Genomic DNA, 144179 nt, shown 5'->3' with positions numbered 1-144179 from the left:
CATGCATTTGCCTCCCTCTGTTGTTTCGCCCATGACCCCAGAATGAAGTGCTTCCCTAGAGTAACACGACACTACATTCATAGAAAATGTGTATATTTATTTCACTATTCATTTAGATATGTATTTGTTTACCTAGCATAAACTCTTATCCAGAGTAACTTCTACAAATATACCAGATAATTTTTTCAACATAGGTTACATACATACCACAGGAAAGCACAAACACGCAGTAACAGTATCTGTATCAAGCTGAATAACTTCCATGAAACACAAGTGTGGCAACAGTTTGTTGCAGCATACGTGTAAAGGGATGGGTCAGAGAACAGGTGTGGGTGTTGGGGTTGGTTTTGTGTGTATGTGTGTGTGTTTTTTGGGGGGGGGGTGATCCAGGACATCTTAAGCCCCTGTCCTTTTCCTCCAAAAGTCAAAAGTACCCTTCCTTGTCAAATCGACTGCTGCTAAGCCATGCTCTTTTTAAATTTGAGCCCCAGCCTCTGGAAAGCCTCTGCACGGCCCTAGAGCCAAACAATGATCCACAAAGCTTTCATCGCACTGACGGACTCGGTCAATAAATCTTTCATCATATTAACATCTGGAGGAGCAGCGTTAGATTATTTCAGATTTCACTCAGGTTAAATTGAGTTTGGTTGAGCTGAGCTCGGCCTACGGCTCCATCCATCCTAGAGGCTGAGATTTGAAGAATACCATAAGACAACTGCTAAAACAGATGTCTTTACGCTGTATACCTCTCATTCTGTTCGTTTCATTTTGGCAGCCATCTCTGTAGTTTATTTATCATTCGAATAAGCCCAGAATATGAAAGAGAAAGACGGCATACAAGAGCTCAAGAGGACCAGGAAGAGAGCTCCTGTCAAAATACTTAGATAAACAAAACTGAAACCTGCCGTACCTCAAAAAGGGAATTCCATATTTGCAAGATTTGAAATGATGGCATTTCACTGTAATTGGAAGCTCGACGTGACTTTTAGCATTTGTTGTGTCTGTTGTTGTTCCATTTGGTCCCACTTTACTCTGTTGTGATCCAAACTCTTGTGCAGCAATTTAGCTTAATGGAAAATTCAGTTATGTTGTATTACAATTAGTTTCGCTACACTTGCAGCCAGAGAATTACTTGTTGTTATTATTGTATATAACAATCCTAAAAACAACCTTCAACAGGAAGTTACCACTTTTAAGAAAGACTGTGTAAAACACTCTCAAATGCTGCTATAACTGAGCTATTTTTAATATTCCGGTAACTGCTTTTCAATAGAACACACCTAGAGCTGTTATGAACAATCTGAAAAAAATCCCTTGACATCTGACTGCTTATTGACAAGGAAACGTTCTGTCAGGTACATAAAACATGTCTTCCACTGACCGCCTTCACTGTATTTGAGATTGGAGTTACAGAATCCATAGGTGATGTCAGCAGAAGTGGACACCCCAACAGAAAGTAAAAGTCCTGCCACATATTTGTTCTAGCCATTCATTACACCAGCTGAATTTAATTAGCACAACTCTTCAGCCAGGTAGAGGAGCTAATTAGTGAAATCATCTTGTTTAGTGAATGGCTAGAACAAATACATGGCAAGACTTGTTCTGGGGTTTCCGTCTCTGGATGTCGGAAGGGGTCCAGTAGGAGTACAGAGTGTGTTGGTCCTTTCTGCTGTGTCCCAAAAACATGGAAGGCTTTAGGACCTGGGAGAAAAGTGGCCTCACAGGCAGGCACCTGCACAGCTGATGATGATTGCTAATCAGCCCAGGTGCTGCTCATTGCCTTCCTTAGGCCGGTCATAAAGGCACAGCCAGAGGAGGAGCCCTGGAAGCTGTTTGTGTGTTGTGCTGCTGCAGTTGCGGTGCAATTAAGTGCGATTAAGTAGCGCTGTTTATTTTAATTGTTTTCCTTTCTTGGTTTTATGGCAGAATTTGTCACGCTGTTTGAAAGAAGCTGGGTCGGGCTATAATAGCATGTTTAACGGGGCCAACTATGCAGTAGCTTACGAAATATAATCACTTCAGTAAGGTGCTAAATATTTAAAAGCAGCTCCAGAGTGGCTGAAATCAGCAGCTACTGGCCAAATCTATGCTCTGGATGTTGTGTTCCTGTTGGGTTTTTTTTTTTTTTTCTTTTTTGACAGAAAATCAAATTTCTTTTCCAGAGTGTATCTGAGGTGTTGAGTGGTTTTAAAAAAAAAATGCAACTAATATTGCAATTGTAGGAGAAATTACAGTTCATAGGATATTCTGCTGTCGAAATGTCGACATTGACGATTCGAGTAATGACAAAAAAGGGATGGAAAATCCTGAATCTCTGCTCCGCTGTTTCATGTTTTCAGAAGGCAGTTCCCCTAGAATGTTTTATGAAGTTATTCTTATAACAAAGCTGAGTCATAGCGGTGCTCTTGTTACAAGCCCAGAGTGAGGCGAGTGGCACATTTAAGTTGAAGCCTCTTTTTTACCTTTTTGTTTGTCTTTTTTTGGTTCCTCTCCTGTTTCAGTGAAAATGGGATTTAAGTGAAACGGGAGACTGAGTGCCGATACCTCAGCTTCTCACAGAGCTCTGAAAAGACCTCTGAAACTCTGAAAAGAGCTCTGAAACCCAGCAACACCTCAGCAGAGCAATTTACAAGACACTTTGGTTCCGTTCCAGAATATCAAAAGTCTTGATGCTGATATTAAGCTATGGGTAAAGATTGTGTTGTGGGGGCTGCCGTGATTGGATAGATGTCATTTGTAGGAGCCTCTTGGGAGAGACTGGAGAGAGGAGGGAAGGTATTGGGGAGGTAGGAAGGGTTAATGAGGTGGAGGGGGAGGATGGTGTTGGTGAATTATGATTTTAATGGAGTCCCCAGTGACTACTCACTTTATGGGTGCTTTCTTATACTGTAGTGTACAGGAGGAGCTACTGGTCTATAACAGATGGAAACAGTTGGAATTTACCTCATTATGTCTGGATAACAGCCAAGGAAACAAAATCTGCTTATAGCATGGCTGCTATATTCTGTGCATACCTGAGGAAGAACTGAAAGAAGGCAGGGCAGGCAGGGCAGGCCATAACAGAAAGGTTACTGGGGGTAAACTATGCCGTATCTTATGAAATCTAATCACTTCAGTATGGTACTAAATATTTAAAAGCAAGGGTACAGCCTTAGGTACTGAAAGGCATTTTCCATCCACTGTTCTCTGAACAGCTATTAATTCGCACAGTGCCATTTCTATTACACCAGTACAGACAGACATAGGTTGTGTTCTGTTGTGGCATCACATGATTTGGGGAAAAATCCTTTATGCCATAGATAATACAATAAAATTGAAATACAGAATTGCTGTCAACCAAAATGGGGGAAAAAGTTTTAATTTAGCATTGAAGGCAATAAAAAATGTTGAATAAATGGTTTGGATTAAACTGTGTCACGGTTAGTCATCCTTCACCTGGAAGCTTATTTTTCCCCAGTGGGGGACAACCGCACTTGAATCAATCAGTCTGATTGCCGTCTGATGGATGGGGTGGCCCTTGGTGGCTTATAGGGACACTATGTGATAAATTCCGACAACCACAGTGGCACTAAGCGCATGCAAGGCAGCAGGGGACAGCCGTGCAACGCTGGTAACTGTTCAGCTTAGAGGTGTAAATAAATCAGTTACAGACCATATAAAATTCCCAACCTTTCATCGGTGAGTCTCAAAAGGTGTAGATCATTTTTGGGGGGGGTGGGGGGTTCCGTTCATTAACGCATGGATAGGGCTGTCGGAGTGAACCCAAGTCACAGAGTGTTTATCACGACTTTAATTCCGCCCCCCCAAGGGCACTGCTCGTCAATGTGACAGTAAAAAGGGAAGGGTCGAGTTCAAGGGTAACACGCAGTGTGTAAGCAGGTGGTCGATTATCGGGACAAAAAGGTTGAGGGCTTGATGCAGCCTCATTTTGAAAAGGGACACTCAGAGCTGACAGCTCCCTGGAGTTTAGCTCCAGCCTAAAACAATAAAAACTGTCCACATGTGTCTCTCCATATCTTGGAAGTGGATACAGAGGAGGGGAAAAAAAACAACAGAACAAGAAGTAAATTTAATTATCTAGTATCTTAAAAGCCTGTATCCTCCCAAGTCTTACTCACCACAAAGTTACACACAAATTGCCGGAGGTGCCAGGAAAAAGGACGCATGCCAATTCGCCTCACTCGAATGGACTGAGCCCATTGCTATTGTCCCTCCATATTTAAGACGTTATTGCCCTGAAGGAATACTTTTTTAGCTGGGCAGATGTCCTCCGCCGGGCAGCTTACAGTGAGTATGACTGTACACCTTATACACTGCAGCCTATTAGCTGGAGTTCTTTTTTTTTGCTGGAGCAACTGAGAACCATGAGTTTAAAAATAAACTTGTGCTCCCGGGCAACCACTTCCTCTAAACTCCACGGTCACAATAGCCTGTGTTAGTGTTCCGGTTAATGCGGCTGAGGGGTACGGTGGTTTTAAATTTCAGTTCTGATATCATCACATGGTACCAGACCCAGCTCGGTACTCCTGTCTTGTTGTTTTCAGCGGGGTCTTGTTCCGCAGACGGCTCATGATTTTTCCAGAGGGTCTACAGCATTCGGTGTATCCCAAAGGGCCAAGAAATCTTGAATCCTACATCTGCTTATTTATTGTGCTGTGGATTTTTTTTTTTTTTTGCTGTTTTTATTATTATTTAAAGCTTTGAATATCTGGGTTAGTGGGATGCACCACATTTTGTCCAATAATTAGCTACTGCCTGTCATGTTCAGAAATGATGTGCTACCTCTTATCTGTCTGTTCCATATTGCTCCAGCTGCAGCGGTGAAGGCCCAGGCAATTTCTTGTTGGGGCTGTTCCCCCCAACCTGTAGGAGGCAAGATATGGCTTCATCCATTGTGATTCCTTTATGATGCCAATTTATCTTAATGGCAGTCAACCCCACGCCCTGAGAGACGCCATTTAGGATAATCGAATCAGTGCTGGTCCGGAGGGAGCAGGCCTCACTCATTGAGTGTTTAGGCTCTTAATTCTTATATTGATTGAGTTGAACTCGCCTCTTTTACAGGAACTGTGTGGACGTCATTTGACGGGTTTCCTGGGAAAATGCTTGATTTTCGTGATTTTCGAACATATTCATTTGCGACAGACACGAATGAAGGGCAACATGCCCTGGGAGGAAAAAAATGAGCTTAATTCAATGAAAATCAATAGAAGAGAATGTGTTCTCTTTTTTTACCCAGAGTACCCCTTCATTCTAGAACACTCTCCCAATGGTTATGCAACAGCACGGTGAAATACACTGACCACACATCACTGACACAGGAAGTGAGTCTGTGCTTATGTACCATGACCACGACACTCTAGTCCCAACATTTTTACATTTCCTTCAAAAGCAAGATTTAACCAAAAACAAATCCAAACAATAATTACTGTCTGTAAAAGTCTGATGTACACATAAACACACCTGAAAGCATTCAAATGTAAATGGATTGTGTTAGCTAGTGCTAAAACTGTGCATACTGTAAGATGGCTGTTCATATTAAAGTCTTGCAGGATTTAAAAAAAAAAGAAAAAACAGAAAAAAATGGAATTTGGAACCTGGGAACATGCAGCTATGAGAATTCCGGCTTCCTCCACAGCTAGAGCAAAAGGCTACATACCCATTATTATCATCCAGCCGATAGCTGCCTGAATCTCTTTTAGCCCGGGGGCTTTCTGAACTCTCTGTGTCAGAGAGCTCGGTGCTATTTCTCTGGCAAGGTGAGGAAGAGTATTGCCACTGCTATCAATCATAGGAGCGGGTTTTCCACCAGCAGGGTGAATGCTATCCTCCTGAGAATGCCTGCGACGCAGGCGCTTCAGCTGAGAGGCTGCAGGCCGAGGGATAGCTCTGTGTTGCATTAGGTTGCTTCACTGCAATAACTCTTTTTCACTGGGAAATGTTTAAAATTGTACATCTCGTGTTTTTTTTTTTTTTTTTTTTTTACATTGCAATGACCTCGCTCACTGCTTTGGACTGCATACAGAGGAAAAATGATGCTGGTCCACGTGTGGGTAACGTGTCAGAGCACAAACATCAGATTCCGGGTCGCCTTGCAGAATCGTGACTATCCACCTAGATCCAAGCCCTTCTGCAAACAGGAAATGTTCAGCCAAATTTGAAACAGAATTGCAACACCGGTGCATCCCTATATACAAATACCCTTCTGCCTATGTGTGCTAATCAGAAAGCAGAACTCGTGTGTAATTGCCTGACTGGCTTAATTCCCCCAGTCAGTGGTAAAATAAACAGACCTTCTCTTTGGTCACCATGGAGAAAGAGGAGCCATAACATTTAAATGTGAAAACCAAACCATTCTCTGGTGCTGAACCGCAGGACAAACAAAATCATGGTAACCTACTGCTCTACTCGAAGACCTTCCTGTCACGCTGTGATGATCTCAAATAACCCCCATGTAACAGTGTAATACCAAAACCTGCCCATGTCATCAGGGTTCACGTCCAGATAATTTACACAGATCCTATAGTAGCTCCTAAATTAGTATGTCAGCAAATTAATTTCCGTGGAAAGATTGGCTCAGAATAGCATCACGGAGATTATGTAATTCTTGATTCTAACACCGCCATTTCCGCGAAACTGCTGTAGCTATTGCTTCCACCATCAGGAAACCTGCGTGTGTTCTGTGTGAGTTTGCTGGTGAGGAGAACAGCGAAGCCATATGTTACCTCCGAGGCAAAAGGAAGTAACGCGCCACTGCAAAAGAAATGAACATCCACGTGTTTAACAACGGGGAGGTGTGCCTCCCCATCTGACTGCATTTCCTTCCACTTTGAAAGACTGAGATTTGAAGAAATGAATGCTTTTTTATATATATTTTATTATATATAAAAACATTCATTTCTTCAAATCTCAGTCTTTCAAAGTGGAAGGAAATGCAAAGATCACAACAGGAGCGCCGATTCGTGGCAGGTAAAGCTACTTTTTACGCCGAGGGAAATGCGTGTAAAGGCATTCTTGCAATCCTATGCGCATCCTTTCGGAAATCGGAGATCCTCTTTCGTATTTGTGTTGAATACCATTGCCTTAAACAACATCAGGAGCTTGGTGGAGGAAGGGAAGTGGCATGCCCCCAAAACATAAGACCCAGAAACAGAACTGCTTGAACTTGGCTCCGAGGTTTAAAAAAATGCTCGTACCGTGGCTTCGCACCCAACGGGGAATTTAAGACCAAAAAGCAGCTCAAATAAAACCATTAATGATGAATGACACATGAGTCACTGCCACCACAAGCAAACCTTCCTCTGTCCGATGGCGAGATTTTCTGCGGTACAGATGAAGTGGTTTTCACTGTGAAAGTTTATCATGCAGGTCAGGTGAACATCTTTCAATTATTTCGAAATTATGAACATCTGAACCACTAAAGCATGGCGGATATCCTAAAGTGTACATCGGCAAAGTTATTAGCTGTTTTTCTTCTCTGAATCAACATATTAAATATGCATCCTTTATGAATAATTCAGTCGTAGTTGCTCACAGTGTGATTCACAGCTGTGAAAATTTTAAAGTGGGGGGAGTATTTGGAGTTATAGTGGTTGTTTAATTCTTCCCTTCCAAGATTATTAATGCTGAATGCGTCGCCAACAATATTAACAGCAATTAGTCTTGTGGTACGTTTTTTGGGAAATATGCAAATTGACGGTCCTCCCTTGGGACTATAAAACAAGATTTATCAGGATACCAGTGAATTGCAACTTCTTTCATGCAACATGCTCAAATGAAATTCAGCATTCAGTGATGAAAGGCCTGCTTTTTCTGCATGCCAGTACAAAGCAGTACTGTTACCACTACTCAAAGAAAACGTATGTAAACAGTGCATGATGTTGTCGCTTATTTTTAGTGATATACCTTATTTTCTAAATTGATTACAATTCATTTGGCAGATGCTCTTAACACTAGCAGCTGACAAGAAATTCAGATGCTATTTGACTTTTCCTTCAGGTTAATGCAGTGTCTTCATGACTATTGACAGATGTCCTGAAAAGGCTGTCCTGTCTTCTGATGACTCCTTCCAGTAACAAAAGGTCCATCGCTCTGTTTCATAGTCTTCCCTGTATCCCAGTCCTGATGGATCATAATCAGTGGTTAATATAGTGAAGTAGAACATTGTTTAGCTGTCTCATCTTTCTTACGAAATCACTGAGGGGCTGAGGTGACCATCAGAAAAAACCCGAACCCCCCCCCCACTATACTGCTAAAAAGCTAAAACAAACTTGAATGAATACATGCTTATTCCTCAGAGCCTGACTGTGGTACAGTGTGTATGTTATTAGAAGAGAAACACTGGCAAATCAAGCTTCCTCTACTGCCTTGTCTTTGTGTTGTATTAAGTGTACTGTCATTGGTAGCTAAACCCCCTCATTTTCACATCAGAAAAGGTAGCAGCTGTCTAGAAAGGGAGATATGTTGGATTCATGCTGCGAATGTTTATCTCTAAAAAAAAAATACGTGAATTCAGCATTAGTTGATGTCACCCACGTCTGAATGCTTTCTCTTACAGTTTGCAAGATCACTGTCTTCTCCTCTTCAGCTGCTGAAGTTTAGTTTCAAAGGCCGTGTTTGGGCAATACCTGATACCAGCTTCATGCTGTTAAACTAGCTTCATATTTTCATTTTCTTTTACATTTGTGTTGATCAAATCACAGATTCCAACCAGGCAGGTTATTATGAGGAGCTGGTGAGCGTGATTGAACCACACAGTGGTGGTGTGTCAGGTTTCTCCCTCTTCATCGCACAGACATAGGCAGCGTGCTTTATTGCATTGATCTTCACACTGCGGTTCGGTGCTTTTTTTTCCCTCGGTTAACACGCTGTCAGAATGTTACTGCTCAGTGGAAATCCTGTTCTTTCTTACAAGGCTGGGGGGGAAGTAGTAGGCTGTGTTTAAAAGGCAGGTAAGATTTTTGGTAAGCTTAGTAAGTTTCTGTCTGAAGACTAGATCACTCAAAGCTCATAGTAAATTGACTCATTTAAATCTCTTTTTTAATGGCTTGAACTTGTCAGTCATGACATGATTATTATATATTTCCTAATTCTCCACCAGTAGTGAAAAGGTCACTGGGCACTCCGAACAAAAATCTTCCTTAGGGTCCTGCAAAGAGCTGGATCTGGTCTTGCATGAGTGTATGGCTAAAAAAGCCTTGAAGAATGTTTGCACAGCACCCTACGATAAGCAGAACCCGCTATTTCTCACTAAATCATTTCTGGCTCCAACAGGAGAGAGCAGAAGTTGGTACAGGTGGATAGAACCGTGAATATATCACAGCATCTATGAGAAGAAGTGATGGATATGGATGAATCCGGAATCTCGGCTTTATGAGAGTGAAATATTAAGAGCGTGTTTGTGCGTGCGTCTGCACTGAAATGAGCGCAAAGGAGGAATGGTGTTTTCTTCACTGCTTGTCACATCGAATATTGTTTTGGGTGGAATATTTTGCAGATGTCACTTTGGATGTTCTTCCCCGCGCCTTGTGTTCCCGAAACACTTCCGACGCTGCGGCATTATTTGTGGAAGTGAGAGAGCGGGCACCGAAAGCTTGTTTTTGGTGCCGACGATAATTCGAGCGGTGACTCATTCTCTCCCAGCGTGTAACGGACGCAAACAAAAACAGCAACTCTTTTTCAGATGTCCTATTTATCTCTGCATCGGATTCTGGAATCCAGGACGTTTATGAATGCGAGGACGCAGACTTTCGGCACTTTTGATATGTTTGCCGCGGTTTTGAGATACTTTCCTCCGCAAAATATCACAAAACAGTTCAGCTGGGATTTGTACAAAAAAGAGCGATGTATAAACAAACGGCACGGATATAGTTACAAATCAAAACTACATCTGTGAATTATGTGAGTTATCAGAGTGGTCCTGACTATGTCTCAAGATCGCTCAGCATGGCAGCGATATGGCAAAAACATGTGTCCAGGACAGTGATCATATTCCATCATCTTGTGTATGAATTTAAATGATCTGTCTGAAAAGTATGTCCAGTACTCTGACTCTGGGCAGGCAACATGGCTTATCAAACTAGACGGTATAAAAGATCTCCTAGTTGAAACAGAGGCTGCAGTGAGTTATTTAGACTGTTGCCATGTCAGCCTCTGTTCTTCACTAATTCAGGATGGCGCGGCTGTCCCCCTCTCCCCTGCTGACGCAGTGTAAGTGTTAGGCATCTTAAATGTGCACCCCCACCGTCTCGCTGTCCTGTCTCCCCTTCCACATCAACACCCCCAGCTGGCCAGCACCCCTCAGACAAGACCAATGGAAAGGCGTCATCTGTATACTAATATACTAATACTCAGCTATACCTCTCTCTGCTACTTTCTGCTCCACTTCTACCTCTGTTTATTTTCCTCATGCTTCCCTCCATCTGCTCAGGGAAAGAGGGTGGAGGGAGGAGAGAATGATCACTCCTGCACACTCCCCGCGCTAAAAATGAGCATCCCAGGTTGGGATCCGTTTCAGACACAAAACGTCCTGTCTGTGAGCATCTGTTTGCAAGGACTGGGAAGCTCCGGTGACACAGGGGAGCCCAGGTAATTCTGTGCCCCTTCCACTAATTCCGCTATGGTAAAGATATTAACAATCATTTTAATAAATATGTGCAATATGCAGTGCAACTATACAGACACCTTTTATAACACCATATGAATATGTTTTAAGCAGGGGTGCAAACAGATAAGTCAAAACACTTTTACTTGAGCTAGTGGAAGTGCGTCCAGTATAGGTACTTTTGCTTTGTTAAATGGCACTGTGCTGTACGTAATTTAATTTCAGACAACATGCATTATACATAATAAATGTGTTTACATAGGCAAACTAGATAATGTTTGTAATTAAACAAATGTTTAGTAATTAATTATTAGAAATAAGTAGAAATGTAATACATTAGTAAATTTTCTCCTTGTGGCACGTGAGAATGTCCTTTTGTGTCAGATAATGTCAGTGTCAAAAAATGCAGTAGTGTTGGCACCACTCATTAACAGAAGTGCAAATGGGACATTTTCTCTTGATCAGGACAGTAACATTACTTCATCAGCCTGAAACACCCACCCCTGGTTAGATTAGGGATGATAAATAAATAAAGCCGGCAGATGTCTGGTCGGATTTTTGGCTTGCGAAAAAGATTTCCATAGCCTGTGCTGAAGTGTGCTGAAAATAAACACATTGCTTTTCCTAGGTGTCTGCTAAAAGCAAGCACAGCGACACAGAGGGGGCTGATCCGGGGGCATTCCAAGACTCATATCAGCACAGATTTGCTACACGATACAACACTAGTCTGAGTCATTTACCCAAAAAAAAAGAATAAATCCAAAATATGGTTATTCTGAAAGTGCCTCTGTACTTGGTACAGATTTTTAAATTGTTAGATGAAATTTTGCAGTCTTCTGCAAAAGTCCTGTTTTAATGTCAGCCGTGCTGCAGGATCAGAATACCTTCATAACTTGACAGCGAGGAGTGGCGGTTGGGCTGAGGTGACAAGCTGTCTAGAATCAAATATTATTCTCTATTCTCACAACTCTGAGTGAGCAAAGAGTTATTATTTGGTCCTTCCTGAATATTCTGAGCTTTGCTATCACTGAACTTAATGAAAAAAAAATCAGAGCGAAAAATAAATCACTTCATAAAGGTTTATATCATTCAAAAAACACGGATTAACTACTATGGTTATATACCTGGATATATTCAAGCCAGGTCAGTGGCCTCTCCAGCAATAAAGGCTTAGCTATGGAAGATGTCAGAGAAATATATCAGTTTCATTTTCATGTTGTCTTTTATTGTGTCATTTGTTTTTAATATGTGATTCAGTTTCTGATGAAGATAACTGAAACTTAAGTACGAGGACTAAATGGTCTGTAGAAAAACAGCGATTCTGCTTCAACCAACAGGGAGATTAATGATTGGGTGTGAAATAAAATTGCCTTCAGTCAATATATGCCCTAGAGAGAGAGAGAGAGAGAGAGAGAGAGAGAGAGAGATGGGGGTGGACAGACCTTACATGTTTTAATTTTTAAAAAAAAAAGTTATTTTGATGCCTGGTTTTAAAGGGCAAACGAGAGAGTAGAGTCAAACTGAATAAGTTGAGACCTTTGCCTGTTCTTTGATGCGGCTTCCAATCTCATCGCCCTGAAAACTAGAAGGTTATGCCCCGTACAAAATCTTCCAGGCCATTTTTCGATGAAGATGACATTTTCTGAGAGGCGTGCCTTCTGCTTGTCTTGATGGCTTTTTGGATTTCACCCCGTCTCATCATTAGCATACTGTAACATTTACTCTAAATCTTTCATGAGGTTTATGAGGAGGTGTTTTCTTTCTTTCTTTCTTTTGAAATATCATCTCTAATCTGGTGTGGTATTTATAGATTTGATCTTTGAGTCTGAACGACAGTGGAACAGACTCGGGAGTCTGCTCTGTGGAAAGTGTTGTGGGAATTTCCTCTCTATTTCACCATGTGTCTGTTGAACACAAAAAGGTGTCATACTAGTGTTTATAACAAAAGTAATACTGCTGAAAAGTAACTCGCATGAGTGCAACGTGGTCATTTCAGTCTATCTTTCAGTTTTTTTAATTACATTAAATTAATTACAATTAATTACTATGACCCATCAACCAGTCAGAAATGGGAGACCACTCCCCGTGTTCATTACAATTCAGATGGCTTAAGCAAAGCTGGAACCACAACATCGACTTTATTCCTGTTGGTTTGGTTCCCTGGGATGACTGAGCAGACGTTCATGTTCAGCCAGTGTACAGCAGACAGTGCACAGGTTTAGAGCAGACAGGGGTGCTAGTGCTTATCTCCTGGGCAGGAGTTCACCCCACTGCAGGGCCATCAACCCCTGTTGTATCTCTGATAGGTCATTGGGTCCTCTATTACATTACAAGAACCTCCTGCCATAACTATTATCTGTGTTTTTTGTTTTAAGGGTTTTTTGTGGTGCTACTCCTTTTCAGTCCCACAATTCCTTTGGTTTTCCCCGGCGTCCGCATATGTTCCGAGGAGGATGTGTTCATGCCGCTTGGCGAAGGGTTACATCATCCTCTTGCATGGCTGCCCTTTGGGAGTAAAAGCCTGCTGCATCTCTCCAGCATTTGAGTCACCAGGCTCCCCGCGGGCACGGCAGGAAATGTTAACTCCGCACACCCCCTCCTCCCCCCATCCCCCCCCTTCACCCCTCTCCCACAGATGTGCCATCTGGGAAATCGAACGGGCGGCACGTCTTTACACGAGCTACAGTAATTGTGCTCTAGTAATGATTCTGCCCGTGTAATCCCGCGTGTCATTCGTGTCTGATGAGCTAAAAATAAATAAATAAGAATCGTCTCCCTGCAACTGTTTAACTCTTGGAGCACATCTTGGAGCCCTGTTTCCGACCGTGGCCATGCAGAAAAAAGGGAAGGAGGTGCACAGCGTGCAAATTTGACGCCTCCTTTGAGAAGCGGATGACAACTACATTAAAACAATCACAATATAAAAAAACCTGGTGACCACACCAGTTCAATTAATGAACATTAACTCTCTATTTTTTTTTTTTTTGTCAAGTGAACCATTTTTTGTCCCTCCAAACACCCTTGAAATTCAAAGCTTACTGCGTATTTGTATGATTCAGATCACTGCCTTACAGGCTGTATCTTCGAATCATTAGTGATGTGAATCATTATGAGTAAACACATGACCCAAAACCTTAGGTTGAGCATACGTGTAGCAGCTGGCAAACATAATTATGCGCATGCCATCATCCTTTTCTGTATTGAAAGCTGAGTTGTGTATTGATGTCATAAAGTTCCGCTGCACAACCTCCTTAATTCTACGGAGGCATTTTAAATTTCGCTGTTCGTTTATATCAGTAACCAGGGAGGAAGGCGGAGTGTGTTATCCTTCATAGTCATAGTCATAAAATGGTGTCCTCTTTTATGCTTTCTGACTATGCTCCTAGTCTCTGTGTCTCATCATGTGCCGCACTGCTACTTCTGAGCAACGTGTTTTCCTGGGTTTCTTGGAATCTTGGTAGTAGTACAGCCCTGGCACTAACTGTCAGGCTCAGTTGGAGTCATGCCTTTGTGTATGTGGACTGCAACGATCAGAGTCGAGTAACTCCCCTGGTAAACGGTCAGCTTTCCTGTTGCTGAATGGATGCCGAATTCTAATATAAGCACCACCCTGTTTTACTTCCTTGTTTAAACCCCTGCCCCCCAGGTCTTTAGCAGTCTGCTAAATCACATCCCGTATCTGCCGCCTTTGCTTTCTACTGAACTGCGGCAAAAACGCCCAGGTGCAAAGATCCCCCGTGTCTCGGCCTGGCTGCAGCCTGTAATCAGTCACACACACACACCCCCCCCCTTTTTACCATGTTAATGAAATAGAGGCCGGTGACACTGGAAGCATGCAGCCTGCCCCTTCCTGCTTTGTTCCAGTTAGTCTCATTAAAGCAAAAACGGCGACTTGAACATTACTTTAATGGGAGTCCGAGATATTATTCATTAACTAGCTCCCGGAAAATGTCACGGCAAGCCCTCGGGTCGCCTCCCCCCCCCCCCATCATAAATACAACAAAGTCATGCTCCCTGGAGTTAAAAAAAGGAACGGGCTAATATTACCGACATCAGGAAACCTGATTCATGCGAGATGACTTCACTGCGGGCAGTTTGTAAATATATCATTAAGTTGTTAAGCAACATTTCTCGTAAGTTTATAAGTGAGCCGAACCGTGGAGCGACACGTTTTTGTAAAACAACATTTTAAGCCTGGTAATCCACTTGTGGCTTCTTTTCACTAAATCGATTAAAGTGTGTGAAACCAGAGTGAATCAATGCAGGGTGTGCTGTATCGTGACATTGTCTGACTTTTATTTATTTCACCGCTTTGGTTTATGAAGCGTTACACAACCTTACACTGCGGCCGGTGTGAATCTGACGCCGCTGCGGAGGACCAGCTGAGCCTATAAACAGCGCCAGCGAGCACGGCTCCTCCATATATTACCGTCAAACGCATTACCGTCAAACGCATAACTGCTGCAACGCTGTGACTGCGAGCGGCACTGCCCCCCCCCGTCCTGGTGGCCCCCGTCGCAGGACGCGGACGCTACCTGCTGCCTCTGTCTCCCCACACCGGGTCCTGTCGGAGTGCATTTGCTCTGAGCCGAAGTTCAGCCTGTCCACATGGTCCTCCAGAGAAACAGATGGACTTTGGATATACAAACTGGAGATGTTGTGTTTTTTTTTTTTTCCCTTTATTTTTTCTGGAGAAGTTTTTTTTTTTCCACCAAATTCATTGTTACAAATAATTAATGCATACTTCCTATAAAATGATGAAAGCTGCTGAAGATATATTTTACCAATGGCATTGACTGCCTGCAACCCAGGGGGTGTGGAGCCTTTCCATTCCTTTTGCCTTGCATCTGTTCTTGTTAACCAGCACCCAGCTGCTTTGATTCATATTAAAAAGTGGCCCATGGCAAAACATGGTGTACATTCACTATTCCACACGGAGGTTACAACAAAATTTTAAAAGTGACCCAAATCTGCCTTATATAATGTTAGTCCTAGATTATGCGTATAGATGTTGGTTCAGGGTGGGAGGAAAAAAAACTGCAATTGTTTGCAAATGTTCTAAAAATAGGACGTGTCTCAGTAACATTTCATTGTCAATGAGTATAACTGCCCATTTAGATACTCACATTTGTACATTCCCAGTGTTTGTGAGTGATTACTCCATTTTGAATGTGAAGGAAATATGCATCGTTTGCGTAAGATGCACAATGATTGCTTGCTTTCACCGGTCTGAAGATGGCTCTGACCCGCTGGTTCCATGTTCCTAGTGTTTGTTTTTTTTTTTTTTTTTTTTTTATCCAAATGTTCAAACCCTCAGAGACGAATCGGCAAAGCAGATGTCCTGTTCTGTATGCAAGAGCTGCACGGGGCCCTCACTGCCACCCTCACTCTTCACCCAATGGGCTGAGCAATACCAGTCAGTCCAGTTCTTGTTTCCTGTTGCCATTCCTGACATGAAAAGCCAGCTAACAGCCAGCGAGACCCAGTCGGACTGTAGTAGAAGGTTGTTCCATGGTGACACCCAGACAAGCGCACATGAGCACGCAAACAAGCAAGTGCATTTTGTGGATACTGTAATTTATGGGAGGGTTTCTGGATGCTGGACCCATGGAGGCTCCTGGCTCCTGCCTGGGCTGTGTAACAAGACTATAAACATAGTACATCCGGCCACTCCTGTACAATTCCATAGCATTCACTCTCCTATGTCCTGGTCACTTTTTTCCTCTCTCCTCCACAATGTGTAATGTGAGGAAGTCAGCTGTAACCGATGGTGCTCTTCCGTTGCTACCTCCCAATCCCAGGATTCTTTGCACCAAAGACCATCTTCCTGTTTGGAATGTAGTACCAGATCACAACAACATTGACTGTAGTGCTTGACAAACAGGGTTTTATAATAAGATTCCTGGCTGTGGATTTAAACAGCTTTACCTCCACAAGGGCGGGGTCATTTTTCATATGGAGAATCTCAGTACTCAGTATGCCTCTCATCCCTGCTAAATGTCACATCTCCTTCAAGTGATCACTCAAAATGAGACAGCTGCATTAACTGCAGACCTTAAAAAGCCCGAGAGAAGATGAGAGAGATGTCGAAATATGTATGACCCACCCCCCACCATCATTGTAGACATTTGTGCTACTGCGGATCATTTCTCCTCAATTATCCACGTTGCAGCTCACGCAGAATGACATGGAAACGTATGAGGAGCAGCATAGCAACATATATATTAAAAAAAAAACATATTTTACAAAATGAAGAAACAATTGTGCTTTGCACACCGTTCTCTTTTTCAGAATCAGAATCGGAGTCAGACTCTATTGGCCAAGCATGCTTTTACACATGCAAAGGATTTGACTCCAGTTCCAGGGTCTCTCATAGGGCTTTCATACAACATCGAAGTGACAACAGCAAATACCAAACAACAGTAGTGCGGGAAAATTACGTGGAATAAGGAAGGAATGAATCCTGATCTCTCAGCGTCAGAGATGCCACACTGCTGCGCAAGGGACAAGGCAGGAACGCAGCTGTAGGAAACTCTGCCGGGAACGAGAGTTGGAAAGTCAGGCGGAGCTCTGTGAGTAATTAACACCTGCTGGCAACGCAAAGCAAACGCCGTTAAAACCCAGAGATGACAATGGCGGTTTCTCACCCTGCCAGCCAATGCAAAAAAGACCATTAAAGTAGCCATTTACCCTCCAAAGAACAGTTTTTGTACAAAATGAAAAAGAAGAAAAAATGGACTCATATTTCCTTATATTTTATGTATGATAGACCTGAGGCCTATTGCACTTAAACTTATTACAAAATGCTGGTATTTATATTGGTTGCCTGACAGCAACATGGTTTATCACAAATGCATATTTACGAAGGCATAAACAGTTATCATATTTTGATGGGCATTTTGAAATATAGCTCATGAAACAAGAAATTACATAATATAATATCATACATGAAGCCATATATTAGTAACAAAATATGATAATTCTTATCAACACCAGAGAAGTGAGAAGACAATGGAATTTTGACAATGGAATTTAGGCAGAGTGAGAGAGAGCGAGAGAGAGAGCGAGAGCGCGGCACGGTCACTTGAGCTAAACCACAAAATGAATAAGGCCCCCCCAGCTCCTTCTCCCCCACCCCCTGCCTCACGTACGCCAAAATAAAACAGAGTTTTATTTTGACAGAACTTGCAGTAATACAATTTTTAGTCTTGACGTACAAATATTTATAAGGTATAAAAGTGTCTAATATTTTACGTAAAAATGAAAAGCATGCATGCATTTCAAAGAAGAGCTGCCATACCTCTCAAAAGCACAGTTTGTTACATGAAACATTCTGTTGGGAATATGAAACGTCAAGGAGGTTTGCTCCAGTAAATTCCCCTATGCTTGGTTAGGTAATGTGGCAGTACATACATTTGGAGAGAAGGACACAGGGGTATTGGCCAAATCCAGGACAGTGTGAACGATGGATTCATGTTTACACCCCTCACCCCCGTGTGGGCAGGAGGGCGGAAGGTGATGGCTGAGTATGCTCACTCATGGAAGGAGACCACACAGACCCATCTGCGCTGGTCATATGGAAAGGGGCTCAGGCTGAAGTGAGAACAGCACCTTGGTGGGGGTGGGGGGGGGGGGGGGGGGGTGCAGATCGAGCACTGTGCCTCCGGGGCAGAAATCACCTGATTCAGCCACTGTGGCCTGTATTTACCCCCCTACTCTGTCCTGAAACACTGGTCAGATTCACATTCCGCCTGACTTGATGAATCCCTCTTCTACAACTCCGCTGAAGTGTGAGGAACGGTCTGGCACAAAACAGTGGGTACCATACATCAGCAGTGGTTGAGGTGAGTCACCTCTACCTTCACTGAGAAATACTTTGAGGTCTTTGAAAAGGGATAGTGGGTGCTACATTATTTGAAATCACCATTTGACATCCGTGTCCAGTTGGAAGGTGGACTCATTCTGAAGTTTTTTTTTTTTTTTTTTTCTGTAAATATTTGAAGATGAAACTAAAAGAAGGCATTTGGTTTACACACCAAGCACAAAGTTCAGTGGACTGATTTACAATAATTATTTTATTTTTGAAATTCCCTGGCTGGTTTCTCCATCACGGGATTGGATTCGGCCCCTGCATTTTCCATATAACTAATCTAAATGATTAAACGATGCGTTGAGTGAGGGTGACTTGTGCGAGGGAACAGACGCTAATGTATATTTACAGTAGCTCTAATTGGAAAATGATATGACTGATGGGCAATCAGGCGGTGACAGGCTGAGACGGGCCGATGCCTTTTATTAGCGTTCAGATTTGTGAAATATGCCCATCCGAGACGCCGCAATTAAGTGCTCCAATAGGGCTGTCAGTCGAGCAGTCACTTCAATGAGCCGTCTCAGCGGGCACAGTTTGATTATCAGCTGCAATGGCTGCTTCCTGACTGCCATCGGAGCTGCGGCTCCATCGCAGTGTCTGATTGGCCGCCGCCCATGGACTGCCATGGAAACGTGGGGCGATGAGTTTGCGCATCATAAAGGGGTTGTTCTGGAATTCAGCACATGCAGGCTGCTCTCCACGGCTGTCTTCATTTCTGCATGCACTTTAGGAAGGCAAAGCATGTATCGATGCTTTTAATTAATCTGACAGTATAAAAACAAGACATTAATCAAGACAGGAATATGTTTAAAATTCCCTCACACATTAATTTACGGGGGGGGGGGGGGGGGGGTGGTAGTTGTGACAGGTTTAAAAACTAGTGAATGTTTTCAGATAAGGCTGTACAGCACTGGTCACTAAGTAAAATTCAAAGATAAAGAGAAGTATTGCTGAATGGACTAACTATTATATTAATGATCATACCTCAGGGATCATACCTCAGGCACTATGTTTACATGGATGTGCCGAGCCTGTATAGTGTTTGTCGGTAAACAGCAAGTTTTAACATTAGTCTTGCAATGGCCATTGACTTGGTGCAGGCTTGATACTTCCGCTCAACCAGCTCTGTAGCTTTCACCAGCAAATAGCTCATTAGCTTGGTCCAGGAAAACTTATTTTTTTATCTGCACCTCCAAATGATGTGAACAGGTGAAGTAACAATGATGAGATGTGCTTTAGTGCCTCTGGAAAAAAATAAAAACATCCAAGATGCACTTAAACATGATGAATACATAAAGCTGACAACGACAACAGCTGGTCTTTGTCCTGTGGGGGGAAGTCTTTCGCTGACAAGAAACTATCAAAATGGATTCTGTTCATTAGAGTCTGCGGTAGCTTTTACAAATGGTACTGAAGCGTTGCGTTCGTTTCTGTTTAACCCAAGCGCAGGCAGAGTATCCGTCCTGATCTCTGGGAAACTGAGATGGAGAGAGATTCCGCCCATGTCAGCATCCTCAAGGTCGAGCATATCCGGTAGGGAGTATCCAGGCCCCTTGGCCGGTACTACCACAGCGGATGCCTCCAGAGGCCAATAAGCCAACACTGTGAAGGCTGTGGGTTTAACGTGGAGGTTTCTGCTTTCGCTCTGGGGGCTCTTGCAGTAGTGAGTCCTTGATTCCTGGTGGCACATGCTGCAACGACCGTAGCCAGCGACACTGTAATGCTCATGTAATGTTACGTTTCCTGCAGGGCTGTTTCCAAGCGAGCTGCTATTTTTTTCCGAGAGACATTGTGAGCGTAGTCCTGTGGGCCGGTCAGGAAATGATCAAAGCAAATAGAATTGTACCGAATTATCACATCCAGCACCCTGTAAAGCATCATGTTACCCCATAATCAAGACAAAGGTAGCAGGGGGATGTGCAGTCTGAATAGTTCAGAATCCTTGATGTCCCTCTAACAAAAGACAGTAAAGGAGTCAAATCCTCTTGGAGCAGTAAGTGGTCAAACAGTGGATTACAGTTTAGTGACCACTGTGTGAGAGGTGACGGTATTAGTGGACAAGCAAAGGGGACCCCTGAGACCTCTTACCTGTCAGTTCGCCAGGATCCAAAATGGCAGCCAAGGAGGCCGATCTTGGGTCCAGTAATTAAGTGTCTGCGGCATCAGCAAAGGCAGAATGCATTTTTCAGCAGAGAATAGATGATGGGCATCCATGACAGGGACTTGAACAGAGCATCGCGCGGTCTGAGGTCTCGTGCGGTCAGCATTTCCTCACTCTGGTCATTTCGCTGGAGTTCAGCTATTGCCCCCGAGGGACCGGGCGGCGTGTCTCCCTCCCAGTCTGGTGTGAATTAATATGGAGCGTGCGTCGGCCCTATGGTGAGTTCACCAGGTTCAGGAGAAACCCGCTCCTGAAGCATCGCCTATTAAACCGCTGTAGGGAGGAAAGGTAGGGGTGTGGAGGGGTGTGGGGGGTGTGGGGGGAGGCGCGGAACGGGAATTGATCCAAAGTTCCAAATGGGGGTTTGTGAATCAATGCAAAGCTATTGGAGCGGAATGCATTTTTCAATACCCTAAAGTGCACGGCGGAGCCGGCGTTCGACCGAGCGCATTGTGACAGACAGTCAGGGAGGCGTACGTGAGGCAGGGGGTAGGGGAGAAGGAGCTGGGGGGGCCTTATTCATTTTGTGGTTTAGCTCAAGTGACCGTGCCGCGCTCCTTCTCTCTCTCTCTCTCTCTCTCTCTCTCTCTCTCTCTCTCTCTCTCTCTCTCTCTCTCTCTCTCTCTCTCGCGCGCTCTCTCTCTCGCGCGTGCTCTCTCTCTCTCTCTCTCTCTCTCTCTCTCTCGCTCTCTCTCTCTCTCGCTCTCTCTCTCGCTCTCTCTGAGCTGACATGTCCACGAGCCCATGGCGGTGGCTGAGGAATCACTGGGTTCCATATCAAGCGGGACCTTCAGGAAGATGAACCTGGATTTTCTGAGCGCAGGGAGACTGATTTATGGAATACGTCGCCGATCCACGGGCTGATATGGATTTATGTTGGAATTTGTTCCTGTTAAAACATTTATGACGACCTCTATCTCGATTCAGACTACCAGCATTATTCACATGGGCTAATTTCCACCTGAATATTATTTTTGTTATGAGCAAATATACCCTTTTCTCTTTTTTTTTTTTTTTTTTTTTTTTTTTTAAAGGAGGCATTTGGAAATATTAAATTCATTATTAATATGTGGACATACATACAGTATTATACCACTGGCCACCATCAAGTGTAAACAGACATCCCCAGCTCCAGTTGTATAGCACATGGACACCTGTGTGGTGTTTTGAGAATCTGTTGACGTTAATAAGACTTTTGCTGTTTGTCTGAGCACATGAGAGTAACTGGAAAAAATCTTCAAGCCCAGGTATTAAGACGCTTTCCATACTAGGCTTGCACTCTTTTATCTATATTAACAAATACAGGTACTGTATACGGGAAAACTCCCACACAAGAGGACATGACCAAAATTAGATTATTTTCCAAGTAACCATTCTTATTCCTTTGATGGCATGTACATGTTTCAATTCAATATATATAATTGTGCGAGCTGAAACATACATAAACACATTCGCATTTCACACAGGTTCCAATATTGTTTTCATAAAGAGGTAATGGATGTGATTCTGTGTTGACATATGCAGGGTATATGATTTCATTGTACGCCATATACACCACCTTTTCAGGTTTAACTGGGATGTACTTTGAAAAACCCATTTCAAGTGGAGGGGCAATTCATCCCCAGACATCTGGAGTGTGTGGGTTCAGTTCCCAGAAGAGTGCTGCCAAACGCTCTCCGCTCGGCACTTAGTGTTAAAAGAGAGGGATTGTGGGTAATTGCCCTGTGATAGACTGGCATGTACTTGTAGCGAAAGTGCTTTAATTTCCCGGCTCCTCAGTTCCAGCGGGCTTTGTGCTAAGTGACTCAAGGCCAGGTGATTGGAGCAGTATGTCATCTTTTTTAGTTGCTGTTGTTCGTTGTTGTTTCTCTCTTGTATTTCTTCTTCACAATTGGCAATTACTGTACTTACATGACACACTGTGAAGAGCCAAGCATCAATTGGAAGAGCCCGGGGAGTTTGTTTTCGGCAGCGTACTGTGAATGAAGACATATCACCAGTCATGTGCACAACCGCTCTTTGACATTTAATTCACATTTACCTTTAATGTTATTAAATGGCTTATCTGTGCTGAGCTCCCATAAGGGTGATTAAGACGGGATGTAATAAAAAAAGATGATGACGTTTATTGCCGTGCAGGGCATGCAAGCCCATCCGATGAACTATTTATCCACAGCTGTGCCAAGCATGTTTATTTTTAAGGACTTTACTGCCATCATCTGGTAATATCTGGTATTGCAACCGTCAAAGAAGTATTTTTGAAATAATGCCATACAAGTACTGAAATAGTACCACTGCTTCAAAATAAACACAAAGTGAATGGTTAAAATATTTTAATTCTGAAGTGTTTTACGATAAATAGTCATCGTCTTTTTAAACAAACACCTTTTTCAATCTGCAAGAACCAGCGAGGGTTTCATGGCGTTATTCGGCCACTAGGTGGTACGCATTTTCCTGAGCAAAATCCTTGCTGTGGCACTGCGTGGCGGGCGTTGCCATACTCTTTGGTGAGGAGGTGTCGTGAATTTCACTCGGATGAACACACGCAAGTAAATGGACCTGCAGTGCCTAACAGACAGTTGAAAATTTAGTTTCTTACTCCAGCTCAATATAATTATCAAAAGCATCTACTTGTATTTACCCCATCTCAATGTGTTTACCAAACGTTCTGTATGTGTATCCTAAACATTTCTACCTCAGAGTGAGACTGACACCGAGCCCAGCTCTGAAGCAGCTTCTCCTGCAGAAACCAGAAAAGCAGGTCCATACATTCTCGTTTTGAAACCCATTGGACACAGAAACAGTTTAATATCCATGTCCATGGTGTTTCACACTCCCTTATCATGGTTCATTTTTTTTCCATAAAAAAACGTTTGCCATTCACCCGGGGTTCATTGAAAACCGATTAATGTCATTTACCACCATATGTCACCGGCTCTGTCCGCGGGACACGGGTGACATTATCAGCGTTCATCTGTTCAGAGTCTGATGTGATCCACGCACCAGAGGGTTTGGCACAGGTTAAGCAAGGCAACTAACATGGTCGCGGCCTGAACTTTAAAAACCCACGGAGAGGAGCTCGTCTACGTAACTGAGGATGAAAAAGGGGGAGGGGTTTATGCCTGGTTTGCGTCCCAGATGAATAAAGACAGCCATGGAAACGGCAACCCCCAAAATGCCTATGCATCAAATGAACACGTGCGCTGGTTTGATTCGATTGCCTCTCTGTGTGTGTGTGTGGGACGGGGGGTGCGTGTTGGGGGAGGGGGTTGATTATTGGAGATGAGTGTATGACATTCTCATTTCACCTAGGGCACGTATTGATCACTCTCAACGCGCGGTCCACAAATCTCAGATCACGGGCTTATTGTTGACAGTCAAGCCCGGTGCACTCTGACACAAGGAATACCCGCTATCATTTTCCTGTCATCTTCAGGCAGGGACTTGAAAAATGAGGGGGCAGCGATTGTCATCACAGCTCAGGCATGATCACTTTGGAGAGCAGATAAGGCATATGGACGGCTTAATTACTTTTGATTTCAGCTTGCAGGTGTGCCGTGAGAATTAGGCTGCTGGTTTGAGAGGAGGCCTTCCTGGACAGCCAAAGTCAATGTAAATAACTACCAGTCTACTCCCTCTTCACCTGTACAGCCACACAGCCTTAAGGTGGCATTTCTGTTCAGTCCTGTTGGCTTAAAACAAAGCACTGACGCCCGGCAAGTCCTTTTTTTGCAGTGGCAGAAATGGGGGTGTCTGGAGTGAATTCTGGTTCTACTGCTGGGGTTTGGAGGGAAAATTTGTTGTGAGCTCAGCAGATCTGAAAAGGTTGCCGACGGTTATTTCTGACAAAGTATTTTAAAAATGTCTTGTGCTCTATGTGTAATGTATTGTTCTCTACCCTGTAGTGTGTTTATAAAGAGGTGCTAGAGGTGTAGATACCTGCTGGGTGATTCTGTGGGGCCCATGTCAGCTCTGCTCATTTTGCAGGGCTGGATCGGGGAAAAGTGATGATTATCATGCATACAGCAGAGCCCCCAGGCAGGGTAGAGTCTGTGATGTGAGCACTCTTCTCTGTGGCAATTCATAATTACTGCTCTGTGTGGTTTTCACCATTTGTACCATTTTTTCTTTAGAACAATCAGTTTTTTAAACTCGGTGTTCAGAGTGAGAAACAAGTGTGGAAGGCCAGCTCTGTGCCTAATGGTAAAATGTAACATAACTGAGGAGCACACATTGGACAGTATTGATTACACCCGATGGCCTCCAAACAGCAGCTGTAAACTACATATCCCATGGTGCCTGTGGCCCGTTTCTTCTTCGAGGACACAGAATGCGGTGCTGCGTGTCACAATGCTCAGAATTCCGGTCATGTTCTTTATATCATCTGAATGGATCATATTGAGCCCACAAGCTAAATTGACTGATCCATATGCCATACAAGTAAGTACATCTGTGAAGCATCTGTGCAGCTTTGACTTTACGGGCTTGATAAAAACATATATAAATAAATAAAGATCAGGCCTGATAGTTCTCCATCGGGTACAGATGACATCATCTTCAGCCTCACAGGATTCTTTCCCTTGATTCAGTGTGTTTCTGTTAGATGGTGCGTGGGTGCAAGTCTCTCCACAAGTACTGTGTCAGAACACCTACTCTGAACGGAAAATTGCATGCAGAAGATAATTATCCTTTGGTTTTCAGTGCTACAACTCCATTCCTGACACACAGAAGACCTCATCCACTGAGGAACTTACACTTTATGAAACTGTGCACCTAAAGAGAAGTATTTTTCCCCAAGACTCTACACATAATGTGGTTTTGAACAGGCATTTCATGAGTGTAAAATCTGTTTTGAAGGACTTAGTACAGAAAAACAGTGCACCACTCCCTTCTCCTTGGTTGAGATTCTTCTCCCAATTTAACTATGCAGGTGATAGTGGTTATCCATAAACACATGTTTTCTCTGGTCCTGGAAGTATTCCTCCCTCATTAGGTTGCAAAACAAGTTACCACAGAAAGTCACACTTTGGAACCTTGCGTCCTGACAATTTAGACAAGGGTTTAGACGAGTGAAAGACATTCATACTTACATTTCAGACTTCGTTCCTTTTTATGTTGTATGAAGGCTGATGATTGATTTATACAGTGTGTATGTGTGTGGATGTTCAGAGGAAATAATGACACAGAAGCCATGTTAATTATTAACAATTACACAAGTGTAGTTTACTTACGCAAGCAATTTGTTCCTACAGTTCAGAAAAAAAAGCCACCGTCAAGCTGCTGGGACATTTCTGTACAAAACAGCCTGCTACTAGCATTCTTTGTGAAAGTACAAAAGACTAATACGAGGAGAGAGCCGAAAGCATCGTCAGGTTAATACTGAATACGCAACATCATTACAAGTATCAGTTTAAGACATGGTTTTAAAATCATCACAAACTATATAAAGACACAAATCAAACACTACAACCTAGTAAAGATATTTAGCGTAATACCGTTTAGCGTAGTAACTGTTATATCGCACATTTAAGAAAACAGCTGACCCAGCAAGACAGTTGAAGTGTAAAAAAAAAAAAAAAATGGAAAAAAAAAAGAAATACTTTTGAATCCGTAAAATTATTACCATTTAATGCATAACCATGCCACAAATAACAACTATAGTCACGGTCTTTACCTACGTTAATACAAGTTCGGTTAAAAAACAATGCTGCAAGACTAGTAACAATACAGAGATTCCTCTCTGAATTGAATAAAAATGCACTTACACCGAAAAAGAGCTCACAATGGTTCAATAAGTGCACAAAACTAGCTTTTTTGAAACACTGACAAAACAGGTATTGTCAGGCAACATAATCATGAACACTGTACTGCACCTCTATAGCAGTATAAGTAGGCAAGACAGAGCCGAAACATCCAGTTTGGTCCATAATCAAGAATAATATAGATTTATACTTTTTTTTTTTTTTTTTTTTTTTTTTAAAGTGACATTTAATGTCATTTAGTAAATAGCTTAGCAAACGAGTTTAGTTACCTGTCGTGTGTGATATTCACCAGATCAGGGCAGAGACCCACGTCTACCACAAGGGCGGAGACGCCAGTCACTGGCACACCTTATCTTTTTTTTTTTCTTTTTTTTTTTTTTTTAACATTTTCAACCAGCTGATAACTTTCACAAGAATATCACCCAACTATACCCACTGAGATGTGTGTTAAGCTCCTATGCAATGACCTGAAATTGAAGTGTTTGACATATATGTATATATTTATATAGAGATATATATACAGTGCAGAATACTGACAAAAAAATGAACTTTTTTCTGATTAGTTGCATTTAAAAAGTCTTGCTCAAAACAGAAAGAAAAAGCCTTGTAAAAATGTTATTTGCATGTGACCGTATGGCTTGCGATGGATGGAGAGTGTGGTTATGTACAGAGTCTGTCCGAGGCAAATCCTAAAGAAAAAAAAAAAAAGCCGACCTCTCAAAGAAAGGATTCGGTTTCCTGTGGGTCCCCTTATAAGTCATTGCCATAACCCTCCATTGACTCACTGCAGTAGTTATTCCATTCTGCATCACGCAAGCTGACATTGGCACAGATTGGTGTCATTACTCCAATGCAGACTGGACACAGCTAGCGAACATATAGCTACTGTTCTCTTGCAGGTAAGCCACGCTACACTATGACAGTATGAAAAAAGTCACTTTAAGGTACTTCTTTTTTAAAAAAGAAAAAAAAAGCCATGGCACTCTTATCCAATAGAGAATTTGCTGGAAAAGAATCTGTACATGTATTCTGTTGGCGCTTACCGTGCGGCAGCTTGGGTTAGTCACCTGTAAATGGTCAAAATTTGGTCTTGTAATTAACAACCTGCATGTGAGTGGAGCCCTGTAAAATGAGACCTTTTGTTTAAAGAATGTACAAATCAGTTACACAATGGTGAGAAATGTGATAGACACCCATGGAGACCCCCCCCCCCCCACCCCCAACGCCACTCCTCCAAAATGAGCAGAAATAAATATCACCCAGAGCGCTCAATGACATAAAAAAGGAACCAAAAAGAAAATGGAGTGTCTCTGATGTAAAGCCAAAAGCATTTGTGCAGCCGAAGAGGAAAAAGAGGAGGAGGAGAAGGAGGAGGAAGAAGAAGATAGAGGTAAGCGTGTCGTCATCAGAAATGTCGTCAGGGCGACCGGGGGCGGCCGCACCCCACCACCTTTCTGTGACCCACTCTAAGCTCAGTGAAGGACATCTACCCCAACACCCCCACCCCCCATCCCGAAAAAACGAAGCAAAGCAGAAACTGGCGTGCACGCGTGTGGGTGTGTGTATGTGTATGTGTGTTTCTGTGTGTGTGTGTGTGTATGTGTGTGTGCAGGCGAGGGTGTGTGTGTTTTATGTGTAGGCGTTGAGTCGCTCTTTGGAGCGAGTGGAATGGATGTCGTGGAGTTCCTGTTCCTCCTTAGATTTGATATCCTCGTACTTTTGCATCCTGCACGCGTCCTTCACATAAGCCCAGTTGGCAGAGAGCACCATTAGGTAATGAACCTGCAAGAGACCAGCATTACGCAGCGTTAATGCGAAGCCAACACATGGCGGGAGGGTGTATAACATTACAGACAAAGTAAAAAGAAAAAAAAACACACTCCTAAGTATTACCACACTTATTCAAAAGTAAGAAACGGACACACGTGTCAGCTGTGGTTATTGATTTGCTCGTATGGGACAAAAACGGAGAGGTAATTAGTTTATTACGCCATAGGGTAAATTGGGAGCAGTGACGGTGTGAGCGTGGGGGCAGTCTGTGTAAATAGTTAATAGAAACGCATCGCTTTGGCGACATGGCCGATGCTGTGGCCTTCCCATGTCCCATAAGGGCTACAGCCCAGGGGTGGGGGGGGGGTTCAGGGGTCGTCCTGACAGCTAAGGGCGTCCAGAGCCGTCTGGTGCCGCAGAGGCGCAGCAACCTTTAGAAGCGGGTGCAGTATTTCCCCAGACTGTGCGACTTCAGGGTGACAAAGTTTCGGATCAGAACCGAAACACCCGTCACCTGTTCAGCAGCGGAAGACAGCAACAAGAGAGAAGACAGGAGATTAAAATGGAGAAGGGACCCTGCAAACAATGGAGGCAAGCATCTGGCCCCAGTGATGGGATGCTTATGTACATACTGATACATTTGGGGAAAAAGAACACCTGTCACATGGCCCAGTCCTATACAAAGAACTTTGCATTGCTTTCAAAAAATATAGCTTGCAATATCCTTCTTGGCCACAGGGGGGTGTTTATTTTAAGGCACATATTCGGAGCCCGAGGATGCATGAAAAAGTATGATGTAATTAATTAAAAAATGTGTATTCTATGTCTACTACTGTAATTTTCAAATTACACATATATATATATATATGTATATGTGTGTGTGTGTATGTGTATATATATATATATATATATATATATATATATATATGTGTGTGTGTGTGTGTATATGTATATATGTATATGTATATGTTAGAGAGAGAGAGAGAGAGAGAGAGAGAGAGGAAAATCGAGATACCACACGTTTTATCTATTCATAGCAGAGGCTCAAAAATAGCATCAAATATACTATGCTTAACACCTTCTGTTTAGTTAAGCAGTTGTTGAGAATAGGAGACTGGTAATCAATTTCAAATGAGTATGATTCATTCTTTAACGATGGCAGCGCCTGACAGATTCTAACAATAACAATGAATGATAGCGACGAAATGGACGGGATGGTTTCACGCCCTTGCGTTTCCAGCTGCGGCCAGCAGGTGGCGGTATGGGACAGAGCCCTGAATCAGGGCTTTGTGTCTCACGGCAGCGGCCGCTCCCGTTTTCACAGCCGCCATCGAGAAACAGCCTCAGCTTCTCAACTCCTCCACTCTCCTACCAACAGAAAGTCACTGCACCTGACAGACACACAGCTTAGCACCTTAGCGCTTACTTCATAAGGTGTGCCTTTCTGTATGGTGCTTTATGATTGCTGGAGCATTGTTTTATTAATTGCCATTGCAATTGCCATCAGTTCTTATTTACACAATGGCTTCTTAATTTTTGTGGCACTGATATTGTCTAGGCTGTTGTAGCATTTCATTTAAAAGTATGTCTTTTAGTATGACACTACAGTTACTGTTGTACCCCCATTACACAGTGACAGTGTTTCAATGTGCCACTGTTGGTTTTCTGTATCTGGGCTGATGTAGCCTTTTCATATATTCTTGCATATGGTTGGAATAATCACCCAAATTACACCAATTTTATTCATTGTTCAATGTGACCTTTCCACTCTTTCAGAGATTGGTTCATGTTTCGGGGTTCTTCATCGTATCTAATTGGCACTGGTCTCATGTTACACCTGGTTGTTCAAGTAAAATGCACTAGAAGGCTGACTGGTCTGAAAAAAAAAACCTCTCCCTTATTAATAGTGAAATATTACAGCAAATTAACCTCTGCTTTACATATTTCTGCTTTACATTCTGCCTGTCAGTAATTTTAAGACTTCCCTCCAGCTAAACATGTGTTTTTACTGTTTAAACAGGGGGCTAGTTGTGATAGGTTACTCTTATGCCTTTAGTTTATAATCTTCTGGAATCACTACAACCCATATTGATGCACAAAGGAACACTTTAAATGATTAATCAATACAGAAATACATATAAGCTCTCTGATGAATACAACCAAGAGAACACTCCTGTTTAAGATGCATAGCCAGGTTATTTAATTAATGCATTAAGTCACTGCCGCTGCTGGTTCGTCGGTATCTTATGGTGATTTCTCGTCCGGGGTTAACCCCTGCTGTCAATACCTTTCGCCTCAAACGCAAGGTGTAAACAGAGCAACTACATATAAATGGTAACATGGTATTTCGTTAAGCCTGTTTGTGGCTTGTGTAATTACATATGTATAACTACAACAAATGGCACATGCACAGTTTATTATGTAAATGCTCAGATGCTGGGAGCCAGTTAATGTAAAGTGGCCTAGAATTGACATGGTTCTGCATTACAGAATGCATATAATATTGTCTCATCACATTCATGTTCACAAATCCTGGTGTGTTTTGGCCATAAGTGAATGAAAACTCTGACCACGCCCTCGCCAAGCTGTGGTTTTGTATTGAGCACTGATGCACTCTTTTATATATATCTATTAATTTATTTACCGTCTAGGGAGAAAAACAGGTAAAATGCATATTGACCACCTTTTACCTTGTATGCAATAGCCCGTGCATTTGGTTCTCATATGGATAGTGTACAAAGCTTAATCTGAACAAATCTAGTTCTGGAAGGGAGCTGTTGTCAGGGCGACTTCTATCTTATTGTCTATGAGATTTGAATCATTCTCCCTCAAATTTCCCCTTTGCTCCCAATGTGAGGATTACTCCAACAAACCACTGCTCACTGAAATGATCAACAGTAAGAAATATTAACACATGCACACAAATGATTTGTGACGAAATAAATCGATTTGGTGGAAGAGTCGTCTGTTATGTTTGTGTTCAAGCCCGTGTTTGGAGAGGGGGGGAAATAAACCATGTCGCCGGTAGCCAATCAGATTGTGCTCCTTCTCACACCCAGGGAAAGACGCTCCTTGTCAGGCTTAATGTTTGTTTTAAGCAAAGACGATCTTTTTGGCAAACGGCGCGCCTTCATTAAATTTGGAGCCATCATCCCTGACTGCAGGGCTGCCATCTCCCTCCTCAGAAGATGGCTCCTTGCAATCACTTAGCGATGTTTTCAACAAGCTCCTTTCTTCTCCCAGTTTCCATGGCAACCGCGCCGACGTGCCGCCTCCCGGAGACTGGAAGCCTTGTGTTTTCTCGCTGCATGGAAATAGCTCCCGCCCAGCCCACTCTTTTTTTTTTTTTTTTGTTTCAGGGCCCAATCCAACGCGCACCTCCGCCGCTAACAGCGTACAAATTAGGCTTAGCGTGGCCGCAGCGCGCGCGCGCTTGTGTAGATACTCTTACATTAACCTTTGACCCGAGCAGAAAGTCTCCCTTATCACATGGCAAAAACAATGCGATTTTGTGTGCTTTGCTGTCAGCGTGAGCTACCAGATGCGCTTTTCTTATTGTACCGTACATTACTTTAAATAGCACAATAACTCACATCAATTACCCATGGCGGGTAGCTGTCTTTGCACAGCCGCTGACCCCATATACTATCTTTATGTGTCCAGATGAGTGTGGAACACTAGGGCGGCCATATTATGGCAAGGCGGCACTGCAGGCCGATCAGGCTGAACAAAGTCCCGTGGATAAAGAAGGGGAAAGGATTCCTGGCACTCACCATGGCGATGACCGCCGCCCCCGCCCCTGCCAGGGCACAGATGAACAAGTGGAACGTCAGGTCCAACTGCAGGATGACCAGAGAGACGGAGTTATTACGGCGCTATTAGGGATGGGGGGGCTTTACATTGCATTGCATTATCATCACTTAGCAGACACTTTTCTAGAGCGACTTACACAGGTTACAGTTTTTACATGTAAAAGCCCATTTATACAGCTGGATATTTACTGAGGCAGTTCTGGGTTAAGTACCTTGCCCATGGTAGAACAGCAGTGCCCCAGTGGGGAACCAGAAACATTTCTGTTATGAGCGTTGCTCCTGACCACTACTGCACACTGCTGCCAGAGCAAGGCAGGGCAAAGTGGTACACTCCACTGAGAATTGAGGAAGTACAAGGAAACGCACAACCACCCACACACATAACATTTTACGACTGAGAAATGTATTCCAATGGGGTGTAGATGTTGGTTTTACATGGCAAGCTTCAACATTGGCAAGGAGAAGCCATCGATAACACTGACATGAACAATCCTCTGTAAAGGGATACAGGGAACGCCAGCGCCATTTAATATTTAGGAAATGCTTTATGCGGGTCGGAAGACAGCAATGAAAATGCTTTACTGCCAATCGATCAATTAAACTTAACGAGAAGGGCTGTAAATCTTTGAGTGGCAAGTGCTTAGCATAAATGGATACACTCCAAGTCTCCAAGTTCATTATAGGAGCGCCAAATAGAATATAGATGAGTCGAATCGCTCAAGTTAATGCCCTTCCTCATATATCTCACTGACCTCATTGGATTCGCACATCTTGAAGAATTTCTCAGATCCAGTGCAGACCTTCTTCTCCTCTCCAATGGTCACGATTCCTGAAAAAAAAGAACTAAAATAAGATGCTGCAGCTTTCTGAGTTGAAAGCTCTAGTCGTGTCTCCCCTGTGCAACTCGACCACAAATGAGTCTCTTTATTTCCTCCAAAGCCAAACTGAATCACTGTATTAAATCTCTGGATGCCATACATTAAATAAAATAAATTTAATAAAAAGGACACTGTGGCACACTGTATACTTTGAATGGAAAGTTCTCTCTTTGCACTGTTCAACCTAAACTGCCATCACTCGGACTTCAGCTGTTTAAATAGTGACAGGAACTCCTCAGCTGAAGCAGGAAGGAACACAGTGTGTGTAGTCTCCCTAGTAACAGAAGATCTTGTATAACAGTTCATTTAATTAAAAATAAGTAGATTCTCATTGCTGAATGTAACTGAAATCAAACCTGTCACGTTGCCAGCTAGTTGATCTTCTGTAAGATTCCACAAATGATTATTAACATGTATTTTAAAAGCCTGCTTATCTATGGTGCAGCGCACATGTTTGAGAAATGCACCCATAATGCACAGTTACAGTGGCCTGTGTGTAACAGCCTGCGGCGGGTGGGCGGGTACCGAATTGACGCAGGTCGAGGCAGAGGTTGGCCCCCTCGACCACGGTGGTGTTCTGGCAGATAGTCCAGATGTTGAAGTACATGAAGACGGGCAGGGAGGTGAAGGCGGTCACGCCCAGCCAGGCCAGCATGAAGATGTAGGTCAGCATGATGAACTAGAGGAGGGGAAGAAGAATGAGCACCAGCACTCAGTGGCCTACGCATCACCACCTCAACCTGAGGTGCTATTGCCCCCAAACACAGCTTCACTAATTGCCCTGCACTCCTCAAACCAAGCCACAAATACCCTCACATACAGCTCCACTAACTGCCCTGCGCTCCTCAAACCGAGCCACAAATACCCTCACATACAGCTCCACTAACTGCCCTGCACTCCTCAAACTGAGCCACAAATACCCTCACATACAGCTCCACTAACTGCCCTGCACTCCTCAAACCGAGCCACAAATACCCTCACATACAGCTCCACTAACTGCCCTGCACTCCTCAAACCGAGCCACAAATACCCTCACATACAGTTCCACTCCACCGTCCTGCGCTCCTCAAACCGAGCCACAAATACCCTCACAACCAGCTCCACTAACTGCCCTGTGTCTGTTCACCTCAACCTGAGATTCCACTATAAACAAAGCACCCTTTAAAGGTCTCTAGTGCTGATAGATGAAGGCAGTGTGTTTAACAGGTAATCAGGTAAGACTGTAGCATAGTACTATGGTTGTAAAAAGCGTAAGTTCAGGTTTTGTTGTGATATTAATACTGTATTGGGGTGTTACCAAATAATTTTTATAGCCTGTACCCACTGTCATATTACTCATTTCTAATATGCTGTGTATGTGTATGAGCACGTATGCGTACAAATTTCTAACGTATGTGATTTCTAGATGTGTATGTCAAGATTGGGGAGGTCTGTCTTACCCAGGCGCTGACACAGCGGCCGCAGGTGGTGATCTTGAAGTCACCGTAGAGATCCCGGATGGCCCCGGTGGTGAAGAAGCCCTCCACCATCAGCAGGATGCCGTATACGAAGAAGGCAGCCGCCACGCCGTAGATCACGTACTTAAAGATGTCGATCCTGGAGAGGCCGGGAGCACAACCTTTAAGCTTCATACCCAGGCACTTCACGAGTGCAAGAGTTATTCAGTGCACACTATTAGGCTGATCACTCAAGTGTAATGCTTTACAAATGCACAAAAAATAATTTCATTTACATTCTATTTGAAGTAGAAAAATATGCATGGGTACCATAATAATCTTGCATTATACATCTAATTTGTAAGTACTGCCTGCATCTTAATGCAAAGTTATTAATACAGAATGAGGGTTTGTCATTCATGTAACTACACAGGTTATCTGAATTAGTTTAGACCTACTCTTCTCACCTGTGCCTTAAACACAAGCTCAAATCTACCCTGAAACCACAAGCTAAACTCAGTCAACACCCAAAACCATAACCTATCCTCAACTACACCCAAAACCATAACCTATACTCAGCCAGCACCCGAAACCAATATAAAGCTTCCATGTAATTGCAACCTGGCAATGGTACTGCTTGCTTGCAGTGACATTCTGATACACATTCTCATTTTGCTCCAGTTATGGCTTGCATAAAATGCCTCCTTACACAGTGAATAAACCAAAAAAAAAAGTGACAGTAGGTGTGAAGAATCGGCATGGGGATAGTGTGTTATGTGTGTCGGGGTGCAGTTTGCTTCCTCAGTTCTGTCAGCGAAGCAAAGTGGTGTTTCCATTTGTTTCACTGCATGGATTAGCCATTCGCTTTGATCGTCTCTCCCTCCCTGCTCCTAGACTCCTGTAATTAAGAGCCCTTAGTCAGACGCTAGGCCTGCACTTCCAGCTCTGAGCCAAAGGACACCAGGCTGCTGGTCTGTGGAGCTCAGGCAGCTGTTGTGTAGAGTGTAATGAGTGTATGCAGAGAGATTAGCAAGAGAGGGGGCAGAACACCTGAAGACAGCTTATTAAGATTTACATCTCGTGCTAACAATGCTATCCCGTCATCTGCTAACCACATTATCCAGTTATCTGCTAACAACGTTATCTACAACTAGGAGATCAACCTTTTGCAAACCTGTACTGATCACGTTCCCTGAACCCATGCTACCTCTGTTGGAACGCATTTGTGTGACCTAACCACGACATCCAGACTTCTGCCAGTTTCAATATCCAGCATTGTGCTGAATACAACATAAATATGAACCATGCAATAAATAAGACATCCAAAACCCAAACTTGTGCTAGCCAGGCCTGGCGCTACGGGGGTGCTTAGGGGCGCACTGCACCCCCAAATGGACCTCGGTGCACCTCAGTCGTCTCCTTATATCCCGATGTCTAAGTAGTATTTATTGTGTTTTGTTAAGATATTACTTTTTGTGCGCCCCCATGGATTGCAATAACACCCCTCTGGCGCTGGGCCTGGCACTAGTAAGGATACCCAACGTTGTGCCAACCACATTCTCCAATACTGTATTCACCTTGAGGACAGACCTTGCTCCGCTCTGTGACGGGATAAGGTGGCATGCCAAATCGGGCCAAATCCCCACACACGATCACGTTCACTATTTGCTTGGCAGATGCCCTTATCTAGGGCACCTTGCAGAGCTTACAGTTGTACACGGTGTCCACTTATGCAGCTGGATATTTACTGAAGCAATTCAGGTCAGGCATCTCTTACCCATCGCTACGAGCGGCTGTTCCCCACTGGGCCAGCTCCTTAAATACTACACCAAACTGCTACCCTAATTATCGGTAAGAACAAACAACCAGTCGTGTTTTCCATTTTTGAACATCTCTGGTGCGCTGAAATTACAATATAATTAAAAATAATTATCTTCACTTTCCTCCATGGCAGCACATGGTTGTGAATAGCATGGTGCTTATGTACTGACAAGCTCACTGTAGGATATAACCCACCTGCCTACAAGAGGCCTATTAGTGAATCTGCTGTGAGGCTTTGAGTGAAAGGACCCGTCTGGCGCGGTGAGCGCCGCGACCGTGGCAGGCGAGCCCAGGCGTGGCGCTGACGTGACACGCCCTGGCTACCGTGGTCACGCGGCACTGCCGCGGCGTCTCTCAGTTAGCGGAGTTCCGGCGAGCAGGTGTGCCCCGGGCGACCCAGAAGGATTTCACAGCGCTTAATTCCGCGGGCGGGACGGGAGCCAGCGCGTTGCCCGCGGTGCGTCCATCTCGGGCGCTCCGCTGCGTCAGGGGAAGTGTCACGGAAAAATCCGGATATGTTCCGCCTCGCCTGCCAACCAGGAGAGCCGCCGCCATGATCCGTGCTGTCAAAATGACGACAACTCCTGTCTGGCCACTTGTTTTGTAAATAAGTAACGCAGTTCTCATCTTTTTTTTTTGTTAGCTGTAGCCTCGGTTCTGCTTGATGTTGTTATTGTTTGGTTATTTATCCCGGTACATGGCAGGATTTGTTTCTCTCGGTTACTAAACGCACTGGTCGTCTGCTTCTTGTTTGTCTTTACCACACCAATGCCAGCAAAGTGAAGTGTTTGCTTTTACAGGTATTGGTCTGAACCGGACCATGGTTATACATGAATGACTTCAACATGGTAGCGCATGACTAAGTTAAACAAATGTCCAGGAAAGAGAATTACCTTGAAAGCAAACACTTCACACAGTGGCAAGGGGCAGCTGCCTGAAATGGATGCAATGTTCCGCTCAGAGAAAAGGAGCGGCCGGCGAACTAGGGCAAAGAACGCTATGTTTTTTACTGATTGCGAGAGTGGAGCTGCTAATTTGTTTGGTATATGTGTCATCTCGAAGAGATACCAGATGCTTTCTAAAAGTGGAAAGACATTATGAAGTCCACGCTTTCAGGATTAGTGCATTACAAATGTTTTGTCTTGTTTACTGCTAGTGACACACAAAGAACGGAGTGTTACCTTCTAAACGCCGAAACAAACCGAAATGCATACAGTCCCGTTCATGTTCAAGAGCACATCTGTGTCTACGCATACCTACATTCAGTCAGGGACTACGGAACCTAAGAGAGGCTCATTTTTTGGGCCAACGTAAATGGTTTGGAGCATTTTTAAATTCCAGGTGGATATCCCGATAAGTAACACTGAAAGCATTTAATTACCTGACTGGAGCCACAGACTGAAGCAGAAGTGTACACATACAGCTAGGTGCCGTTTTATCTGTAATATCTCACCTGTCTGGCCTCTCAGTCCTCTTTAGGTGACCCTTTCAGACACTCTGAAAGCAGACATTTACACCTGATTCCTCAGCACAGCATGCACATAAATTAGGGCTGTAGCAAATAACTGATTAATCCTCTCAATTAAGATGATGGTGATAATGATGATGAATACGAAGATAATAACTGTCATCATCATTATAACAGTACCATTATCACCACTGTATAAAGTGATAGATGGGTCATTCTGATGGGTAATCTGTGTTTTGCCAAATTAAGATTTAAGGTTTTTGTGTGGGCGCAGAACACACTCCTCCCAAAGCACTTCACGAGAATTACATTACATTATTGTCATTTAGCAGACACTCTTACCCAGAGCAACTTACATAGGTTACATTATTTTTTTGCATGTTATCCATTTATACAGCCACATATTTGCTGAGGCAATTGTGGGTTAAGTACCTTGCCCAAGTGTATACCAGCAGTGCCCTAGTGGGGAATCGAACCTGCAACATTTCAGCTACGAGTCCTGCTCCTTAACCACTATGCCACACAGCCACTCAGGGGCGGGCTCTCGCTCCTGTCGGCTGCCTCCGGCGGAGGGTCAGGGTTAAGGTTAGGGTTACGGCTGCTGGCGGAGGGATACTCACATGGTGAAGACGTCCAGGGAGTCGACGGGTCCTCTCACCACCTCGAAGTAGTTCTGCAGGATGGTGACGGTGCCGGAGAGCGCCTCGTGGCCGCAGCCGCAGAACAGCGCCACGCCGGCATACAGCAGGATGGTGGCGATCAGAGACGCGTACGGGATGCCACCCAGGCATTTGATGCAGCACTCAAAGCACCCTGGGTAAAAAAAAAAAAAAAAAAATACGTGTTAAATTAATACAAATGGATCAAGCCCCGGGTTCAACTGAGGGAGCCCAGCCTGCACAAGGGGGGCCCTGCCATGGTACTGTTGCCATGGCAGGGGGGTTACTGTGGCGCTCTCCAAACGAAATCGCTGTCGGCAGATTTATGGTTTTAATATACAGCGAGTAAATGGTATTGATCTTGCGGCCCATGAATGGGACCGGGTGCGTTGCGAAGCAGCTGTGACCACCGAGGGCACACAAGATTTATGCTTTATAGTAGAGTGCACCGGGCCTGCAAAGCCAGGCAACAGACCGCCGAATGACTGCACGCCACATAAAGGATCGCAAGCGTAAAACCAAATTTCATCACCTCTTTAAGGATAAGTTTTTTTTTTTTTTTTTTTTTTCAGATCATGCATCAATACAGTCTGATTTTCCGCACAAAGCTCATGTGAGAGTCCCAGCTGGTTTCAGGCATGCCTTGTTTGGTAACAGCTGGCATTCTTGTTGAAACACTGCAGGAAATGACTTCTCGCCCAGAGATCTTGCCGATGTCCCAACATGCCATCATAACACATACATCACGCCTCAAAAATAGCCCATACTCTTCACAGGCCAATAACACACTCTGTTTTCAGACCTCGCCTGGCTGCAACATGCTTGCACAATGCCACAACAAGTACTCTGCTGCACCCGGGCTCTGTGTTGAATTTTAAAAATGTCACGGGAGGACTTCCAACGGGACGGCTGGGCACGGAAATGGACCCTCCCGAGGACGAGCTGACCCCTTCACATCTCCGCTAAAGACAGCGTAGCATCAAAGGGACGACGCCATACGCGCTACGCTAATAAGCACAGCCTGTGTGTGTCCAAACAGCCGAGGGGAATTTCTGATCGTTTCTTGTTGTTTTTTCCCTTGTTTATTTCATTCCGCTGCTGCAGAATAGCTCATGGATTTCTGTCCTCACGGATTTCCCGGGGGCAAAACCCGATACGGTCCGCAGAGACCCGGAGAGTGAAAATGAATAATGAAACCTGTGTCTGGGCTTTGATCTCAGCAGGCTGTAATTTCAAATCAATACCCCACTGGGGCAGTCTGCTGGTCTAACTCGGCTAAACGCACTTACTGTCCGTTCAATGTAAACGCAGGTATTTGGCACTCTGTTTGTGCCTGTGTGTTGAGGAGGTGTGTGTGTGTGTGTGTGTGTGTCCATGTGTGTATGGTTTTTCGCTCCTCTTTAAACACTGATTAAAACCACAAATGGTTGGTGATCACATCATGATCAGGGCGCACAACCGTCTCCATCTGAGCCCAGCCCAGACAAACCCAAGGAGGCCTTGAATGCCCCACCTTTTAACGCCCACAAACACAGACATGTCTGACTGAAAAATAAAGAAACGAGCTCCTAGTGCTTCTGCCTCTGATGCCTTTCTCCGTTCCGATGATCCTGCCACCATCTGATGCTAAACGCTCGGTGTTCTAAGCCACACCCACAGAGAATGAATGAATACTTCTCAGCTGCTGCCCAATATTCACAACATGAATATCGCTACGTTTTCTTACTCTAGAGGAAAAACAAGAGTGCGAGTGAATTTTCATCAGCTCCGATTGCCCTGAGGAATCCATGAAAGCTGAAGTCTAATGCAAAACTGGCTGTGCAGTATGAGCCTCAGACCCATCAAGGCTTTGCACAATCACAGCTTTGCCGGGCTGCGCGGTGCAATATGAAGTGTTTTGTTTTTTGGCTACGCACGGACGGGCAGGAGATTAAAATCAGCCCGAATAGGTCACGGTTCTGATGATGTTTCCTCATTAACATAAGCACTCCAGTGAGCAGGAGAGTGCAGGAGCACTGAGCGGGCCGTCTGGCACAGGCTGGGACAACGCCTTTCTCCCCGGCGACCACCATCTGCCAAACCCCCGACACCCCCCCACCTCCTACCCCTCCCAACACCACTCCAGTTGCCCCAGTGCCCCTTTTACAGAGCCACAGGGCAGCCTGTGTACATTTCACCTTCAAACACACACACACACACACACACACACACACACACACACACACACACACACACACACACACACACACACACACACACACACACAGACACACACACACACACACAGACACACGCACACTTACAAATATGCATACACACTCACACTTGCATGCGCGTGCACACACATCCGGTCGATCTAACAGACCAACCCCCAACCACAAGGACCATACTGCAGGGATATTTCTGAGGTACTGCAGCCTCCTGTCACCTGTGTCATTGACTGCAAGGTCCATTGTGGTCTCCAAGGGACATTATGGAAAGGCGTCTCCACCAAGTCGAATAATCTAAGCAGTTATCCCAGACCGGCCCCATCACTAGCCCCTCCCCTTCCTACCAATGTGACTCCAGCACGGGGCAATAGACTCTGCTCTCAGTAACAGAATTTAGCTACTGGCAATAATAGGAGTGACCAGTAGATGTGTTTCTCATTTTTATCAGCAGATGGATAACACATCTGAATATTACGTGGCCTGCATTACTAATAGGACTCCATATGTAGTCAATGGTTATAAACATTTTTTTCACCACATTGTTGTCTAATTTTGCATTTACATTCATTCATTCATTTGGCAGCTGCTCTTACCCACAGTGACTTACAAAGCAAACGTACATTAGCACACACAGCAAGGCCACATGAACAACAGTGCGATTCCATAAACGTCAGTAACACATTTGGGGAACAAAGTGACACTGTATAACCCGATGTAAAACCACAGAGTTAAACCTAATGTTCCAACTGGTGTGAGCATTATGGAAAGCTGTATCTTAGCCATGTTATATAGAGCTACTGCTACAAATAATATCCCCTGTGAACTCTACAGGCTGGGCCAACTCTCTCCTTTATTTAACAAAGGTTGCCAATGCAGGATTACATCTCAGCCAATGAAAGATGACAAATGCGTCTTAGGGACTACTAATCAACCATTTCAGAGACAGAAAATCACCACGGGCCAAAACAAGGGCTATGCAGGACATCAATCACCGGCACATTTTAATAGAGGAATGACCAAACTACAAGAGGTAATGTACGTTTTAATGTCATGCCATTTAGAGCACTATGCTTTAGCAAGGCAATTAAAACTCCACTGCACCGCATATCCGATGCGAAATATAAAATGCTAAATCAACAAATACAGTATCTAAGCAATGATGCTCTGATTAATAGGGCGTAGTAATTTCCTCTTTAAAGTATTGACAGCAGGTGGCTGGGAAAGGCGGGGATAATATACCTCCACTGCCTGAGCTGTGCTTTTCAACGAGATGGATGGCTCTGAGGGTTCAATAGTTCCTTATCAGCAGAACGCTATTTCAGGCCTCTGACCACAGAAGCAGGCGAATATACCTGCGTTAAAACTCGTTTAAATGGTAATCTTCCACTTCGCCCGCAGTCCAAAATGTTGAATGTGCTTTAAATATGAGTATTTATCCACAAAATTCACATTTTTTGGGTCTGTATATTAGTTTTACTGTTTATGAAATCCCTGTCTGCCTGCTGTGCGGGGCTGAACAGAGTGACATGTGTCTGGAAAGAGTCCATTCTTCCTTCTGTTTCACACATAAAGAACTGCATTTTGCATTTGGATAAGATCCAGATTATTGTGTGCAGACACAGTCAGTGCAGTGGTAATGTCTTTTTTGTTCTTGCTTGGAATCCGCAGAGAGGATTCCAGAACATTGGGCATTTAAAAAAAAAAAAAAAAAAAACATATGCTAGGACATTTAAGGTGTCCAAACACAGATATCAAGTGAGTGTAGTGGCCCAATGTTAATAAATGCCCAGCAGGCAGCAGTTCCCAGCGAGAGCTCTGACCCACCTTAATGCCCATGACCTCAGAGCTGAGGTTTACAGGACACGGGAGCAGCACGCCCCAGGAGTGGAAACTGCCAGTCATGTATCGCCACTGGATCTCAGCCAATCAGCTACAGCCACAGGCTGAGCGGCAGATTACTGTAATGGCTGAGTGCGCAGATGAGATCGTACCACACATACACACATACACACACACACACACACACACACACACATACACACACACACACACACACACACACACACACACACACACACACACACACACACACACACACACACGTGCAAATACACATGTACACATAAATACATGAATACTCTCACACAAACACATTCTGGGCTAAGGAGGAAACTGCCTTTGTATCCTTATGGTAGGCCTACTATTTGCCCACTCTCCTCACCATTGGTAAGCATACTCTGCCTTTCCACTGTGAGGGATGTAGTGTAGACTATGGATCACACAGAAATCTGATTAGAAATACAACAAAAATGCATAACTTTCAATTTATTGGTTTGTAAATATTTATATATTTTTAGAATATTTCTGAGGTCATGAATCTGTCCGTGGGCATATCTGTGGAGCTGAGCGACTACCTTTCATTTGAGATCTCATCTGTTTCTCTATTCATGCCTTGTTTCCTGAACTGCAGCTACCAGGACTTCAACATTTCTATTAATGTAATTAAATATTTATAGCCAGGTGAATAGGTGGCTATAAATTATAGGTGAAGCCCCCTTCTGCCCACCAGCTCCTCTGATGAACTTTCAAAGGTCCCTTGCTCAAAACGCACTTCTCCTGACATATGAATACGAGAAACCACATAACACCATTGTTAGTCTGTGGTAACAATTCAACCACTTTATTATTCCCTTATCACACTTCGCTGTGGTGACCATTTCCAGAATATTCTTATGCTCTCACTCACACTGCCGGTGCAGATTCCTTTCCCCGGTAAACACACACATGTGAAAGGTTCTTGTTAGTCAATTTCCGGATTGATTTGTAAGTGACTCCGCCCGCCTACCCGGGCCTTTTATTCCAGTGCTTTGGACTGTGAAATGATCTCATTTGGTTCACCGCTGATTTAATTAAGTAGCAGTAAAAGAACACGGCCGTGCTGCCAGAGTGCGGCCAGAGGAATAAAATCAACATCTTTCCCTTTTGTTACACACTCCACATACGCAGTGGTGCTGGCAAGTATTTCACTAATGTCTTTTCTGAAACATTTTGGAAAAAGGAAACTATAAAATAAAACAAGAAGTTTTCAAAATGAGCAAGAAACTGCCTGAGAATTTTTTTGTCAGTGTAGGCACACTTGAAAAAGTAATCTGTTGAAATCAATGAAAATTAAATATAAGGATCAGATATTCAATATGTGTGGCATCACCAACACTTTCGTATATTCAATCTTAAGCTTATTTTGTACAACATCTTTAAGATTAATTCAATTTTTCAACACATTCTTGAGTCTCCACTGTTCCAGCATCAATCATTTATGTGAAGCTGAAAATAGCTGATGCAAATTTAAACGTCTGAAAGATCTGCTTTTGTCCATCTCTGTTTCTTACACAATAAATTCCTTTCCAAGAATGCCTTCGCACATGCTGTTTGCATTCCTCAGAACCACAGTGGACTCTTTCTTTAGCAGGGTAAAGTGTTTACGCCATTTAAAAAAAAGGCTGTTGCCTTGAATAATTGGAAAGGACTGCAATCCATTTTTCAGGACTTCCAAATACACGTCCTGCTAAAGGGGCCAGCCCGTTTGGCCACGTCGTTACATCTGATTATGGCTCGGCATGTTCAAATGCCGAATATTGGGAGACCTATGAAACGATTGGGTCAGGGCAATCCTACGTCCATAAATTAATATCAGCGCAATCTGGAGACGGGGGAACTGTGAACAGATGTGAATGGTGCAATTATCAATACTCTTTAGTCTCACTGCCATGGGCTCATAATGATATCAATGACATTTCTTTTATTACACATAGATGTAACAAAGATGTCATCTTTCATGGTTATTATGCCGCTGGCATTCCTTTGTATCAGGATTAATATTAAGTCAACAATACACCATATTTGACATATAAATAAAAATTAGTTAGGAAAAACATTTATATATGGTCATCTTTGATGTGAATGATCTAACTTGATTTCATGTATGAGGTATGCATTAAATAACATGCGCTCTACTGCTACAATTGCACCTTAATAGTGGAAAACCACTCCAACAAAACCTATGTAAATAAGTTAGAATTAAAGAGGTATTGCACCCCCCCCCCCCCCCAAATAAAAAACAATCAGAGGAACCAAATCAAATAAAACAGGTGTCCAATAAATAAGACATGCTGGAAATAAATCACAGCAAAAGGAAATGTGTCTAATTTATCCTACCTGCGGAACCACCTGTGGGATTACCCTCACTGGGTTCACAGAAAAACGGAAAGGCCCAAATGAATAAAGCTAATGATGCTATCTGGTGTAGCATGGATAAGTGATTCCCAGTGAAGGTTCAAGCTAATTTGGCCCCAGGCCGATCTCAGAGTCCACTGCTATGGGATTTGTGTGTCTCGTAAACAGATGACCATTCACCTTGCTCAAGGGTACGAGCAGTGTCACACCCATAATCTTACAGTACTTAAGTCACGAGTGCAGTTTCCTTAGTAACGGCATTCATCCAGAATGATGCTGTGATGTCAGCTTGCTCAGCGCATGCCGGCTAAACTCTCGTATCATTTCCCCCTACCTGTCCTGCATGCGATTACCACTGAAACAGCCCTGCTCCTCCCGGGAGCGAGACTGATAGATGCTGGATGCTGATGCCATAGGGGTTCTTCAGCATCCTTTTGGTTTCCTCTGCCACATCCAACCCAAGAGACGAAATCCACCAGCTGCCCATCTCAGGAGTCGCAAACCCTTCGGTATGTGCTCCTTCAGATCGTCGTTTCGCTCTTTCAAAATGATGATGTTCAGCTGCATCCGGGTCTAAAAGAATATCACCGTGTAAACTCAGCTAGTGTCACAGGCGTCAAAAGGGCATAGACAGAGGGAACTTTCCCGGGAGATCCGCCTCGGAGGGCAGGATCAATGCAGTGCATCTCCACTTTCCTGGGATCTGCTTGGTTTATTCTGACCGAATGGAAGAACAAGGTGGGCTGACATCATCGGTGTTTATGACAATGGAAATAATTGATTCTCTTTGATTGGCAGACTGCTTATAGATCACAATGGCTCACAGAACTTTCTGTAAACTGCTCCAAACAAAGAGAGGTTCTCTCTAAGTGCCTCATAAATTTGACTTGATTTCTAATTAATACAATTCTTGTTTAGAGTGTTAAGTAATGTAATAATAAGGCTCATGTGTACACACACACACACACACACACACACACACACACAGTCTAAAAGCCGCAGCACACAGATCAAGAGCCATTCTCACCGCTGAGCTTGCACTTCCAGCTGCAGACAATTTAAATAAGAAACGATATGAGCCCCCCATTTAATGCTTCCATCGGGAGGTGAAGAGCGGTCCCTGCAGATCACCTGTGAGATACAGGGATTCATTGTTCCAGCAAAATTCAATCAGCACTGAGAGCTGTTTGGAGAGAGGAGTCAATAAAATGTCAATTTCTACCACTTTTGAGTGGGAGGAGTAACCTGAGCCAGCACACAGCACACAGACACAGGTAAAGAGCTGCTAGCCCTGTGTGTGGTGTGTGTGGTGTGTGTGTGTGTGTGTGTGTGTGTGCGTGTGAGTGACCGTGGTGTGCTTATTATTCAAAACTAAAGTGATTCCCTTTCATTAAAAAACACATATTTATATTATTTATATCTATATTTAAATGACAAATTATGTATTAATTACATTCTTATATATAAAAGATTAAATTATCGCTAAAGATACTGAAGGTATTATTTCATGTAACCATGTATGCATTAATTAATTAATTAATTAATACATTTTTTTCCTAATCACTAAAGGGTCTTGTTTAAATGAGGCACACTATACTTCTAGTTTGTCAGTACTTGCATGAAACGGTATTTCAGCAAGATTGTTTTGGCATTTTCTTAGGAGGATAGCCAGGTGAGTGCAAACTGTGGTAGTGTAAGAGTGCATGTTGAAGATACAGCTAGAGATAACAGATGATGTAATATCCCCGACACCAAGACTGGAGTTGGGACATTGTGACTTTGTTGCCATAGCAACTGCTGTTGTAAACCCAACTGTCTATTTTCCAAAGGGGTTTGGAAAATAAAGCGCTGTCAGCCACTGTGATTAGAAAATGCTCCAACAATGGCTGACTTCCTCACTCTCTAACTGTGCACTCCAAAGGAGAGTTGTGACAGCGCAAATGTAATTTCTCCTAATTTCATCACCAGAAAGTGCAACACTTTCAGAGGAAAAAATGTAATAAATACCAGGTCTACTAACTGATTACCTCATAGGTTGCTGTGTATTTCATTTGAACTCTAAAGCTGGTTAATTCTTGTAATGTTTGGTAAATCAGGCTGTAAACTCATATGATTTCTAATAGTGGATGAAATTATCCCCAGAAAAGCAAGCTGTGAGGTTTTGATATGATAAGCCACACCGCCTCAGGGCTTACTTCAAACTATTGCTTGTTTAATGATTTATGAAGCGGTTATTCAAATGAGGTGGGGAAAAAAAGCAGAAACGGGGGAAAATGAAAAAGAAGATGAATAATTCTCAGCCACCGGTAACACAAAAAAAACAGACGAATTTTAAAAAAAACAGATGCTTATGTTTTTTGTAAACGCCAGTAATGAGATTTAAATGTGTTTCTTTCCATATGGTTACGCAGGCCCTGTCTGTGGAAACGCTTTTTGAGGCATTTTGCTTGAGTCTGGATGCACCAAGCGTGTGTGAAAGCACGAGCAGCACACAGTACCTCACTCATTGTCATCTCACGTCCCCCATCTGGGACCTCGGATCCAGTCTGTTTCAAAGGAGGCAATTCACTGACCCCAGAACAGCAGAAGAGCTGGAAAGCAGCCTCCCGGCTAGGCCCGAGACTGTCTGGGAGGAGCCACGCAAAGCCCAGTTAGAATCTATTAATCAGAGAGGGTGAGTGGCCAGGATCTCCAGAGTGGAACTTCCAATCACAGCCCTGACCACGTCTCTCACCCCCGCAATGCTGACAGCATGTACATCTCTGCTACACGATGTACATGCTGGTCTGTTTATTCCAGGACGCAGAGGGTCTCGTGTCCCACGGTCACCCCGGCACAGGGGTACCGGGGTTTTTCCACCCCATCTCGCACTGCGAGCTAACACTGGCTGTGGCCTCCCGGCCCTGATTGACACTAAGTGGTGCCAAAGTGGTAGGCGCTTATTAAACCGTGTCAGCTGGACAATGCGCTTCTCCGAGCTGGTCGCTGTGCTCTGCTGTGCTTTACGACTCGTCCCTGTGATTCCAAAAGGAAATGCAAAGGAAAGAAGCTACAAGGAGTCAAATGTGAGATAACTCCATCCCAGCTGGATGTTCTTTTAGGATTTTTTTATTTATTTATTTTTTTTCTCGCGGATAGATTCTTTCAAACGGCGCGCCTACGGAGACTTATGATGGGAGTGCTGCAGGGAGCAGGCCGCTCCGTGTCAGAGGAGTGACACGGAGCCTGCACGGGGGCAGACCGACGGCAAGCCGATAAGTTCAAACGGAATGTTGGCTACGTCAGCGGGGGGATAACATTCCAGCTGGCGAAAGCGAGAACTGCCGAGCGAGAGTTCTAAGGCCTCACTAAGCAGCTCAGTTCTGTGTGCTCTGAGGGCTTGCCATGTCACTTTCCTGGCGAACGATTATGTCAAAGGGAAGTCTACAGTTCCCCAATAAAGACAGGCGAAAACTTCATGCACGAAAATAAGTTCATGCAGACATATTCATCTGAGAGACCGTGGCCCAGACTGTCATACTGTAATGCCCTTTATGATTAAGTCTGAGCATTTACAGGAGTGCTACCAGTACGTAATACCATGATTCTGATGATACCTGAACTTAACAAAACTGTTGTACGAACTGCAACAAAAAATTGTTTTTTTTATACTCGCTTTTGTCACTCAAAGTTAAGGACAAAATCCACTCTGTTGGGGTCAGATCGGGGGCTATGATTGGTTATGAAGCCTAGCCACACCCTTTAACCACACCATCCCACAAAACCACCGCTAAGACCCCTACATCTGGGTTTTCAAAGAGTGAGCCAAAATAAAAAAGCAATATAGATGAAAGATGACAGAGATTCAACAAATAAAACTGACAACTAGATGACAACTGAGGAACAATGGATAAATAAAAATACAGACGTTCTCAGCTCAAAGCACAGTGCATTATGGGAATAGGTAGCTGAACTCAGGGATCCAGAGAAAGCTGGGAGGTGCTCTGTGATTTCTTTAAAGTTCCCTTGCTGGTCCCCAGAGGCTCCACCACAGTGGGCAGTAAGCCCCAGCCTTAGAGAGACCCCCCCCCCCCCCGCCCCCTTACCACCCCCGCACCCCAAAGCTCCTGAGAAGTCCCTCATCATCTGGGACATTAAGCACCCATTAAGCCACCAGCTGCAGAGTGGAGCAGGGAGTGAGGATCTAGACCTCTCATGGCACAAAGAGGTCATGTGTTCAGATCCCTTCAGCTGGATACTTAACCTTGCCTCTTCTTAACAGCCTGGCAGCATAGATGAGTTTCAGACCGCATCCAATAAAAACGTCAACTACGCACCATGACTGATAAGCGGAGGTATCCGAGCACATGTTTCAAGAATATTGAGCTCGTTGAGCTCGTGTTGACCAGAGGCGTAATGCGTGATTAAAGTGAATCGTGGCTTGGCTTCCACCATTAAAAGGTTTTAAATGATGGCGATAAGGACGTCCTGCTGAACCACAGGTGAAGGCCATTAAACACAGCAATGAGGCAACATGAATACTACTGGATACACAGCCTGTCTGTGTCACCCTCACTGGCCTCGCAATAGCTCTTTCACCAGAGCTGTTTGCTTAAGTGAATCTCTGCAAAAGGAAAATGTGATATGACTTTTCCAACTCCGGAGCCAGCAATTCATATAAACATAGTTAGACCCCCCGCCCCCCCCCCCCCCCCCCCCCCCCCCCCAACCCCAGCCCCGTTATTACTCAGTAAATTGAATAAGACATCAGAATCAGGGGGCTCACTCTCCACAGGCGATGGTCCCAGGATCACTCAGCAGCTCACTTATCGTCCACTTTATTTTTTACAATGAGTCTCGCAAGCGTTTAATTAGGCCGAGGGCCCCTATAAGCGAGCGTTATCGAAAACAACAAATGACGGGCTGAATGGGTTGAAGGCTCAGGATGTTTCATCCATAATTTAGCAGCAGCTCAGTGCTTCCCAGAGAGGTGCCTCCATTTTCATAAATAATTCAGCATCACTGTGCCCCCCCCCCCCTCCCCCTGCCCCCCTGCCTTCTACGCCACTCTCTCATTTAGCGGCCTCCCTCAGAAAGAGATAGCTAAAGGAATTCACAATCACGCCAGTGTGTAGCTGCTTTAAGCTGTGGGTTCAGTGGTATGTCACTTCCTGGAAGGTAGATCAGAGCTAACAGAATGTCAGAAATGTGATTAGGGCTATCTCTCCTGTAAGCATTTCAGTGTACTTAAAACACCTTCATATGTTTTTCTTCAATTACAGGAGAGTGAGAGTCACAAGAGGAACCACAAAAATACAAGAGTCCTCTCAGTGATGGTGTAAGGTTGCGGAAATATCATAACTTTGCTGAAATGTTACAGAAACGTTGTGAGAATGAGATTGAGAATGTTGGTTGGCAGAGCACTCTTCCACATACTGAGGAACTCCAAACAGGATCACATCAGAATTAGCCCTCAGCCACCATCACTGCGAATACGACTCAGATTTGAAACTTAAATCACCCATCATCTCTGTGCCAAATACAAAGCCATTAGAGTAATTGAGACAAAGATCTTAACAGTGGCTCATAATTACAGTACATTTCCTTTAAATATAACTAGGAGCAGATTTACAATCTGAATTTTATTGTGGGTTTTGCTTTGCCTTAAAATGTAGTGAAAATAAATTGGCAGGTTTCTGACTGCGAGCGATTTTTCCGGACATGCACACAAAGGGCCAGAATTAAAGTGAACACGCAGAGGCCTCTAATTTTAACATGACCCAAATCTGTACGGCCGGTTTGATGCGGGCGACACGTCGTCTTACAAGCAACAGAAGGCGTCACCCCAGTGACAAAGGGGAACCCCCCTCCCCTTCACCCCCTTGTGCTCCCCTTCCATCCCTACCCCATCTGCCAGGCCCCTGACAAACAGGCGACGGGGGGATTAGCGGCTCCCTTAATCCGCACGGGGTCAGAGGTCATAATTATCTAATGGTTACCTCTTGTGGCGGGGCGGGGAAAGACAACACAAGGCGTTTTATGGAAAGGCCGGCCGGTGAGTGATTAAAAGGCGAAGCAGCTCGGCTCGGCCCGGTTCCTTCATTTACGAGCTAAAGTTTACATGAATAAATGTTCTCAAGCAAGGAGGAAGCCTGGTGTGTGTGTGTGTGTGTGTGTGTGTGTGTGGGGGAAGCTCAGGAGTGTGGGGTCAAACAGCACAGGGTTTAACTGATACAACTCCATGTAAGGGGTGACCGGACTTTTGAATCTGCATTTTGAATCTTCATTGGGAATTGTTAACATTTCTACACGTAAAATTCGGCATCAGTTGGTGACCGACGGAGGCGTGTTTCAGTGACTACAATAGCACCTGTGGTCTAACATGCCCTTAAAAAGTGCACTGGATTGACTCTCAGAAACAGTGGCAGAAACGATTCAGGAATCATCTTGAAAGCGGCGTACTTCAGCGACATGGCGGGTGGCTACGGGTTGCCGAAAGTGCGGACATTAAGACGGAACCGCGAAGCGTCGGCAGGTTTGTTAGCGTTTAGCTCCCTCCCCCCCTGAAGCCAGCAGGTTTTGAACTCTGCGGGCTCCTGAATCATCTGCGCATGTTTAATCGACCAGCAGGGTTGCCATGCCAACCAACGGTGCAAATTCTACTCGAGTGCAGTGACCCACTTACTGTACGTCAACAAATTCAGTGGGACAATGGCGAATCAGACACATTACAAAGATTGTGCTCTGGGGCAATTAGGCAGAGGCTCAGGTTTGAAAGCTCAAACAGTCATTTCAGGGGTTAAAAAACATGACCAGTGAAAATGCAGGGATTTTTTTTTTCTATGCAGCTGCTTTTGTGGCTGTGAGAAATTCAATGAACAATAGTCCCCCCTACACTTGTTTTGTTCTTACCTTTGATGAAACGCAGAGAAAGCCTGCATCTGCCTATGCATTCAGAACAAATAACCCTGCAAAACGAGCATGCAGACCTCGGTTTGTGACCATGCACGTTTGCATTTAAGAAGACGGTAACATCCATTTGTTAATGAGGTCCGACAATTATCCGAGTGTTCTTTAAGGTTACGTGTTACTCATCAAACCCCCTACATCACACTGTACCGGCCACATCCAGCCTCAAACGTCGTGTGCGTCATGCGGTGGTTTGACTATTAATAGGTGCAGCGTTAAGCAAGAATCAAGAACAATCTGTGGACCTCCCTAGAGCCAGGCTGAGGCGGGGATCACTGTGCTGGGGGAACAATTGGACGGGAGTGTTAAAAGGGCACACAGTCAGAGGGGTGGGGAGACTGCACTTTACCCTCTTTCAACAGCCCGCTTCAGGAAGACCCACTCCCTGTGATATCAGTGGCCTAATGCGGTTAAGACTGGTTTAAAGGATAGCGGGCAGTAATCCCTATATGAAAAGCCGTTCGCGTACCTATTGTCAGAGGGATTGGGCAGCTGTCTGCTGTTCCCCCAACAATGCAAATAAATATTTCACGGGCTGGTAATGACTGTGTCGGTCTCTTTTTTTCCTGGCTAAGGCTGCCCTGTTTGTGTACTTCAGCTTCAAATGGAACAAGTCTAAATCTGTGCTTTATGTATAATTCATGGCAACTACTGTATAAAAGTGGCTTTTGCATGGAATTTTCAAATACCTCGTACATAATGGTATTTGATTTATTGAAAATGCGCTCTTACGTATTATGAAAGAAATATTTAAATTACAGGTTATTTTTTCATTTAAGAGTTTACTCACCGGTGTGTAAAGGTTATTCCCTATTGCAACAAAGCCATCTTATTATGACTCTGGTCTCCACTCACTCTAGCCGCCCTTGTGCTTTGAACTTATGTTCAAATGACAGATTTAACTCAGTGTAACGTTTTTCAAAAATTCTGATGCATGAGTTTAAAGGTAAAATTAGATAATAACCAAGCACACTGTGGTTAGAATGAACATGGGCATTTGCATCATTTCACATGACCGCTGCCCAAAAGTCAGGGACGTGGTTTCATGGGTCGGGTAAAATGAGGATGATTCAGACCCGTTTGTCTGCCAGGCCAGTCAGGACAGAACTGTCTGGAAATGTTTATTCTGCATTGTGTTTGCCTGCCAGTTGCTCATTTCGCACACAAACAGGCAGCCCTCGCCCCACGGACAACAACAAAATGACTGAGCGAAAGAGATCCTCTGTCCAGCTCTCACGCTTTTGTTAAAGCGATTAGCCCTTCATCTCTAGCCCAATATTTTCATAATTATGTGGGGGGGGCAAAAAAACACATTTTGAATACCTCTCTCAAACTCCCAGGCTCTCCAGAAAGGTTAGTGATGCAGTGCAGCGGAGCTTGAGAGAGTCTGAGAGATTGCATGGCGAGTGAATGATAGATACGTATCGCTTGAGGAAAAAGTGAATCTTGAGGATTTTCTGCTTGATTTCCCCACTAGGGAGGGGGGGAAGGGGTGGCGTTACACTGAGCGGATGGAGTTCTTGGGCGCCTCGCACCTTCGTTGCCTTTTTAGTGAAAATATCCATATATCGTAACACGTGCAAGTCATATAGCTCAAAATGAATAAAAATAAATTCCATGAAAAAATACATTACATAAATATATTACATGAAAAGTCATTGACACTTTTATATAACTATTCACAAACTGCAAAATATATTTTGCAACAGGTGTAGCTTTACTGAGCCAAGTCCACCTGGTGCACCTGAGCAGAGATTGGCTGGCTTCACAAACCGTCCTGAGAACAGTCATAGGAGAAATGAGCATGATGATGATGATGATGATGATGATGTTGGTGATGATGGTGACATTGGCAGGGCTCCAGATGACAAGCTCTACTTTACAGTCCAGCATCTGTCATCTTCTCTGCCTCACCTTGCTCTCTTTCCTTCACTTTCTCTCTTTTTGTCTCTCCCCCCTCTTTCTCATATCTCTCTCCCCCCGTCCCCTATCTCTCTGTCTCTCTCTCTCTGTCTTTGACACCACTCCTCCTTTAGGTTCACCATTTAGCAAATTAATTTTAAAAACCCTGGATCTACCCTGACGTTTAGCTATGAAAAACTCAGGGAGAACGTCTTTATTTCGCTCAGCGTGATGTTGCCTTAGTGAGCCAATGGGCAATATAAAATTCCATACATAGGGATACAAAACATACCATGAGTTATTGAGTTAAATACAAAAACAAAGCATACACTCATCGTAAGACTAATGGAGTACAACAGAAATTAGACAACAGAGAAGAACAACACTAAAACATACAATCAATTTTTCCCCCAGATTAACTGTGAACAGTTCTAGAGTGCTGCAAGCTCTCCTGACTTGGCAGTATTGTAAAACCCGCACTGGCAGTGGGACGCCATTGTGAAAAGAATTACGATTCAAAAAAAGGTTTTGTCCATCCACTCAGTTTTAGGCAGTCTGATAAATCCTCTGGACCGGCCCTGGCAGGACCTGCTCAGCCATCCAGGGGAGGGCAGACAGATTGGGCTGGGAGGAGGGAGGGGAGGGGCAGGGGGTGCTTGGGGGGGGGGGCTGGAGAAAGCAGCGCATTCAAATCTTCCTGCCCTATTAACATACAATAGACACTGGGGGACAATAAAGGCCAGCACACCGGGCCTCACAAACAGCCACAAACAGCAAAAAAAGAGCCCTTTGTGTTTGGTGTTGAATTACAAATTAACTACGAACGAGCTAACACCACCGTCTCTCATCTCACATTAATCGAGATGCATGAATCACCCAACGTAATTGACTTTCAGAGAAGAAGGAAAAAAGGAAAAACCTCACTCCATATTAAAGCAGTGGTGCTAGCTTCACCAGACTGGCTATCGCTTCATCTCATTTTCACTTCTTATATTATGTCGTTGATGTATATATTTTTTTCACTCCCAGAGGCTGCGACCAGTTGAGTTTTATTTTCTGAGAGTGTAGGGCATGATTTAATTTCTGCACTCGCTCCTTGGCTCATTTTGCTCTCTGGTAATGAATGGGGTGTCAGAGATAGGGCGCTCAGGGCCGGGCCATTCAGCAATGCATCAGCCCATCCCGGCAATATGAGAGAGAGCGCCATCAACCCTGGAGACACGGACGAGTCCCCCACCCCACTTCATATGATCCTTCGGCCGCACCCGATGGGAGGGGAGCGAGACCTGGGGAGGCCACACCGCTGGGTGTTTCCCCCGATCCGCTTCACCCAATCAGGAGAGGAAGTTCTGCGAGATGCGATGTGTCTGCTGGGTGACACTTAAAATTCAGTGCTGGTGACATAAATTTAATGGTCTCCAAGCAAAGTGCCTTAGCATTTTTACAGCTTCCGACTGCCTCTTGCCCATTGAGTTGTGAACCTGTAACTGCTTAATGGAGTCAACTTGTCGTACAAACTTGTGTCCCTTTAATGGAGTATGCATGTCGTACAAACCTGTAACTCTACAATGGAGAAAGCGTGGGGTACAAACCTGCATCTCTTAAAAAGCCTGTAGTATAAGTCTGTCTCTTAAAGGAATTAAACCTGTGCTACCCACCTGCATCTCTATAACAGTGTCAACCTGCAGTACAAACCTGTGTCTCTTTAATGGTGTAGGAATGTGGTACAAACCTGAGTCTCTTCAGTGAAGTCAACCTGGATTACAAATCTCTGTCTCTGTAAAGGAGTAACCATGTGGCAAAAACCTATGTCCTTCAAATTGAGTAAGCTCTATCTTTAATGAATTAGACCTGTAGTACCTGTGAGATATTATAGAAGTAAAGCTATAGTCTATATGACTCATCATTAGACTGGCAGTAGTATTAAGCCAGTAGATCCTGATGGAGTAAGGCTGTAGTATCAAGATGTGAGTCATTATTGTAGTTGCTGTAGTATAAAGCTGTGAGTCACTAATGGAGTCAGCCTATAGTATAATCCTGCAGTATAAAGACGTGACTCGTTATTGGAGTGGCCGTAGTATGAAAGTTTATGGATTAATGGAGATAGTGGCACAGCATAAACCTTTGACTCCCTAATGGATTAAGGCCGTGGTATTAACGGCAACAGGGGAACGTCAATGACTGGAAAAAAAAAAAAAAAAAAACAGCCAATGAAGACAGGAGCCGCTCACACGGTGCCGAGACAGAATCCAGATGTCGTGTCATTATCATCGCGCTCAAAACAGTCATAATGCCTCCATCACCCATCTCCTGCTCGTTCAATGTTTAATGGCCGCCAGATGGAAAAATCTATGACCCATTAACCAAAACAAGGCGGACCCTGATGGTCCTCTTAAATGAAAATATCACCACATTCGCTGACCTTCTGACACAATCTCCCCCCCCCCCCCTTCTCAAACCCTTACCTGATATAGGCAAACAACTACACTGATTATATACTGACACCTATATGGACACCTACAGATGTCATCTTGCATGATTAGGGCCTGGGGTGTGTACTTTTTGAAATTGTTCTGGCCTTGAGTCCAAAGCAGCGCAAACACCTTTCTTTATGTATTGTCCACTGAACAAAGATGACATGCTAAAATGACAGATTACACCGGGGGGGTAGATCTCGTGATGAATGTCATGTGATGCCCTCGGTCATCGGTGAAATAACACGCATTCCCTAAAACAATCTTCAGATCCGTCAATCAAGCAACTTCGATGACATTTATAATGTGCAGTCCTGTGATCACCTTCCACCAGCCTTCCCAAACCCACACAGACTTCACTGACTGAGCAGATGATATGACATCACCCACACCTCTATATATTAGGCTTTTTTATGCTGAACTTATTTTGCATATAACATAAATTAGCTGCTGCCATACATCAGCTTTTAACAAAGTGAGAAAAGCAATTTCCTCTATCATAGATGATTATGATGAATACCCTGAAATCTGAAAGAATAAAAGCACTCCCACATTCTACCATCATAAACAGGTTATGAAAGAGAGAAAAAAAAAGATCAAAGACAATGAACTGTGACAGCATTATCAAAGCATAATCAAAAGTGGACATGAATGTGTCAACCCCCTGTCCATTAGGGGTGTACTCACACGTGCCATCTAAGACAAAACGCTACCAAATTAAAGAAAAAATCCTTTTTAGTCTGGGTCTAGTTGCTGTTGTCCTCTCTCACTGCCACTGTGTCATCCAGTGTGTAAAATGATGATTGTAAGGCTTATTTTCACATTAAAAGGCTGTGAATTTATTCATAGTTACACTGTAGTGCAAACAACAATGCCTGCAGCTGATATATTTTTTTCAACATTTGTAGGTTCCAGGAAACAACCCTCTATCAATCTCTGTGATGGAATCGTTTGACATCTGAATCAGATTAACCCGAGCACAATATAGTGTTTCATAACATGTGACTATGTGATATCACATGACCCTCTGAATGTGACCTTCTGACACTTCACTGAAAAAGCATTTTCCAGCGAATTAGACAGAGCAAGCCATAAACCACAATTAACAGATTAAAATGAAGGTCAACATGGGCTATTCCAATTTTATTGTGTTTTAATGACACTTCTAACTGATGATTTTATATATGCGTATTAAGTGACGATTTTTAAGTATTGCAGTTTTTTACTGAGCTTGCACAACACCTACACCAATCCAACCAGTCAAGTCAGATACAAAAAAGCCACCTTATGATACCATGTGAAAGTGGGATAGCAAACTGCCAAAAAGGCAAGAAGCCATCCAATTTGTCTTCTTGTACACAGAGTTAACCCTTTTCCTCCCATGACACACGTTACCTGGAGTCAGTGTGCATCTCTAATACTTTGCTTTTGCCATAGCTCCAAAGTATGAATGTCTATGCAACCACACTTCACCTCCCAGGTACAGTGATCGTCATCAGGACCACAGCTTTATTTTGTGTGGTTTTCCATCCAGCACTTTTGTGACAAAGCTACATGAACTGATTTGAATCACAATCAAAGCAAACCGTTTGTGGTCTTGTGGTCAGCGGATTTGGATCCCCACAGGACACTCCAGTATTACCACTGTAATGGTGATTACTGGAAGTCCCAGCATGCAGCTGTGCAGCATCCAACAACAATTTCCATCTCACTGTCAACACAGACCAGGTGACAGGAAAGACAGCTGACTTCCTGTATTGTGACCGTATCTGTGACACTGCCCCTGTCCAAACTCTACCCCCTCCCTCCCTCTGAGGAGCAGTAGACACCATCCTGGACTATCCTGATGGTGGACCCGGAGGGTCAGGACCACCGCAGTAGGAAGAGTGCCTTGTTTCACTTGTCCCCTGCGTTTGAGTGATCTGCTGCAGAGCCCACAGAGAGGCAGAATCCAGCTCTATAAATAACGCTTTTTCAAATCAACAGTTGCTGTATTTTATTATTGATGGCGAAGAGTCAGCTGTGTAAGATGCCAATGCTGATGCGACGAATGTTGGCGCAAGAATCCCCCCGCTATTTAATCGTGATGATTACCCCAGTTGCCCCCCCCGTCCCCCCAAGTACCTTAAGGCATGTGTGACAAGAGGCGTATATCTTCAAAGAAACCCAAATTACATTACTCTCCCTCTCTCTCTCTCTCTCTCTCTCTCTCTCTCTCTCTCTCTCTCTCTCTCTCTCTCTCTCTCTCTCTCTCTCTCGTCATCTGTGTGGAGTGGATTCCTGGCACTATATCAGGGAAACAGCTGAAAAGGTTAGCTTCTTCAGTGTCAACACCCTCAGGGCCCCCTGAAAACTGAGTGCTCTGATTTTCAAAAGGACACAAGCGCAACACCTGCCTTAGCTGGTGCCCCAACCTCACACTGCAGCCTCAGCTCTCCTCCTGTAGAAATGTGTCCATCGACTCAGGATGGCCACTGACTGCTCCCAGGCCAGGCTTCTCTACCTGTGGCCATTTTCTGCTGGATAGAAGACGCCCCGAATGAACACCGCCACATCCTTGGTTTCTCACAAGCCCAAACCTAACCTCTGGCCTGCCAACTGACTAGACAAATGGATGTATGGATGAATGAATTAATTAACAGAACCATATCCCTTGTCAGAATTAAACATCCAAGCTTCAGCATACATATTTGAACCGTTCCTTGACTCTTGCAGGTTTGGGTGGCCCATTGGTACACTGACACCTGATGTACAGACACATCCAGCCAACTTTTAAGGAATACCCTGAGGCACTGACAGGTGGAGGTGTTGTTCTCAAATCGCAAATGATACAGTTAAGCAAGCAGTATGCTGACTTTTTGGGCCAAACACCAAAATATCACACACTAACACATTCACAGAGTAACAGAGTAGGTCCTTACATGCAGCAGCTGGAACTCAAAAAAACTGTGCTGTTTCAGGCAGAAAACCAGGTATCTGCATCATCAATGTCATCTAATGTAATTATCCCGCACCTTGCAAATAATTCATCACACACTGCATATCAACAATTGTAAAGGTATCACCAACTCAATGTAATAAATGTATGTCCTAATGTGCAAGGGCATGCACATTTTAATTTTTACATATGCAAGATGGACCAAGTACAGATAAGTGCATGGTAATGTTCTCAAGGTTTCTAAAACACTGGGTGAGCCATGTACAATCATTTTTGCATGAGAAAATCAGTCCCTAAAGCATACATTTTAAGCCCATGATGATTTGTGAATTTTAAAAACTGACGCCAGTGCACCGCAAAGGAAATGAATGCATCGCTATTCCAGGAATGTCACGTTACTACAGGAATGAATGCGATGAGGATGGGCGGACATGGCTATCAAATCTTCTGATCTTCTTATTTACTTCTACAGGACCTTATAAAAGCTGCATTATAGAATGACTCATGGAGTGAGTCACCAGGGAACTCTTCACATGCACACTGTACAGCGATAGCCATCTCTTGCATTTTCCTCAAAGATTCGTGCGACGCCCCAGTACACTTACAGACAACTGCGGCTCAATGGAGTTCAACTGAGCTTGATAAACTGTGTAAAATACACGAGCAAATAGACCAATAGACAGTGCTGGGTTATGAATATGAATGATTTAGCAATGCCATCTGTTGTCATCACACTGCAGAACTGCAGCTGTGTTACCCTCTCTCTCTCTGAATATGCAAGTCAAAAACTAATACCTGTGCAAAGTACCCCAAAAAGCTTCTTAATAACACATTCAGTCTACAATCTAAGAACAACTCTTTCCTCTACTCACATTATTCATGCATGAAGCAGATGCTTTTATCCAGAGAAACCTGTGATTGGATATGGCTGGAGGTGAACTATACCCATCAAATAAAATCACATCACCTGTGTAAACCAGTAGTCTTTTTAGTATCTATGCAGGTATTACAGCACAAGCGACTGTGCTGTACTCGAGTACCATCTCTTTGTGTTGAGAGATTTGTTACATGAAACATAATTCTGGAGAAAAAATGAAAGATTTTTCCAACAAAAAATAAATAACATCTATCTGCAGCTCCAAAATCTGGATATCTTTCTCAGTTAGTGAGAACCACTTTTTCTCAAAAACTGCAAAACACTGAATGTTTTTTGTGTCTAAACTAAATTCTCTTTCCGTTGCTAACAGAAAGCAATGTCTACAATTTTTTCACTCATTAAAGCTACTGGTGAGAAAAATGCTAACTGCCGGTTGCTCCTGCATTGGCAAATTGAATTAGTTTATGGTTCTGTGTAGCGGCATTGGTTAATTAATTAGCGCTAATTATATTGCCGTTGCATGAGGTTGCCATTGAGTTATATCCCCGACACATTCAAATAAATAATTGCAAAAATGTAAAGGCTTTAAATAACATGGAGGCAGTATAAAAACAAAGTGTGTGTGGTGTTAAAATGCCTCCCGACAACAGCGCCATTAACGTCATTATTCATTTCATTAGTTTTTAAGAGACAGAAAGATTAATTGAGCCTCTGTAGAAGGGCAGAGCAGTTCCTCTCTTGAGACAAAGGATTATGTGAGGATCATTCAATGAAAGCAGCCAATGAAAACGGTGTTTGTCAACATCTGAGAGAAGCACCGCTCTGTCATCCATCACAACGTTTAGACCGGCGACAATATCCACAGCAGGGACGCAGCATCAAGAAATAAACACCTGGGCAGAGCAAAGAGCAAGTCGCTTTACTTCAGCTAAAAATAATACAGATCAATCAAAGGTGAAGTATCCAATTTTTGGAGCCGGTGAAAAATCCATTATGTATCTTAGTTCTATGTGTACATCTTGAGATAACACTCAAAATTCAACTCAACACCATCAGATACCCAGAGAAGAACAAGCCTGTTTGAATAGATCTATAAGCTCTGGTAGAATTACAGAAAAATACAGGCTTCTTTCAGAGCAGCAATAATTAACACCATCACAGGAAGATAAAAAAAAAAAAAAATCCACCTCCCCTTCTACAACCGCAGTTTGTAATTTGCCGTTGCCACAGGGGTCAAGCCCCTGGTCTTGATCCGAAGCCTGATTATTCTGTCGTGGGTGATTTACTGTTGTGCCCCTGAATGGAACCCCACTCCAGATTGGAATACATATTCACCATCATTCCGGCACTGTTGCTGTTGGTATAACAGTACTTCATTAAGGCCTGTGAAGTCCTGTGGTACATCTTAACTAGCCTCCCGGTGGGTGAGAGCATAAGCCACACTCTCCTGTGACTCCTCCAATTAATTGCACAACCTGTGCAAATGTCTCTTATGGGAAACCACTATTAGTGTGCCAGAGCTGCTCGGCTGCTCAAATACAACATTCAAAGGAAGGGAAGTGTATGCTTCATGTTTGTCAAAATGTCATGCATTTCATATGTCTGACTCCAAAAGTGGATAGTAAAACTAGTATTCCAACTTCCCTGTGCCCTGAATGCACCTGAACTGTGTCCATCTCACCTGGGCTGCAGACCCATAGACACACTCATCTCACCTGGGCACCAATGAACAGAACCCATTTCACCTGGGCTCCAGACCCATAGACACACCCATTTCACCTGGAAACCAGTGAATAGCACCCATCTCACCTGAACACCAGTGGACAGTTGTACCTGCAGGAAAAGCCCCGTGACAGGTATAAAGGACTCTCCCATACCAAACCTTCACCTCAATTCCACCGGAGCCCATCTTATGCCAACATGGGGATTTGTTAAGACAAAAGCTCACTGAAGATCTGCTTGCTATTGTGTTTATTGCTTGGTTAGTATTGCAATTTATGTTGGTAGATAAGAGTACAGGCTACACACGTTATGCACCTCAGCCCTGACTCCACCCCTCTGCACACAGCATACATGGTCCTGCTGTACCACAGTAAGTCTATATATGCAACACATAACAGAATAAAATGTGACAATGCTAAGACAGTAAAAATAATATATTCAGACTTAATATCAGTACACTATCAATAATTATAATATGTTAAAATGTGTCTTCATACTACTGTATATACAGAATTTTACAACAAATTATAATTTGTAATATGTGTATGAGGCAGTTTTATGTATATGAAAATATATGGTTTATTCCTTCTTTTACCATATTTGCCTAATTATTACTATTATTAATATTATTATTGTTGTTGTTGTTGTTGTTATTGTTATTATTATTAGTATTTGACTATAGCATTTCTTTTGTTCTTTGTAAGGGGCCTTATAGGTCTTGAGTACCTGACATTTTAATTGCTGCATCAAGAACTTTCATCTGGCACACTGCTTTCCAATGCAAAGAAATCACTGTAAAAACGTGCATCAAAAACAGTGCTGACCTCTTTGTGAGAGCTCAGCGCTCTTTAGGCAATGCAAAGATTAAGTCATTAACATAATTAAAGGCCAATGGATGCAGAAGGTAAGTCATCTCTCTGCCCTGGATATAATGTGCTGCGTGCTCCAAAGGTCTTCTAAATAAAGCCGGAGAGACCGGCCTACTTCAGCCCCATGCAGCCATTTCCAAGGCCTAACACACTTCTCTGAACACACGGTGAAAGGCTCCCTCAGTTACCCTTTCCTTGTGTGACACTCCTCCTAAACTTATCAGACAGAGGGGATTAGCCTCCACATACAAGACACAAATCCGAGGCAGTCAACCAGAAGGTTTTGGGTTTTAACCCCAGGTGGTGCACTACAGATCTACAGTAACGTTGAATAAAGTTCAGTAAATATAAGAATGGGCAAAATACCAAATATAAGATGTCCATGGAGCCCTGGATAAGGGCATTGGCGAATACATATAATTAATCTGACAACATCAAAATGGTGAGACAATTTAGGGTTAAGTGAAACTTATGTAAACTGATACATGCAATATGTACAGAGTAGTGTTGTTCATTATTATAATATATTACATTCTTACAGTGTATATGTTGTATATCTGTATGCTGCAATCTAAAAATGGCCTACCTATTGGTTGGAAGCCATCAACAGCCTGCTAAATAAATAGCAAACGATCCTTTGCAAGAATGTTGCAACAGAAACGAGCGAATTACAGAATTAAATATGAACTGATTCATTTTTGAATAAACATTCGGTATTCCAAAGCGCAAGTCTTTAAAACAGTGTACGGTTCAGTTTTAAGGACTAAGCCATTATTATTACGTTTATCATATTCTGAATTAACTTAATACAACAACAGCCATAGGTATTGTGAATTCATACATTTGCATCCATGGTGGCAGCATCGGGTGACTGATTACACAGAGAAAATGAACGCAGCGCAGGCATTGTGCTTAATTACACAGGGAATCCAGGTCTGCGGATCGGAAATCGATACGTCTTTATGGACTACATAAGAATTGCCTCCAAAGACAGCGGATGGCAGGATGTTGATTTCCAAACGTGATATCTGACTTTACGTTTTACACTCTTCGATAAACGGACAGAGAGAACATAACCAATACAGCAATTGATAACTTTTCCCACCAGCATCATCACTATGTATATTTTATTCAAGAAATAAGAGGGGTTTATAATGACGTTACTGTCAAATTATTTTTCACGTTTCAGTGAAAGGGAGTGAAAAAAGATATCGTAAAAAATACAAAGAAATAAATTAGTTATCGTCGTCTCCACCACCATCACCATCCTCACCACCACCACCACCACCATCAGGTGTATGTGCACCCTACATGAGTGATTTTAACGCTCCTGGCCATCCTCTGAACTGGGGTCTAGGGGAACGCCTTCCGTAGAAGCTCATCCGTCGTTTGATCCACTTAAGAGCACTAAAGGGGAAAATGAATCTGGTGCTCTCTGCCATCTGCTAAAGATGGATGTTTTATTTATGTGTTATGAAGATTTGATGGACAGGCGGTGTGACGACGGACCCCGCTCTCACCCAAGGGGGGGGGGGGGGGGGGGGGGGTGAGGGAGGGTGGGGAGGCGGTGGGCGTGTGAAGACTGTACCGCCATCGAATGCAGCGCCATTGCTGCTTTTCCCCATCGCGGTGTTTCCCCCTCCCCTTTCCCCCCACCTCCACAACAAAAACATCGGGTGGAGGGATAATTGTGCTTCGCGTCTCCCCTCTCCACCGCCCCGCTCACACCCTCCCTTTATATCCTCCGGAAAGCCTAGCTCCGCCGTGCCACCACCCCTCCCTCTCTCACGGCAATCCAACAGCGGCGGCTGCTTATCAAGTGGATTTGCATTGATGGTTTTGTTGGAGTTCGCCCCGATTTGTGGCCAACCGACCGTGCGTTAATGAAATATTCTAGACCAGCAGCCCAAAGATAAATCGTTGCTTCCCTTTTCTGGCCGTCCCAAAGGCATCTGTTATCTTTGGGCAGCAACTACTCAAACGCCCAGTTCTACACCCTTATTTTAGCACTTGCTTCCAGCACTGTAAAACTGAACTTATGGCACGATGACACTCTCATTCAAGATTTATACTTTGGCAATTCAGCCGCAGATGGAAATGATGGCTTGGAACCCCATTAGTGCTGCTGAATAATTAGTGTAGCCCGTGCTAATGGACACTTCAATGGGTGGCTAATTCCACAGGACAAGGTTCTGCACAACACACGGGCACGCGCGCGCGCGCTCGCGCAAACATACACAAATACCAACACATCCGCTCGATCTGACAGAAAAAAAAAGTCAATGGGAATTTTACATGCAATGAACCCTGACGGCCAACAAATAAACCCTTTCAGACAGGTTTCACGGAGCACCGTTTCACCGCGATGCGCTTTGCCATATTAACTGCTTTGACATATGGTTAGGAGACAGCTGTGCTCTTAATTTACCCTCCTGGCAGTCAGGAAAAGGGAGCTTGGGATGAAACGAAAATTCTGCATGCTTAAAGCTACCCTGTCTTTTTCATAAGTGGGTCAGATCTAATGAGCAAACGTAACAGTTACTAAAGAAGAGCGGAGAATGACTGGCAGCTCTGTAATTATGGCTGAACTTGTCGCCTCTCGCGGTCACTATCCCAGTTCACCGTTACCACGCAGTCCTTTCTTAAAAAAAAAAAAAAAAACCTTAAATGACAGATATCTGCATGAAAACTGCAGATGTGGCAGCGGGTGCGGGGGTGGAGGGAACCGAAGAATGTGGCGGGGCTACAAATGCCAGTGATTTGTTTGCTGAAAATATTTTCCGTCGGTCTTCACTGGTCCCAACGCGTTTCTGTTCGATTTCCATCATTAGATTACTACTATTAAAAGTTAACGATTTTTCACAATAATTTCACCTTTTTTTCATTATACTCTGACACACTTATCTCCTCTTCTGCAGCAGCCAGTTCTGTCACAATATTCAGTTATATACCTGACAACCCTCTGCAAAACAAAACTATCACAGGGACACAGAAGACCGCAACCGTTTATTGTACCGAGTCTAAAATTGGGGAAGAACAGCTCCTTTGTTACCATGACTTGTGAGAGAGCAGTTGCAGATTCAATTTACTTTGGTCTACTCTAAACCATAGTGACAAGTGTGAGAGCGTGAAATAAATGGTCGACAATGCTTTTGCTCACGCCACACTGTCGCCGTGCAAGGGAAAACAAAGGTTCGCACGAGCATACAATCACGGTGTAGGAAAAAAAAAACACTACAGTGTCTATCCCAGCGATTGTATTTGCACGGACGTTTCGCACTTGTATCCCATTTCGCGTCAATCCGACGGACAAAAATTACAGGATGCAAACCAAATAAATACGTATGCACGGTGGGGAAAATATATTTTTTCTCACCTTTTTGTGTCTGTCCCTCTTCCATGTTCTCTTCCATTGTTGCTAGCTCTGATTTGGAGCGGTGGCACGGGATTCAACAAAGCCCTCGGCAAGACGGACAAAACCCCCGTTTTTTTGTGTTTTGTTATTTTGTTGTTCCCCAGGAAGCACCCGCGATAGTGACCTAGGACAGTCCTCGCAGTTTAGCTGGCAGACTCTCTCCCTCCTCGCTTCGCTCTGAGACTGCTTGTCAACAGCGATTTCATTCAAATTACTCTTCCGTGAAGATTATCAATTTTTCTTCCCAACGCAGTCCATTGTAAGCCACTACGGCCCGTGCGTCGAAGTAAACTCTCCCAGGGAATCGAGGGGGCAAAAAATTGTACGCCGTCTGCAAGGGGGAAAAGAGGCGCTTATCTTCCAGCCGCTCTCGACCTAAGCAGGGCAGGTGTTTATGGAGATGGGTTGGGGTTTGTGTTGAAGTAGATGCGCCCGCACTGAAAACAGCACTCCGCACTACGACCAGATGGGAAGGGGGGGGGGGGTGGGTGTATCGCAGAGACAAGCGGACCACCAGCCCACGTTCCCCCTGTGTCTGTAAGAATGGAAAAGCCCGCCAGCCCCCCGGCTAAGTCATGCTGCATTCACTTAATTTCCACCTATTGAAAAAAAATGCATTTATTGCTAAAGAAACCAAACGGGATTTTCAAAGGCTCGTTTAAGTGTTATGTAGCTCCGATCTGGGGAGGCACGAGCTCAATGAAGGACACAGGATTTCTGGATTAGATCCAATCAATGTCTTTCATTTTCTATTTGCAATGCACGCATGCACAGATATCTGACAGTCCCATAGGTGATCTTGTAGTTGGGGTAATGCCTCGCCTATAGCAGACTTGTCCCTTAATCTGCGATTACAACATTCCACCTCTGGAACCCCACTCCTATCTGCGGGATTGCGCCGCTATAACTCTGCATGCATTGAGCAGGCGGTAGTCACCATGATGCCTTTTGTATTGCTTGTTCACTATATAATCTATCTAACAACCGCAATTGACAAAGTCAAAGTCTAGGTCTAGGTCGAAACATTATAATAACTGTGATTAAAACAGTCATGATTGCATAATTAAATCACTGCTATCATGTTCGTCACCATTATCACGCTATTAGTAGAATCATTAATGATAAGAAGAAGAGGGTCAAAAAGACACTGTGGCAGACAGCAATGTTTGCTCAGGTTTCTGATAGAGAAGACCATCAATCAAACCATGCGAATGCGCTCAACACCGTGAAACTGTGTGTCCGTTTAAGACATTTTAAAAAGAGCACGACGCGCTGGTAGGCGCAGGTTGTGACCACGGACATCATGTCTAGCAGATATCTAGCTGCAAAGGTGGAGTAGAGTATTCCGAACTGACTCTGCCTGCCGTGAAATGATTGGTTGCGGACGGCATGTCATTAACCGTGCAACAGAAACACGACGATGGAACAGATATAAGACAGGAATGAAAGAGAAGGCTGAAGCCCACAGGGTTTTACTACAGGGATAATCACAACATATCCAGAACAGGTAGCGGGGAGGGCGTGACGTAAAGTTAAGACAGAGTGAAACGTGTGATTTCGTCAATCAGTACTATCATGTGTGGATACAAGGATAAATAGGTTGATTAAGGTTGCACTGTTGGGGGGAATGGGGGGTCGGCCCCTACACTTTCATTTTAAACCGCTAAATGCACAATAAATATAATTTTAACTTATCATACATACTGTATTATATCTAGCTCTGCAGGCAATATTGCCTAATACGAATATTGGACCTATCGCTCACTATAACAGTCTGCGAGGAGAAGCCAAGGTAAGCTTGCCCAACACACAGAGCTGGTTGTGGCTGTTGCTGGGGAAACGACGCCCTTCCCTAGCAACAGTTGTTGAGAAGCAGAGCATCTCTTCCTCAACAAGCCCCACCAAGGCAAAGAAGACGATTGTCTTTGGTAATCACTTGCTGCCAGAACATTTGAAATAACCCCTTGCACTCCCATCGAAGGAACTCTACATTTCAGAAGTGTCTGAATGGCAGTATTCAAAAATCATGTGATGCAAAATCACGTGACACTAAGGTAACTACAGGACATGGCAAAGCCCAGAGGCTGAGACATCAGTCTCTCCATTGGATTATAACAGCAGGATATCAGTTTGTGCTCATACAGTATAAATAGCGGAAACAATGCAAACAACATTTCAAACAGTGAATCACTGAATGAATAAAGAGTAGCAGGGGTATCCCTCAGACCTCATATTCCCAACACAACCAGTACAGAAAGGAATCACAGCCCAGCGTAACAGCGAGCCCTGCAAACAGTCCAAAAACAGTAAACATAATGAAATATGAAACACCAAAATATGATTCCTGCTGCTTTCCTTTTACACCAAAACAGTGACAACAACAATCGTCACTTTGGCTGTTTATTAAATAACAGCCAAACCCTTGTTAACGGTCTTCCATTGTGCTCGATTTTGTTCTAATGACGTGGCATACAGGTCAAAATTTACTGACGTAAATAAACATTTTTATTCCTGAGATTCCTGCTTCTTGCACCATTGGTTGCTAACCGATATCCACACTCATGTCCTGCAATGCATGCTGTATTAAACTTAGGCCATATTTGTGAGTTAAAGGGATGCACCGCCAAATAAATAGTCTGCAATGTTGTTCTTTATCTTTAATACACCACAGTTATCCTAGGTATAAGGTACTCCCTCTGTCATGTTGCCAAACCCATGCACCATACAAAGCCCAGAGTTCAGCTGGAACACTTCCATAGCAAGCCCAGTACTGTGCTCTTTCAGTGGAAGCAGAATGCAAGGCTGCAGGGGCGAAGAGAGAGACGGAGGGTCCCTCAGAGCTGACATCATATTCATAAAAATATCTACAGAGCCAAAGTGCACATGCATCACTTAAGTATGGACTGCTTTACCATGACAACCGCACCATCTGGGACTCAGTAGGGCCCTGCGATTCCTGTCATGTTTTTTAAAACCTGCAATTCGTTTGCAATCCACCAGGCATCTCTGTGGCTGATAAAGGCAATCTCTGAGCAGGGTAATTGGCTTTGACTATGCAATTATTAATTAGATAAACAGATCAATGGTAGCCCAGCACTAGGGTTAGGAAATACTGAGCTACACTGTAAACAGATCATATAAAATGCTCCCGGATACATTTTTTTTTTCTTCAATAAACGCAGCACTCCTCTAACTCCCAAGCACCTACATAATGTGTAGCAATTACATGACTAACTGAGATGAAAAGGTTAACCCAGATGAATGGCTCTGCGCAGTGTGGTCTCATTATGAGACTGTATCGGCACCTTGGTGCAGGAGGACTGAATCGCAGGGCACAGAATCACGTATCGGGAAACAAAGGCCCCTAGGCATCGGGCCTCTTTCAAAGCATTTGACTCAGCTCAATTTCAGAAGGAGGCAACAGTCCAGTCCTGTTAGGGAGCCACAGAGCTCAGCTTCAGAGGAAGCAGACACAATCTCGCGAAACACTGCGCTTTTGGGGCTACACGAATCAATCCTACCCACTAAAGACACACACTCTTTTTTTCATCTGTTTTTGTGATCGCTTTACTGGCCAAATATTTGTCAAGGAAAAGAGAAAAACAACAAAAAGTAAATACATATTAGTGTGGGTCAAAGTTGAAGAGAAACATTGCTTGGGTCCACAGAGAAAGTTTCAAAAACATATCAAATTATGATATTGGCCTGGTGGGCCTCTTTAGTGGAGTGTGACACCCTGATTCTAAAAGCCATAGTATCCTTCACTGCATTACTAAGATTCAATGCAATGCAGTAGTATGAAAATAAATGGAGCTCATCTTTCCATAGAGTACAAATAAATAAATAAAGGATATATGTAAGTATAGCAACAATAGTAATGCTTGAATTTACATTTAGTCACAATGTCAGATCTCTCTGCATTCGGATTGAACTCACCCATACACAAAAAGGCATTCAAATTATATTTCCATATAGTAAACAGGTGAAAATTACGCCAAGGTTTTAATATTGCACATGATCTTAGGGTGATTTCAAATTTTAATTTTCATCTAATAGTTCTTTCCAGACAAAAATAACACCCAAATGCCTTCTGTGGTAGGATGTGACTTGTTGACTTGTGAAAGTGATATTGCTCTCTGTGAATGTTCACATTCTGGTAGAGTGAACGTTGGAGGCTAATATCAATATTCATTAACTGTGCAGCTGCACGGCCAAGAATTCCTTCTATTCTTTCTGCAAACGTCCAGCTGCACAAAGCTGGGGGTACCGCTCCAGCCAAGTCTCAGTCCTAATACTTATGAGTAACCATACCGAATGCATCTGTGGGTAAATCTGGATAAGAGCGTCTGCAAAATGAATACAAGTACATGAAGAAAAAAATATAGATATTGGCATTGATAAATAATTTCGAGCTGTTTACCAATGCAGTCATTACAAACAGTGACACTTACATGGAAAAAAAAAATCTTTGTTTTATTTCATATAATGTCAACCCACATCTATTTTCTTCAGCTGTGAAGCTGCCTCTCGGAAAGGATATGAGTCATGCTTTGACGTGCTCCTTTGCACTGTATTAATGCACATAATTGCAGACGCTGGCTCGCTCCTTGCTCGTGAAAAATACAAACATGGCATTAGCATAACAACCCGAAAGGCCCCGTTCTGATTGGCTGCCGCGCGTTAAAGGTGGCATTCACCTTCTGCGGGTGAGTCATACTGGCAGGTGGGTGGCAGGCGTGGAAAGGCGCAGTCTCGCATATGCCGAGGCATTTTGTCTGCAGGGCCTTTCACAAAGGCCACGCGGAGCAGAGAGGTAGCCTGCAGCTAACGGTGTGAAACGGCGTCGAGGGGAAGGAGGCGTGTTGTCATTTCAGGGGTGATTACTCAGAAAAAGACACATTTCTGCGCTCATATGCAAGGACATTTACTCATCTGCAAGAGTAAAGCTATTAATGCATTTGGTGAGGTTTCATTTACTATGATTGCTTCGGTGAATTATTTAATATATTCCTGTGTTACTTAGGGGGTTAGGCTGAGTGAAGATTTTTATTAGAATCAATTTGGCCCGTACAGAATCTAGATTGCTGAGTGTAATATTTGTTCAGAGATCATATCCTTTGTCAGGCAAACCTAGGCACTAACATGTTGCATATCATATGTAGCAGGTTGATATGAGTTATAAGGAGATTAGACAGCATGCCTTGTTTCCATGAAACTGTTTTCCAAACCCCAGCCAATGCTCAAAATCTACCAGATGGTGTTATTGGTAGTTTTTTTGTTGTTGTTGTTTTTGGGTTTTTTTGATGGCCTGATAGTTTGAGCAGAATTACTGTGTGCTGCAGTAAAAGTCAACTGATTAGATTTTATGCACTGCTCATTATGTGGCCTTGCACCAGAACAATTCCTAATGTCATATCATTTATTATAAAACCTGAGCTTTTTCCATGTGCATGTGTGTATAAGAGAGGGAAAGTGTAAATATGTATATGTGTGTCTGTGTGTGTGAGAGAGAGAGAGGGTGTGAGTGTGTGTATGCGAAAGAATGTGCGTGTCAGAGAGAGACAGAGTATGTGTGTTAGAGAAAGAGAAAGATAGATGCAGACTAAGACGTACAGATAGTGGAAAAAGACAACCACACACACAGTTCTCGCTACACGCTGAAAGCTCTGCTGCGTTCAGATAGCTCACCCATATCTTGATTTTGCTGTCTGGTAATATCATTGCTGGGATCCAGCGGCTTATGCATGAATGGTCTCAGACAGCACTCCCGCTGACATCACCGTACTCCACACCTCTCAGTCTCCACAGCTCCCCTCCTCTGCCTTTTTATAGACTCCTCGGCCCTCTGGCAACATCATCACAGCGTCCCTGCCTTATTCCCCATGTCTGACTGACACCCACACAATCCCCTGGATTCAACCTAAAGTGCCAAGTCATCTCAACCGAACGTGCTCTTGTGCCAAATAACAAAACTAAATCCCAGATGAATCTGGCACCGCAATAGTAACGTTATATATTACTAATATTAATCGAAACCACCAAGTCAGCGGTGAAAAGGTCACAATTGCTGTAACACAGCAGTGAGGAAAATGTAGATCTGCCGGGGCTTGTATCTGACAGAACAGCACTTTCTCGTGAGATAAGTTTATTTGACTGAATCCAGGCCGATTTCACACCGATATTCTGGATATCTTTGTAGATGAACAAGTACAGCATGAGAGGGCTGCTCTCATTTTTTTGGGTCAGTCTAACACTATAGTGTTCATAATTAGCTTTTCCACATTAAAAGGCTTACAAGTGCATTAATGTTGCAGACTGAGGTTTAAAGGGCAAACAGAGTGGTTTCTGTGATGATTCACAGATAAACTGTAAATGGTCTTTTAATGTGTATGGCTAAGAGGATCTGAATTTTCTTCTTTCCAGAATAAGCTTGCATGTGAAACCACACCCCCACGGAAAGTATTCCGTTGGATGTTATACACACACACCCACACACACACACACACACACACACACACCCACACACACACATACACATACACACACACACAGTGGCTATTAAAAACTGTCCGATCAGACTGTGCCCTCACTACAAATCCTAACAAGCAATGCAATAACGCTCCTTATTGGGACACCTCTTGTTCAGGGATACACACCTGGTCTGCCAGGTGTTTTACAAAATGCAATAGGCCATCAAAAAACAAGAGACACTCCTGAGATTCAGATTCAGTGTCTAATAGGGCATTGTTTAAACATGATCTATTACGTAGTTTTCCAACTGCCACTGTGTCAAAACACAATATGGCGGTTTCACAGTACCACACGTCTTGTCCCCCCCCCCCAGTCCCTCCAACACTGAAGCCCCACGAGGGCTCCTCTACAGAGACCCTCTGCCCTGAACCCAGCGGAAACACTTCCCAACGCCAGCGCGTCTGAGCGCACGGCACCCTCCTCCCTCCTCTCCATCAACTCTGCATGAATTCTGTACACCACGGGAGACACAGCGAGCGGCAAAACGCGCTGTCTCCTCAATTTGATGTTTTTATTTTTTCCCCCCCCTTGTCTTTGTTGGTAACTGGAGGGGCTGAGTGGAAAACTAATGTCTGAGTGAATTTCCCTCTCCTCCGTCTGCTGCTGTGACCTGTGTGAGAGTCAGGAAGGAGTACTCGTATATCAAAGCCGAGACCGAAACCACAGCCTGACGGCTCCAGGCCGAGACCTAGACCACAGTCAGCCCCAGACGTCAGTGCTGTGGCTACACCTACGCTGCCTGACAGAGTACTGGTGTAGAGCTGTTTCTGCAAGATTTTAAAACTGTAAATGTATTATATGAATGCAATGGAAAAAAAAAAATCTTTAATTGTGATTGATATGATTGTTCAATGCAATGATGTCGGGATTACAGTATAACGCTTGTCTTCAGTCGTTGGCAGAAGTAGTACAATAATTCCTTTGCACAGAATTTGATTTCCTAAGTGGACTTAAAAGCTGCACTACTGTTCAGGGAACTGAACAGACACATTATCTGTGCTGACTACAGGAGATTTTCAGTGCTGCATGACACAGATCCAGACTTCGGTTACGTCTTTCACTAACACAGAATGGGCTAGCACTAACAGACCATGTTAACAAGATAATATCCAGTCCGTATCCGTCAGGAGTCCTGGGTGGTGACCAACCCCTCTGGGGCTGAGGGAATCTCCCATGGAACCACAGACGGCCAATCACAGCACGCCAAAGAGGGAAGCAGAACTGACAGAATCGGGCCTGCACATGCATAATATAGTGAGCAGCTCTGGAACAGACCACCTCGCTCACCTCCGCTCTGATTGGCTAACAAATACCAACCAATGGGAAAATACCTCATTTCATTTTTATAGCTACCAATAATCTTTCAAAAAATGCACATGTTCAAAATTCTAACCAGCAAATACAGTTCATTACTTAAAGTCAGTAAAAAAAAAGTCAATACTTTAAATCAGCATTTCCTTCTCACAGCAAAGTTTCTTTCAGATGCTAGATTATGCTCTATCCAAACCACAGTTGGATTTCTCCTCCTCTCCTACTGAATCCTGAATGGTTTCCTCATTTCTGCAGGTTCTAGCTTGCGATTCTATAGTTTCAGTGGGATCTGGCTTTCCCCTCGTTTAAATTAATAGGATGTTGCTGAACCCCCACAGAACTGGAAACCAATATTGTGGACTATATATCTGTGTATTTGCAGGCACAATAATGGGTGACTTTCTGATTCTTTGTCTTGGTAGACTTTCATTTAACAGATGCTCTTACCCAGTGATTTACATTTCATTTACAGTTGAGAGTTACATTACATTACAGTTTTTATATAGTATCCATTTATACAGCTGGATATTTACTGGGCAAATTGTGGGTTAAGTACCTTGCCCAAGGGTACAACAGCAGTGCCCCAGCGCAGAATCGAACCAGCAACCTTTCTGTTTACAAGCCTTCTAGTTTCCTCTTGTGTTTTCTCTGTGCAACAGAGATATTTCTCATAAAAATGAAACATTTATTAAAAATAGATGCTAAGATGCTGTTTAACGCTAAAATTTGCTCCCTCTACTTGCTCTCCACAGTGCTGTAGTATCAAGGCTGTCAGCTGCTTTCATGGACAGTAATCAGTAAAGGTGGGAATTGTACATCTACAGACAGGGTGAAACTAGTAAACAGACAAAAATTCAATACTGGATGAAATTAGGTTTTTCTTGTCTTGCGAAATATGATTGATCTGTGAACTTTGTAACGAGTGCACTGCTACTTGAAAAATGAACCAAAACTGCTTTTCTGAAAAAAGGCGGAAAATCTGTTCTTCAGAAGCTTGCTTTATTTTACTGCACCATATATTGTGACCTACTTAAGAGTAACTGTACATACCCTCTGGATGGTAGCCAAGGGGGCTGTGAACCTAAAGGTATCTCTGAGGGGATGAGTCTACCGACATTGTTTTCTCCTGATGAGCTCTTATGCACTGCTCTGTCAACAACTTATTGTGCATTAAATCTTTGGGGGTAAGAATAACCTTAGCTTAGCTTTCAGCAAAACCATCTTTAATATAAAGAGCATTAACAATAAGAACATGATTATGAAACAAAACAATGAGAGATTGGAAAACATTTTTTTGATTGGCTCTGTGTTTTCTTTGTAATAGTGGCAACAGCTGTGGCCAACAAATATCCTTCTCCTGTTCTACCTCCTCAGCAGAGCAGCATAGATTGATATGAATCACAGGACCATTTAATTGGATTTAGAAGAACACTGGCAATTTGACAAGAAGTGTAATAGTACTGATAGCAGGCTTTATCTAGCTCTCACACTGATTGGCCAGAGATGACAGCCCTCCTCTTTCACCACGAGGAGAGACTAGATCACAGTTACTAAAAACATTGATGTCACGCAATTGCAAACGTTGTCTCTGTGTACTATACTTCAAATGAGTTACATGCTTCAAGTTAAAAGATATAACATCAGGTAAGATTAAATATAATGAAACAGTATTTTATAACTTTCAGACATTCAGACAGTCAGTGGATTTTATCCAATCTCCCTGTTCATGGACATACATTTCTATATGCCTGTGATTACCTTTGATACAAATAGTATCAAAGAGGAAAGTTACAGGAAGTAAAAGAGGAAAGTCATAAACAGGTATTCTTTTGAGCTAGTGTTCACCTACGTATATGTTTCCTTACTCTTGATGAGACGGTCACAGATGGGACTATGAAAGACTGTGAGAGATGTCTGGGCTATATGAACATGGGTACCAACAGGCAACAGAGGCCTGGGTCTTACAGTAGAAAAACTGTAAGAACTTACCCATGATCCACCTTGCAGGGGGCATTTGGAGGTAGAACATATGTTGTGGAGATGAGGATTTCACGTGTAATGGGAACTCTGTCACTGTATGTTCCTGTCTGTGGCTTTCTCTGTGAGCCCCAGATGCTGAGACTGGTACTTAGATTTTAAGTAAAGTTGGGTTTAAACTTTGATCATGATTCAATAAACCTGGGCAATGGCAGCAACCTGGCCTGGCTATGAGGCAAACCTTTGATCATCCCTCTAATTAAAGTACCCTCTACTGATGGCATCTTTTCCTGCTTTGTAGAGGGCTTTTGGTTCCCCTCAGAAAGGAAACCAGCCACCGCGACAGCTTTCAAAGATTTTCACTCAGCATATGGGTCTGCACTGGTATGAAATGAAGACTCTCTGTACATGTCATCTATCTCTGTGGGAGATGAGAAACCAGTGAACGGTCTGGCGATAATAGAACCAAGTCACCAAATGACACTGGTTTGAATTAAAGGTTGCCTTGGGGGCAAAAAAGTCCCCTTTTTATTGTTAACAGTGGTCATATTTTTCATGTTAGGCGTGAACATATTTGAGGGTTACTTCTGCATTATTTGGATAACTACCACAGGAGCGCTATAATATACCCTCGCCTATTCAAACCACCAGAGTGATGGACACCTCTGTTCAGTCAACTCCTAATTTGCTTCATCAAGCATGACTGAGGTGGGGAAACCATGGTAAAATATCTGGAGAATGATTAAATGTGTTACCCACAACTGAGCACATCACAGACTGACAAAAATCCCAGACTGAATCCCCTACCTTCACACTGAATTGCCTCTACCTGTCCTGAAGGTTGAGGGTTTTGGCTCGTGGTGCCAGTCCCAAGTGGGCCACACCCTTCCTGTGGCACTGAGGCTCCCAATGCATGCTGGTCCTTCATTGAGTATGTACAGGAGAGTACCACTAGTGGCCATGCAAAGGTATGAAGTGCTCACAAAGGGGGCCAGATCTACCCTGGGATTGCAGCTTACGTCGGTCTAATAGTCAGTTATCTATATAAATGGAACATCCATTGATTGTTAACTTTACTCACCACTAAGGCATTAAACATTCAGAAGCATTAAATTAGTCCATCATGACGGTACATTAATAGGAAGGGAATAATTGATAGTGTGTTATAGAGACACTGAGGCAGAAGCTATTGTAGTGAATCGATGGATGCACATGGCAAGGTGGTTTTCCTCAAACAAAAACACCAAGGAACACGGTTTCAACCCACTTCTTGATGTAACTATTAGCACCTTGTTTCCCAACTGATGATTTATTGTTAAAATCAGCAGTGTGCTAAAGAATTTAGTGGTCTTTATTAGGCTTTTAACCACAATGCCTGATTCAATCTGAGTGGGTTTCAGTCATGTAGCAGTTCAATACTGACAAACCACTCATGCTCAATAAAGATCTCCTTTATGTTGTAAATGGGCAAGAAATTATGAATGAAATAAGGTCCTACGGAATAAGACAGATACTAATCTGTATTAACGTCACAGTAATGCGCATGTCCTTTGTCGACTTTCCCTAAGAAGCGGAGCATATATTTAAAGGGAACACCAAGGCCTTTATGTTCCTTCCTGTGAAACTTGCACGGCGATTAATGTTCGCATAACACTGGGGGCCAGAGCCTGCATCACTCAGACTCGGTCAGACAATGCTTTCTTACATCTCCCTGCACCACTGCCAATCTCCCAGACAGGGAGCTGGTCTCTGATACCGCGTTTCTGTTCAAGGTTTCTCCTGTCAGCACGGAGCCCCGAAAGCTTCATTGTAAGTGTGCTGTTTAGCATTGAGCATGCAATTAGTTATTTTAGGGTTACTTAGCAACCAGGATCGCCGTAACTATAGAGACCCGTCGAACCTCAGCTGCTGCAAATTGACAGCAGGCGTACGCTGAGAGGGTGCTCTGGAAGCGCAGGAAGGCCTCACATTGCTGTTTTTCTCACCACCTTTCGATGTTCACCTTACCTAACACCTGGTGGATAAACATATTAGCGTGAGCTGTTTTTTTTTTTTTGACAGTCAGAGTTGAAATCACTCATTTTGAAAACACCAGAAGCAAGAGGTTTGTGAGAAACAGAGGCAAGAGTGGTATTACACAGGCGGCATCCATCAGTCAGAGATGTTCATGTGATATTTACCTGTTTTCCACCAAATTTGCCCCACATTTTCTCACCCAGTTCCAAAAACCCCCTGATCTTCACATGACTTCCACCCCTCACCTTAATTTCACATTTCAGACCATAAATTCGCTTCACAACAGGTTGATGCTATTCCAACTATTCCATTAGACACATTTCTGACAGAAGAAAATTACATCTAAAATGGCTGAGGGAAGCACTCTGCTCCTAAACTTACAGCCGTCCTGTAGGAAGACCCAGTGTGGTATGTACATTTCACAGTTCATTTGTCCTTAAGTAACCACAGAGAGCTAATACTTTTTCATGGTGTGACTGTGTAAACAGACCCCAGGTCCTTAGAAGTTTACAAGGGTCGTCATGCCTACAGATCTCCCAAATGCAAAGAGACAGTGGGACATTACAAGGTTGAGAATTACAAGGGTGTTTTTTGCCAAGATGTGTACACATTTCATAGACTGTATCTCTCCTGCTCTCTGTCTAACCTCACCTAAATCAGACACATCTTTAAATGCTCTTTCCCTCTCTACTTGTTTGACTAATTAATTGTAGAGAAACTGTAATTAAGAACAATTAAACAATCTGCCAGTCTCTTGGCTCGGGCAAAGGTTCATCATGATTTCCAGGAATGCCCCTTCATTCTCCTGGCTTCATTAGTTACTACAAGACCCAGAAGGGCAAAAAACTAAAAAAAAAAAAGTGAGAGAGGGAAAACAACACAGTCCATAATGATTCTCGCTAGCTTTCTCAGCAGTTATACACAAGGCTGTCTTTTGAATGATGTTCATGGGACACCACCAATCAAATATCAGCCATATTTCTTTTCCAAGTGGTCAGGGTGCATGGTTGCCAGGTCTTGTCACCGTTGCCGTTGGAACGCAGAGAGCTTGCGGAAGCATTTCTGTTTCCTCCAGATACCGTCTTTTCCAGATGACAAGCGCCAGGAACAGGCCGAACCCCTGGCTGACACATTTTCGGAGAGTTTTTTTGCTAAGAAAAAGGCGAGCCTGTGAGGAATTCAGCGAAGGCTTTTATGGGGCATCAGTGTGTGATGTGGAAACGGGCTTCTCCTCAGATCACAGAAAACGCGTTTCCCTCAGACGCACCCTGGCCCTCGGCTTACACTGCGAAACGGAGAGATAGTTACGGTCCGAATGTGTGGAGTATTAAATTAGGATAGATCTAATGAAAATGCCTTGATGCTGCGAAATCAGATTCTGGCGAATAGTTAAGTGGGGGTAATCCATTTGGAGCCTGCATATATGACATAATGCAATCACCCGGCAGAGCGAATTAAGTTCGTGTGTCATCGGCCACCACTGACAGAAACAATCGCGGTCGTAACCGCCGTGATATGATTTCGAAAACGAGCTAATGGCATTATGGCGGATGCATTAATGCATCGGCCTGCTCACTTAAAACGCCCGTTTCTTTTCCAAGCCACCCTCCTCCAGACTTCCAGAAGCGTCCGTGCGCGCATCGGAGACACCAGAAAACAGGCAGCGCAGAGACAGCGGGGGCAACGGCTCTCTTCTCTGCTCCGCTCCGCTCCCATGTTATTTTTCCAGCCAGTCAGCAAGCATCACAGCAGCCTAGGAATCCCTTGATGTTTTAAATAGCACTCTGCAAACGGGATTAAAAATTCATTCATTTTTTTTCTCAAACGCCACCCCGAACCGCCCCCCCGCCATCCTCATTTTTTTTTTTTCTTTTTTTTCACCGGCAGGCACCAGGAAAGTCACAATGCTTCGTGTGTGTGTTCATTGTCAGACACACAAAGAAGCACAGAGGCGCGCATCTGTGCACCATGCAGGCATGATTCTGTTTATGTACGTGCAGCGCTGCTCGTATGAATTATTGGTGCAGAATCGGTTGACAAAGCAAGGCTCCGATGGCATCTGCCATGACCAATGCATACGTAATGCCCGGCAATATGATAATGTAATAACTGCGTATATATTTATAGCTCAGGGAATATTCATCGTTTTCTCTCATTTAGCACACGGGGGATGAAAACGTCAATCCCGACTGCCGAGAACCAGCTTCAGCAGCCATTAAATCATAATTGCTTGTTTCGAGTTTTATTATCACCATTCACCCTTTCTCAGTGGGCCTTACAACGTGTGCAGCAGCGCCCCAAACATGCATGCTTTTTCCGTTCGCTCATTCGGGGCCAGCTCGGGCAGGAAGCCGTTGAGCAGTTCACAGCAAAAAGGTCAGATCCGCCTGCACCGAGTAGGCAGGGTACAGCGCTTTCGACAACGCGTCTCTCGGGCCACCGAAATCACACCTACTTGCAGCCTTGAACAGCCACTGAAGTCTGCAGAGCGGTGCACTTTGTGCCATACAGATGTAAATGATATGTGGGATGCTGGACGCCACGCTAACAGTCCCCGCTGTTAAAAACAGACCTCAGTAGAGAGACAGGAGAGCAGGGGGAGAGGACAGAAATGTGAGGAGGTAATGACTAAATAAGTGAAATCATGCGCTAGCAGCTAAGATGTGCACTAGGTAGGAAGCAAGCGGTAGGAGAGGCACAGATTAGGCAGTTACTTTGACTGGCTTATTTATAGCAATCCTCCCACCCACTTTCCGTGTCTTTTAGATGTCTGATATTCTAGTCTGATGTCATAGCAAAGCACGGCTCGGTGGAGAGCTCTTCTATGCTCACAGACGCATCATCTCCGTGTTGAATTTCCGCAAGAAAAAATCTGTACCCGTGTACAAAGCTGCATTAGATAAAAACATCTTCAGTGAAACTTCAGCGAGTGTGGGTACACTGGCTTGCATGCGTGCATGTGCCATGTGTGTGTTTATGCACATGAATATGTACTAATATGTCTGTGAGAGTATGTTTGTGTGTGTGTGTCTGAAACAGAAAGAGAGAGAGGTTATGAAAGACAGAAAGAGTGTATCTGTGTGTATGTGTGTGTGTGTGTGTTAGTTGGGGGGGGCAAAGGGGGAATCCTCCTGCTACCCAATGACAGCCTATGACACCCTGTGACACCCTATGACAACTTACATTACCCTGTGATGCTCTGTGAGGCCCTGTGACATCCCGTATGACCTCTGTGATGCCCTATGGCGAGATGTTCCAGCCTGAGCCTTCAGTGACAGCCCACCCGCCCAGCACTGCAGCCCTGTGCTGTCATCCCCAGGCTATGATGGAAATTTAAGCAGATGATGGATATGGAGGTTACTGGGTTATCATCATATTAGGCACATATTCATAATAGCGCCACGCCTAAGCGCATATGCCCATAACAGATGGTTTAGCTAAATAGAAAGTGACTCACATACTGTACAGATATACCAATAAATGCACAGAGATGTAAAAAGTACATATTGCTGCTTCTTCCGCCGTTTTGAACAGAAGGAGTTAAGGAATTAGCTCAAAGCAAGCTTATCACTGGCTCCTGGTTCAGTATTAGCTAGTAACCATGGCAACTAACTCTGGAGAGCTGTGCCATGGAAAAAAAAATACTAACTGAAAAACAGACTACACCTGACGTGATCCTACCGCTGTCTTCCTTTTCATTTTTTGAAAATTGTTTACATACACAATTTTTGGGGGCATTTTTACAAGCTGATTATTCATCACATGCATTCCAGCCAGATATTCCAACATCATTTCCGCGATTGCTACGGAACAGATTCTTTCCTCCGCGGATGTAAAAACGCTGCACCCGTTATCCTGAGATGAAATGCCTTTCACAAAGAGGGCTTCACAGGGACAGATTCAGCATCTGTGAGGGTTCAAGGTGATGCAGTGACAGGCAGCACAAGCACATATAAATCTCTGCATTAAAGCCGAAGGGGAAAACGATAAACAATCTGTAAGGGACAGGTTCGGGGATAGCGTAGCAACCAGAGCATGCCGTAATGTCTCCTTTGATGAAGTCACAGGATCAGACTGAATAGCCATGCTGTTCGTTTCCCTCCCTGTCCTTATACAAAACGCACTGCCGGAGTGACACTGCTATTACTGGATACTACTGGGTAACGCTGTGTGTTATTATGCTGTTATTACCAAGCTCTGAGGCCTGTCTCCACAGGCATTTAGGTTAATACACCCCCATCGATCATCAAATCGGCAGTCTAACCTAACTGTGCTTTGATCGCTGACTTGTGCAACATACAGTATTTAACTGAAGTTCCAAATGACGATTCAGGAGTATTTTTCAATCCTTACATAATTAACCACACTGAGAAAAAGACTCCCATCTACGACCATAAAAAATCTCATCTGATACTTCCTTTCCATGTCTGCTGTTTATGGCTTCCTTCCACACCACCTCCACTCCTCCTTTCTTTCCCCTGTTTACGATAGCCACACAGGGGGGTCAACAACCTCGCCCTGCAGCCCGGTGTAATCCCTTCACTGGACTCCTAGCCAAATAAAAGTACTGCTGTAACCACCTCAAACACAACCTTCATGCTTTGATTGTATGGAAATTTGTTTCGGTAGATATGAATCAGCTTTCTGTCTTTTTTTGTTTATTCTAAGCTTAGTAATTGTTGAAATTAATTGAAAATGTTACAGAAATGAAAAATAAATGCTTGCTTAAATCAATTTCTGTGATGTATGGACAAAGCCCTTTTGTTATTTTACTGAATATTTGCCAAATATAAGTAAATCATACAAAACAAAAACACTTATAGTTGGTTCTGTTTCTTCAAGCACGAATGTACTAGTTCAAATAAGTTTCATAAGTCCAGAGGAATTAATTTACCATAACTGTAAATTATATGTAAAATATTATTGATGACAATATTGTTATCGTACATACATACAAACTGATGGAGTGATTTGGTTTTTGATTTCTGTGTGTGTAGGGGTTGTTTTGCATAAAATGCAATACTTCACACTAAAGCACCGTCCGCTCAGAAATAACCACAGAAGGCCTCATTGTACTCCAAACAATATGAATCAATCTTGCATATGCCCGTGTCCCATGAATGCTGTCCTTCTTCTTAGGACTAAATATGAGGATATTTGGCAGTCACTCGGACCGGACAGATGACCGTTAGAAAAGGCCAGATCATTCCCGGTTTACACAGAGGGGCCTCTCTGCCGGTCCTGCCCCAGACCAGACCGGCCACGCTGCCTAGCGGTGGGGCATTCCTCTGGATCCAGTCAAATGGTTAATTGGCCTCATGCATTATTTAAGGGGCCCGAACAAAAGAACACTGGCAGGCATAGACACGACTGTCAAAAACTGGGCATGTTTGTGCTGTATTGGAGAAAACAGAATTCATTCTTCCCCACGGCAGATGTACTGTGAAGGCACTGGATGCAAAAAAACAGACACAAGAAATAAACGTTGTATTTCCTGTGTGATGTTTCTCTTTGGTCATTTGACTAATTGCTGTTCCTCTAATAGGTCCGAACATCATCACAAATTCTTCTCTTTGTGGCTGAGTGAAGTATACCAAGGTTGATACTAAAAATACTACACAACAGCATAGTGGTGAATTAAAGGTATAACAAAGGGGTTCATTTATAGGTCTACTGCCAAATAAGGGTCTAACTTGCTTATCGGGATTGTGAAATCATTGTGTTCTGTGGTTACGAAGCCACTACAGTGTATTGTTTCAAATCCCAACTGAGTTTCCCAGCTCTCAGCATTTTGTTGCTCCTAAATGTCAAGGATTTATTTTCTGACCCTCCACCCACCACGAAGACCATTTTTACAACTCTTTTCATTTGAACTGGAAAAAAGAAACAGAGTAGAAAACAACGAATCTAAGCTGTTTATTAAAGATACAAAGGCAAGGGCCAGTGGCTACATGACTCCGCTAAATTCCTGTGAGGACTCAGCCAAGAAAGAGGCAACATCACACTATCTCTTTGGCATGGCGAATTTCTATGGTGCAGAGGTTCGATGGCACATTAGTACAATGCAAAGATGTGACAGCACTGCCTCAGCTGGGACTTGAGCCCGCAAACCCTGATACAAGCCAAGTTTCCTCACCACTACACCACACTGCAGCCCCTGTGGTGGTGATGTACCACACCGTAGCCACCAGAGGACTGACAGATTCATACCCTGCCGCTCCAAAACCCCCAGATAACTAGCTGAGATCACACTTATTACATGCATGATAAACTTTTGTGCCAGGCATAAGACATTTAATATACCCTTGAATTAAATCATCCTCATCCATCAAAGCCTGCTGTACCTTTCTCTATCCTATCCCAGACTCAGAATCAAAGCCTGAAACCTAGACTATGCATTTTAGATTTTCGTTCCTTGGAAGTTTTTTTTTTTTTTTAGAAACACACACCTCAAGGATTATTCATTACAAAATCTCCTGACAAAATACAAAAAAAACCACCTTCCCCAGCCCGTAGAGCGTAAGATGTAATTCCAGCTGTTTCAACAGATCCCTCGAATTTCAGATCAGGACTCCACTCCTGCAGCCCACTTTAGCTGGTTAAATACCTGATTTCCGCTGCGGTTCGAGCCCAGCACCCTAAACGACCAGAGACATGCGGAGGGATATTACTCAAGGCAGGGGAGGAGATTTATGGGAACCAACGGCAATTACTTTGCCATGACAGCTGGCGGGACACAGCGGAGCTCTGCTGAACAGAGGCATTACGAGTGTAAGTCATGTTAGGTCTAAAAAATAAAACGGCGGAAATGCAATTTCACGGAGGTTGCGCCACTCACGCGTGCAGGCCCTGTCCGTGTTGCACACAAAATATGTTTTAATAATGATTTGTTGTACAGTACCAGTCAAAAGTTTGGACATAGTAAAGACATCAAAACAAATACATCAATCACAAATACATTTCAAATGGAATTGTGCAGTGACCAAAAAAACATATTAAACAAATGCAAATCAAAACTATCTTAAATATTAGATTATATTATATATTCTTCAAAGTAGCCAGAAATATTTTTTAAAAATAAAAATGTTTGGGTAGAAATGCATACATAGGCACCAACTTCATTATTTATATTTGTCTAAGAAACAAATTTCAAGCATTTAAGCGTAAGTCTTTAGAACAAAATGTCTTCAACTGCATGTTCCCATTACCTTAATCAGGTGTGTTCAAACTTTTGACTGGTACTGTATGTGTTTTAAGCTATTTAAATTTGGACATAATAGCTGATGGACTAATTGGTTAGGGAAAAATGTTTTCTTTCAATGAAAGTGCTTTAGATCATTAACGTGTTCATGGAACAATCAATACTGTCACCAGTAAGAGCACCTACAAGCAATTACACAATTACGAAAATTCCTCTCTCACAAGCGGCAAGCTTGCTCTGTGTCTATACAGAGATGGTGCTAGAGAAGAGGGATGTGAGGTTTTCACAACCCACTGACAGAGCAGCTCTGAACCTATGAACAGATGGATTTCTTTCCAGCCTGATAGATCAGAATCTGTGAAGCGCACCACGTGCTTATTAGATTAAACACTCAGACACAGTGCAGGAAGGAAGAGCGAGGGAGGGGGGCAACTGGGCACTCTGACAAGAAAACGAAAGTGTGTTTTTTTTACACAGCATGCCCATTGTTGCCGAGGAAATCCAACACCTCTGAGCCCAGAGCGAGACTGGGGAAAGAAAAATAGCCGCCCTGCCAAATGGCTTGCTCAGATTTGGCCTTGTGTCGCAGTATACTGTCTGTTATTGAAATATGAAGTTTGTTGTGCCGTACTGCAGAAGCCGGCCAGCTGTCTTTACGCCATTCACACTCTCAGGGCTGGGAACGAGGGCTAAATGAGTTCAGTCAAAACTATAATGAGTTGGATCAGGTGGTTGAGCTAAGGGTCTGGCTGGAAAGAAAGTCTGCAGAAATTGCAGAGTAGCCCTGAAATTACATAGTCGCCCTGCAGACACGGTGGCTTTCAAAGACCAGGGTAGAGTAGCCCTGCCATTGAGAAGGGTGGAAAACGGGGACTCTCTCTCACACTCACACACACACACTCACACACACATGCACACACGCGCACACACACACACACACACACACACACACACGCGCGCACACACACACACACACACACACACACATACACACACACACAAAACTTACTCACTCCTTCCATGAGGGGAAATAAGCTTTTGAACAATGGAATCTCTTGGCCAGTGGTCTGTAGTTATGATTACTATTCCATACAATGCTGTGAATTCTGCTGTTTCACCATAAATCACGTAGCCCCTTCCCCCACAGCAGGAGCGTCTTGGCAGCCCTTCCTCCCGAACAGCATGGGATCCAGGATGAGATGCCGTATTAACATGCTGTATCAGGTGTACGGAAAAGTCCCAGATTAGCTCCTCTCTTCCAATCCGTTGCACCCCGCCGCAAAACCCAGCAAACACAACCTCCTCATAATGTCCGTGATACATTGATGCAGTACCATTGTGCTGGTTACATTAACTTCACAGATGGCCCTTCCTAGCATACCGCACGTATGGATTGTATATGATCCCTTCCTACAGCTGGACACTTGCGTAGGCAGTATAGGTTAAGGGCCTTGCTCAAGGGTACAAATGCAGGGGCCCCATCTCAGATTCCCCCATGCTTATGGCTCCCAAACTGCTGTGCCACACAGTTAAAGTGCATTGTTAGCTGAGGCATCAGAGGACCCCCACATCAGCAGTGCTCCTCAGAGAAGCTGAAGACCGCACTCATCACATTACATTGCGATTACTTAGCAGACGCTGTTATTGAGAATAATTTACATAGGTTACAATTTTGTCCATTTATACAGCCGGATATTTTTCTGAGGCAACTGCGGGCGAAGTACCTTGCCCAAGGGTACAGCAGCACTGCCCCAGTGAGGAATCGAACCGGCAACCTTTCAGTTACGAGCCCTGCTCCTTTACCAGTATGCTACACTGCCACCCGCTCAACAGGCATCCATCCACCACAAGCACCGGCCCGCTGGTTCGAGGCCAGCATGAGGGCCCTCACTCGCGTTTCCACTCATGAAGTCAAGAGAACAGGATGCCCGACGAGCCGTGCAAAGTTATACGCATTAACAAAAATCCCAGTCCTTAGCGTGAGGTGGGGGGTGAGAGCGAGAGAGAGAGAGAGAGAGAGAGAAAATGCTTACGCAAACACTGTAACACTTGTTGAGCCTATCAAAGGCCCCACACAAGGGAGGAACACAGGAGGGAGGCGCGTGCACACGGCACTCGCGCACACAATGTGTCCATTTAGTCCCCCATGTGACTGGGGCCCGCATAACATGCGGAGAACAACGCGAAAGAAACAAAGCCGCCGGAGAGGACGGTGGAATGGGGTCCTTAACAGGCTTCCTTTCACAACCCGCAATCCGTCATTTCTGACAACAGTTAGTTCCCACATGGAAGTCGATCTCCCAAACAAAAAAAAAAATGGACTGCGTACCAATTTATTTATTTATTGGGTTGGGGGGCGGGGATGTAGGGCAGAGGGAATTAAAATACCAGCTATGAACTGACTGGGTACCAATTTAAGAACATTTTATTGGGGGGGGGGGGGGCAGAGAGAATTAAAACAACAGCTCGGAACTGACTGGGTACCAATTTAAGGACATTTTCTTGATGGGAGGACAGAAGGAGGCAAAAATGGCCAGGAATTGACGTTAAGATTAAACAAAAAACTCCTAGTCTTCATGCTGGTCACCAAAAGAAGATTGCAGCTTTTTATGAAATCCATGTCTGTTCTTTCTTTGGACGTACTTTGAAAGCATGCAGTTAAAAAGACAAGGCTTCAGTAGGTCAGTCAGGTACCTGGAAACAATGTACCAGCTCATGTTTTTGAGTTGAGGCTTACGACACTTGTTTTCCCTCTATGTGTGAGCTGAGAAGAGCCTCTGTTTCCCAGCATGGCCTCTGATTGGCCTATCAAAAGTAGCTGTCTGGTGAACACTGCGAATACTCCATCCGCATTACCTGAGAGCTTTGTTTTTATCTGGCTATAAAGTGACAGGACATTTCTGCCTTCTCTCCATTGTGGGGCAAGTCAGTTCAAATCTTCTAAAGTCACTTTCACTCTCCAGCTAAGCAGATCAAAACATTTCCTGCTATTGAGGGCCATTTCCTTGACAGCCAGTCAGCTTGGCAGTCACCTCTTATCCTCAGACCAATAATAATAATGATAATCAAAAGAGGACAGAGGCCAGTGGTCAACAAGCTGAGAGTGAAGAAAATAAATGGCTATATTATTACCAAAGGCTGATATGGAACACTCTCTTGTAGCTGTTCCTGAGCATTTGACAGCACCTTGGGTATTTAACCTTGAAAATTTTCGATACATTTTTATTTATGCGTTTACGGGAAATATAAACATTGCCATAAACCATATTTGTTTTGTGTGAGGTTGGCACCACAGAGTCAATGCAAAGCCACAAATGTTTTAGGGACGAACTAACTAGTTTTCATGATTTAATGTTGGCATATTTGTGTGGACAGTCTAAAAATATTAATATGAGAAATTCTAAAATATGTAAAGTGCTGAATAAATAGCACACTCAGCTATGGCTGTCACTCCCTCCCATCCACCAGACAGCCAGCATAATCTGATTATCCCTTTTAGCCGCTTAGATTACTACTTAATGGCTGACTAATTTGAAAAAAATGTAGAATATGATAATATAGCCAAAATAACTGCAGTTCATTAAACAGCCTGACCTGGGTCCATTATTTTTATAACAGCTCTCTCACTCTCTTGTTCTCCCTCCCTCTCAATCTCTTTTTTTTCTACGTGAAACTTGAACATTCTTGAATAAGATTTCTGAAGGCTTTTAAACTAGATGTTAAGGTGTGATCTTAATGAAGGGGGTTTTGCCCATTCACTTTTTATTTATGTTGTTTATGACATTCCAGCTGTTTAGAAACAGAACTTTTAAAAGTCAAGTGTCTCTCCATCTGTGTGTGTGGGGTGGGGGCACTAAAATTCCATTTTTGAGTCCCCCTAGGAGGGTTGTGGTTTTAATGTTTTTTTTTTTGTTGTTCTTTTTATTGATTGCTTTATATTGTTCCTTTTTATGTTTTTTTTTATGTTTGTTTCTTAAACTTGGCATTTCTTATTTAGTTTTGTCTTCCTTTTAATTTATGAACAGCAATGTTTGTTGAGTTTTGCGGCTCATTGTTTTAAATGAGGGAGGCTTACAAGTAAGTCCCTTTCATTCTCTCTTTAGGCTTTATATTTTCCCTCTTAATTCTTGCACAATATCACTGTCCCAGCGTCCATACCGCTATCTCAGAGAAGGTTGTTTGACCTAATCTAACTGTTGTCCAGATGTGCGAGAGCACCTGATGGCGCGGAGCGTTTTATCCCGCATTCCGACGTTTTAGACTGATGCGGTGCATCCCGCGATCAATCGGAACCCTGCGCGCATTTCCTCTCCCGGAGAGGCAATCACGCAACCCAGAAAGCAACAAACGAACCAAGCTCCAGTGGGACGCAGAAATGTTGAGTCAGTCCAATTAATCACTGCCTTCTTTCATCTACTATTCATCTCAGATAATGTCAGTCCCGTGCGGTTAAGTAAATTTGCGCTTTTCGGTTTAACATTTCAAAAAGCACGTGTGATTCTTTCGTGGGCGACGAGTAGAAAAGTGTGCTTTTTAATATAGTCATTACGGCTTAAGCACAACACTGTTAGATAATTAACGATAACAGATGTATTAATATACTCATTTAATTTAACGTAATCCGCGTGACTAGGCGGACAGGCGCTCGTCCGCTAGTTTACAGCTCGATGATTCCGCTACCTCAGCGCAGTTCCCAACTTCAAACAAATCCTCCAGATTTCCCTAAGTGATTTTCAACACTGCACTTCAAAAGAAAGTAATGCTTACGGTTTACTCACCCATTGTGACTTCTTGTGCCCTGAATTCACCGCCTTCCAGACACGGCTCGAGCTTTATTCCACAGTTGTAACTTGTTTGGACGTTCAATCTTCGTAAGGGTCGCAAAAAAGCTTACTGCGGGACTGGGTGACGTCACTGAAGCCAGAAGCGGGCGGAGTTCTGTACAGCATAAAGTAGCTGTGAATCAATGGGGTTTTGTGCGCCCGAATCAATCAGCCACTAGATACAAAAGTGATACTGGAAGTACAGTATATTCTGTGTTGTCACAGCTGAGAAAATTAACACTCCAGTCTTCTTTGCAGTCATAAAACATTGGTGGTTAGAAACCAACAAGAAATTTGCGTGACATCTCAAATTCACACAATTTGGTTAACACTTCATGCATGATCAAGGTATTAAATAATACAGAATTGCATGTGGTTATCATATACAAAGTAGCAAGGCTGGTCAACAAAATTGTTCATGGAATCATTTACTCTCCCATTTCACTCATGTAAGCATAAGCAAGATTGCTTTTTAACATAAATATCAGAATTCCAGGTGCTAAATTCCTTCATGTTTGATTAATTTTGCTTGGCCTTCCATTGATTTCACCAGTCCTTAAATGAGAGCACAGTCCAGGATTTAATCATTTGACCAGAGGAAAATGTCCAAAGAAGAGTTGCCGTTTATAGAGCTGTAATAATTAAACATAGAGTTCACTCTAATATTGTCCTTGCAGTATCAGCATCAATGAGAGCAGGTCATTTCATTCCACTCAAACTCTGAAAGTCAGTCTTCCAAGGTTTGCATCAACATTTAATAACAACTCCATGGCAGTGTTACTGTTTGTTACCTTTTTTTTTACTTTATCCCCAAGCCGAACCAAAAAAAAATGTATAATTTATGACAAAATAGTGACTTGATGCCAGTCTTTGTGACATTAAAGCTTGTGACTCTCTTGACCCACATGAGTCTGTGATGATTCTGTACTTATATGCTGAGATCAAATCTTTCCTGTTTTCAGTTCCTGTTCTCACAAGTCCTCATTGTCCACAACATATTGTTTTCTATGTCCACAAGAGTACAAAGCAAATGTCCATTTCATCTGAATCTCTGAAAATGGACTGTTTTTTTCTTGTTCACTGCCATAAGTACTGTCACAAACTATAGTGGCTGTTCTGCATGCTCTTAGGTTCCTCAAGGTTAACAAATCATAGTGAACAGTGGTGATCCACCTAATCTGTGGGCTTTTTGGGTCAGCAACATAACCTTAAGTGACAGAAAAATACTTTTAAAATCTTCCAGAGTGGGAATGATGTAGGAACTACTACCCACATTCCAGCATATCCCCACAAAATGAATGACTACAACAAATGAAACCCACCTACAGTCCCTCGCACTTAGTCAATGCCTGGACAGGCAAACAGGGAAAACTGTTTATCTGTACTGTACTGTGCTGTTTATAACTGTTCTGTGAAAAGTGCATCTTATGTTGCAATTATCACTAAAAAGGTATATCTAATGGTAGCTTAAAACTAAGACTTGAATTTTTGAGGAATAAATTGATGTGTGTGTTTGTGTGTGTGTGTCATTCTTGGCAAACCCCAAGTCAATGATCCTTAAAAAGACTGATGCAATAGTGGTACGAGTGACTGTTCAACGAGTTTGGTATGTTCAGCTAAATACTTTCCCTGAGAGAAACTGTTTGTTCTCACAGAATCAACCTTGCTCAGTATTAGAAGGAAATCCAAATTTAGCAAGATGATATGGGTAACCTGGGACGCATAAGTAGGTGATGTCCATGACCTAGTTTGTGGCAGTCCTCGGGGTATTTCTATAATGCCTGTTTAGTAATGAAATTCTTTTCTCCAAAATTGGATGTTTTTTTCCATCAAAATATAAAACTATTATTTTGAAAACATTTTAAGGGAACCATGTGTCTGATAAATAAACCACTTTTAATAAACTTGGGATAAACAGCACTTTTCCATAAAACATCAGTGAACCCATCTTTGGTTAGACAAAAATAAGTTATTCAAGTCATTTCCAATACCCAACTGATGTACGAATTTCTTAAATTCAACTGGAAAGATAGTTGCTCACCACAGAAAGCCCAGAACTGTCATGAGAGGTAAATGTATTATTAAATGTATTATTGAAATTGAACATCTCCTAACATTCCAGAGGACTCAACCATACAGGTCCGCTGCTTTAATCAGTAACTTCAAAGGGGAATTAAACGTGCCAAGAAAATGTTTTGCTGAAGGTGTTGCAACACAGCTGCCCGCTCATATGCAAGTCATTATGGAAGTAAGTGTCTTATGATTTATGTCAGCAGAAAACATTACTGGGTAAGGGAAAAAAAATCCGAATACATGAGAGCAGTTTTGAAGCTTAAAGATGAATGACAAAAACAAACAGATTCCTCATTGAATGGGATACTTGAACAACTGGATCTGTATTTAATTTTGAAATTTGTATTTAGTTTTAAATGGCATCTTTCTAGTACACACACAAAGGCATTCTTTAAGTTTTGGAATTCCCATCCAATTCCTCTGTGTAGAACATTACTTGACTGCTCTGTGCATTTCGACGCCTTTCATTAAGACCTTTAGAGCACGTACGTTGTAAATTAAGCGAAATTCTCTAGGAGGATCCACATTTCATATTTCAGAAATTTCAGACTGCGTTATCAGGGATCACGATGACAGTTTTTAAGGGATTTCATCCGGAAATAACTTAAATGTGTTGAATTTTCGATTATATGTGTGTTAATTCATGGTATCAACGTTGCAGTGGTTGTGCTCTCATCTTTTCTTTCCATCTATGGCCACCTATCTTTGCCGAACACACCCTTATCTCCTGCACGTAAAAACAAACCGAAAATGACATTGACGGTGCTAGCAGCTCCATCTATTGGTGGACCTGCACGACTGCAACAAACATAGGCGAGGAGTATTCATTGCATGTACAAGTACATAACAGGTTATGAATGCTCACTTTTTAATAATTCTTATATATCATATTGGCAATTAGGCCATATGGTTGATTGTGGTTTGGGAGCTATTTCGTGTAAGTCGGTACAAATAAGCCCTTTTCTTATCTAAACAGCTGCTGCGAATTCTGACCCGTTATACAATAGGCGTGTGTAACCGTCACAACAATAGGCTGCACAGCGTCCAAACAGTAAGGATAAAGTAAACCTCCGTTAATCATAATATACTCATAATCCATCCTAGTCATTTGCTACGAATTTAAATTAAACGTAAATGATCACGTCTGCATAACAAAAAGACAAAAAGAAAGAATTGTCTACATTGGTGCTACGCAGTGCTATCCACTACGTTATGTATCTATTTATTTCCGCTGCAAACTTTGACCGTTTGCTGGCTCTTAAAATTGCGTAGGCAAGGCAAGCAGCATTCTGACGAAACACGAAGATGTTTTGTGACATTTAAAACCAGCTGCCCAATGCCGAAACGGAAGAATCCTGTTTAATATTATCCAGTTAAATAATGCATCACCCAGCAAGTGAACATTGTGAAATACGTCTGTGTCTACTATATTGCCTACAAATTCTGATGACCCAAATGCGCCAAAAAATGGCTGGAGACAATGTTTGTTTAAACAGATCACGTTAATGTGTGTTGCATTTCTGTTGTTTGGTACAATCGAGTCGGATCAGTTTGTCCGGACTACAAATTCGTGTATCCATGGCGCCTGGTCACCGCCTTCTGTGGAAGATGTGCAGGGACGAAGCCACTGGTCTGTACGAAACCAAGAGGGAGAGACGTTTAGCTCATGTGATTGATTCGTTAGCTAGCCAATGACCGCTCAAAATGGAACACTGTCGCGACAAAAACGCGTTGAATTGTCCAATCGTTGCTGCGATACGGAAGCAGCAGTAACGCCACTGTACATGTACCAAGTGTTTCTGATCAGCAATACACCTAATTTCAGCACCACTTCGCTGTCCACTGACAGAATTAACCAAGGTAGGTGAATTGAAGATTTCCACATCTTACTGAGATTCTTGTAAATAACACGGGAGAGTCCATGATGTATGTTCTGTTTTCCTCGTGTTTTGGTACAGCTGCGGCGGGGTTCTAACGCGTGTGTTACTGTGATTTATTGTATCCACCTTAAGATTCATTTTTGTACATTTAGGAGTCTAACTGTGTACACCGATGAAACGCGAACACCGAGACGCAACACTGAGCATATCAATATTAGGACCTTCTGTGTGTCTGTGCGCCAAAATGATAACAACTTTCGCACAAGACTTTAGGGTTATACGTACCTCAGCACGGAAACGGGTAAACGCTCATGCTAATGACATGATCACACATGGGTTGTGTTTTAAGTCAAAACTTTTTGTCGATATACCAATCCCAAAAGGGAAAAAGAAAATGTACAATAATATTACTATTACTATTATTAGTAACAGTATTAATGGTAGTAATAGTGGTATTAGTATTGCTTCTCATAATTTTTTTTCTTGCTGTAACTGATGTTGCACAGTTTATAAAATGTATTTGTCTAATTATGTGAATTCATACACCTTTAAAATGACATGCGGATGTGAAATAAAAATGTAAAAATTAATCATGAGAAATATTGTCTATGAGAAAGTTTGACAATCATATTTACCTGTTTGGTCCATACATGTACCTGCATGGTAGTCGCTAGTAATTACACTTGTGGCCATGTTCTGAAAACTGACATGACAAATCCACATCAAAAGGTGCCACAGGTATCTGGAGTGTGGTTACTGTTCCTAGTTTGAATTCTGTTTTTTAATTAGCCATTCTGTCTTTAATGGCATGATGATAAATTCCCAGGTGTCTTAAGTGCATTCATTCAAAAATGAAGGCAATTATAGCAGGCGCCCAGGGGCCCCAAGGCCTCAGAGCAGGTGTCTTTTATAACAGTCAGTAACATAATCAAAGGAATTCAGCTTTGGTTTGTCATAGAATAAGGGCAGATTAAACCAGCGGAGAGCAGGCTGATTATACATCAAGTAAGTTGATGTCATTATGGCAGTGGAATGACTCTTGAATAATCAGGCGTAGTTGTTGAAAAAAGAATATTCAGATGACTGCACACAAGACGTGATCACTGCAGAACAGACAGGTGCCCTCTTCAGTTCAAACCTGGGCAAAAGTGAAAGCATAAAAAGATAAAGTTGAGATAACCAGAAAGAATCTTTAGTATACAAGACACGGCGTTTTTTTTTTTTTTCATTTTGAGAGCATTAACTCAGACACAACATGAACCTTTCGTACCAAGAGGACTTGACCAGAAAAATCTAACTCTGCCTGGCAATTTAGCTTGAGGCTTTTGGTGTGTGAGTCTAAAGCTGCGTACAGCTTTTTTTTTACCAAGACCTCTGCAGATATAGTCAGTCGTTTGTCTGTACATTGTTGGTTGTAATACCGTTGAGCTGTGACATTGTTTTCCACCTGTATCTCTGACACAAATGAAATATTGTCATTAGTATGAATAGGAATCACAGCTGCGGCCAAAGGATGATGACGATGATGAATAGGATGGCAGCACTTTCAGATGCTATGATACAGCTCAATTTCCGCATAATAGTTACTTTGTTCTTTGCTTTTTTGTACACATTTTGTAGTTGTAACACTGCAATGATATACTTTTACCATCTTATGATTGCTTTACACTTCATCTTCTCAGTAAGTTCATCTGTAGGCAATACCAGGTAAGGAATACTTTCAGGGGAGATGAGGCAGTGGTAAACTGTATAGGCCCAGATTTTTTAAGGCACCTCGTGATTGTAAGTGTTCCTCACACAGTAACTGTGTTTCTGTTCAGGTTTCCAAACTAAATGGCAAAACATAAGGTAGCTGTGACACCTCAGTCTCTCCCATTTCAAGTCTTATGTACTGTGCAGTCATATTCATGGAAGATTATAACCACAGGATGCAGCAAATGGGCTTTGACTGTTATGGAGGTGGTAATTTTCCATGGGGGGATTAAACTGAAGTGGACCATTAATTGTAGTTTCAACAGGTGTGTCTTGAGATGATACGGATTTCAGCATTTGATTTATTTGATTTGAACTGTGCTATTTATAATGAATAGGACTGATCCAGTTAGTGGCAGAATGTAGCATACACTGACAGCATACTGCACACTGGAAAGTAATTGTAATTGGTAATGCTGAGGGCCTTTTGTTTTCCGCAAGGTGCGATTCAAAATCGTGGTTTTCTCATTATACTGTCTCTTCATTGTAATTTTGGTGGCCTGGGTTGTTATTAACAACCTCAGTTATATGCTGTAAATCATTGCATCACCACTAAGTCTTTGGAGAAGGGTGCATTGCATTTCCCTTTGGAGTTATCCCCATTGGGGTTGGGGCAACACAGCAGCTACAGACTCTGAAGCCAAGGGGAGTCATTTTCAGGTCTGTGTTTGCTGCGAACTCGTAGTGATTCTTTGAAAACGGTATTGAGAGAGAGAGAGAGAACCAAAGAACCATCTAGAATTGCACATGGGAGATGAACGAAACATCAGGCAAAATTCACAACCATGTAAGATTGCCATGCCTGTCAGCAGCTGCTTTCAGTGGGAAGGAAAGAGCAGAAACACAGTGATGGCTACAGCAAATTGATGCATTAAATGCACCAAAGTGCACACTATCAGCACTTTCATGGCGATCTATGTATGTTCAGCCTGCTACTCCTAAATGGGTAGGTAGCACATTAAAGAATACACCTGTACAGGTACAGGTAGATAGTTGTATTCACAGGAAGATCTGCTTGTGCTGTGCGTTTATGTTGTTTACTGTTATTTGATCTATAAAATCATTGGTACACCTACAGCTATACGCTGATAGCAAAAATAATGTCTTGTAATGATTTTTGTTGTGCTGCTTAAAATGCATTGTATTCACTCCCCTGTTTTCTTCTCGGGTATGGGTCACTGTATACATTGTGTTAAATCTGAATCATAAATACCAGTGTCACATGGTTTTTGGTTCAAATAACCTGGTGGCCATTGATCTTTAATAATTGTCGACCATGTACCCTTCGCACCATTTATTTCATAGAGTTTCACAACCGTATAGACACACTGTTGTGTCAGGTATTTTCTGCATTCTTAGGTGTATAAAAACCCATTGATGTTTTCTCTGTTTTTGAACTGCTTAAGGGGGCAAGTGCAACAGCTTTTTTGAGAGAGAAAGGGTTGATTTTAGGGTTGGTTTCAGAGATGGAAAGCGAGGGTTGATACACTGTCTATTCTAATCCTTTCAGTTTATTTAAATTGTTTTGACAGGCTCACCCTGGACAGATTGTTCCCAAACTAGGCAAGGACCTTGTCTGATATATAAAATCTAAAAGAATGCACGGTTCTCTCAAAGAGAGGATAATACAAGGTTGTGTCTACCCACTGGCTGAGTATGTAAAGAGTACACCAAATGACACCCTTCCAGCTGGGTCCTGAGCAAAGTACACACAGCAGTGGAAACCATGTTTCCACATAAGAAGTTATCCTGGAAAATGTGTGGACAGGCTGTTTTGCCTAAGAGTAAAAGACCACACACTGTCTTGCTTTCACTATAAATGCAAACACTGTCTGAGATTTACCCTGCACCGAGGCTCACCCTCTTCCACCTTTAATCTGAAATGCCCTTAAGGGCATTCAAACTGCTGTTGCTTAAAACTGCAACCGGAGCGCCCGGATTTCTATATTTGTTTTAAGCCACCTGGGCTGTCTGAAACCACCGCTCGGCATGGTTCCCTTTCTCACTCAAATGTGCAGTGTGATAATAGTCTCAGAACGGGCTCATCGGGGACACGAAGACAGCTGAAGTCGTAGGCAGTGATAATCCCCGCAGGACGCTCCCTGAATGCTGACAGGCTGGTCGGCCTCGAACGCGCATGACAGTTATAAACAACCGAAAAGTGCCGGAACGCGCTACTGTCAAACCGGCTTTTTCAATGGTCGCGCATCGTCTCGCACCTGTTGCTTTTGCGGGAGCGGGTCAGCGCAGAGTCCAGCAGCGAGCGGAGGCCGGAGACTCCGTCCACCCCGCGGTCAGATTTGCGGAATCCTGCGCAGGGCTCTTTCACTTTCAATCACGGTTATCCCCTTTGAGCGTGTGTGGGGCGAGACGCCAGCTATGCGATTCTCTACGCGTGTCGGCTTTGCCTCACGCAGCTCGCATCTGCTTTGTTTTACTTTGTAGCTGTTTGCAGACGCAACAGTCACGGCGTATAAATAAAACATAAGGTAAGATTATATGGAATTGAAGTTTTCGCTTATTTGGTTGTTGTTTTTTTTATTTTTATTGAAATTGTTTCGCTTAAATGTTTGAATCAGATTAGTTATATTAGTAGTATCTGATCCTCCGGTAAAGTGACCGAGGCTCTAATTTACTGTTCTGCAGATGGTATTACAGAAAGCCATGTATTTCAAATACCTGCGTAAAGCAGTAGGCCTGTTTTATAAGACAACAATATTATGGAAAACCTCCTTGCAATGGGATGAAGGCATTGTATATAGCCGTTCTTTCTTCTAGAGTAAGCAGTACCTATAGTACCGCATCCATCAGTGAACTGAGGGGGTGTCAGAAAGAATGTTTGGTTTAGTGTATTAATCCTTTTCTCAGGAGCTGGGACTGCAAGTTGTATTTCGTTGAAAAGTTAAAAAAAAAACAATACTTGGCATGCTTGAATAGATACAGAGCATGAACTTTCAAGAGCTTCTCTGTAGTGTGCTCACTATTCACCGGTGAAAGTGGCTGTCCTAGAATAGCTTTATGCTACCATTTCTGCATAGACAAGGTAACTTGGTCTTCAATTCACCAATGAATAAAGGCACACGAAGCAGTGAGTACATGGCAAGGCCTCTTCTACGGTCACCGGATTGTTGGCTTTGCAGCACAGTGTGACAGTGAACAGGTATACGGTGTACTGTTAGCGTACCCAGGGCATAAAAGTATAAGGAGTAAATATGCTGTATTTATTGCACTCCAATATTGACAAATTGTATTGTTTACATCAATTACTTCATCTTGGACAAACTTGGCAGATTAGTTAAATAATGCATGAACCTAAGGTTAGTTTTTTTAGGTGTTATTTGATGATGATTCATTATGATGATGATGATTATTATGACAATGATGATTTTTTATTGTATTCTGCCTTAATCTGGTCCTTAAAATGTGGGGCACATAGATACAAAGAATTCCATTGTCTGCTGCCGTGGTCTATTTGTCCAAACTTATGCCTGTATGTATACCATAATTCCGATTAGCCATAGACACAAGAAACTTCATTGTGCCGTTGATTATTCAGATGTGGGCTGTTGATTAGTCATCAAGTGGTTGATGCCCTCGATGAGAAGGTGTATTTTGGGTTTACTTTGATATCGATTGGAAAGGCAGACGGCTGTGACTACGCATCTGAGGACTACAGAGCCTACCTCCCCTCTGACTGAGCTCGTGCCACTTCAGTTTAACTGCCACTCAGTTTCTGTCTACATCGCCTAGGAAACGGTGCCGTGAGTGCTTTCTTTCGCATTGTTAATTTTCAACCAAGGGAAGTGTCTGTCCGCGGAGGCAGGGGTTCCTTACCACATACAAACACCCCATCGCTGTGAACTCTGTGTCACACCGCACAGAACACGCTAACACGCTAACCTATCCAAAAAAAAAAACCGCATGAAAATCAGGTCAAATCAGGACTTGCTCGTCTTCCTTGACACCCACCCCCAGCACGGATCCAGCATTAATCATACAGCAGCCTGACATTTGCTAATGCTCATCTAAGAGAAATCGTGACATTTCGATCTCCGCCCAAAAACATCTTGTCATTTGATGAACCATCTGTAATGTAAAACAGGCATCCAAAATTGCGCTACTAATTCACAGTTCGCAGTTGGAACCTGTGGGCATTTTACGACACCCCTTTTGACAGTTGCTGCTATGCTTCTGTTGTTATATAGGCAATGGAAACTAACAGGTTTTGTTTTTTGTTTTTTTTTGGTGGGGGGTGGTGGCGATGTTGGTGGTGTGGTTTACTGGCATAGGTGTGGCGCAGAATGAATTATATATAGAGAAACATATGTAATTAGTAATGCGAGGGACTCGAAGAAAGCACCTTTAAGGAGTTGACGGGGGGAGAGCGTAAAACGCATCACTGAAATAAAGGGATCCGCAGTTGCCTGGCTACTGACTGGGGCTGCTTCACCGCTCCCGCCTCCTGCTTGTCTCGCAAGGCGAAGCCGCACCGTCAATGAGCACACACGGGGGTCTGCTGACTCTCTCCTCCCGTTTGAAACCAGAAAATCTAACGTCTTTCCGCAGTCTGCGGTCTATAGCACGCAACGCTGCGCTTAGGGGACCCTAAAAACGGAGATGGAGGTTCTTAAGTGGTTCACTAAGAACGATGCGGATGTAAAGGTAGGAATCACAACAGCAATGCTCGCAGGTAGTCCGTCAGTTTCGGTAGGTCGACGCTCTTTTCCGTAGGCTGGTATAGGAGGCAAGGTATTCCTGCTTGGTCTTAGCATAGCAGGCTGCTCTTAACTGTCACTGTTAGGAGATACATACTTAGACACTATGCGTTGTTTCCGTACCTTAATGCGGGTATTTAATGCGCGATGTAGAGTGTCCAGTTCATTTCACCGCTTTTTAAATCCTCATGTCAATAATTTTTAACGATATTTTACCTAAACTGTATGTTTCATGTGGTACGCATTTATCTGAAAAGGTTTTGAAAAAGTTTTTGAAAATCATTCCAAAATCTGTGTGAGCGAAGGTATTTGATCTGCCCAGTTAGGACCCGAATCCTGTAAAAATTAGATGCGTGCGTGTTAACAGCGAGGCTGTCTTTCTTATTAAGTCCGTAGTAGAACATTTTGTTGTAATGCACTTGGTTGATTCCTCTGCAAGACAGTTGCAACATTGCTTTATCAGTGTCACGAGTCTGAGGCCTACATCATCCTTTTATTTATTTGTTAGATATTTCCTCCTAACCTCTGCAACTGTAATTATTGACCCAACAAGTTGTATATTCTCATGTATAATCTGTTTACTCAGTTTTTGACTCATCATGAGTACAGTGTGACTTAATGACACTCTTAATTAAAAAGAAAGAATATACCTTATTATGTTTTACCTCAAGTGAACTTTGCAGCCACAATGCGCAAATGACTTCTGTATGTTCCATGCTGAACATGCTGTACATGTTACTGGTCATTCAGATTTTCGAATTTGTCTCAGAATAAAATCCTCTGAGGACTGTCACAGGTTTCCTCCAGAGAAGGAGGAGAGAATGGACTCTCGTTTAATCTGTGTTTGAAACACTAGACACTGGAATGTCACAGTCACACAGCATTTCTCTTAATATGTCCCCCCCATCAGACCTCTTCATTAAATAACCCAGTCCCTCTGGTGTATGTGACCATTTTACTCATTCCAGCAATGTACCTCATTGTCACTGAGTCCTGAGCAAAGCACTGAAATTGCCCAATGGGATGCCTCCAATGGCTAGTGTCACATCCAGCTTTCTTCAGATGTATCACGAATATAAAGCAGAGATAATGTTTTTCATAGTATTTGTGTTTGCTGAGAAATAACAGGAACTCCACATTCACAAAACAGTAAATAAACCAGAGACAAAGGAGAACTTCTGAAATCAGAGAGTGGTCAATACAGCTACCTTCATTAATAATTGCATGTTTTGATACGTTTGGTCACACTTCTCTCTCAACCCCATGAGTTTCCGTTGACCGGTGTCAAAACGGTGCTGACTGCGGAACTAAAGTGTACGTGAAAAAGGAGGAATGCTACAGTGAGTGCAGTTGGCTTTTCTCTTGCGCAGGTAAAAATGTCACAGGTGAAGCAGGTGGGCCTTCTGGCTGCAGGATGCCAACCTTGGAACAAAGACGTGTGTGCAGCCAGTGGAGATAGGTTTGCCTATTGCGCAACACTCGCAATATATGTTTACCAGGTATGCGCTTCACTCATCACATGATTGTGCCTTATTGAGTTCAGCGTGGTGTGTGTGTGTGTGTGTGTGCGTACATACACATCTACAGTATGTGTGTACTCACACATACCTACATAGGTGTGTGTGTGTTTTTTTATATTTATATATATATATATATATATATATATATATATATATATATATATATATATGAGAGAGAGAGAGAGAAACATAGTTTATTATAAATAAGAATAATTATAAATGAAATAGTTTATTGTAAATAAGATTTTGAAGTACATAGTACATGTACGTGTTGGTCTTGATTTTCAGTTTCTGTTCTGAGTCTGGTGTGGGATTGTCTCCCCAGCTCGATCACAGGTATAATGAGTTCAAGCTTCGAGCAATTATGTCTGAACACAAGAAGACCATCACAGCGATATCGTGGTGTCCGCATAACCCAGAGGTGTTCGCAAGCGCCAGCGCAGACAACCTGTTAATCATCTGGAACGTGGCGGAGCAGAAAGCCGTGGCAAGGCTCGATAACACTAAAGGTACCTTCCCTGCAAGGCTGAAAAAATCGAAGAAAAGACACATGCAGATGCATTTACATTACATTATATTATTGTCATTTAGCAGACACTTGTATCCAGAGTGATTAATACTTTTTATCCATTTATACAGCTATATACACTTACTTACTGAGGCAGTTGTGGGTTAAGTACCTTGATGAAGGATACAATAGCCGTGTGCCAATTGAACCAGCAACCTCTCGCTTACATGCTTGCTCCTTACCGCTATGTTACACTGCTGCCCAGTGAGATTTGTTCTGACAGTGATTGACGGCGGCGTGTGGGTGTGTCCGGCAGGCATCCCCGCCTCCCTCAGCTGGTGCTGGAACGCGGGGGACGCAGTGGCGTTTGTCTCCCACCGGGGGCCACTGTACATCTGGACCGTGTCGGGGCCGGACTCGGGCGTGGCTGTGCACAAAGAAGCCCACAGCTTCCTGTCGGACATCTGCCTGTTCCGCTGGCACCCGCTGAAGAAAGGGAAGGTTGTCTTCGGCCACACAGATGGGAGTCTGTCCATCTTCCAGCCAGGTAAGAAGACGCAGTGGCTCAATGAGTGTGGCTTTATTTATACCAAATGCTATAGTCCCAACAGCCATATTCTCATTCCTTCTCATTCCCATGGTTTCCTTTTTTAAATGTGTAATCCTTCCTAAAACGTAAACATGGCTTCCCGTCCTTAAAAAGTATGTTATCAGTATGTTAAAATGTTGTATGGAGGACTGTATTCAAGATTTGTCAAAACAAAGTTCAAAATAAAGAGACATTCTTCGCCACTTTCACATGCGTAGTATGTGTAAATTTTACTAGAATAGATTAAATTTGTTCTACTCTAAATGCTGACAGTGTATTTCAGACGCAATAACATTTTGCTTCACTGTTTTTTAAAGATGTTATGTTGTATTATACTTTACCGGTTGCATATTTTACCATATGTTGACATTTATGACTGCGTCATATGGGTGGGTTTCTTTTCAGTGCTCATCATTTCAGTTGTGACTCATGGGTTACAGCTTTTATTAAATTAGGGTTCAGCGTCAACACTGTCTTTCCCATTAAAACTGTAACGAAAGGACATGAACACACAGCACCGCAATAGTCTGTTTTGGCACTCGAATTTGATTTTTGGACCGGCAAAGTCCTAAGTCCCTGAAAGATCAGCATGCCGTTTCCCTGTCTCCAGGATCTAAGAATCAGAAACACGTCCTGAGACCGGAGTCTTTAGAGGGCACGGATGAAGAGGACCCGGTAACTGCCCTGGAGTGGGACCCTCTGTCCACTGACTACCTCCTCGTGGCTAACCTGCACAACGGCATTCGGCTGGTGGACTCCGAGTCCCTGTCCTGCATCACCACCTTCACCTTCCCCAGCGCAGCTGCTTCAGTGCAGTGCTTGGCGTGGGTGCCCAGTGCCCCTGGCATGTTTATTACCGGAGGTAAGACGGCTTATTACAGTTGGTCAGAGTGTTTATTACAAGAGTGGGGGGTGTTTATTACAGTTTATTACATGAAGTGACGGTGGTTGATATGGGGTGTAAGAGCTGCAATTACAAGATAGGTGAATGTTTATTATACTCAAAGTAAGGCTGTTTATTAATGTGTTCATCACAGGAGGCCAAAGTCCTTACTGCAGGAAGTGAAAGTGTTTAATACAGGTTGCCATAGTGTTCATTATTGTTAGCAAAGTGTTATTTTACAGGATGAGGATAGGATGTTTTATGTGAGGTAAGAGGTAAGAGTGTTTATTGCCAAAATTAGGAGGGCTTAATGAAGGTGGACACTGTTACAGGAAGTAAATATGTTTATTACAAGAGGTAAAGGTGTTCGTTGTAGAATACTCAATCTGAGATCTCATGTTATCTTTGTGAAGAGTAATAGATACCAAGATTATCGATATTAACATATTAAGAAAGACAGCACAGATAACAATCATGTTATCTGAAGCTGTCTTTTGAGATGTTTTAATTCATTTCCTTTTTCTTGTTCATCTTATTTTCTGATGCAAAAATAACAGAGAGGATACCAGCATTTACATGTAAAACGTATAACTCCTAGTTTTTAATTATGAATGAATTTTCTCAAGATTCACAGGTCGGTGTGTTACGGGTATGGAATGTATCCAGGACAACACCGCTGGACAATTTCAAGCTAAAGAAGACTGGCTTCCATGCATTACATGTGCTGAATTCTCCACCTGCCAAAAAGCGTGAGCAACCTCCGATGCCTTGACACATACTGTGACCAGGGGTTTATATTGGACGCTGCCGCCTTCTATTTGAATACTTCCATATTATAATAATGAAAATGTAAAGGTGGAATGTGAGCCTGTCTTGTAGCTTGTGTTATGGCCAGGGGGAAGCATGTGTGTAGAGTAGAGGAGAGACAGAACCTTGAGGAACACCCAGAGTGACAGGGTTCCAAAACTGAGAGAGGGAGTTCCGAGGGAGTTACATGCATAACTTCTATATTTTCCCCACACCGAGTTAAGCAGAGTTCAGTATGCCCAAAGCTAGGTGTAGGAGTCTGATTCAACAGATTAAATTCACCAGGCTGATGCTAAGGCTCAAGACCCACTCAGACATAACAATCTTATTCAATATCAAGCCTGCTGCCATAGACTTCACAAAAGCAGATTGATTTTTTTGTTTTGTTTTGGAGCATGTCTTAAAACTTAAAATGTCCAAACTTTGCAGGAGTTTGTTTACCAGTGAAGAAGGATTGTACAATCTTATAAGGTTTTATTAGGAAGTGTAGACAACAGAAATGAACACCTCGTCTGTGAGAATATTTCCCAGTCTCTGATTGGACGAAGGAGATGGAATGAGGTCAGCATGCCTGTAGTTTTAATTAACACTGTGACAAGAGCACAAATGTTGCAAGAGCGGTAGGTCAGATGGTGAGTACCTCAGAGTCATAGTACATGCTGGAAGGTGAAAGTTTATCTGTCTAAACTAAACTAGATCTGTCTTAAAATGAAAAAAAAAACTTGGAAGGGAAACCACTGCCACTGGTGCCGGCATACTCTCGCAGCTTCATCTGGAAATGCTTGAATCTACCTTCCCAATCTGTTTTTGCTCTAGCCTTAACGACGATTTCCCCTACCAAAAATCACCACACGTCCTCCACCAGTGAAGCCGTCCCCCCGCCCACGCTGTCCCAGAACCGGGCTTTCTCTCTCCCGCCGGGCCACGCCGTGTGCTGCTTCATGGATGGGGGCGTGGGTCTCTACGACATGGGCGCCAAGAAATGGGACTTCCTCAGAGATCTGGTAGGAGTGCATGGATCTACATTTACATTACATTTATTACTTTTACATTTATTCATTTGGTAGATGCTTTTATCCAAAGTGTCTTACAAGTGAGGTACAATACAACACAAGCAAAGAACCATACAGAGTCAACAATATTAGAAACGCTGCATGACCAGGCTTCAATGGTTGGCCAGGCAAAGTATAAACTAGCGAAAGAGTGTGTTTAACCATTAGATTACTTTTTTATAGTTTAGTAGGAGACAGTTTGAGACATGAGAAGTTCCTTCAGGGGGATTTAACCAAAGGTGTTTCATACATGGCTCTACCACAGATGTATGGACCAGATATTCAAGCTCTTGCCTCATCTTGATAATTCTGTCTCTGTCATTGTTGAATAAGTGCTCTGATCTGCTGGCTTGTTAAGGGAGCTAGCTTGATAAGAGAACATGTATAGCTAACATGGCAATGAAGACAGCACAGGAACCTCGTGTCAACCCCCAAGGTTGGACGAAATGCAGACGTTTCCTGTCACAATATAGAACATTTGTGATTCTGCATACTGGATGTGGTGTATGAAATGCTTAACTATAGTGTGGCAAAACAGTATTTTCTTTAAAATAGTGAAATGGTGCCAAAGCAGCTATGTTGTGGTAGTCTTCTTTTCAGCTTTGATGGAAGTTTTTTGCTGTTAATTTTAGCTGTGAAATAACGGGAAATGTCACTGTTTAGGGACATGTGGAGACAATATTTGACTGCAAATTCAAACCAGATGACCCAAATCTCCTGGCCACCGCGTCGTTTGATGGGACAATAAAGGTGTGGGACATCAACACACTGACAGCAGTATACACCTCGCCAGGAAATGAGGGGGTGGTGTATTCACTGTCCTGGGCTCCAGGTAAGACTGAGAGATGAGTGTCTTACATGGCTTGTGTTATACATGTTTGGGTCAAGCCAAAACCTGATGAATATCTATTCCGTTAATATTACAACTGAAATGATATCATAGTATATAGAAAATGACAAGCAAAAAAGAAACCATTGGAGATGGTATCGTAGTTAGTAAGGGTAAATGTATGATTTCCATGCCGCTTACTTGCTGCTTCATTACTGGTGTTTTCCCCTTATCAAGGAGACTTGAACTGCATTGCTGGGGCCACCTCTCGAAATGGTGGTTTCATATGGGATGTGAAAAAAGGCAAAATGATCACAAGGTTTAATGAGGCAAGTTTTGAAACCTTAGTTTTCAAAATTTTTGTAAATTTTTGTAAAATTATTATAATCATACATGTATTTTACTTGTAATGTCTGAACAACCTAATTATTTTCATCATTAGTATTAATTACGTCTACTTGTTTGTTCGTCCTGAGAGTACAGCAGCCTAGAAATATTTCTAGTGCATGTGCCCCATTTTACAGAGACCAGGGTTATGCTGGTGCAATTACTGGTGTTTGAGTTCTCTCTTAGAGGTTCATGCTTTTCCTTCTTTTTAAGCACGGGAAAAATGGAATCTTCTGCATTGCATGGAGCCACAAGGATTCCAAGAGAATAGCCACCTGCAGTGGGGATGGGTTCTGGTGAGCAGCTGTCTGGAGTTCTTTTAATCTTCTGTTTGTTTCTAATCAAATTACGCTGGAGCATAGTTTGGAGCAGAATGTGCAGACTGATGACACAGAGGCTGTGTGTAATCAGAATGAGGGCAACTGCGCCTCTGTGTTGGTTAAGACAGCTACCTGACTTATTCGTTGGAGGCGTAGTGTGTTACAGTGTAGCACATGGATTCATAACCGAAAGGTTGCCAGTTTGATTCCCCACTGGGGCACTGCAGTTGTACCCTTGGGCAAGGTACTTAACCTAGAATTGCCTGAGTAAATATCCAGTTGTATAAATGGGTGTTTGTAGAACCAGTCCTCAAATGTGAATGTTTCTCTTTGTATTCTTTTTTTATGCCCATGTGTGTCATTGGTTGCAGCATAATCCGCACAATTGATGGAAAAGTGTTACACAAGTATAAACATCCTGCCGCAGTGTTTGGTTGTGACTGGAGCCAAAATAACAAGTAAGGAACAGCTCTTCTGTTGTCATTTCCCCAGCTCTTCATTGTTAGCAAAACAGAACAGCACTCAAATCCCACAGATGTATGATAGTGAGGGTTAGGGATGGGAGGTGAGGTTCCAGGGAACTGTACTGACCAGCCCAGTGTCAGACATTACGGTGAAGTTGGTAAAATATAAAATTTAAATCTAAGTCTTGGTAAAATATAAGACCTAATACCATCCGGTGTTATATCAGATTGGGCGCAACAGATTATCTTGAAGAATAGTAAATCTTTTTTTCAAATCTTACGTTTGCTCTCGCTCTCAGAGACATGATTGCCACCGGCTGTGAGGATAAGAACGTGCGGGTGTACTACCTGGCCACCAGCTCGGACCAGCCGCTGAAGGTGTTCACCGGGCACACGGCCAAGGTGTTCCACGTCAGGTGGTCCCCGCTGAGGGAGGGTATCCTCTGCAGTGGCTCCGATGATGGGTAAATAAGCAGAGTCGTCATGTGATCTGTGTGAGGCTGCTGGGTAAATAAGCACAGCTTCATGTGATTCAGTTGATAATGGGGGTAAATAGCAAAAGCTGCCACATGAGTTTTATAAGGATTTGCAGTAAAACCAACCATGATGTGGTTCGCATGAGAATTATGGGTTATTAAATGAACCCTATCCCATTATTCCTGTTATGTTCCCAGACTTAACTTATACTATGTGTGATAGCAGTTGTTTCCTCTCCTTATACAGAGTCTACAATGGCTCTGTTTTTCCTGATGTGCCTAAAACTTGATGTTTTGCGCTGATGCGCCGAATTATTGAAGTCGTGTAACCCAGCTGTTGACCCGCAGGACGGTGCGAATTTGGGACTACACCCAGGACGCCTGTATCAACGTGCTGAGTGGGCACACGGCACCTGTCAGGGGTCTGATGTGGAACACGGAGGTCCCCTACCTGCTGACCTCCGGTAGCTGGGACTACACCATCCGCGTTTGGGACACCCGAGACGGGACGTGTCTGGACACCGTATATGACCACGGGGCAGACGTTTACGGTATTGTCTCTTTAGCATGTCTTTTAATACTTCTCACATTCTAACTTCTTTTGCAGTTAAATAGCACAATCTAAAATTTGTGCTGGTGAATTGTTTCTTCCTGAAAACAGTCAAGAATGATCATGATTTCTGTATGGATACGTCAAGATAAAATGAAAAAAAGTTTTGAAAAAAAGTGATACTACATTCAACTTTCATTCATCATAATTTATCATAAGTTATAGATGTGTGGAAATGAGTTGCCATCTGCTCCTTTGTAGGGTTAACTTGTCACCCCAGCCGTCCCTTTACGATGGCGTCTTGCTCCCGAGACTCTACGGTCAGGCTGTGGTCACTCACCCCACTCGTAGCCCCTCTTCTGGTCAACATCTTAGCTGACCGCAGCTGGGATGACATCATCGGAAACACAGGTGAGACTGTCTCTTTGAGAGAGCCAGGACCACAAACCAAGAGCTTTCAAAGCAAGACAGAAACCAAAATCACTTTTTTAAATGGCCGGTGGCATGATCAAGGTGAAATCTTCATGTTACATGCAAATGTCTACAAACAAGATGGTTTTATATACATTTCAAGACTGCAGTAAAACCAGGATGTAGTGGTTTCATAATCTGACCATGAGCAAATGTCATGATGAAATGAATGAAACACATATGTATTATGATGATCAGACATGGTTTGTGTGGAGAGTAGTAAACCTTTTGAGGAATTTAATAAATTTAAAATCAAGTTCTGTTGTTTTGATAAGTCCCCTACTGAATCCCCTACCGAAGGGTGGCATCATGCTCTGGAGTCACGGCAACAGGTTGCTTGGTGACCCATGCGACATGAGCCAGTCACATCCCTTGTATTGATGATGAGCAGTGCCGTTACATGGCTACCTGTCCACCCCTGCACAGACCTCGTTCGGATACGGTTTCAGTGACGGCATTCATTCCTTGCCCTGCATCTGCCCTGTTCTTTCCGTAGACCGTGCAATGGTGCCTGGTGCCCCTCCCCTTCTGTGTGGTAAAGTCTCCAGAGACATCAAGCAGGAGCTGGATAAACTGTCGAGCGATGTCCGCGTGAAGAAGCTGAGGTGGTTCTCCGAATGCTTCTCTGTGAGTGAAACAAATGTTGTTATGATTTCCTCACTCCGCGGATGCAGGCCGTGTTTGTTCAGAGCAGACTGGGCACAAGCAATCAGGTGTCAGACAGAAATCCTGGAGGACCATGTGTCTGTGAGTGTTTGTTCTAAACAAGGTTCCCTGGGGTAATCAGCCCAATTAATTAGCTAACGGTTCAGTTAATTAGCTAGGTATGTTTACACTTACATAGTTCTGCAAAATACAATGCAGGAATATTCCCTGGGTGAAGGGTGAAACTGTACTTTTCAGTTGTGATTTATTATACACGCTGTAGGAAAATGTAAAAACATGCAAATGACTGAGTTAATTAATTAACACAGAGCAGAGGTTAGAAAAACAGCCAGAGTACACGTGGCCCTCTGGGAGTTTGACACCCCTGCATTTAATGATATTTCTCAGATCTCATTCATCATCTCTGGTTGTGTGTACCACAATAAACTGATTTTGGTTGTTTGTTTTTGACACCACAGCCACCAGGAGGGAGTAACAACCTTTGGGACCTGGTGGCTGTGATGACCGGCCAGGACGACAGCCTTCTGCCCCAGAGCTACGGCAAGGGAATAATGCACATGAGACACCTGGTCAGGTTCAAAACCGTAAGTGCCCCCCAACCCCCTCCCAGCCCAGCCCCCGGCCCCCTGGGGCTTCCCCGGTGCAGCACACTGACCGAGGCTGTGAGCCATTCTGAAGAGATGGGCCAATGAAGGGTTTGGCCTGTGGAAAATCTGATTCAATCGAATGTTGATTCAGCCAAAGTCAAATAAGACTAATAAAGCAGACTGGAAAACACACGGCTCTTGCTTTGTTTTATTTTCAGGACGACAGACCTCCATATCCACTCTCAGTATGCGTCCGTACCCACATGAAACATGTCGCATTTCTATTAACGCGGTGTATATCTGAGTGTTAAACATACAATAAAACACCATGTAGTCCATGCTTTTAAAGGGGGAGCGGGTCGTATTGTGTAATAAATCATAGCAAATGCACTTCACTTTTATTTTGTCCTATCATAACATCTGTATATTCCTATTCAGGCAGAAAAATGCTTGCATTTATAGATTCAGCACTTTGACATTGGACCTCCCTGACAGGTTTTCTGAAGTTTATGGTGGCTGTTGTTTTGATTCATTTTTGTTCATGTGTGTTCTCCAGTCAGAGGCCCAGGAACTGACAATCGTGAAAATGTCCAAGTTTGGAGGCGGGATAGGAGCTCCGAGCAAAGAGGAGAGGCTGAAGGATGCGGCAGAGATACACCTGAGGCTGGGCCAGATACAGAGATACTGTGAGCTCATGGTGGAGCTGGGGGAGGTATTGTCACAGCATTGCCTTACATTACTGTCATTTAGCAGACACTCATCCGGAGCGACTTACATAGGTTACTGTTTGGCAATTCTGGGTTACTGTTGGCAATTCTGGGTTAAGTACCCTGCCCAAGGGTACAGCAGCAGCACCCCAGCAGGGAATCAAACTGGCAACCCTTTGGGTACAAGCCTCGCTCCTTACCACTGTGCTACACTGCTGCTGTACATATGTATCCAGCCATGCTCACTTCAAGTGATTCAGCCCTACAGTGTTACTTGTTCTTAATGTATTTCTTTCACATAACTAAAATGAATAATTATATTAGCCAAAAATGTTTCTGAAGAAATAACACATTTAAGCTCCTCTCTTAAAGTCAAGGACAGTCTGTATTGTAGTTTGGTAGAATTCCAAATATTGATAAGCATGCTGTCTGTCTGCATATACTATACTATATCTGTCTGTCTCTCTGTCAATACACAATTAATCATGCACATTTTGTTTTTCAGTGGGACAAAGCACTGTCAGTCGCCCCTGGTGTGTCTTTGAAATACTGGAAAAAACTAATGCAAAGGTAATTTAAATTCAAAAATGCATTTTATGATTATTTTAATTATATTAGATATGTGGTGGATTCAGTGAACGATTGGAGTGGGACAGTTTACATGCATAACACCAGAGAAGCCCAACCCAGGTGCAGGAGGGCTATAGTTCTCCAGATTTTCCTGCTCTCTGTAAATGAACAACGGTCTCATCCCTGTGAGGACTGGGAAATTTGTAGAAGTCAGCAATCGGTGAAATAAAAAAAGTGGAAAAGTGGACTTCCTGGATCAGGGTCCTGTAGGGTCAGCATCTGGCTCTCCTACAGAAAATAATGGGGTTTCTCCTAGCGGCTTTGTGTAACTGCACTGGGATGTATAGGGCACTCACAATGGTTATTACTCATCTGTAGGAGAGCTGACCAACTCATGCAGGAGGACAATGATGATGTCATCCCATACTGCATTGCAACAGGTGATGTGAAGAAACTTGTCAATTTCTTCACCTCCAGAGGACAGCTCAAAGAGGCCTTGCTTGTCGCTCAGGTACCCCCAGATGATTCATCATATTGGATATTGGACTGCAGTTTTGCAAAATGAATACTAATACATTAATGTAGGCTATTATAAATAGTTCATGCATTTTTCTTCTCAGATGCACTCACAAATTTGTAATGAGAATGGCGTTAACAGGATTAAGATTTTACAAATATTGGAAGGACTGCTGAAGTTAATCTAAGAACAGTGTTGAAGGAAGCAACTTTATCTCTAATATATTCATATGCTATCCTGTTTGTGTCCTGACTTGACTGCTTGTCTTTATCTGTGCAGGGTGCGTGTGAGGGTAACATTCATGTTCCGCAGACCTCTTCAATAAATCACTCTGTGAACACAGACACTGACAACATCGAAATGTACAACGGGTATAGTTTATAGTTTTTTTTTCTATCTTATTTTTTCTTTTTAATAATCTGCTTCCCGTGCCCAGCGTGCTGGTATCCCTCACCCTTTTGTAACGTGAGAGGAGAGGAGACCTGAGGTGTGTTTTGTGTTCTTCTTTAAATATTAACGGCGAGCCTTTGATTGTGCTGTTCGCTTGTTCCAGGCTGTTGCACCGTGTCTGTAAGGAGCTGGCAGAGTGGTACTTCCAGGATGGCCGTGCCATACTGGCAGCCTGTTGCCACCTGGCAGTGGACAACGTCGAGGTACGGACAGATCGCGTTGACATCCGCCGGTTAGCACCATCAGTTAACGCCATACAACACGGGGATCCATTCAGACAAAAAAAAAAAAAAAAAATCGGTGAATGGCTGTGATGCACTGTCTGCTGTTTGAGTACCGGGTTTAAGTGTTCACAAGCCGTGCACTCCAGCTAATGTACAGTGAGCAGAGTAGATTAGTGGATTCAGCTGATTTCAGAGCAGAGACCTCACTGACAATAGAGGGCTGTACTTAGTAAATTACTGCTCTTACCCTCCGCCCAAGCCCTATTGCTTTAGAGCTGTTAAAAGTGTATGAAGTGACCCACATATACAACATGGATGTAAATACAAAATCATTCGCTTCTTTTAACTTCAGCTTCTTCTCCTACCACGAGCAAAAACAGTCTCATCCTGAGTTCATCCTTGGACATGTGAATGAATATTATAACTTTTTATTTTGAAATAAAGACATTTTCGTACAAACCGATGGGGACTTCATGACCAGCCTGCCCAAAAAAAAAAATGAAATGAAATAGTTTTTGCACCCATAACAAATGTGACAGCAACACAGGAGTATTTATTGGCTTGTGTGTGATGAAATGTGTCTTTCTCTCTGAGAAAGCTGGCAATGGCAAGTCTGATCAGGGGCAATGAGCTGGAGCTGGCTGTGTGTGTTGGGGCGGTGCTGGGAGAACCAGCCAATCAGGCGACGCATTACGTCCTGGAGCTGCTGGCCAGGAAGTACATGACTGCTACCACCTGGTAAGCACCTTTTACCGCTCTCGTGCCTCTGTATGTGCCTGGGTAATATAGGAATTATAAAAGCTTGTACTTACGATGTGTCTGTTTCTATTCCTTTCCCTTGAGAATTAGGAAATACGCATTGTTATATAACAATTGTTATAAGTAATGTTTGTATTATTATTATTCAAGTAAAGAACAGCACCGTTCTTAAATGTAAATATAATCATTTAGCAGACCCCTTTTCCAGAGTAACTTGGTATTTAAATAAGATTGAATGCATTTGAAGTGAATTATACTGCCTACATTTCAATTCAATCTGTTACTTTGATGATGTATCATTGTGGATATACCCCAATATTGACTCAGCTGACACTGTAAATAGAAATTGTTAAAGAGAACAGTGATAACGACATGAGTAAGTACACATATTCACATATTACATGCACTGTGTTAACATCTCCTAACGAGCAGAATGTGTGTGCCATGTTTTGATTATGTTTTCTTTCTTACATTGTCACGGAAAATTCACTTTTGGTGTTCATTATTTCCATTTTCTTTTAGCTTTCCATGCGTTGGAAACAGGTATTTCATTTCCCTAAGTTGAAGGATAAAAAAGCAAGGTTGCATGCTGTCTCTGTCTGTGTCCTTGTGTTTTTGATTTACCCTCAAAACCACTCACTGTTCTGTGACACAGAGAGTGTCACAGAGATGCTGTACACATGTATTTTAATGGATTTTATCCATATTTTATCCATATTTTTCACATTCCTATGTAATTCTGAAATTTTTTTTTTTGTTTCAATTTCATGCATTCTTCATTCTCACCTGTTTATGGCATGTCATAGTAACTATTGGTAACTTAAGTATAGTAAAAATGGTGAATTCCAAAAGACCAAAACTGTGTTCCAGAAGAGCACAAATATAATAGCTGCTGTAGAAGAAAGCTAAGCCTCAGTGCAATAAGGTCTATTTATGAGGCAAGAGCTCAGTCTGGAATTTAAGACTCACATAAATTAAAAATTTCACTTTACATCTGAAGGAGCAGGCTGTAACTGTGACTGTGTTAATGTTTATGTAGCTTGTATTAGGTTCTGTCATCTCTAAAGTTTGTAACAATAGAAACAAACTGTTATAACTTTAAAAAGAAGAGGCAGCAGATCTGAGATGGCAATACTGCTTAATGAAGATTTCCAAAATCAAAGCCGACAATCTGAGTGTAGAGTTGCGTGTTCTGCCCATAGCAATGTTCTAGCATGCAAAGTATTTCTGGACAACCTGTTGGCAGTCCTTCTTGTGTCTGTCAGTAGAACTAACATGATAATGCTTATCTTCTTGTTCAGGGACCTGGCTGCCAGTCTGTTACAAATGATTCCAGACAACGAAATCCTGCTAGCCAAGCTGTGTGCTTTCTACCCAGGGAGCGCTGCGGAAATCAATGACCTTCATGAAAAAGTACGCATTAACATTAACGGCATTTGAGTCTATATCTAAAAGCCTCTCACAGTCCTGCTGCGGTGTGCTTTTTGCTTGCTTACTTTTAAGTTTATATCTGCTATGATCCACTTACATACTTAGACATTTAATTTGATTTAACCTCTTACTGAAATGGTGTAGTTATGTCATAAATATCAACCTCAAAGCATTTTGCACTTTGATTGAATTATTCCCATTTCTTGCAATTACTTGGAACAGCAGCCAGACTAATGTTTTACCACTTAACGTGCTTACTCAGAGAGCTTAATTAAATGAATTCCCTCAAATTAAAGTGTAAATATTTTTTGCGATTGTTATTTAATTAGCAGCGCTGTTCAGAACAATGATTTCATTTGCATTTCAGTGTAATTTGCCAAGTTTAGAAGAATGTAAAGAATTAGCTGAAGCTGCACACAATGATGAGGACATCTTCCAAGCTGCTAAATACTACCTTCTGAGTCCAGAGCCAGAGAAGGCCCTGCCTATAGGCATCACCTTTGTTAAAGGTATGTCAGATTCAGATAAAGCTACTGTACCCTCTACCACTCTTTTGTTCTATGGTCAGATTTGCACGTTTCATTTTTTTTGGATTTTAGGTCACACATCCTGTGTTTATAAATATAATGGTTTAATGCACTTGTATCTCTACCACCTAGCTTGTATCTTTCCTGGCCAACTGCTGAAACTTGGTCATCCAGCACTTCCAATAATGTTGACTCCTTATATGGACTTTTGCTTTTTGTGTTGTAGTCTGCCTCACTTCTAAGTCGATTTGGATAAAAGCATCGGCCAAATGGAGAAATGTAAATGTAAATGATCCAGTTTAATTTTGTCCTTTAACAGAACAACTTAGCAGCTCAGACTGGACTCTGGACTCAGTTCATCCCATCCTGGACCTGCTTAGTTATATCCGAACCGACAGACTCCTTCTTCCCAAAGTTAATGAGTAAGTGCATGAGGCGGAGTCTGTACTGACCTTTACCTCACTGCTGCCCGGAGATAAGTACAGTACCAATCAATAGGTTGGACACACCTGAAACATGGGAAATATGCATTCAAAGATGTTTTGATCTAAAGACTTGTTTAAATGCTTGAAATTTGTTTCTTAGTACATCAACTTTACTATTTATATTTGTCTATGTGTGAATTTTGTTTAAAAATGCTAAAAAATATATGTTTTGGCTACTTTGAAGAATCTAAAATATACGACAGTTTTTTGGTCACTGCATAATTCCATTTGTGTTACTTCATAGTTTTGATGTCTTTATTATTATTTAAAAGTGTGGAAAATAGTAACACCCTTCTATGAGTAGGTGTGTCCAAACTTAAATGTTTTTAATCTGTCCAGATTCCACTATGAATAAGAGTTTTAAAACAGCGAACAGAATATTGATAAGTAATGCGTAAATATGCTAATGAATCAATAAATTATTGAAGAAGATTGACCTTTCACGCAATGTATTCTTCATACCACCAGAGATACAGCCAGCCGGTCTGAGTGCCTCAGTGTAAAAACTGAGCATTAGACTGACTTATCTAAGTCAGCGCCTCTTTTCTGTCTCCAGAGATCACAATGAGCTGCTCATTCTCTGTGGTTACATCGGTGCTTTGTTGGCAATCCGAAGACAGTACTCCAGTATTGTTCCTGCACTTTATGAATACACCAGGTAAGCACCCTGCACAGCTCTCTGTAAAGACTTTGCTTTTAAACGTCCTTAGTGAGATCTTGTTTTGGTTTTTCTGCTTCAGCTTCTGTGTGAACATTTTGCTGTGTTAACCTTTAGAGCCAGATTCTATTACATTACATTATTGTCTTTTACCAGATGCTCTTATCCAGAGCAACTTACATAGGTTACAGTTTTTACATGTTATCCATTTATACACCTGGATTTTTACTGAGGCAGTTGTGGGTTAAGTACCTTGCCCAAGGGTACAACAGCAGGGAATCGAACCAGGAACCTTTCAGTTACAAGCCCTGGTCCATACCACTATGCTACACTGCTGCCAGTTATTAGTGTGAAAAAAAACTGCCACAGACAACAAGTGTTGTCAGAGCAGTTGTTTTTGGTAATTTCAGGTCAGGGAAGTAAAGACAAATAAAACCACCACCAAGATTGCAATGTTAGGGCTGCCCTTGGCCCATTGTAGGAGGGAGATGGGTAGTGAATACCAGAGGTGTGGTGGTATTTTGGGCCCAAAGCAAACAGCATTTTTCCCTTGCATTAAACCAGCCAGAGAGCTGGCAGAAAGCCCAGCAGACTGCTCTCAACATCTGACACTGGCCATGTCATTAAAGTAATGGTAAAATAATGGTAAACCGATGTGGGAGAGGCATCTGCTGATGAATACCAACTTAATTTAATTAACCGTGTGATTAACTGCAGGGAAAGCTTTGTTTGTTAAAAAAAGCAGAGTTTAAATATCCGACCTAAACACAGTCTGTAACCTGATATTAAAAAACGGAAAAAATATCACATTCAGCTGTCTTGTATGACTGGCCACAGTGCACTGTCTGTATAAATTGCAATTATCAATCTGGCAAATAGTCTTCCTTGGTCAAATATTAAACACTGACAGTCAAGCACAATATGAATATGGTTTCAGAGAGAGCGATGAACAGGGAAAAACCTCTACACAAAAATTAGCTGTTATAGAGGGCCAGGTATCAAGTATGCTTTTTGAAAAGTGGTAAAACATGTACCCACACTTCTGACATTTACACATTTGTGCAATGTTCAGGATAAAACTGTCTGCTAAAAGATGAAACTGGAATGTAAATGTCAGAAGCAGCTCTGGCGGCTGATCTTTTCTATATTCTCATTGTTTAACCTGTTCCCACTGTCCAGGTCGTCATGTTTTATGGATTGTCAAAATGCAACATTTTTATGGCACCTAAGGGTTAGGCTTAGGGTTAGGGTTGCTAAAAGTGTCTGCTAAATAACAATAAAGTAAAAACATGTACTGTAACAACAATTTAACTGCCTCCCTCTGTCTCAACTTGCATTTGAGGTCTATGTTAGCTTTAGAGGAATATATTTCTGTCGTAAAAATCAGAGCCTTACCATGCTAAAGGGCCAAAAAAAAGCTTAAAGGTGTAAAATCTGATTTGTTCATTGTTCCTGTTGGGTGACAATGCTATGTATTTTAAGATATGTTAAATGTACAGTGTGTATGTTAAGTAATTTATGCTTGTCATTTGTTGATATTGTTACTGTATTTTTTGGATGGAGTGTCTGATGATAAGGTGTATTTTTTGGAAGGAATGGCTGATGTTATGGTGTATTTTTTGGACGGATTGGCTGATGTTATGATGTATTTTTTGGAGGGAATGGCTGATGTTAAGGTGTATTTCTTGCGCCCCGCAGCCAGCTGCTGAAGAGGCGAGAGGTGTTGGTCCCCCTGCGGATCGAGCAGCTCTCCGTGGAGCTGGAGGCGTGGCGGGCGTGCACACAGTCGCACAACAAGTGAGTGCTGCGCATGACTGTCGGCATTACTTAGCATTATTAGCGCTGTTTGTTAGCTTAGCACAGCTCATGTTTCTACGTGCACTCTGTTTACCGAGCCTATTGTTTTACTGGCGGAGTTCAGGGCAAGCGCCTTGCTCAAAGGCACCAAAGCTGTGTCCCGTCTGGGAACTGAACCTGCTTATTCTTTCGTATTCCCATATCTACGGGTTGACCTGACGGAAAACGATACTGTTCATGGTTTGTGGTCCTCTCTTTTTTAAAGTGAATTATCAAATGTCTCCAGTGCAACTGGAGCAAGCTAGGGGAGGGATTGGAAAAGGTGGAGGGTCAGATCACTTCTCCAGTGTTGTCAGTATGCAAAGCGTTTTGCCTTTACTTTGCTTTAACAGATTACATGCAGTATTACTTATTGATTGTTATATTCTTACTTTATTTTAAACTGCAAGCTACAAAGGATTTATAGTAATTGAAAAATGCAACAATGCTTTTGACTTCTAATTAAATATCCAAACCATTTTACTGTCAAATCAAATCTGCCCCAAGATTTGAACTTAGTGTATTCATTTCGCTTGCGTCATCACGCTCTTTCAATGTTCTTCTCCGCCAGGTCCCCTGAGGGGGTGACGTACACGCCCCCATCCGAGGCCCAGAAATCCGAGTACGCCCACCTGCTGAGCAGAATTAAGGAGGAGCCTCTGAGAGGCATGGAGGGGCCCGACTACGTCACCGGCTCCAACCTCCCCAGCCACTCCGACGTCCAAATCTCCTGCTTCACGGGGCTGCGGATACAGGTCGGTCGCGCGTCCGCGCCTCGCGTGCACACACTGGCCTACCCTCACGCACCCATGTCCTGTCTCCGTATTGCCCCCATGCTCTCCCAGCATGTGTTCTCGTGAATGCTCTGGTAAGCTTTCACGTCGTGAGATTTCACGGAAGCATGCTCGTTCTGTATGTCTCACGCAGGGCCCCGTATTTTTCCTCGAGGACGGCAAGTCGGCGATTTCGCTGAACGACGCCCTGATGTGGGCGAAGGTGAACCCGTTCTCCCCGCTGGGCACAGGGATGCGCATCAACCCGTTCTGAGCACAGCGTCACGGAGACGCGGGCTAGCAGTGTTTGGTCATGTGACTCGGGGGGAGGGGGGGGGGGGGCGCGGGCGCGTACATCAACTTCTGGAATCTTGGGGGGATTCTTTGTGGAAAGGACAGGGGTGCGAGTCCTCTGCACAGATGGATTACAGACAATGTACAGTAAGTACTTAAAGAGCAGTGATAGAGGCTAAAAAAACTTGCCATCCCACAATATGTGGCTTAGAGGTATTCACAAAGCATATACACATCAGCTTGCTGGCGGTGCAGCACATATCATTGAAATAATTGTTTAACATTTATGTACAGTAAGTGATTGTGCTGTCAGAGTAGAAAAAGGATGCTTAAATGCTAAAGCATTTGAATTACATTTTATATATGTATAAAAATATAAACATGTATGTATTAATTATTTTGGCAGAAAGCATGACCCTGTTCATAAGAAACCCTTTGGAAGGAGAACAATGTAGACCGTCACCATCCACAGATTTGAACACTATTTCCACAGTCAGTGTCGTCTGCCAAAAATCAGCAAAAGGTAGTCATTGCTCCGATGGTCGTAGCAGAGGTCTCCTTGTAATACCCTACCTTCTTCATTGTCTCTCAGAAAGAGTACTTCCTGTCTTTTCCTTCCTTCTTTCTTGTTTACACATTTCACCATTTTTGGAGTCAGTATCTGCTCAAAAAGAACAAAAACTCACAAACATAAAAGTAGTCTAATGTTAATTTAATGAAAAATAAGGAAAAACAAAACTATCCCAGCTGAACAATCTTTATGAAGTTCTGTTGTAATTCATGCAATGATACCATTATTTATTCATTGAAAAAAAAATAGTCTAATAGTTTAACTAATGAAAGATAATCAGAAGCCTGCAGTATCTGTGAGATTGAAAATAAGCTTTAGTATGACCAAGTTGCTTTGCATTGAAACAGACTGGCAGCAGTGTGTGTTTTGTATTTGACTGTGAATGTAAACATTATTTTTGTAGTTCCAAAAGAGGAGATATGTAAAGTTGTGAATTTTCTTTATTAGCTCGTACTGTATATACATATTTTTGGTTGTGCAGTATTGCCATATCAGGGATGACTGTGGTTGGAGATGAAAAAGAGAAATTGTTAAAATGAAAAAAAAAGAATATTTTTCCATGAAAAAAACAATATAATGATTAGACATGGTCTAATTTGCATCATTACATCTTCATAATTCCTCGCTAATCTCTGAGTCTATGTAGGCATGGTGTTTTCCCACTGTTAACAGTCAAGGCTGGGAAATGATTTGCAGTCAGACTATCCCAGTTACAATGTGGATGTCTTTGAACATGAACAAGCAGAAATACGTAGAGGGCTGTTAGATAGCTTGTCTTCAATGAAGGAAGCCACTTTCCTTCACTCCGCACCTTGAGTAGTGCCGTATAGTTGTTACTAACTGATTATCATTATATCTGCAAGTTGTGCCTTAATAAAGTAGAAGACAAAACAAAATTTATCATCCTTTATTATCCTTTAATGTTGCGCGTGTTGAATGCGTTAGCTGTGTTAGCCTTTACGAGCTTTACGTCGCATAATGTGCAGTTTCAAAGACAATGCAACTGAGTATGCCTGGGGGTTACTCTGAAGAGATTGAATTATTTATCATTTTTTTACTACATCGATTTTGGTTCAAAGGTACCATGCTAGGGTTTGTTTGGTTTTCCTCAGGTTACACTGTGGTATGTATCTGTTTGTGTGTTTATTTAATTGTTTATTTATTTATGCATTTATTTATTTATGTTCTCCATGTATACCAGCTACTACACTGACATTGTATTAAACTGCAGTCAATTGCCACAATTATTGCCTGGCATAATAAAGGTAATATTATAGTTTTCAGAAATGAATACAGTTGTCAGAATTTGCCCTTTATCTCATAATTATTTGGTTTTGGTTAATTATGGGACTGTTACAGATTTATCAGTGAAATCACACTTCCTATTTTGCATTATTATTATTGTATGGGTATATTTAGATTAAAACAACGGATGACAAAAGGACAAGATGAATAGGTTCTGGATCATGCAGCAACACATTTCTTCGCATAATCCTCTCTAAATGCTTTTGTGTTGCTTATTTACCTTTAATGTGCAAGCAATATAAACAAAATCTTTTCATACAGTACCATAGCTTTTGTACTTTAGTTAATGTACTGTTGTTTTAAATACAAATACTACTACTATTAATAATAATAAAGACCAGGAATCTTCATGTGTTTACATTTGGAAGCTTTTTCCCCACATTTCCCTGTGTAATTGTACAGTTAATGTTTAAATGTCTGAATAGCCAACCTCAATAGATTCAAATACAGTTTCCATATGGCAGTAATTAATAAACCAGTTTTAACAGTACTAATGAATTACTGATCATTGCTCCTTACACACACACACACACAATCACACACACAAGCTGCAAGTCGGACGATGCACGTGCAGTCAGCTCATTTACAGATTAGTTAGTTCAGATGGTTAGGGTTTATGGATATACGGATTTGAAAGCCACCTTGATCAGACATTCACATTGTCATAGGTATTCATCAATTAAAAACTTTTTGATATTTTTTGATGATATTTATTACCTGATCTACTCCTAACATACTGTGTTTTTTCCCCTTTGAAGTGATACATCTTCTGTTACATACATGAGTTGACATGGCTGTCACTGAAATGGTTACCTGCAAGATGATTTGTGAAAATGGACTCCCAAACGAAATAAAAGTAAACCGCTACAGAAACGAGTGTTTCAGGAGAAGGGGTGCAGGCATGCAGTATGGTCTGGTGCTTTGTGTTCTGTGTAACAGGATCTGTCTTATACATGTGTATACTGACAGTGTCGTAATGATGATTGCAGGGGACTCTAAATGATGTCAGGATATCTAAACACGTTGCTGTGTAAAAACATGGCTGTGGTTTCCCTGGGAAAGGGGAGGGTGGAGGGTTAAAAAAGGAGAGGAAAAGGGGTAACCTGTCATTGGTGATCAGCCATTTAGGACACCTGGAGGCAGTTAAGTCCAAAGGGAAGGGACAGTGTTCAACACAATCTATATGCAAGAAGACGTAAGCACTCGGTTACAGTTCTTTCATTGGTTGCCTTCTTAAGTGACAACAGGTGAAGTAGGAAGGGGTTTATCAGAGCAGAAAGGTTCATGAATCAGAAGCTGCATCCCGTTTACCCGGAGTAGTCCATTCAGTCAAAATCATCACAACATGTAAAGGATATGAGAGAATCAATTAAATACATACAGTCAAAAAAGGTTTTGTTGCGGAATGCTTTTGATTTACAACGAATATACTGGCTGTAATATTCATTTCACCGTCACCAAGTGCATACATTTGCAACAGCCCATTTAGACAGTGATTGGGGTAATTGTAATGCGGTGGGCATTGGTAACAGGTGTTTGTGACTCGGTTGATTGGAAAATTTCCAGGTGAAGCTGCTTTGGTAATTGCCAGGAACTATTTAAAGTTGAGTCTGTGAGCAACACAATAGAGGGAGGCTGTGGAAGTAGGTTTTATGCTGGCAGTGTGCTTTATTTTTCAGCTCCCCCTGGTTATTTTGGCACTAACAAAAATCGGTGTAGGTTGCCAATAGTTTTAGCTTTTGTTTTTTCTGTTAAAAAGATGCATTTTGCAAGCATTACTTTTAAAACCTTTAAAAGGGATTATCTAGTTGGAATTTCTTTGTAGGGATATAAATGGTTTCCCTTTTATTGAATGGATTGAGTAGTTAACAAATTAGTCAATGTGTTTGGGGAAAGAGGGGCTGATATCTCACGATCTGAATTAGAGACAAGCAGTCTTGTAGTTTGATGGGCAATGACACACCATTCTTTGTGTCTTGCTTGACCTGGAATCAAGATTGTTTCTGCAAAGGATTTTGGATCATTCATAATGTGTTGTCCTGCTACATTAGAAAAGTGATATATTAAAATAAACCAATATAACAATTAACCATCCAATTTATGACCTTTAAACTGTAGCTGATTGAAGTGTGATAGTGCTGAGCAAGACCTAACTGAAGAGAAGTGATTGTGGGAAATTTTAAAAGTTGCTGGGGGATTTAAAAAGTGTGCCACTGTGTGCAATAGGGCTCCCCCTAGTGTTCAGCTAGTCCCATAACTACTAGAAAATGGATAACCCTAATAATTCTGTAAGTCTATGGTAACTTAAAATATTTCTGCTTAAATAAAACTGATTCATACTCATTATGAAGGGAAAATCAATTTTAGGATCACAATGCATGGATAATGCAAAATTAGATACCCAAGAGTGTACTGGAAAGAATAAATCAAGGTTTTGTAGTTGACTACTAAGTAACATCATTCACTCCTATCATTTAACAATTAGGTTCTCTATAGAATGTGCACCTTTATCTAACTATTCTGCACACTTACCACAGACTTACACCCTTAACTTTAGATAAGTCGAGCAATACAAACCAAGTGTTAAATCATGACATTTCCACAAATAAAAAATGCCAAAAAGTCAATGATATTTTAATCATATATATTTTTTTTTGCATACATTAGAATTTTTTTACATGAATTAGCTTGGCAAAACATTCATTGACAACGACTACTATAAGTTTACATTCAGAATACAAACATTTGGCTCTGAAATACCTTGACAACATCAGATGACACACCAATAGCAATGAATAAGGTTACATTGGGCCAGGCACACAATGCAACATGATCATCATGTTAACATATTTTTACTCAGATCATTTGGAATCTCCTGTGGTCTTACATAGTTTACCCTCCCATTTCCCCTTTAATCAGATGTGTGCAAGTACCTGAAGTGCACATTTCACACAAAAAGAACACTCTTGTGAAAAGGCAGTATATGTCCGAAGGTACACTTCATAAAAACACTGGGAAACTAAACTATGTACAAACTGTAATCACTGCATATATTACAAAATACACCGATTATTGAAAATAGGCATATACACGTATGTAATGTACAACATTTACAATATGGAATTTTACAAAGCTCTGTAGCAGATGCAGGAAATCACATACATAGAAATGACATTAATAATTCATATTTTCTAATATGCAGTACAGTTTAAAGTTGGAAATATATTTGATATGCAATATATTGTGTTTTTTTTTTTTTTTTTTTTTTTTTACATTTTAACATGATCATTTGATTCAATAATTTGATCAGTCAGAAGGAAGGTGGTTAGCATATAAACTCTCTGAACACTTTTTTTCCACTGGCAGGTGGACATTTATCCAATTAATCTACTGGACTCAAGTGAGTGGGGGTTAGCATGCAATGGCATAAGGACACAGAGAAGCACACTGTTATACCTCAACACAGCAGGCGTCCAGCAGCTCTCCACAGGACAAATAATGAACACATTCACAATGACTGAGCAACGGACCCATGGGCAGAGTAGTGTAGCCTTTTCACAGTGGCGCATTCAGTAACGACGAGGTTTGCACTTAACTCTGTAACACAACAAGTGTTACATCCTTGTACAATATTCTGTATATAGCAATTACACACAAAAACGTTCACTTCAGTGACTGGCCAACACGTGACAATGTGTAAGTACCAAAAAAACATAGCTAAAATTGCTTAAATTTGTCGCTCAATGTTAAGAAAATGATGGCGCTTGATTTATTGCTATTTTCATTTTTTTTCCCTAAAATGTGAAAGATTTTAGTTTGTACAACTGACACACATTACTGTCAGTGATTTTTTTTTTATATGGCCATACCTCTTAAAGTGACAGTAGCACAGTTAACATATAGAGTAAAAATACAGTGGTGGGCATGCTTGTGGGATCACGTAGGCAGGTAGTAAATGCAATAATTCACATGGTTGAATAAAGTTCTCCGCTCTATCTGTACTGGAGGAACCTCTTGAGCGGGGTTGGCAGGTGGAGCTGAGGAATGAGGTGCAGTCTGGAGCGGCCCAAGCACTCCCTGATGCTCAGGCGGCACAGCTGACACAGGGAGCGGGGCATGGCTACAGGGAAGGGTAGGAGGGGCAGGCACATGTCATTCAACCCGTCCTCCAATCGAGAGCAGTTCTATTTAGAACACCGGACTAGAATTCTGATGCCCAAAAACTTCCACGCTCTCACTGCTAACTGTTTTTTTTTTTTTTTTTTGCTTGTTTTTGCCCTCAAGCTCTCAGAACAGACACATTTCAACTTGTTAATCAGTATCATGTCACAGAACAGACAAAGGTCTTCCAGCAATGCATACCAGTAATCTGACAAAAGTTATGAGAAATTACTGACAGCCAATTTGCAAGACTTTATTGAATACTTCAAAAAATACTACTTAATTAGACCTTGCAAACCAAGCAAGGATTATTTAAGATCCAGTATTTCTGATCTGAGAGCAGTGTGGTGGACGTCTCTTTTCATAGACGGCAATGCTGAAAAGCGGCCTACCTTCGAACAGCAGGAGCAGTCCCTCTGCCAGACTGCTAGGGGGCGCTGTCTCTACCGGGCGCTTCAGCTCCAGGTTCTTGGAGTTAATGTTGGCTCCAAACTCCAGCAGGACCTTCAAGATCTCTGTGCAGTTCTTCTGAGCCGCAGCATGTAACGGCGTTTCCAGGAACCGTCCTTTCTGTACATTTGCTCCTGCATTGAGGGGTCAGAGGGGAAATCCCGTCACCATGAATGCTGGGATCTGTAGTCCTGCAGAGTTCCACACTTCTCAGGATATCCAACTCACTGCAGCAAAGCTATAACATTTTAATTACCACTACAGTGACTACAGTGACACAAAGCGAATCATCAGAAGAATGATGGAGTCTTAACCTGCACTCCAAAATCACATTATCTCTTCCTCATTTCCTCATTTTGTCTTTTAACCCTAATATTAATTTGATATTATTGATAACCCAGTCATAATCCAGATTCTGGTCATAAGAAGACGGCACATTTTAAAATATAACTGTAGTGAAGAGAAATATTTTCTTGCAGGAAACTTGGATTATCACACACACATTGTGTATTCATGATATACCATAGAAATCAACGAGTTATTGATTAATCGGTAGGTTATGGGTTTGTAGCCCCTCAGTAGGTTATGGGTTTGAAGCCCCTCAGTAGGTTGTGGGTTTGTGGCCCCCCAGTAGGTTATGGGTTTGTGGCCCCCCAGTAGGTTATGGGTTTGTGGCCCCTCAGTAGGTTATGGGTTTGTAGCCCCTCACCTCCGTCCAGCAGCGTGCGTGTGCACTGCAGCTGCTGCGACATGCAGGCGATGTACAGGGGGGTCCCCAGATGAGGAATGTCATAGTCCACATCCGCCCCCCAGGAGATCAAGGCTTCCACACACCCGCTCTTGCCTGGAGGGAAGGGGGGGCAGAATGACAGCACATGAAAGCAGCCTCCAGTGCTGATCCTTAGGGGGCGATGGCTTTTTCCCCTCGGTCTGATCTCTTACATGTTTAATTTAACAGTTCACATATGATTTAGATTAACCAAGAGTCTGACTTCTGGGCAGTTAAGAAGAGATGTTAACCCTGACAGACTTTAAAATTCCTTTATCAGGGTTTAGGCTCCCCTGTTCTAAATCTAAGTGCATGTTACTGAGCACATCTAATATTCTGAATTGTGGGAAGATAATGATTAGATCATAAAGCTCCATATGCTGGAACAGTATACTGTGTGGTATACCACATCCTGCGCTCTACTAGTGAATGATTCTCCTTATTTTTTCAATCAGTACATGAAGTGAAATAACAAATCTCCCAACGACTGCTGGTGGGTGAGATATTTAAAGGCCTCTTCACTTATTTTAAGCCTTTTTAAAGTTTAATCACAAAGTGAAGTTATTTTTAGAGAGTACAGAGCCAGTTCTTGCTGACCTATCTAAAAGAAGTGGGAGAGTCATGAGGAAAAGGGAGATGGAAAACAGAGATGGGCGGCAGTGCAGCATAGCGGTACGGAGCAGGGCTCATAACCGAAAGGTTGCTGGTTCGATTCCTCGCTAGGGCACTGTTGCTGTACCTTTGGCCAAAGTACTTGACCCAGAATTGCCTCAGTAAAACCTCCATGTAAAAACTGTAACCTATACAAGTTGCTCTAGGTAAGAGCATCTGCTAAATGGCAATAATGTAATGAACAGAGATTGGGAGAGCCCAGCTAGCCCACCTTTACTGGAGGCTTCGTGAATGGGGGAGGGCTGGCACACTTCAGACTGGGGTTTGGCTCCGTGTTCCAGCAGGACCTCTGTACACGTCACACTGCCCGAGGAGCAGGCGTTAAAAAGCGGCGTCACCCCATCGATGGTGGTGGCGTTTACCTGTGAAGGGCATCCGCATGTTGTGATACCGCAGGTGACACGGTCTTGCAACAAAATGTCTTTTTGGTATTCAGCTCACCACACTTTATGTCAGATTACAGTCTATGTATTACAAATTTGAGATGACTACTGAGATGATATGACTATTCCCAGCAAACATGTGCATAACATTGCAACAGTGTTACCATGCAGTCTTATCATTACAGCAACATAGTCAGAACGTTCTGTGCAATCACGTTTGTGTATGTATGTATATAATCTACATGTTTGTGCTCTGTCTGCGTGTTTGATTCTTTTCAGAAAGGCTTACATTGGCTCCAGCCTTTATGAGGGCCCTGGCACAGGCCACATGGTCTCCCAGGCAAGCCTCATGCAGCGGGGTCACATGATCAATGGTGAGAATGTTCGCACTGTAGCCCTTAGGTGGGAGGAATAATAATAAAAAAAAAAAACAGGAAAAAACAAACATTGGTTTTCAAATCGATACCCTGTTTTCAGTATGTACACGTCAGCATTTTAACATGTTTATGCACATTTTCTGGAGAAACAGGGCTAGAAGTTCATGTGATTAATCCAGTGTGTGTGTGTGTGTGTGTGTGTACGTCCGTCTATCATTCTCTCTGTCCCTCTGTCCTTCAAGCCCTCTGATGTCCGCACACGTCTCACTCCACACTAACCTAGCACTTAACTTTGTATCTTACTGACCTCTTGCAATACCTTATGATGTCTACTCTTAGCATATCGATGCACTTATTCGTAAGTCGCTCTGGGTAAGAGCGTCTGCTAAATGATGTAATGTAATGTAAATTAATGTAATGTCTCACCTGCGAGAGCAGAGTCCTGAGGGCCAGGAGGCGACCTTGTGCTGCGGCCTCGTGCAGCGGCGACCGGTCTGCCCATGACCCTGCAACACAGCACCACACGCCCCTCCTCAAACATTCCATCTTACCCCATCACCCCTCCCACAGACACCAAACTACTAAAACCCCCTTCTTCTCTGCCATGGATCGCCTGACACTTTCCTTTATTAAAATCCGTTATTACAACAGCGCTGGAGAAATGCAGTTAATTCGAGAGTAATTTCTACCTGTCTCCCTAAACAAAGGTGGAAAAAAAAAAACAGACAGTGAGAGTTAGGTAGAATGATCATCACATTTGCAAAGAGACTGGTAGGGGTTCGCAATTACAGTTGAAGGGTGCTCTTACACTAACAACCAACTGCACAGAATGTGGCTGAGCTGATTCATTGTTGTACGAGAACCTGCCAAATGACATTAACAATGAATTTGCTCGGCCGCGCACACAATCGACCCTGCCTGACTTGGAAAGAGGTATCGTTTGAAATAAAAATGGCAGCAGCTGCCGGCCAGAAGCAGCACCACTCGACTCAACAGCTGTTTTACTGTCATGGCAGGTGACTGCATCCAAGGTTAAGCTCAGTTTACACACCTGAGTCAATACTCAGAATAATGGCTGCTGTGCCGAAGAGGGCTAAAATTATATTATGCAGAAGTGCTAATAAGGAATTAAAGCAAGGCTAAAATAAAGCCTTCGCTGAGCTGAGCTTCAGTCAAATAATCTCCTCCTCCATCTTCATCATCATCAACACATTTTCTCCCAAACAAATGTATTCATGAAATACAAAGTCTGGGGAAAATATCTGAAGAGCAAAATCATGGAAGGTATTTTATTGAGTGGTTTTTCTATTGAAACAAAGGCCAGAAAAGGGTTTCTTTGCATTTTAGCACTTTCACAGCTTCTAAACTGGTCTAGTATACTCCATCCAAAAAGCGTTAGTTTTTCTTTTATTCTTCTGAAAAAAAAGGATTATTTAGCACTACATAGCTAACACTGTAGTTTCAATTAACTGATTGTGACTCATTTCAGACACTTGTGAAATGCCAGATTAGATAAACAACATCAAGTCTCTCTTTACAAAGAGTACCTGCTGTTAAACTGTTCTGTCAGAAATATGCACAGACACAGGCATGAAGTTTTGTAGCACTTTTTGTAGCGCTGTAGCATCAATGGATTAACTGTCAGTCTCCTTTAAGTCAAGTGATGCAACAAGCTTGATTCGAAATCAGAAGTGCTTTCCTTGAGGTGAGCGCCTGCTCTCACTGAGCACAATCAAAACGTCTACGGCCATCAGAGGACCTCTGGATGCATTTCATACTCAGTAAATCAGGGGCTATATTTAGACATGCCTCCCAGTAAGCCATCTGAGCTAACTGCATACAACCAGCAGCCCTGACACGTTCCACAAACACCATCTATCCGTGGATGCCGGAGCGAGGCCAGCGAACGCCGCTACGTACCGAGGTCGCCGTCTCCCCACGGCACATCAAGCCAGCTGAAATCGAGCTTGTCAGACATGGCCTGCGGAACAGAGGACGCTTGTCACCTCGAGGCGGCCTTGTCCCCGAGTCCAGAAACGGCGGCCATCTTTGGAAACCGGAGCTGATTTGACTGTGAGATTCTGCCAGATGGCAACGGCTCAGCAAGGACACGTTTTGCATTCCTAACACTTTGCATTTGGGGTTTTGTTTCTTAGTCCTGCAGCACAAAATGTCCCCAACACAATCCATCAAGGATTTTGAGATATTAAATAAATATTATATCAAATAAATATGGAAGTTTTTTCGTCAATTGCATCAGCATGGAGTTGTGTTCCCCTCTGTGTCCTACCAGTTATAATGACTTGCTCCTGTTTTTTCACTGAAAGGTTGCACGTGGATGTTATTTTAAAACAGACAAACCGCTAAAGTGTAGGTCCGATAGAAAAGATTGGGTGCTGATGGGAAATGAGATTTGCAATGGGTGATGGAAAATTCCACATCTCAGTTCAATTCCCGAAGGAAATGTCACTGCAGAAGAGATGCGGAGGAAGCCTGCAACAAGTATTCTAGCGATTCATTCAAGCGCAAGTTCATTCAAGCACCAATCACGGTGTACCAGTTCTTTCCTGCTCTTGGAAGCGCCAAAAAGCTCTCCACTCATTGACCCCCTGCCCTTCCACAGTCACCCTCCCCAGTTAACCAGAGTGCTGAAATGCTATTGGGTACCTTGCACAAAAGACGTCAGGCGAGTTCTGTGTCTCCTAAAGGATACCTTTTCTTTCCATTAAATTGTCTTTCATGAATATTTCATGCAGACGCACAGCATGTACCTTTTGTGTTTCGAAGACCATGCATGCGTTGACACACCTGAACAGAAACTGACCAATGAGTGATGACAGGAGAGGAAACGAGATATTTAATCAGGGCGTTCTTACGGATTTTAGCATCTCCAATGCTAACAGGGTGTACAGCATTAATAAATGTAGCACATTTCTTTTATTATTATTAGTGAGAATATTACAGTACAATAAGAATACAATTACATTGCACTTGTGCTAATGTGCAGCAAATTACACAGCATGGAACACATCCTTTTATATATTTGGATTTTTAAGTGTGGCACCATACAACAGCTGTAATAAACAGGAAAATCAAAATCTGCCACCATCTGGTCTACATTTTTATTAGCTATACTAAACCAGCTTCAGCATATTTGTATCACAGTACTTAGTACAACTACCCACTTTATTGCAATAGATTCTGTTGACACTATGACTGAAATGTAACACAGCTTGTAATTATGTTGTTTAAAGGTTAAAAATGCAGACATTTAAAACCATGCTCAAGAAATTCAGTTCACACTAAATGAGTGAAACCAACTGTATTCATCGTATGTAAACGGTGGCAAAGACATTCCTCTAATATTAACTGGTTAGATGAAATTTGCAGGAGCTATGACATTAAGTGCTTGCATTCTTGGCCTCTTCAGTACAAGGTGTGCAGCAGGCTTGTTTGTGTCAGTGTAAGGCCTGAGTTTCGGTGGGGGTTCTCTCTAGCTGCTCGGGTTCAGATGTCAACTGTCACATGACTAGACCAAGATTAGCACCCCTTTTAAAGAAACGCTTGTTCAGAGATGTTGTATTTCTAGGTTCTAAATTTAGTGACATGGCTCTCAGGACGTTAAAGAATGACGGGAAATGAGGCAGAAAGAGAGGCTGAGGGCTGAGAGAGGCTGTCTTCTGAAGAGATGGACATCATCAAAGATTTTAACAGATTTTAACATGTGACCTTATGTGCCAGGGAACAGTCAGCCATAAATATGACCCATGATGTTTACACGGCCTTTAAAAAACTACCTCAATCAAAATGAAAGCCTTTTACCCTACTGTTTATAACACACGTGCAAAGGCTGCGGTTTTATTGTGCTTTATCAAATGTGTGAAAGATTAGCATGCTACATAAGTCAGAGAGTGATGACATAAGAGGCCATGGCTGAGTCCTGTCACCGAAGATCCTAAAAACAATACCGAGGAACTGAACAAAGGTTTCAGTGTATCTCCCTCTCTGAAAACGCCCTGTTCTACAGGATGTGGGGCAATCCTTATCCAGGATTATGGCTCATGTGATGTATGTATTTATTTATTTATTTTCATGTTATGCAACCAACCACTCATAGGAAATCCTCTCACTGCACATGTGGGGTAATCTGCATCTCACATTAATGAAACCAACAAACGTGTGTACATTTTGTGCTGACAGGTTCGAACACTGCCTTTGTATTCTGTATTAACTATGTACAATGTGATATTAGCGCAGTTGCTTCACCCCTTATAACAGACGGCTCTTTCACAGCAGGCAGCGTGGCAGGAAGAATGATCTAGCTACTGGCTATCCTCCCAGTGTCACTGTGTCGGAATGCTATTTACAACGCACGGGTGACATTGTCATGGCACTAATCTTAGTTTACCCTCACATTTGTAGTGTTTACACGGTGTGGATTCTTAATGTGAATGGAATCTTAGGTCACATGCATACAGCCTTTAAACATCGCATATTAAACGGTAAACATAGTAAAACACGTTTTACTTATGATCTGTACCCTTTCCAAAGCATTCAAAGGTTAATCCCTGGTAGCTACCTGCTAGCCCCTAATAAAACTTGCTTCAACAAGCAGCGTTGCAATATTGAAATGGGACAGCCTACACTAGCAGTGTAGGTGAAATTCATAATCATGTAACTGACCTTGACTAGTTAAAATACCCCAGCAGGCTTTCTTTTTCGCAGGGAAACCTTCTGAGTTTTCTAGCGTCCTTTTCCTTGGCGTTTGCTCCCTGTAGTCGCTCTCTATGGATGGAACTTCGGGCATGTTTGCATCAGCTATCTCTCCTTGCAAAACCCTCAGCAGCGTGAGTCAAGCCTGCTCGCTTTCTGATTGGCTGCTGCTTTGTTTTTACTGGGTGCTCTGGAGCAGAACGCGATAACATGCGCAGGCAGCGCCGAGGAGAGCCGCGGTGGGGGGATGGAAAAAGAGATTACATAGCTCGCTTCTATTTATAAAACACGTTAAGCACTGGCTTGACCTCGGCGCAGCCATTGACCATGCTAGCTCGTTGTGGCAGGAACGCTCACGTTTTAGGATTTATGGTGTCTGATGCTTTCATTTCTGACGGTCTGCGCCACAGTAATGATCGGTTACTTTACTCGAGATTCGTTTGTTTACCAAACAAGGAACTGCGCACAGTGAACGGAGATGCAAGCAAAACTGGTGCGATAAACAGTTTAAAAACATCTGTAATGCATAGCTTTCGGAACATATATATTAGACATGTCAGTCCCTCCAGGACAAACAGCGATGCTATTAAAACACGCCCATTAAATATGACTAAACAGTTAAAATTAGTTATAATTCAAGAAATATAGTTCGGTCCTACAATTGATCATATACGATGTTCAGATGTAATTTGATACTGATGTTTTATATGAACTTCGCTACAAATTCTTGGCAATTTAAAGTACTTGTGAAATAGCCTGCCACTCTTATCTGTCCAAGACTGCCATTGTGCTACTTATGCACCAGCTGCATTTGTTGGGTTTCATGCAAGTTTGAGATTTGACCCTGTGAATTTGCCCTGTGTGTGTGTGTGTGTGTGTGTGTGTGTGTGTGTGTTTACAATACTTATTGTGACCCCTATTGCTATGTCATGCTCTCATCTCGTTGACAAAATCCACTTCAGGTGTACACAGAACTAAAGTGTACATTGCATGACATGCAAGGTCCTGAAACTACGATTTTAAAGATTAACATTCAATAATTGAACAGATTTACTCATTGAAAGCAACCTGTAGATGTACACTGAAGTTTACGGAACTACACAGACACTCAGTAACAGACTTTTAAGTTGTATGAAATGACTGATTGTCTTGTGATGGTGGCATGCCATTGGGAAGTCATACTGCAGATTAATGGGAAGTTAAGGGAATCAGGAACACACACTGACTCATGAGCCATGGCATTAGGAATATGTCTCATCAGCCACTGTGTTTGACTGCAAGGAACATGTTTTTTTTTTTCTTAGTCCAGTCATAATTATTAATAGGAACAATACATTTTAACCCGAGTATAGTTCAGAGGTCACACTGAGTGGTAGTGCAATTTTCGATCACCACATGACCTGTGCACAGTTTAAACAACGCTGCCATATTTAGATAGCTGATTTAATTGCAGAATGCAGTTGCACGTGTGCAGTCTGGAGCATGCATGGAATGAGCAATTGTATTTTTAGTCCCCGCTCTCTTATCCTGTCGTCAGTGTGAAGTGCATTGTTTTTTTTTTTTTTGGTGGATTTTTTTTTTCCCCAGCTGACTTTGCTGTATTCCTTGATGACAGATGTGCGCTATATGTGAAACACAATACAAGTGTTTGTGATGGAGCCCGTTCAGAGATGACATAAGCACTATACTGTCCGAGATGGCAACTTGCTAATTTGCCAATAATCAGTATACTTGAACACGTATGTGAAGGATTATCACATAATGCATCAAGTCATCAAAAGGCCGGGTATCAACCAAACTCCAAAAATGTAAGGCTCACTTCTATGGTCCCCACTAGATGTACTGAGCTTTACTGTAAAGTTGACATGAAAAAAGATTGTTTGGATTTATAAAATCAGTTACACATTACATCAGTCACATTACATTACATTCACCATACATTAAAAGTATATCAAGCCAAAAAGAAGCTAGCCCAACCTTAAAGTACTGTAGAAGAAATGTACATGAAAACTCATATTCTACTATAATGTTGCTTACCATATTTCTAATACAACAGAGAAAACCAACACCTTAGGATACAAACACTGCCAATACTTTGAAAGAACTACCAACGTTGTATGTGAAGAACTAGCCAACCTGTACATATAGTACTTCCAAACATATAAGTGATGTTTGTGAGTACTTACACTATACCAAAAGGATGAATTGCACTGTACAGAGTAAAACAGAAGCACCTATAAAAAAAAAACAAGGATCCCTAATTTCTAAAATGAAAGTTAGGAATAACTGAAAATAAGAAATAATAGTTCATGATGTCATGTCCAATATTTTCCAGCAAAAATATTTTCTTTTTCAATTATACTTGTACTAGTGTTTGTCTGACCTGAAAAGTATCACTCCCTCCTTCTAAAAACTTAAGTAAAGCTGCAGCAACACGTGCGAACGAAAACATCCCCTGCAGGAAGGTACAGTACCCTATGCTTACTTAAGATCAAACCTGCAGATCTGCAACTTTGCAGACATCCAACATTTTGCTGGTCTTTAATCTTACAGTTTCCATTGGATGGACAGGGCATCTAGGTCGCTTCCAAGACTCATAAGGCACTTTTGTGACACGGCCATGATTGTTTTCTTTTACTTACTGTGCCCTTGACCAAAATCGTAAAACTCTGCAGCGATCCGGGCAGCCTCCTTGCGGTTGCCTTTGACGACGTAAAAGTGGGTGAGGATATTGAGGCTTATCTTGATGAAGAGCTTGAAGCAGAAGAGCGCGAATATGCTCAGATAAACGTTGGTGTACTGCGAGCCGAACGGCTTGCTCTCCAGAATCTCCGTCATTGCTCCTCGTCGGTGGCTCGGCGTGTTTTGGAATGGGTCTGTGTTGTGCCGACGGGATCATATGCCGCGCACAGCAGCTGGGTCTGGGCTGCGAGCAGAAATAAGATAAAACAGCTGTAGCCCGGCCTGTGGAAAACAGCGCTGTGTTCGCTGGACATTGTGATGGGCTTTGTCACGCTGAACCGGGACCAAAGGGCACGCATCGTCTTCAAATTACAGCTCCCCGTAATGGATTGTTGGAAAACTTTTTTTGTTTTGTTACCTGGAAACAAACAGCTATAATTCAAAGGGGGGCAAACAAAACAGAACATTGGTTGTAGCACGCTTGCTAAAAGTTACTCGCTATCTGTTGCCAAGGCCTGCTCTGACCTGGTATGTTCTAGTGCTCATAAATACGTCTGCCAAATATTTAAATAAAACGGGTGACATTTGGTGATTGTTTCAGGAAATGGGCAGTCAAGTTATTTCATTTGCATAACAAAGCCTGGTATAGTTTACCCAGCAGTCATTATGGATGTACAATATTGTACTAATAAGGAGGTTTTAAGTTTTATACCTGAATGATACAAAGTGCTGTTTAATTGTAAGCACATTTACAACCCTTAAGGTGAAAAGGCAATGGTCAATCATATATCTCATGGGGGAAAACTGGCAGGCTAGAATGTCACTGAAAATTGTGAAACAAACCCTGGTCAATGACATAATTTTAGCAGCTCACCTCATTTTCTGCCAATAGAAATTCAGTTATACGGTGAACCTGGAGAATCAAGGTGGATAGGAAATGCATGGGATTGCATAGTTAATCAACCAGCTGTAGGGGATTGTTTAGGTTGCCAGACACAGGGAACCAGTTTGAAAATTGGACTAGGACACCAGTGTTAATACGCCTACTCTTTTGAAAAGTGCCATGGGGTCTTTAATGGCCACAGTAAGTCAGGACCTCAATTTTACATTTTAGCTGAAACAAGACACCTCCTACAGCTCAGTGTCCCTTCCACTGGTCTCAGGTATTGGTCCAGAGGGAAGAATTCCCGCTACTGGCCTGCCAACATCATTTTCAGTAGCAACTGGGTGTTTCTTTGAGGTCTCCTGTCAAAGCCCTAACCAAGTCCTTCCACTGTGTAGCATGAGAAAGCTATTGGGTATGGCAGTTTACACAGGATAGTATGTTTGTCAATATTGCAATGCTAGCATGGGCTGGAGACAAAGTTGCTCATTTATTTTCATAAATGAGGTTTATAAACCAACACATTTCTTTCATAATGGATATTTCAAGTCTTCATTCTACCATTACCACATCTTATACGCTGTTATCACAATAGGCCTAACAGAAAATCTGTTATTACTGTTGCTATCAAAGTGGACCCCTAAAACCCAAAGATGGAATCATGCGACTCCATCTCCACAGCAGTAGGTGGCGACGTGAAATATAAATTCAAACCGTTATTACGTCAAACGACTAGGTTTTTCTGTGTGAGCATCCATTCACAGCAGGGACTGCGCAAATAACTTAAGAGGCATATGAAGTGGATAGGCTGAGCACACGTGAACGAGCCCGGTAACGTAGTCGTGCTACAATACAGATTAGATTTTTACTTCCGCGTCTTCAAAATCTCGCACACTTCCTGCACGCAAGAGGGTTGTGGGTTAGCAGCTGGCCTTAATACCTGCAGTTACTTTCCCCAATTCGCTTAGCTAGCTACCTACAATCCTGACGATTTAATTTGGAGTAACCAGTTGCACTAACCAACATGAATACAGTGTTATCGAGGGCAAATTCCCTCTTTGCCTTTTCGCTTAGTGTAATGGCAGCGCTTACTTTCGGCTGCTTTATTACGACGGCTTTCAAAGATAGAAGCGTTCCGGTGGAGATAAACGTATCCAGAGTGATGCTGTAAGTGTACTTAATTAGCAAACTGGGTAGCTGGGCAGATATTTTGCCTATTACTACATCACTTTGCATGTGTAATTCAGTGTTACTAGCCGGGCTGACTTTATATTGGTGTGTTCCGTGAATTGGCCACATCTTGTAACACTGAGTAGTATTTCCGCAGTGCGTGCAGTTTTAAGTAACGTTAGCCATGATGCTTGCATTTAGTTACATACCCTGCTAAACGCAGTAGTCATGTCGGTATACATTTAGACGAGGTGATCATCGATATCCTGTACTAAATTGCTAACTCTGATCGTTTTGTGTAGATGGTAAGCTAGCAAGCTAACTCGCTGGACGGATAACATTGGGTGTCTTTATCCAATAGCGGTAGAGCACGTCAGACGCGCGCCTGTGTGTGTGGCAAGTCGAGACACAGCTATTTTCGCCAACTTCAAAAGAGTGTATAGCTTGCTTTCCTTATGAATGTAGCCAGTACAGTCAATCAGTCGTGTGGTATTGTGTCAGAATCAGTAGAGGTGGCATGTTAGCCTGAATTTCTCATCAGGTGTTCTAAGATGTCGAAAGAAGTGAATGAAATTCATTGGTGACCAGACTGGCTACACAATGTATTGTTGTCCGCTGACTACTTGGTTAAGTGCTAGCAGCATCATTATATGATCTTTCCTAAATCAGAACTTTCATTAAGGCGCGCCGTGCATTTCACTGCATTTGGCGAATGTTAAATAGCTAATCCCAACTATTTTGTATTCGAATGAGAATGTTTCTATCCAGCTAGTTATATACCGAAATAGTTCCGAAATTGCATTCGCGGCTAATGCATGCAAGATCTTTACGATGGCTGCATCTTTACCGCTTGCAGGGAATTTATGAAGTTGCATTTGGGTTCAGGAACTTTCTACCAACTAAACAACTTTTAAATGAACCTACTGTTTTGCTGTGTAACATTGAAAAGATGTTTGACAAGTTCCAAACTCAGTTGTTGGGGCCGTTTGTTTAGGAACCGCTTCAGATTGATGCTTGTTCACCAAAAAAAGAAGAAACCTCGTTAACGTGTAACGTCAAATTCATTTCCACTCTTTGTGTTGTGCTTATGTCACGTGCGCGTGGCAGTGCAATCCAGCAATGCAAACCTGGCAGAAATGTGATTTAACCTCAGAAAGCAGCTCACCAGCATCTGAGTTTTGAGCTGTTTCCAGGCTGTGGACTATATATTACATTATATTACTGTCATTTAGCAGATACTCTTATCCAGAGCAGCAGCTTGCATAGGTTACAGTTTTATCGATTTATACAGCTGGATATTTACTGAGGCAGTTGTGCGTTGAGCACTTTGACTAATGGTACAACAGCAGTGCCCCGGTGGGGAACTGAACCAGCAACCTGTTGGTCACGAGCCCTGCTTCTTACCACTACATTGCATTGCTGCCACTGTAACTCTGTTTACTCTCAGGAAAAACGTGGATGACTTCACCGGGCCCAGAGAACGAAGTGATCTGGGATTCCTCACTTTCGATATTTCAGCTGATATCCTTTGACCCCCCGTCTCTTTGTGTGTGGTTGACTAGATCTATGATGTGCAAAGAGCCTAGTTTGGGTTGCTAAGTATAATATAAAAATAATATGATCTGGAATAAAAAGATTTTTAAAAAATGTTCCTGCTCTGTCTGGTTACATGTAAAAATCATTCTGTTCGAATACCAGGTACTTACGGATTTCTGTTGGCCAACATGGGACCATCCTCTAAAGGCAGCTAGGGATGATGAATGGGAAAGTAAATCTCAGGGAAAGTGATTGGTTGGATGCAAGTGTTTATAGCCTACATCTTCATAGTGTGGCCATTTACTTGGTGTATCTAACCCAGCTTTCCCTGTTTCCCTTTTTAACTTTTTTTTTTTCTTGATTTTTATTTTACTATTTTTTGTCCCCATAGAACGCTTGCTAGGCTTTTACAAAATGTCTGTAGTTGGCGTCTTTAGTAGTTCAGCGCTGTAACAGTCTTGACGGTTTGCAGTCTTCTGGTGGTTTTGTGGTTTGTGCTGAACGAGGGCAAGCGCTGGTATTTTAACTTCCTCTTCCTCTCTCCCTAGCACAGCAGCCACTCAGCCAGTCTTTGTTTGCATGGTTATCAGTACAGTATCAGCTTCATTGCTTTGACTGCAAGTGTTCCTTTCTCCTGGTGCCCACCGGCATCTCAAACTGTGATGAAAGCCACCCCGTTCTGCTGTTTTTTAGTTCCTTAACCCTCAGCACATCTGCAGCCAATATTTGACTGGAACGTCAAACAGCTCTTCCTCTATCTGTCAGCAGAGTACACCACCAAAAGCAATGTAAGCGGACTCCCCGGTTCAGTAATCCTGACTCTTTTCGTCTTTCGTCCATTTCATTTCTAATATATTGACATTTGTCTGTCTTTTAAACAGCGGCTGAGAATGTGTGTTTAGAGTTATTTCAAATGTGCTTTTAGGCGAATCCTCTTTTTTAAAAAGCAGGAACTCTGCGTCATTGCTTTGAAGAATTCTGTCAGATCGGCATGTAAAATTTGAGCTAATCCTGACGAATTGACAAAGTTGAATGGGTATAATGTATTTTCTTGATGCACTAAAGTGTTATCAGTAGAAGGTGTAATTTGAGAAAACCATTTGTATATAAAATGAGTGAGATGGTGCAAAATACTTTACCACAGTAATGTGAGCGGTTCTCTCCTCTAGGTTCTGAACCAGGTGGTTCTCTGGGATAAGATTGTGTTGAGAGGGGAAAAAACAAAGATCTCTTTGAAGGACATGAAATCCAAATATTTCTTCTTTGATGATGGCAACGGCCTTCGGTAAGTAATCCCTTATTCTCACTCAATTCAGAACAGACTTTAAACTTTACAGATACATCAGCACATGGGTAGAGCTACTGTACAATGCATAGCCAAGTTGTCTTTTATTTGTGAATATTCTTGGCTTCATAAGTAAAATTTTTAATGAGAGGAAAAAAATATTCTTTCAGACCTAGTACATATAGATCATAATTACATTACATTGCATTACATTACATTATGGGCACTTGGTAGATGCTCTTAACCAGAGCGACTTCCAGAGGTTACAATTATATCCATTTTTATATGGCTGGATATTTACTCTAGGCAATTCTGGGTTAAGTACCTTGCCTAAGGGTACAACAGCAGTGTGCCAGCAGGGAATCGAACCAGCAGCCTTTCGGTTACCAGCCCTGCTCCTTACCACCATTACACCACCACAACGCTGCCACCCCACTGCTACCTCAAAAAGTTATTTGTGAATATTCTTTGCTTCACAGGGGAAATCATTAAAAGAATACCGTTTTCCTCTCCTTAAGCCGAGTACATATAGATCATAATTCTTAAATCGCAAAGTTTTCTGCAAGTGAAACTCTCACATAGTGAGTGGGCCGCTGCAGAGTTAGGACTGAGGGCTGGCAAACCACACGAGTTTGGAAATCGGGGGGGGGGGGGGGGGGGGGGGGGGTGTGTGTCGTGCCACCACCTCAGACTGGGCATCGACTTCAGCGCCATACGATTCCTCCCACTGGTCACTGACGCTGTCCTCACTTGCTGAGCACCCACGAAAACTTCGGAGCACAAAACCACTCACTGTCTCTGCCAAAAGCTACAGAAAGCTCTGTCTGCTACTTCTGTCTCCGCATGGATACTGGCTCCAGCATGACCGCCAGGAATTTTCCACTTTGTGGAGGTGGAGGGGACACCATCAAACACATTAACTCGCTTCATATTTCTTCATTTATTGTTAAGTCAGCATACAGGTGTGTTTCACAGGGTGTATTCAGAATAAGCTGTTCCAAAGTTTGGTTACATCATCGATAAGTACTAGCATGCTTAGTAGTTATGTCATGTCTTTATTGCAGATGCTGGTAGAAGTATTTGTAATTTATTTTTCTGGCCCTGCAGCTATTATTAAAAGTTCATTGGTATCATTGCTGCTAGAAAATTATAGGGCTAATGCCTCTGAAGCTTTTATGTTACCGTCATGATGGATTCTTGTGTCAGTGCTATACTCTCAGTGAACAGCAGGTGGTGGTGTAGGAGCAATGTGGTATTGTTTAAAATTGTACTGTTTTGCCATCAGTATTTATGGAATAATTTATGGCTTATGTGTTAAACTACTAATTTACAAAATTAACACAAACATTAACACGTTCTTCATTCGACACCCGAAGAAGTGATGGGGGCCTGGCTAACCTGCCACTCTCTCCTGACAGGGCCAATAAAAACATCACTCTGACGCTGTCGTGGAATGTGGTGCCAAACGCTGGAATCCTGCCCCTGGTCACAGGCGTCGGACACAAATCTCTGCCCTTCCCGGATGTGTACGAGACTACACAGAGCTACTGAACTGCCTGATCTTGTTTGAAAAACCATGTGATTTCTTTCATGACTTTTAATAAAGGTTTACACCACGGAGCCCCAGGGTTGAGCTGTGTTTACATGCAAATATTACATCAGCATTTTGCCTCATTGATGGAAACTGGAACAGGCCAGGTTGCCTGGGGTTGTCAGAACAGCTTAGCTTTAAAGATATGATATGCTGTCTAATGGTGGTGATGCTGTTTGATTTCATTGTGAGGTAAGATGTACCTGGGACACATCTGTAACTGCAGCTCATTCACAGTGTTCTGTGGTGTCTTGACCTCTGTCATCACTTTGGGTCAAAGGTCTTCAGCAGGACACAGCAGCAGATTGTAATTCTTACCAATACATTCAGAAGGGGAATCTGCTCTTAAGAGTCTGCATGTGAATTCAAAAAAAATATTGGCCACAAATGTGTTCCAACAGGCAGGGGTGGGTGGGATAAACACCTGAATTTAAGCAGTTCAAGCACGTTCCATGTTCTCAAGCTAGTCTGTGGATTAAATAGCCATTTCGAATCGGGTAAATATTTAGCTCAGTTTGTAAGCAATGGAAAGAGCATCACTCAGTCAAAGATAAACCATGGTTCCTCGTGGGTCTGTTGGGGTCCATCCTGTGCGCTGGGATAAGTCTGGTCCAATCACACCTGTCAGCACATGGGAATGCCATTTTCCCATAGTGGTTGTTAGTCCAGTGGTGTGTTGTGATGGCCTATATCCTTTCCTGTGGTCTCCTGTAGGTCTTTATCATTAAACCATGGAAACCATCGTGTAACCATAATATCTGTAACCATGGATCTGTACTGTTATGATCACTTGTAAGATGGGGCATAAAATTTCACCCTCCCAGAAATTTAGAAGTCAGAATTTTTACCTGTTCAAGTGATGAAGCCACCTTGACTATACTCCCTTGTCAGCTACTGTAGTGTAAAAGATATTGTGGGACTGCACCTGACCATGTTCAGTGATCTTTGAAGAGAGCAAAAAAGAGCCAGTTAAAATATATTGCCAATGACTTATTTTATGTAGTTTTAAACAACCATAGCTTCCCTTTGATTGCTTTGTGCGTGATCATTTATTTTTCTATCTTGCTTTAATTGGCAATTAAATTGTAGTAGAAAGAGGGACTTTAATCAGGTTCAATAGTTTTTTTTTTTTTTTTTCATTTTAGTATATTCAGTAAAGCATATGCTAAGTAATCTGAATCACATGGAGATGATTTAGCAGCCTTGATGGTAGTATGTGGTGAGGGAGGAGCGACAAAACTGTATTAACTGTGTTTCACCAGGGGGTGGCAGCAGAGTTCTAGTTTCATTGTGCCGCTACTGTTCTCCTATGACCTTCCTATCTGTCCGTGGCCAGAGGTGGGAACACCGGCTTCAGAAAGTAAAAGTCCTGCTGCGTATTTCTTCCATCCATGCGCTACACCAGCTGAATTTAATTAGCAGGTAGAGGAGCTCATCAGTGAAATCACTTTGTTTAGTGAATGGGTAGAACAAATACATGGTAGGACTTTTACTTTCTGAAGCCAGGGTGTCCACCTCTGTCCATGGCTAAACTGAAAGTCAAGAAAGTTCATAATTTTGTGGGAATTGGAAATCATGTCACCATAATCATGCTTTCTAACATGATTAAGATGACATGTGGTCACAAATATTTTTAAAAAAGCGTGTTCTGCTTGTTCTGCATATTTCTGGACTCTTTTGTGGTCAGTTGAATATGAACAGCAGATGATTTACGAAATAGAATAATTGAGGATTTGGGTCTAAGGTCCACACTTTCCCATTTCTATATGTCATAGTAAAGTGTTGCAAATTCAAAACGTATTGTTCTGAGCTCTAAATAACACCAGCGGTCTGTTTCCAGTTTCCCAAGACACATTGCCAAGAAACCTATAAATAATTTAGGTTGACTCTGTGGGCACTTAAAACAGTTTTGATTCACCAGACAATGGTCAAAATACCCTGATTTGCAAGTAGTTTCACAGTTGTGCATTCATGTTTATAAATGAGGGAAAGAGTTTATGCTGGAAGCTGGCAATGGCAGTATGTTTCCCATGATCTGGTTCTTTTCCCTATAAGCCTATAAGTGAACAGTTTTCTGTTAAAATGTCTGTCAAGTGTGTGTTCTACAGAACTGAAGTGATAAGAATCCGAAGTAAATGAAATCACTCTTTGTCTGATGACTCGCATAGGTTTGCTGCATCTTTA

The 144179-nt window shown here is 42.7% G+C and overlaps 4 protein-coding genes across 8 annotated transcripts; 2 read left to right on the top strand and 2 right to left on the bottom strand.

The window, feature by feature from the left end:
- Positions 1-28023: 28023 nt before the first annotated feature.
- gpm6ab (glycoprotein M6Ab) lies at positions 28024-89754 on the bottom strand. Of its 2 annotated transcripts, none has more exons than XM_036516722.1 (7): positions 89643-89754; positions 38202-38394; positions 34296-34452; positions 33382-33535; positions 32731-32807; positions 31940-32005; positions 28024-28178 (listed from the first exon to the last, which is right to left on the bottom strand). In XM_036516722.1, exons 1-7 carry the CDS (start codon positions 89644-89646, stop codon positions 28026-28028), a joined length of 804 nt encoding a protein of 267 aa, XP_036372615.1. In that variant the 5' UTR covers positions 89647-89754; the 3' UTR covers positions 28024-28025. The 2 variants fall into 2 exon arrangements, with proteins under 2 accessions (XP_036372615.1, XP_036372614.1); XM_036516721.1 differs by lacking the exon at positions 89643-89754 and adding an exon at positions 65790-66360.
- Positions 89755-93553: 3799 nt separating this feature from the next.
- Positions 93554-119744, top strand: wdr17 (WD repeat domain 17). Of its 2 annotated transcripts, none has more exons than XM_036516879.1 (30): positions 93554-93620; positions 101478-101606; positions 101953-102136; positions 102452-102682; positions 103335-103586; positions 104234-104356; positions 105231-105418; positions 106130-106298; positions 106533-106624; positions 106896-106978; positions 107374-107460; positions 107766-107930; positions 108291-108493; positions 108754-108903; positions 109460-109590; positions 110088-110213; positions 110773-110928; positions 111429-111493; positions 111872-112004; positions 112290-112381; positions 112564-112663; positions 113283-113422; positions 113966-113986; positions 114745-114856; positions 115242-115383; positions 115721-115823; positions 116443-116544; positions 118243-118341; positions 118952-119135; positions 119308-119744. In XM_036516879.1, the coding sequence occupies exons 2-30, from the start codon at positions 101484-101486 to the stop codon at positions 119425-119427; spliced, it is 3876 nt and encodes a 1291-aa protein (XP_036372772.1). In that variant the 5' UTR covers positions 93554-93620; positions 101478-101483; the 3' UTR covers positions 119428-119744. The 2 variants fall into 2 exon arrangements, with proteins under 2 accessions (XP_036372772.1, XP_036372770.1); XM_036516877.1 differs by lacking the exon at positions 93554-93620 and adding an exon at positions 100000-100054.
- A 5426-nt stretch (positions 119745-125170) lies between these two features.
- On the bottom strand, positions 125171-135754 carry asb5b (ankyrin repeat and SOCS box containing 5b). 3 transcript variants are annotated; one of them, XM_036517262.1, is made up of 7 exons: positions 135491-135754; positions 128562-128641; positions 128048-128155; positions 127587-127737; positions 126644-126778; positions 125877-126068; positions 125171-125443 (listed from the first exon to the last, which is right to left on the bottom strand). In XM_036517262.1, exons 1-7 carry the CDS (start codon positions 135684-135686, stop codon positions 125316-125318), a joined length of 990 nt encoding a protein of 329 aa, XP_036373155.1. In that variant the 5' UTR covers positions 135687-135754; the 3' UTR covers positions 125171-125315. The 3 variants fall into 3 exon arrangements, with proteins under 3 accessions (XP_036373155.1, XP_036373156.1, XP_036373157.1); XM_036517263.1 differs by lacking the exon at positions 135491-135754 and adding an exon at positions 132819-133177; XM_036517264.1 differs by lacking the exon at positions 135491-135754 and adding an exon at positions 130056-130166.
- Positions 135755-137296: 1542 nt separating this feature from the next.
- spcs3 (signal peptidase complex subunit 3) lies at positions 137297-142385 on the top strand. The gene is made up of 5 exons (XM_036517091.1): positions 137297-137580; positions 139031-139104; positions 139831-139907; positions 140289-140404; positions 141823-142385. The coding sequence occupies exons 1-5, from the start codon at positions 137438-137440 to the stop codon at positions 141953-141955; spliced, it is 543 nt and encodes a 180-aa protein (XP_036372984.1). The 5' UTR covers positions 137297-137437; the 3' UTR covers positions 141956-142385.
- The last annotated feature ends 1794 nt before the right edge of the window (positions 142386-144179 follow it).

The sequence above is a fragment of the Megalops cyprinoides genome, chromosome 22 (assembly GCF_013368585.1).
Source record: "Megalops cyprinoides isolate fMegCyp1 chromosome 22, fMegCyp1.pri, whole genome shotgun sequence".
Taxonomy (NCBI): Eukaryota; Metazoa; Chordata; class Actinopteri; order Elopiformes; family Megalopidae; genus Megalops; species Megalops cyprinoides.
This window is presented reverse-complemented; position numbering and strand designations above follow the sequence as displayed.

Excerpts from the sequence above, each read along its gene's own strand:
- wdr17 (XM_036516877.1), top strand. The coding sequence starts at position 100,010 with ATGGAGGTTCTTAAGTGGTTCACTAAGAACGATGCGGATGTAAAG. Across the intron at positions 102,683-103,334 it reads TCTGTCCATCTTCCAGCCAG|GATCTAAGAATCAGAAACAC; the intron begins GTAAGAAGACGC and ends CCCTGTCTCCAG. Across the intron at positions 118,342-118,951 it reads TGCACACAGTCGCACAACAA|GTCCCCTGAGGGGGTGACGT; the intron begins GTGAGTGCTGCG and ends CTTCTCCGCCAG.
- spcs3 (XM_036517091.1), top strand. The coding sequence starts at position 137,438 with ATGAATACAGTGTTATCGAGGGCAAATTCCCTCTTTGCCTTTTCGCTT. Across the intron at positions 139,105-139,830 it reads CACTTTCGATATTTCAGCTG|ATCTGCAGCCAATATTTGAC; the intron begins ATATCCTTTGAC and ends AACCCTCAGCAC. Across the intron at positions 139,908-140,288 it reads AGTACACCACCAAAAGCAAT|GTTCTGAACCAGGTGGTTCT; the intron begins GTAAGCGGACTC and ends TCTCTCCTCTAG.
- gpm6ab (XM_036516721.1), bottom strand. The coding sequence starts at position 65,826 with ATGGAAGAGAACATGGAAGAGGGACAGACACAAAAAG. Across the intron at positions 38,395-65,789 it reads AGAGGGACAGACACAAAAAG|GGTGCTTTGAGTGCTGCATC; the intron begins GTGAGAAAAAAT and ends TTTTTTACCCAG. Across the intron at positions 33,536-34,295 it reads GCCGCTGTGTCAGCGCCTGG|TTCATCATGCTGACCTACAT; the intron begins GTAAGACAGACC and ends CCCCTCCTCTAG.
- asb5b (XM_036517262.1), bottom strand. The coding sequence starts at position 135,686 with ATGACGGAGATTCTGGAGAGCAAGCCGTTCGGCTCGCAGTACACCAAC. Across the intron at positions 126,069-126,643 it reads ACGCACGCTGCTGGACGGAG|GAGCAAATGTACAGAAAGGA; the intron begins GTGAGGGGCTAC and ends CCCTCAATGCAG. Across the intron at positions 125,444-125,876 it reads ACTGCTCCTGCTGTTCGAAG|CCATGCCCCGCTCCCTGTGT; the intron begins GTAGGCCGCTTT and ends CCTTCCCTGTAG.